General features: G+C 64.5%; 1 protein-coding gene across 1 annotated transcript; it reads right to left on the minus strand.

The window, feature by feature from the left end:
• Positions 1-22210: 22210 nt before the first annotated feature.
• On the minus strand, positions 22211-110585 carry LOC138811144 (keratin-associated protein 16-1-like). The gene is made up of 12 exons (XM_069998788.1): positions 110434-110585; positions 99285-99423; positions 99134-99192; positions 85809-85938; positions 79583-79717; positions 78876-78978; positions 74240-74363; positions 28504-28652; positions 27987-28214; positions 26108-26143; positions 23894-23980; positions 22211-22272 (listed from the first exon to the last, which is right to left on the minus strand). Exons 1-12 carry the CDS (start codon positions 110583-110585, stop codon positions 22211-22213), a joined length of 1404 nt encoding a protein of 467 aa, XP_069854889.1.
• Between the last annotated feature and the right edge of the window lie 33594 nt (positions 110586-144179).

Genomic DNA, 144179 nt, shown 5'->3' on the forward strand with positions numbered 1-144179 from the left:
ACAGCGGGGACACAATTTGGACACAGCGGGGTACACAGCGAGGACACAGCAGGACACAGCGGGACACAGCGAGACAGAGCAGGACACAACAGGGACACCACTGGGGACACAGCGGGACACAGCAGGGGACACAGCGGGGACACAGCGGGGTACACAGGGGGGGACAGCGGGAACACAGCGGGGACACAGCCGGACACAGCAGTACACAGCGGGGGACTCAGCAGGACACAACGTGGGACACAGCGGGACACAGTGGGGATCCAGCGGGACACAGCGGGGAACACAGAGGACACAGCGGAACACAGCATGGGACACAGCAGGAAACAGTGGAGGAGAAAGCGGGATCCAGCGGGGGACACAGCGGGACACAGAGGGGGACACAGCGAGACACAGAGGATGACACAGAGAGATGCAGCGGGACACAGCGGGACACAGCGGGGACACAGCGGGACACATCGGGGGACAAAGCTTGACACAGCGGGATACACGGCGGGACACAGCGGGGATAGAGCAAGGACACATCGGGACACAGCCGGACACATCGGGACACATCGGGACACAGCAGGGACACAGGGGACACAGCGCGACACAGAGGGACACAGCGGGACAGAGCGGGGGACACAGCGGGGAAACAGAGGGACACAGCAAGACACAGCGGGGGACACAAGGGGACACAGTGGGCACACAGCGGGACACAGCAGGACACAGCGGGAACAAAGAGGGGACACAGCGGGACACTGCGGGGGACACAGCAAGGACACAGCAGGACAAAGCGGGACACAGTGGGACACAGCGGTGACACAGCGGGGGACACAGCGGGGAAACAGGGGACACAGCGGGACACAGCGGGTCACAGGGGGGACACAGCGGGGACACAGCAGGAACACAGCGGGACACAGCGGGACACAGCGGGGACACAGCGGGACACAGCGGGACACAGCGGGGACACAGCTGGACACAGCGGGACACTGCGGTGGACGCAGCAAGGACACAGCGGGACAAAGCCAGCACAGTGGGACACAGCGGGGACACAGCGGGGGACACAGCGGGAAAACAGCGGGACACAGCGGGACACAGGGGGGGACACAGCGGAACACAGCGGGACACAGCGAGGAACACAGCGGTACACAGCGGGACACATCGGGACACAGCGGGACTCAGCGGGGACACAGTGGACACAGCGGGACAGAGCGGGACACAGAGGGACACAGCGGGGGACACAGCGGGGACACAGCGGGACACAGCGGGGGACACAGCGGGGGGCACAGGGGGGGACAGCGGTTACACAGCGGGGACAGAGCACAACACAGCGGGACACAGCAGGGGACTCAACGGGACACTGCGTGGGACACAGCGGGACACAGCAGGGACCCAGCAGGATCCAGCAGGGGATACAGAGTGGACATAGCGGGACACAGCATGGGACAGAGCAGATCACAGTGGAGGACACAGCGGGATCCCACAGGGGACAGAGCCTGGGACAAAGCGGCGGACACAGCGAGACTCAGCGCGGAACACAGAAGGGACACATCAGGACACAGCCGGACACATCGGGGGCCACAGATTGACACAGCGGGATACACGGCGGAACACAGCGGGGACAGAGCGAGGACACAGCGGGACACAGCGGGGACACATCGGGACACAGCGGGCTACACAGCGGGACACAGCGGGACACAGCGGGGGACACAGCGGGGACTCAGCTGGGACACAGCAGGACACAGCGGGGACACATCGGGACACACCGGGGGACACAGCGGGACACAGCGGCACACAGCTGGACACAGCGGGCGACACAGCCGGACACAGCTGGGGACACAGTGAGACACAGCGGGGGACACAGTGGGGAAACAGCGGGACACAGCGGGACACAGGGGGGGACACAGCGGGACACATCGGGACACAGCGGGACACAGCAGGACACAGCGGTGACACAGTGGACACAGCGGGACACAGAGGGACACACCTGGGGACACAGCGGGGACACAGCGGGGACACAGCGGGGACACAGCGGGGGACTCAGCGGTACACAACGTGGGACACAGCGGGACACAGCAGGGACACAGCAGCATCCAGCAGGAGACACAGTGTGGACACAGCGGGACACAGAATGGGACAGAGCAGGGCACAGTGGAGAACACATCGGGATCCAGCAGCGGACAGAGCCGGGGACAAAGCGGGGGACACAGCGAGACACAGCGGGGGACACAGAAGGGACACATCAGGACACAACCGGACACATCGGGGGCCACAGCTTGACACAGCGGGATACAAGGCGGGACACAGCGGGGACAGAGCGAGGACACAGCGGGACACAGCGGGGACATATCGGGACACAGAGGGGGACACAGCGGGTCACAGCGGGACACAGCGGGGGACACAACGGGGACACAGCTGGGACACAGCAGGACACAGGGGGACACAGCTGGACACACCGGCAGACACAGCTGGACACAGCGGGGGACTCAGCGAGACACAGCGGGGGACACAGCGGGGACACAGCGGGAAACATCGGGTGACACAGCTTGACACAGCGGGATACATGGCAGGACACAGCGGGGACACAGTGAGGACACAGCAGGACACATCGGGACACAGCGGGAGACCGCAGGGACACAGGGTACACAGTGGGACACAGCGGGACACAGCAGGGAACACAGAGGGGATACAGCTGGGACACAGCAGGACAAAGCGGGGACACATCGGGACACAGCGGGACACAGCAGGACACAGCGAGGGACCCACGGGGACACAGCGGGTCACATCGGGGGACACAGCGAGATACACGGCAGGACACAGCAGGGACACAGCGAGGACAGAGCGGGACATATCGGGACACAGTTGGACACAAGGGGGACACTGGGGACACATTGGGACCCAGGGGACAAAGCAGGACACAGCGGGGACACAGCGGGGACACAGCATGACACAGCGGGGACACAGCAGGACACAGCGGGGGACAAAGCGAGACACACCGGAACACAACGGGACACAGTGGGGACAGAGCGAGGACACAATGGGGACACAGCCGGGACACAGTGGGACACAGCGCGGACACAGCGGGACACAGCGGGGACTCAGCGGGGGACACAGTGGGGGAAACAGAGCTGGACACAGCGGGGAACACAGCGGGACACAGCGGGGACAAGGTGGACACAGCGAGATACAGAGCGGGGGAATAAGCGGGGACACAGCGGGGACACAGCGGGGGACACAACTCGGGAACGAGTGGGGAACACAGCGGGACACACCGGGGACACAGTTGGACACAGCGGGATACACAGCGGGACACATCGGCGATACAGCGAGGACACAGCGAAGACACAGCGGGACACAGCGGGACACAACGGGACACAGCGGGACGCAGCGGGGGACACAGGGAACAAAGCGGAGAACACAGCGCGACACAGCGGGGACACAGCATGACACAGTGGGGACACAGCGGGGACACAGCGGGATACAGTGGGGACACAGCGGGACACAGCGGGGACACAGCGGGGACCACAGCGGGGGAAACAGTGGGGGACACAGCAGGGAACACAGCGGGACACAGCGGGGACACAGCTGGACACAGCGAGATACACAGGGGGACACAGCGGGGACAGAGCAAGGACACAGCGGTACACTTCGGGACACAGCAGGACACATCGGAACACAGTGGGAACACAGCGGGGACACAGCAGCGGACACAGCGGGACACAGCAGGACACAGCGGGACACAGCGGGGGACAGAGGGGAGGAAACAGCGGGTGACACAGCGGGACACAGCAGGAACACAGCAGGACACAGTGGGGACACAGCGATGAGAGACCGGGATACAGCGGGGACACAGGGGTCACAGCGGAGCCACAGCGGGACACAGCGGGGGACACAGCGGGGGAATCAGTGGGGAACACAGCGGGACACAGCGGGGACACAGTTGGACACAGCGGGATACACAGCGGGACACATCGGGGACACAGCAAGGACACAGCGAGGACACAGCGGGACACAGCGGGACACAAGGGGACACAGCGGGGGACACAGGGGACACAGCGGAGAACACAGCGGGACACAGCGGGGACACAGCGGGACACTGCGGGGGACACAGCTAGGACATAGCTGGACAGCGGGACACGTGGGACACAGCGGGGACACAGCGGGTGACACAGTGGGGAAACAGCGGGACAAAGCGGGACACTGTGGGGTATACAGAGGGACACAGCTAGGACACATTGGGACACAGCAGGGGACACAGCGGGACTCAGCGGGACACAGCAGGGACACATCGGGACACAGCGGGAGACACAGCAGGACAGAGCGGGGACACAGCGGTACACAGCGGGGGACACAGCGGGACCCAGCGGCCCACAGCGGGACACAGCGTGGGACACAGCAGGACACAGCGGGGGACACAGCGAGACACAGCGGGGGACACAGCAGGGACACGTCAGGACACAGCCGGACACATCGGGGGACACAGCTTGACACAGCGGGATACACCGCAGGACACAGCGGGGACAGAGCGAGGACACAGCGGGACACAGCGGGACACAGCGGGACAAAGCGAGACACAGCGTGGATACAGGGGACATAGCGGGACACAGCGGGACACAGCGCGGGACACAGCGGGGGACAAAGCAGGACACAGCGGGACATAGCCGGACACTGCGGGGGACACAGCGAGGACACAGCGGGACACAGCGGGACACAGTGGGACACAGTGGGGACACAGCGGGGGACACAGCGGGGAAACAGCGGGACACAGTGAGGGACACAGCGGGACACAGCGGGACACAGAGTGGGACACATCGGGACATAGCTGGGGACACTGCGGGGGACATAGCGGGACACAGCGGGGGACACAGGGAGGACACAGCGGGACACAGCGGAATACAGGGCTCACAACGGGGACACAGCGGGGGACACAGAGAGAACACAGTGGGACAGAGCGGGACACAGCAGGGACACCACTGGGGACACAAGGGGACACAGAGGGGGACACAGTGGGGACCCAGCGGGACACAGCGTGGGACACAGCGAGGACACAGCGGGAACACAGTAGGACACAGCGGCGGACTCAGCAGGACACAACGTGGGACACAGCAGGACACAGCAGGGACCAAGCGGGCCACAGCGGGGGACACAGAGAGGACACAGCGGGAAACAGCATGGGACACAGCGGGACACAGCGGGGACAAAGAGGGGACACAGCGGGACACAGCGGGACACAGCGGGGGACACAGCAAGGACACAGAGGGACAAAGCGTGACACAGTGGGACACAGCGGGGACATAGCGGGGGACACAGCGGGGAAACAGCGGGACTCAGCGGGACTCAGCTGGGGACACAGCAGGACACAGCCGGACACAGCGTGGGACACAGTGGGACACAGCGGGACACAGCGGGACACAGCGGGACACAGTGGGACACAGCGGTTACACAGGGGACACAGCATGACACATCGGGACACATCGGGACAAAGCGGGACATGGCGGGACACAACGGGGGACACAGCGAGGACCCAGCGAGGACACAGCGGGACACAGCGAGACACATCGGGGACACAGTGGGGACACAGCCCAAGACACAGCAGGACACAGCGGTGGACACTGCGGGACACGGCGCGGACACTGCGGGGACTCAGAGGGGAACACAGCGGGGGACAAACCGGGACACCAGGAGAAACAGCGGGACACACCGGGACACAGCTGGGAAACAGCAGGGACAAAGCTGAGGACACAGCGGGACACAGCGGGGGACACAGCGAGGACACAGCGGGACACAGCAGGACACATTGGGGACAGAGCGGGGACACAACGGGGGACACAGCGAGGACACAGCGGGACACAGCGGGGACACAGTGGGGACTCAGCGGGGGACACAGCGGGGGACAAACCGGGACACCACGGGAAACAGCGGGACACAGCCAGACACAGCAGTGACACAGCGGGGACACAGCGGGGGACACAGCAGGACACAGCGGGGGACACAGCGAGGACACAGCGGGGCACAGCGGGACACATTAGGGACACAGCGGGGACACAGCGCTGACTCAGTGGGGGACACAGCCGGGGACAAACCGCGACACCACGGGAAACAGCCGGAAACACCGGGACACAGCGGGGACACAGCGGGGACAAAGCTGGGGACACAGCGGAACACAGCGGGGGACACAGCAGGACACCGCGGGACACATTGTGGACACATCGGGGACACAGCCCTGGACACAGAGGGACACAGCGGGGGACACAGCGAGGACACAGCGGGACACAGCGGGACACCTCGGGACACGGCGGGGACACAGCCTGGGATACAGCGAGACACAGCGGAACACAGCGAGGACACAGCCGGGACACAGCTGGACACAGCCTGATAACCAGCGGGACACAGCGGGGGACAGCAGGGACACAGCGGGTCACAGCAGGTACTCAGCTGGGACACATCAGGACACAGCGGGGACACATCGGGACACACCGGGGGACACAGCGGGACACAGCGGCACACAGCTGGACACAGCGGGTGACACAGCCGGACACAGCTGGGGACACAGTGAGACACAGCGGGGGACACAGCGGGGACACATGGGGACACAGCGGGACACAGCTGGGCACTGCGGGAGACACAGCTGGACACAAAGGGGGACACAGCGAGGACCCAGCGAGGACACAGCGGGACACAGCAAGACACATCGGGGACACAGTGGGGACACAGCCCAAGACACAGCAGGACACAGCGGTGAACACAGCGGGACACGGCGCGGACAATGCGGGGACTCAGAGGGGAACACAGCGGGGGACAAACCGGGACACCACGGGAAACAGCGGGACACACCGGGACACAGCGGGGAAACAGCAGGGACAAAGCTGGGGACACAGCGGGACACAGCAGGGGACACAGCGAGGACACAGCGGGACACAGCAGGACACATTGGGGACAGAGCGGGGACACAACGGGGGACACAGCGAGGACACAGCGGGACACAGCGGGGACACAGTGGGGACTCAGCGAGGGACACAACGGGGGACACAGCGGGACACAGCGGGGCACACAGCGGGACACAGCGGGGACTCAGCGGGGGACACAGTGGGGGAAACAGAGCTGGACACAGCGGGGAACACAGCGGGACACAGAGGGGACAAGGTGGACACAGCGAGATACAGAGCGGGGGAATAAGCGGGGACACAGCGGGGACACAGCGGGGGACACAACTCGGGAACGAGTGGGGAACACAGCGGGACACACCGGGGACACAGTTGGACACAGCGGGATACACAGCGGGACACATCGGCGATACAACGAGGACACAGCGAAGACACAGCGGGACACAGCGGGACACAACGGGACACAGCGGGACGCAGCGGGGGACACAGGGAACAAAGCGGAGAACACAGCGCGACACAGCGGGGACACAGCATGACACAGTGGGGACACAGCGGGGACACAGCGGGATACAGTGGGGACACAGCGGGACACAGCGGGGACACAGCGGGGACCACAGCGGGGGAAACAGTGGGGGACACAGCAGGGAACACAGCGGGACACAGCGGGGACACAGCTGGACACAGCGAGATACACAGGGGGACACAGCGGGGACAGAGCAAGGACACAGCGGTACACTTCGGGACACAGCAGGACACATCAGAACACAGTGGGAACACAGCGGGGACACAGCAGCGGACACAGCGGGACACAGCAGGACACAGCGGGACACAGCGGGGGACAGAGGGGAGGAAACAGCGGGTGACACAGCGGGACACAGCAGGAACACAGCAGGACACAGTGGGGACACAGCGATGAGAGACCGGGATACAGCGGGGACACAGGGGTCACAGCGGAGCCACAGCGGGACACAGCGGGGGACACAGCGGGGGAATCAGTGGGGAACACAGCGGGACACAGCGGGGACACAGTTGGACACAGCGGGATACAAAGCGGGACACATCGGGGACACAGCAAGGACACAGCGAGGACACAGCGGGACACAGCGGGACACAAGGGGACACAGCGGGGGACACAGGGGACACAGCGGAGAACACAGCGGGACACAGCGGGGACACAGCGGGACACTGCGGGGGACACAGCTAGGACATAGCTGGACAGCGGGACACGTGGGACACAGCGGGGACACAGCGGGTGACACAGTGGGGAAACAGCGGGACAAAGCGGGACACTGTGGGGTATACAGAGGGACACAGCTAGGACACATTGGGACACAGCAGGGGACACAGCGGGACTCAGCGGGACACAGCAGGGACACATCGGGACACAGCGGGAGACACAGCAGGACAGAGCGGGGACACAGCGGTACACAGCGGGGGACACAGCGGGACCCAGCGGCCCACAGCGGGACACAGCGTGGGACACAGCAGGACACAGCGGGGGACACAGCGAGACACAGCGGGGGACACAGCAGGGACACGTCAGGACACAGCCGGACACATCGGGGGACACAGCTTGACACAGCGGGATACACCGCAGGACACAGCGGGGACAGAGCGAGGACACAGCGGGACACAGCGGGACACAGCGGGACAAAGCGAGACACAGCGTGGATACAGGGGACATAGCGGGACACAGCGGGACACAGCGTGGGACACAGCGGGGGACAAAGCAGGACACAGCGGGACATAGCCGGACACTGCGGGGGACACAGCGAGGACACAGCGGGACACAGCGGGACACAGTGGGACACAGTGGGGACACAGCGGGGGACACAGCGGGGAAACAGCGGGACACAGTGGGGGACACAGCGGGACACAGCGGGACACAGAGTGGGACACATCGGGACATAGCTGGGGACACTGCGGGGGACATAGCGGGACACAGCGGGGGACACAGGGAGGACACAGCGGGACACAGCGGAATACAGGGCTCACAACGGGGACACAGCGGGGGACACAGAGAGAACACAGTGGGACAGAGCGGGACACAGCAGGGACACCACTGGGGACACAAGGGGACACAGAGGGGGACACAGTGGGGACCCAGCGGGACACAGCGTGGGACACAGCGAGGACACAGCGGGAACACAGTAGGACACAGCGGCGGACTCAGCAGGACACAACGTGGGACACAGCAGGACACAGCAGGGACCAAGCGGGCCACAGCGGGGGACACAGAGAGGACACAGCGGGAAACAGCATGGGACACAGCGGGACACAGCGGGGACAAAGAGGGGACACAGCGGGACACAGCGGGACACAGCGGGGGACACAGCAAGGACACAGAGGGACAAAGCGTGACACAGTGGGACACAGCGGGGACATAGCGGGGGACACAGCGGGGAAACAGCGGGACTCAGCGGGACTCAGCTGGGGACACAGCAGGACACAGCCGGACACAGCGTGGGACACAGTGGGACACAGCGGGACACAGCGGGACACAGCGGGACACAGTGGGACACAGCGGTTACACAGGGGACACAGCATGACACATCGGGACACATCGGGACAAAGCGGGACATGGCGGGACACAACGGGGGACACAGCGAGGACCCAGCGAGGACACAGCGGGACACAGCGAGACACATCGGGGACACAGTGGGGACACAGCCCAAGACACAGCAGGACACAGCGGTGGACACTGCGGGACACGGCGCGGACACTGCGGGGACTCAGAGGGGAACACAGCGGGGGACAAACCGGGACACCAGGAGAAACAGCGGGACACACCGGGACACAGCTGGGAAACAGCAGGGACAAAGCTGAGGACACAGCGGGACACAGCGGGGGACACAGCGAGGACACAGCGGGACACACAGCAGGACACAGCGGGGGACACAGCGAGGACACAGCGGGGCACAGCGGGACACATTAGGGACACAGCGGGGACACAGCGCTGACTCAGTGGGGGACACAGCCGGGGACAAACCGCGACACCACGGGAAACAGCCGGAAACACCGGGACACAGCGGGGACACAGCGGGGACAAAGCTGGGGACACAGCGGAACACAGCGGGGGACACAGCGGGACACCGCGGGACACATTGTGGACACATCGGGGACACAGCCCTGGACACAGAGGGACACAGCGGGGGACACAGCGAGGACACAGCGGGACACAGCGGGACACCTCGGGACACGGCGGGGACACAGCCTGGGATACAGCGAGACACAGCGGAACACAGCGAGGACACAGCCGGGACACAGCTGGACACAGCCTGATAACCAGCGGGACACAGCGGGGGACAGCAGGGACACAGCGGGTCACAGCAGGTACTCAGCTGGGACACATCAGGACACAGCGGGGACACATCGGGACACACCGGGGGACACAGCGGGACACAGCGGCACACAGCTGGACACAGCGGGTGACACAGCCGGACACAGCTGGGGACACAGTGAGACACAGCGGGGGACACAGCGGGGACACATGGGGACACAGCGGGACACAGCTGGGCACTGCGGGAGACACAGCTGGACACAAAGGGGGACACAGCGAGGACCCAGCGAGGACACAGCGGGACACAGCAAGACACATCGGGGACACAGTGGGGACACAGCCCAAGACACAGCAGGACACAGCGGTGAACACAGCGGGACACGGCGCGGACAATGCGGGGACTCAGAGGGGAACACAGCGGGGGACAAACCGGGACACCACGGGAAACAGCGGGACACACCGGGACACAGCGGGGAAACAGCAGGGACAAAGCTGGGGACACAGCGGGACACAGCAGGGGACACAGCGAGGACACAGCGGGACACAGCAGGACACATTGGGGACAGAGCGGGGACACAACGGGGGACACAGCGAGGACACAGCGGGACACAGCGGGGACACAGTGGGGACTCAGCGAGGGACACAACGGGGGACACAGCGGGACACAGCGGGGCACACAGCGGGACACAGCGGGGAACACAGCAGGACATAGCGCGGACACAGCGGAGACAGAGCCGGGACACAGCAGGATACATCGGGGACAGAGCGGGGGACAAAGCGTGACACAGCGGGTCACTGCAGGGACACAGCGGAACACAGTGGGGGACACAGCGGGGGACACAGCGGGGACACAGCGGGGATATAGCAGGACACAGCGGGGCACACAGCAGGACAAAGCGGGGATACAGAAGGGTCACAGTGGGGGACACAGCGGGACACAGCGGGGACACAGCAGGGTCAAAGCGGGAACACAGCAAGGACACAGCGGGACACAGGTGGGACACAGCGGGAACACAGCTGGGACACAGCTGGACACAGTGGGATACACTGGGGGACACAGAGGGGGACACAGCGGGGACACAGCAGGGACACAGCGGGAACACAGCGGGACACAGCGAAAGACACAGCATGGGACACAGCGGGGACACAGCGGGGGACACAGAAGGGGACACAGCGGGGACACAGCGGGGCTATATCGGGACACAGCGGGGACACAGTGGGACACAGCGGGGACACAGCGGGACACAGCGGGACACAGCGGGGACACAGCAGGGACACAGCGGGACACAGCAGAACATAGCGGGGACACAGCGGGACACAGCGGGGGACATAGCGGGGACACAGCAGGGCCACAACGGGACACAGCGGGGTCACAGCGGGACACAGCGGGGGACACAGCGGGACATAGCACGACACAGCGGGACAAAGCGTGGGACACAGCGGGACACTGATTGGACACAGCGCGACACAGCGGTGTACGCATCTGGGGACACAATGGTACACAGAGTGGGACACAGCAGGACACAGCGGGACACAGTGGGACACAGTGGGGACAAAGTGGGAGACACAGCGGGGGACAGAGCAGGACACAGTGCGGGACACAGGGAGGACCCAGCGGGACACAGCGGGGAGACAGCGGGGACTCAGTGGGGGACATAGCGGTGGACAAAGCAGGACACCACGGGACACAGCGGAACACAGCGGAACACAGTGGGGACACTGCGGGGAAAAAGCGGGACACAGCGGGGGACACAGCGGGACACAGCGGGACTCATCGGTGAACACAACGGAACACAGAGGGGGACACAGCAGGGGACACAGCGGGACACAGCGGGGACTCAGCTGGACACAGCGGGGTATACAGCGTGACAGAGCGGGGACACAGCGGGGACACAGCGGGACACTGTGTGACACATCGGGGACCCAGCAGGACATAGCGGGGACACAGCGGGACACAGCAGGACACAACGGGACACAACGGGACACAGTGGGACACAGCGGGGACACAGCAGGACACAGCGGGACACAGCGGGACACAGCGGTGACAAAGCGGGAATCACAGCGGGGGATAGAGCGGGACACAGTGGGGGACACAGCGCGACACAGCAGGGATTCAGCGGGGGACACAGCCGGGGACAACAGGACACCATGGGGCAGAGCGGAATACAGCGGGACACAGTGGGGAAACTGCGGGGACACAGCAGGACACAGCGGAGGATATAGCAGGCCACAGCGGGACTCAGCGGGGAACACAGCGGAACACAGCGGGGGACAGAGCGGGGGACACAGTGGGACACAGCGGGGACTCAGCTGGACACAGCGGGGGACACAGAGTAACACAGCGGGGACACAGCGGGGACACAGCGGGACACTGCGTGACACATCGGGGAAACAGCGGGATACAGCGGGACAAAGCGGGGGACATAGCGCTAAACAGCGGGGAACACAGAGAAGACACAGCGGGACAAAGCAGGGAACACAGCGAGAACACAGTGGGACACAGCGAGGACACAGTGGGACACCGCGGGGACACAGCGGGGGACACAGCTGGACACAACGGGGGAAACAGCGAGGACACAGCGAGAAACAGGGGGGACACAGCAGGGTCACCGCGAGGACACAGCGGGACACAGCGGAGGACACAGCGGAGAAACAGAGGGACATATTGGGACACAGCGGGGGACACGGAGGGACAGAGCGGGGGACACATCGGAGGACACAGGGAGGACACAGCGGTACACAGGGGGGACACAACGGGACACAGCAGGGACAAAGCGGGGGACACAGCGGGGGACAGACCGGGACACAGCGGGGGACACAGGGAGGACACAGCGGGACACAGCGGGGACAAAGCGGGGACTCAGCCGGGGATACAGCGGGGGACAAAACGGAACACCACGGGACACAGCGGGACACAGCGGGGACACTGCGGGGACACAGATGGGGACACAACGGGACACAGCAGGTGACACAGCGGGGACATAGCGGGACACAGCGAGGACACAGCGGGGACACAGTGGGAAACAGCGGGACACAGCGGGAGACAAAGTGGGAGACAGCGGGGGACAAAGCAGGGGACACAGCTGGGGACACAGCCAGGACACAGCGGGACACAGCGGGTGACAAAGCGAGGACACAGCGGACACAGCGGGACACACCGGGGACACAGCTGGACACAGCGGGATACAGCAGGAGACACAGCGGGGACACAACGGGACACAGCGCGGGACACAGCAGGACACAGCAGGGACACAGCGGGACACAACAGGACACATCGGGGGACACAGTGGGGACATAGAGGGGGACCCAGCGTGGACACAACGGGACACAGCGGGACACAGTGGGACACAGTGGGGTACATAGCAGGGAACAGCAGGGACACACCGGGGGACAGAGGGGACACAGCAGGACACAGCGTGGACAGAGCGGGACACAGTGGGGGACACAGCAGGGACACAGCATGACACATCGAGAGACACAGCGGGTACACAGCAGGGAAAACAGCGGGACACAACTTGACAGAGCGGGGACACAGCGGGACAGAGGTGGGCACACAGCGGGACATAGCGAGACACAGCGGGACACAGCAGGGGACACAGCTGGGGACACAGCAGGACACAGCGCGACACAGGGGTCACAGCGGGGGACACAGAAGGACACAGCGCGACACAGCGGGGACACAGCGGGGACACAGCTGGGAGCACAGCAGGACACAGTGGCAGACATAGCGCGGACACAACTTGGACACAGCGGGACACAGCAGGGGCACAGCGGGACACAGCGGGGGACTCAGCGAGGACACAGAGGGACCCAGCGGGACACAGCGGGGAACAAAGCGGGAGAGAGTGGGGGACACAACGAGGATACAGCGGGGCACAGCGGGGACACAGAGGGGACTCAGCGGGGGACACAGCGGGGGACAATGAGGGACACCACGGGACACAGTGGGACATACCGGGACACGGAGGGGACATTGCGGGGACAGAGCCGGACAAATCGGGGGACACAGCGGGACGCAGCGGGACAGAGCGGGGGACAAAGCCGGACACAGCTGGGGACAGAGCGGGGGACTCAGCGGGATACAGCGGGGACAAAGCGGGACAAAGCGGGACACAGCTGGGACAGAGCGGGACACAGAGTGACACAGCGGGGACACAGCGGGACACAGCGGAGTCACAGCAGGGACACAGCGGGGACACAGCCGGACACAGCGGGACACAACGGTGACACAGCGGGACACAGCGAGACACACAGCGGGTACACAGCGGGGAACACAGCGGGGAACACAGCGGGACACAGCGGGACACACCGGGGCACACAGCGGGACATAGCTGAACACAGCGGGACAAGCAGGGGACACAGCTGGGGACACAGCGGGACACAGTGGGGGATACAGCGACGACACACAACGGGACACCGAGGGGTACACAGCGGGACACAGCGGGACACAGCGGGACACAGCAGGGACAAAGCGGGAATCACAGAGGGGGATAGAGCGGGACACAGCGGGGGATACAGGGAGGACACAGCGGGACACTGCGGGGACACAGCGGGGACTCTGCGGGGACACAGCGGGGGACACAGCGGGGACAGAGGGGGGAAACAGGGGGAAACAGCGGGGACACAGCGGGACACAGCGGGAAACAGCAGGACGCAGCGGGGAAACAATGGGACACAGTGGGGGACACAGCGGGACACAGCGGGACACAGCGTCGATACAGTGGGGACACAGCGGGACACAGCGGGGTACACAGCTGGGGACACAACGGGACACAAGGGGGACACAGCGGGCCACAGCGCCACACAGCAGGACACAGCGGGAAACAGCAGGGACAAAGCGGGAATCACAGCGGGGGATAGAGCGGGACACAATGGGGGACACAGGGAGGACACAGCGGGACAGAGTGGGGACAAAGCGGGTACTCAGCGGGGGAAAATGCAGGGACGGAGCGGGGACACATGGGACACAGTGGGGACACAGCGGGACAAATAGGGGACACAGCGGGACACAACAGGACAGAGCGGGGACACAGTGGGACACAGCGGGGACACAGCACGACACAGCGGGGACACAGCGGGACACAATGTGGGTAACAGCGTGACACAGCGGGATAGCGGGACACAGGGGGGACAAAGCGTGAATCACAGCAGTGGATAGAGCGGGACACAGCGGGGGACACAGGGAGGACACAGCAGGGGACACAGCGGAGGACAAACCAGGACACCACGGGACATAGCGGAACACAGCGGGACACAGCGGAGGACACAGCGGGACACAGCGAGACTCAGCGGGGAACACAGCCGAACACAGCGGGGGACAGAGCGGGGGACAGAGCGGGACGCAACGGGGACTCAGCTGGACACAGCGGGACACAGCGTCGATACAGCAGGGGAACAGCGGGACACAGCGGGGTACAGAGCTGGGGACACAACGGGACACAGCGGGGGACACAGCGGGACACAGCGGAACACAGCAGGGACAAAGCGGGAGACACAGCGGGGGAGAGAGCGGGACACAGCGAGGGACACAGGGAGAACACAGCGGGACACAGCGGGGACACAGCGGGTACACAGCAGGGACTTAGCGGGGGACATAGCGGGGGACAAAGCAGGACACCTCGGGACACAGCGGAACACAGCGGAACACAGTGGGGACAATCCGGGGACACAGCGGGACACAGCGGGGGACACAGCGGGACACAGTGGGACTCATCGGTGAACACAACAGAACACAGCGGGGGACAGAGCGGGGGACACAGAGGAACACAACGGGGACTCAGCTGGACACAGCGGGGTATTCAGCATGACACAGCGGGAACACAGCAGGGACACAGCAGGACACTGCGTGACACATCCTGGACATAGCGGGACACAGCGGGACACAGGGGAGACACAGCGGGGAAACAGCGGGGGACACAGCGGTTGACAATGAGTGGACACAGTGGGAAACAGCGGGACACAGCGGGGGACAGAGCGCTACACCGATGGTAACACAGCGGGACACAGCGGGGACACAGCGGGACACAGAGGGACACAGCGGGACACAGAGGGACACAGCGGGACACAGCAGGGACAAAGAAGGAGACACAGTGGGGGACAGAGCGGGACACAGCTGGGACACAGCGGGTACATAGCAGGGACTTAGCGGGGGACATAGCAGGGGACAAAGCAGGACACCACGGGACACAGCGGAACACAGCGGAACACAGTGGGGACAATGTGGGGACACAGCGGGACACAGCGGGACACATTGGGACACAGTGGGGACAAAGCAGGTGACACAGCGGGGGACAGAGCGGGACACAGCGGGGACACAGCGGGGACTCAGCCGGGGACATAGCGGGGGACAAAGCAGGACACCACGGGACTCAGCGGAACACAGCGGAACATCTTGGGGACACTGTGGGGACACAGCAGGACACAGCGGGGGGCACAGCGGGCCACAGCGGGACTCATTGGTGAACACAACGGAACACTGCAGGGGACACAGCGGGGGACACAGCGGGACACATCGGGTCACAGCAGGGAAACAGCGGGACACATCGGGGACACAGAGGGACACAGCGGGACACAGCGGGGACACAGCGGGACACAGTGGGACACAGCGGGGACACAAAGGAACACAGCGGGGACAGAGCGGGACACAGTTGGAGAAACAGCGGGACACAGCGGGACACAGCGGGGGACACAGCAGGACACAGCGCGACATAGCTGGGACACAGCGGGGACACAGCGGGGAGCACAGTGGGACACAGTGGGGGACATAGCGCAGACACAGTTGGGACAAAGCGGGACACAGAGGGGTAACAGCGGGACACAGCGGGGGACACAGCGAGGACACATCGGGACACATCGGGACAGAGCGGGACACATCGGAACACAGTAGGGGACACAGCAGTACACAGCGCGACACAGCTGGGACACAGCGGGACACTGCGGGGTCACAGCGGGACACAGCGCGGGACACAGAGAGGACACAGCGGGACACAGCGGGACACAGCGGGGGACAAAGCGGGAAAGAGTAGGGGACACAGCGAGGATACAGCGGGACACAGCGGGGACACAGAGGGGATTCAGCGGGGGACACAGTGGGGGACAAAGCAGGACACCACGGGACAAAGTGGGACACAGCGGGACACAGAGGGGACACTGCGTGGACAGAGCGGGACAAATCAGGGGACACAACGGGACACAGTGGGACACATGGGGGACATAGCCAGACACAACGGGGTCAGATCGGGGGACACAGCAGGACACAGCGGGGACAAAGCGGGACACAGCAGGGACAGAGCGGGACACAGCGGGGACACAGCAGGGACACAGTGGGGGAGACAGCGTGACACAGCAAGACACAGCGGGAGACACAGCAGGACACAGCATGGACACAGGGGGACACAGCGTGGGACAGAGCGGGGACACAGCAGGGACACAGCAGGGGACACAGCAGGGGACACAGCGGGGACAAAGCGCGGCCACATAGGGACAAAGAGGGGATACAGTGGTATATAGCGGGGACACAGCGGGACACAGCGGAGACACAGCAGAGACACAGCGGGGAGCACATCGGGACACAGCGGGGGACAGAGCTGGGACAGAGCTGGGACACAGCGGGACACAGCGGGGTCACAGCAGGACACAGCTGGGAACACAGCGGGACACAGCAAGACACAGCAGGACAAAGAATGGGTCACAGCGGGACACAGCCGGACACAGCGGGGACACAGCGGGACACAGTGGTGTACACAGCTCGGGACACAACGGGACACAGAGTGGGAAACAGCAGGACACAACGGGACACAGCGGGACATAGTGGGGACAAAGCGGGAGACACAGCGGAGCACAGAGCCGGACACAGCGGGGACACAGCGGGGACTCAGCGGGGGACATAGCAGGGGACAAAGCAGGACACCACGGGAAACAGCGGAACACAGAGGAACACAGTGGGGACACTGTGGGGACACAGCGGTACACAGCGGGGGAAACAGCGGGACACAGCGGGACTCATCGGTGAACACAACGGAACACAGTGGGGGACACAGTGGGGGACACAGCGGGACACAGCGGGGACTCAGCTGGACACAGCGTGATATACAGCGTGACAGAGTGGGGACACAGCAGGGACACAGCGGGACACTGTGTGACACATCGGGTACACAGCAGGACACAGCGGGACACAGCAGGACACAGAGGGACACACCGGGGGACACAGCGCTACACAGCGGGAAACACAGCGAGGACACAGTGGAACACAGCGGGTTACACAGCTGGGGACACAAAGGGAAACAGCGGAGACACAGCAGGACACTGCGTGACACATCGTGGACACAGGAGGTCACAGCGGGAAACAGCGGAGACACAGCGGGGACACAGCGGGGGACACAGCGGGGGACACAGCGTTACACAGCGGGGAACACAGCAAGGACACAGCGGGACACAGCGGGGGACAAAGCGAGAACACAGTGGAAGACTGCGGAACACAGCGAGGACTAAGCGGGACAACAAGGGGACACAGCGGGGGACACAGCGAGACACAGCGGGACACAGTGGGGGACAGAGGGACACAGCGGGTCACATCGGGGACACAGCGGGACACAGCTGGGACACAGAGGGACACAGTGGGACACAGCGAGGACACAACGGGACAAAGTGGGACACAGCGGGGACACAGCAGGACACAGCGGGGACACAGCGGGACACAGTAGGGAACACAGCGGGACAGAGCGGGACACAGCGGGGGACACAGCGGGGACACAGCGGGGAGCACAGCTGGACACAGTGGAGACACAGCGGGACACAGCGGGGCCCCCAGCGGGACACAACGGGACACAGCGGGGGACACAGTGGGGACATAAAGGGGGACCCAGCGAGGACACAACGGGACACAGCGGGACACAGCGGGACACAGTGGGGTACATAGCGGGGAACAGCAGGGACACACCGGGGGACAGCGGGGACAGAGCAGGACAAAGCGGGGACAGAGCAGGACATAGCTGGAGACACAGCGGGGACATAGCGGGACACAGCGGTGACACAGAGGGACACAGCGAGAGACACAGCGGGCAAACAGCGGGGAACACAACGGGACAAAGCGGGACAGAGCGGGTACACAGCGGGACACAGCGGGGCTCACAGCGGGACATAGCGGGACACAGCGGGACACAGCAGGGGACACATCTGGGGACACAGCTGGGGACACAGTGGAGGATACAGCGAGGACACCGAGGGACACAACGGGACACCGAGGGGGACACAGCGGGACACAGCGGGACACAGCGGGACACAGCACGGAAAAAGCGGGAATCACAGCTGGGGATAGAGCGAGACACAGCGGGAGACACAGGGAGGACACAGCGGGACACAGCGGGGACACAGCGGGGACTCATTGGGGGACACAGCGGGGGACACAACGGGGACAAAGCAGGAACACAGGGGGACACAGCGGGGACACAGCGGGACACAGCGGGGACACAGTGGGAAACAGCAGAACACAGAGGGACACAACGGGACACAGTAGGACACAGCGGGGACAAAGTAGGACACAGCAAGGACACAGCGGGACACAGTGGGGGACACAGCGTGACACAGCGGGACACAGCGGTGACAAAGCGGGAATTAAAGCAGGGGATAGAGTGGGACACAGTGGGGGAAACAGCGGCGACACAGTGGGAAACAGCGGGACACAGCCCGGGACAAAGGGGGAGACAGCGGGGGACACAGCAGGGGACACAGCGGGGACACAGTGGGACACAGCTGGGGACACAGCCAGGACAAACCGGGACACAACAGGGGACAAAGCGAGGAGACAGCGGACACAGCGGGACACAGGGGCACACAGCTGGTTACAGCGGGATACAGCAGGAGACACAGCGGGGACACAACGGGACACAGCGCGGGACACAGCGAGACACAGCAGGGACACAGCGGTACACAGAAGGGAAACAACGGAGACACAGCTGGACGCAGCGGGGGCCCCAGCGGGACACAACGGGACACAGCGGGGGACACAGTGGGGACATAGAGGGGGACCCAGCGAGGACACAACGGGACACAGCAGGACACAGTGAGACACAGTGGGGTACATAGCGGGGAACAGCAGGGACACACCAGGGGACAGCGGGGACAGAGCACGACAAAGCGGGAACAGAGCAGGACACAGCTGGGGACACAGCGGGGACATAGCGGGACACAGCGGTGACACAGAGGGACACAGCGAGAGACACAGCGGGTAAACAGCGGGGAACACAGCGGGACACAGCGGGGCTCACAGCGGGACATAGCGGGAAACAGCGGGACACAGTAGGGGACACAGCTGGGGAAACAGCGGGACACAGTGGGGGATACAGCGAGGACACAGAGGGACACAACGGGACACCGAGGGGGACACAGCGGGAAACAGCAGGACACAGCGGGACACAGCATGGACAAAGTGGGAATCACAGCGGGGAATAGAGCAAGACACAGCGGGAGACACAGGGAGGACACAGGGGGACACAGCGGGGACACAGCGGGACACAGCAGGGACAAAGCGGGAATCACAGCGGGGGATAGAGAGGGACACAGCGGGGGACACAGGGAGGACACAGCGGGACACAGCAGGGACAAAGCGGGAATCACAGCGGGGGATAGAGCCGGACACTATGGGACACAGCAGGACACAGTGGGGAAACTGCAGGGACACAGCGGGACACAGCAGGGACACAGCAGGGGCCACAGCGGGACACAACGAGACACAGCGAGGGACACAGTGGGGACATAGAGGGGGATCCAGCGAGTACACAACGGGACAAAGTGGGACACAAGGGGACATAGTGGGGTACATAGCGGGGAACAGCAGGGACACACCGGGGGACAGCGGGGACACAGCAGGATACAGCAGGGACACAGCAGGGACACAGCGGGGGACACAGTGGGGGACACAGCGAGGACACAGCGGGACACAGCGGGGAAACTGTGGGGACACAGCGGGACACAGCTGGGGACACAACAGGACACAGCAGGTACCACAGCGGGGACACAGCGGGACACAGCGGGGACACAGCGGCGACACAGTGGGAAACAGCGGGACACAGCGGGAGACAAAGCGGGAAACAGCGCGGGACACAGCAGGGGGCACAGCGAGGACACAGCTGGACACAGCTGGGGACACAGCCAGGACACACCGGGACACAACGGGGGACAAAGCGAGGAGACAGCGGACACAGCGCGGGACACAGCGAGGACACAGTGGGACACAGTGGGATACAGCAGGAGACACAGCGGGGACACAACGGGACACAGCGCGGGACACAGCGGGACACAGCAGGGACACAGCGGTACACAGAAGGGACACAGCGGAGACACAGCGGGACACAGCGGGGGCCCCAGCGGGACACAACGGAACACAGCGGGGGACTCAGTGGGGACATAGAGGGGGACCCAGCGAGGACACAACGGGACACAGCGGGACACAGCGGGACACAGTGGGGTACATAGCGGGGAACAGCAGGGACACACCGGGGGACAGCGGGGACAGAGCAGGACAAAGCGGGGACAGAGCAGGACACAGCTGGGGACACAGCGGGGACACAGGGAGGACACAGCGGGACACAGCGGGGACAAAGCGGGAATCACAGCGGGGGATAGAGCGGGACACAGTGGGGGACACAGCGGGACACAGCGGGGACTCAGCGGGGACACAGCGGGGGACAAAGCAGGACACCATGGGACACAGCAGAACACAGCGGGACACAGTGGGGAAACTGCGGGGACACAGGGGGACACAGCAGGGACACAGCGGGACACAGCATGAACACAGCGGAGACACAGCAGGGACACAGCGGGGGCCACAGCGGGACACAACGGGACACAGCGGGGGACACAGTGGGGACATAGAGGGGGACCCAGCGAGGACAAAACGGGACACAGTGGGACACAGCGGGACACAGTGGGGTACATAGTGGGGAACAGCAGGGACACACCAGGGGACAGCGGGGACACAGCAGGACACAGCGGGGACAGAGCAGGTCACAGCGGGGGACACAGCGGGGACACAGCGGGACACAGCGGTGACACATTGGGACACAGCGATCTAAGCAGTGGTTACACAGCGGGACACAGCGGGACAGAGAGGGGACACAGCAGGGGACACAGCTGGGGACAAAGCGGGACACAGTGGGGGATATAGCGAGGACACAGAGGGACACAACGGGACACGGAGGGGTTCACAGCGGGACACAGCGGGACACAGCAGGGACAAAGCGGGAATCACAGCGAGGGATAGAGAGGGACACAGCGGGGGACACAGGGAGGACACAGAGGGACACAGCCGGGACAAAGCGGGAATTACAGCGGGGGATAGAGCGGGACACCATGGGACACAGCAGAACACAGCGGGACACAGTGGGGAAACTGCGGGGACACAGAGGGACACAGCAGGGACACAGCGGGGGTCACAGGGGGACACAACGAGACACAGCGAGGGACACAGTGGGGACATAGAGGGGGACCCAGCGAGTACACAACGGGACACAACGGGACAAAGCGCCACATAGTGGGGTACATAGCGGGGAACAGCAGGGACACACCGGGGGACAGCGGGGACACAGCAGGTTACAGCGGGGACACAGCGGGACACAGTGGGGGCACAGCGGCACACAGCGGGACACAGCGGGGGACACAGCAGGACACAGCGCGACATAGCTGGGACACAGCGGGGACACAGCGGGGAGCACAGCGGGACACAGTGGGGGACATAACGCAGACACAGCTGGGACACAGCGCGACACAGCGGGGTCACAGCAGGCCACAGCTGGGGCCACAGCGAGGACACAGCGGGACACAGCAGGACACAGCGGGAGACAAACCGGGAGAGAGGGGGGGGACACAGCGAGGATACAGCGGGACACAGCGGGGACACAGAGGGGACTCAGTGGGAGACACAGTGGGGGACAAAGCAGGACACCAGGGGACAAAGTGGGACACAGCGGGACACAGAGGGGACGCTGCGTTGACAGAGCGGGACAAATCGGGGGACACAGCGGGACACAGAGGGACACAGCGGGACACAGCAGGGGACACAGCCGGACACAGCGGGGGACAGAGAGGGGGACACAGCGGGACACAGCGGGGACAAAGCGGGACTAAGTGGGACACAGCGGGGACAGAGCGGGACACAGAGTGACACAGCAGGACACATCGGGACACAGCGGGAACACAGCAGGGACACAGCGGGGGACACAGCGCGACACAGCGGGACACAGCGGGGGACACAGCAGGACACAGCATGGACACAGCGGGACACAGTGTGGGACAGAGGGGGGACACAGCGGGACACAGCGGGACACAGCAAGGACACAGCGAGAGATACAGCAGGGGACACAGCGGGGACACAGCGGGGGACACAGCAGGGGACACAGCGGGGACACAGCAGGACCACATCGGGACACAGTGGGGACACAGTGGGACACAGCGGGGACACAGCGGGACACAGCGAGACACAGCGGGGACAGAGCGGGACACAGCGTGGGACACAGCGGGGGACAGCGTCGATACAGCAGGGACACAGCGGGACACAGCAGGGTACACAGCTGGGGACACAACGGGACATAGTGGGGAACACAGCGGGACACAGCGGGACACAGCAGGGACAAAGCGGGGTACACAGCAGGGGTAGACCGGGTCACAGCAGGGGACACAGGTAGGACACAGCAGGACACAGCGGGGACAAAGGGGGGACTCAGCGGTGGATACAGCGGGGAATAAAGCGGGATACCACGGGACACAGCGGGACACAGCGGGGAAACTGTGGGGACACAGCGGGACACAGCAGGGGGCACAGCGGTGACACGGCGGGTCGCAGCTGGGGACACAGCCAGGACACACCGGGACACAACGGGGGACAAAGCGAGGAGACAGCGGACACAGCGGGACACAGGGGCACACAGCTGGACACAGCGGTATACAGCAGGAGACACAGCGGGGACACAACGGGACACAGCCCGGGACATAGCGGGACACAGCAGTACACAGAAGGGACACAGCGGAGACACAGCGGGACACAGCGGGGGGCCCCAGCGGGACACAACGGGACACAGCGGGGGACACAGTGGGGACATAGAGGGGGACCCAGCGAGGACACAACGGGACACAGCGGGACACAGCGGGACACAGTGGGGTACATAGCGGGTAACAGCGGGGACACAGCGCGACACAGTGGTGACACAGCGGGACACAACGAGAGACACAGCTTGTACACAGCAGGGAACAAAGCGGGACACATCGGGACACAGCGGGGACACAGCGGGGCACAGCGGGGCACACAGCACGACATAGCGGGACACAGCGGTACACAGCAGGGGACACAGCTGGGGACACAGCGAGACACAATGGGGGATACAGCGAGGACACAGAGGGACACAAAGCGACACCGAGGGGAACACAGCGGGACACAGCGGGACACAGCAGGGACAAAGCGGGGACTCAGCGGTGGATACAGCGGGGGACAAAGCGGGACACCTCGGGACAAAGCGGGACCCAGCGGGGACACTGCGGGTACACAGTGGGATACAGCTCGGGACACAACGGGACACAGCAGGTGACACAGCGGGGACAAAGCGGGACACAGCAGGGACACAGCAGGGACACAGCGGGACACAGCGGGGCCACAGCAGGACAAAGCGGGGGACACAGTGGGGACATAGAGGGGGACCCAGCGAGGACACAGTGGGAAACAGCGGGACACCGCGGAACACAGCAGGACACAGCAGGAACAAAGCGCGAATCACAGCGGCAGATAGAGCGGGACACAGCGGGGGACACAGGGAGGACACAGCGGGACACAGCGGGGACACAGCGGGGAATCAGCAGGGGACACAGAGTGGGACACAGTGGGGACAGAGCAGGAACACAGGGAGACACAGCGGGGACACAGCGGGACACAGTGGGGAACACAGCGGGACACAGCGGGACACAGCGGTGACAAAGCGGGAATCACAGCGGGGGATAAAGGGGGACACAGTGGGGGACACAGCGGGACACCGCGGGGACTGAGCAGGTCACAGCGGGGGAAACAGCGGGGACACAGCGGGACACATCGGGGACACAGCGGGACACAGCGAGAGACACAGCGGGTACACAGCGGGGAACACAGCGGGACACAGCGGGACAGAGCGGGGACACAGCGGGACACAGTGGGGTACATAGCAGGGAACAGCAGGGACACACTTGGGGACAGCGGGGACACAGCAGCACACAGAGGGGACACAGCGGGACACAGTGAGAGACACAGCGGGTACACAGCGGGGAACACAACGGGACAGAGCGGGGACACAGCGGGACACAGCGGGGCACACAGCGCGACATAGCGGGACACAGCGGGACACAGCAGTGGACACAGCTGGGGACACAGCGAGACACAGTGGGGGATACAGCGAGGACACAGAGGGACACAACACGACACCGAGGGGAACACAGCGGGACACAGCGGGACACAGTGGGGACAAAGCGGGAGACACAGCGGGGGACAGAGCGGGACACAGCGGGGACTCAGCGGGGGACATAGCAGGGGACAAAGCAGGACACCACAGGACACAGCGGAACACAGCGGAACACAGTGGGGACACTGTGGGGACACAGCGGGACACAGCGGGGACACAGCGGGACACAGCGGGGGACACAGCGAGGACACATCGGGACACAGCCGGACACAGCGGGACACAGCTGAACACAGCGGAGGACACAGCAGGACACAGCGAGACATACCTGGGACACAGCGGGGACACAGCGGGGAGCACAGCGGGACCCAGTGGGCCACATAGCGCGGACACAGATGGGACACAGCGGGACACAGCGGGGAGCACAGCGGGACACAGTGGGGGACATAGCGGGACACAGGGTGAGAAACAGCGGGTACAAAGCGGGGAACACAGCGGGAAACAGCGGGACAGAGCGGGGACACAGCTGGACACAGCGGGGCACAAAGCGGGACATAGCAGGACATAGCGGGACACAGCAGGGGACACAGCTGGGGACACAGCGGGACATAGTGGGGGATAAAGCGAAGACACAGAGGGACACAACGGGACACTGAGGGGGACACAGCGGGACACAGCGGGACACAGCGTGACATAGCAGGCACAAAGCGGGAATCACAGCGGGGGATAGAGCGGGACACAGCGGGGGAAACAGGGAGGACACGGCGGGACACAGCGGGGACACAGCTGGGAGTCAGCAGGGGACACAGCGCGGGACACAGCGGGGACACAGTGGGACACAGCGGGATACAGCAGGAGACACAGCGGGGACACAACGGGACACAGCGCGGGACACAGCGGGACACAGCAGGGACACAGCGGGGGCCACAGCGGGATATAACGGGACACAGCGGGGGACACAGTGGGGACATAGAGGGGGACCCAGCGAGGACACAACGGGACACAACGGGACACAACGGGACACAGTGGGGTACATACCGGGGAACAGCAGGGACACACCGGGGGACAGTGGGGACACAGCAGGACACAGCAGGGACAGAGCAGGACACAGCGGGTGACACAGCGGGGACACAGCGGGGACACAGCGGGACACAGCGGGGACACAGCGGGACACAGCGAGAGACACAGCGGGTACAAAGCGGGGAACACAGCGGGACACAGCGGGACAGAGCGGGGACACAGCTGGACACAGCGGGGCACACAGCGGGACATAGCGGGACACAGCGGGACACAGTGGGGGATAAAGCGAAGACACAGAGGGACACAACGGGACACTGAGGGGGACACAGCGGGACACAGCCGGACACAGCGTGACACAGCAGGCACAAAGTGGGAATCACAGCGGGGGATAGAGCGGGACACAGCGGGGGAAACAGGGAGGACACGGCGGGACACAGTGGGGACACAGCTGGGACTCAGCAGGGGACACAGCGCGGGACACAGCGGGGACACAGCGGGACACAGCAGGGACACAGCGGGACACAGTGGGGGACACAGCGGGACACAGCGGGACCCAGCGGGACCCAGCGGTGACCAAGCAGGAATCACAGCGGGGGATAGAGCGGGACACAGTGGGGGACACAGCGGAACACAGCGAGGACTCAGCGGGGGACACAGCGGGGGACAAAGCAGGACACCACGGAACACAGCGGAACACAGCGGGACACAGTGGGGAAACTGCCGGGACACAGCGGGACACAGCGGAGGACACAGTGGGACCCCGCGGGACACAGCGGGGACTCAGCTGGACACAGCGGGCGACACAGCGTGACACAGCGGGGACACAGAGGGGACACAGCGAGACACAGCGGGGACACAGAGGGGACACAGTGGGACACAGCGGGGGACACAGCTCCATACAGTGGGGAACACAACGATGACACAATGGGACACAGCGTGGGACACAGCGAGAGCACAGTGGAACACAGCGGGGACACAGCGGGGGACACAGCGGGACACAAGGGGGAAACAGCGACGACAGAGCGGGACACAGGGGGGACACAGCAGGGACACAGCGAGGACACAGCGGGACACAGCACAGGACACAGCGGGGAAACAGCGGGACACAGCGGGGGACAAAGCGGAGGACACAGCGGGACACAGCGGGGGACACAATAGGGGACAGAGCGGGACAAATCGGGACACTGCGAGACACAGCGGGACACAGCGTGGGACACAGCGGGGACCCTGCGGGGACACAGCGGGACACAGCAGGCACCCAGCGGGACAAAGCAGGGGACACAGAGGGGACACAGCGGGACACAGCATGGAACACAGCGGGACACAGTGGAGGACACAGTGGGACACAGTGGGACACAGCGGGGGACACTGCTGGACAGAGCGGGGGACACAGTGGGGGACACAGCGTGTCACAGTGTGGACACTGCGGGGACACTGCGGGACACAGCGGAGAGCACAGCGGGACACAACGGGACACCTCGGGGAACACAGCGTGACACAGCGCGATACTGCGTGACACATCGGGGACACAGCGGGACACAGCAGGGGACACAGCGCTACAAAGCGGCAGACACACCGAGGACACATCGGGACACAGCCGGGGACACAGCAGGAATACATCGGGACACAGCGAGGACACAGCTGGACACAGCGGGATACAGAGCGGGACACAGCGGGGACACAGCGAGGACACAGCAAGACACAGCGGGGACACAGCGGGACACAACGGGACACAGCGGGCGACACAGCAGGACACATCGGGGAACACAGCGGGACACTGCGGGGACAGAGCAGGACACAGCGGGGGACACAGACGGGACACAGCGGGACAGAACGGGACACAGCGGGACAAAGCGGGGGACAGAGCGAGACACAGCATGACACAGCGGGGGACAGAGCGGGACACAGCGGGGGACACAGCGGGGGACACAAGGAGACACAGCAGGGACACACCGGGACACAGCAGGGAACTCATCGGGGCACAGGGGGCACAGCTGGGGACAGCGGGGACACAGCGAGACACGACGGGGACACACCCGGGTATACAGCAGGACAAAGCGGGGGACACAGCCGGGGACACTGCAGGAAACAGCGGGTGACACAGCGAGGACACAGTGGGACAAAGCGGGGACACATCAGGGACACAGCGGGGACACAGCAGGGACACAGCAGGGGACACAGCCGGACACAGGGGGACACAGCGGGACACAGTGGGGGATACAACGGGGACACAGCAGGACACAGCGGGACACAGCAGGGGACACAGCGGGACACAGTGTGGACACAGCGGAACACAGCGGGACACAGCAAGCACACAGCGGAGACTGCGGGACACACCGTGGGAATCAGTGGGGACAAAGCGGGGGACACAGTGTGGACACAGCGGTACACAGTGGGACACAGCGGGACACATCGAGACACAGCGGGGTACACAGTCGGGGACAGTGGTGACAAACCGGGGGACAGTGGGGAAACAGCGGGACACAGCAGGGGACAGCGGGGACACAGTGGGCCACAGTGTGGGACACAGCGGGGGACACAGCGGGGGACACAGCGTTACAAAGCGGGGAAACAGCAGCTTCACAGGGGGACACAGCGGCGACACACCTGGGGACATTGGGGAAACAGGGGGACACAGCGGGGGACACAGGTGGACATAGCGGGGGACAGCGGGGACACAGCGGGACAAGGCGGGGACACAGGCGGGGAAATCGGGGAAACAGCAGGACACAGCGGGGGACACAGCGGGACACAGCGGGGACACAGCGGGTACATAGCGTGGGACACAGCAGGGACACACCGGGACACAGCTGGGGACACAGAGGGTACACAACAGGGGACAGCGCGGGGACACATCGGGACACAGCGGGGACACAGAGGGGGACACAACGAGACACAGCGGGTACAAAGTGGGACACAGCAGGGACACAGCAGGACACAGCGGGTACACAGCGGGACACAGCTAGGGACAGCGCGATGACACATCGGGACACAGGGGGGGAAACAGCGGGGACACAGTGGGGGACACAGCGGGACACAGCAGGCACACAGCGCAGACACAGCGGAGGACACAGCGGGGGACACAGCAGGACACAGCGGGACACAGGTGGGACACAGCGGCCACACAGCGGGACACAACTTTACACAGCGGGGACACAGCGGAGGACAGCGGGGACATTGCGAGACACAGCGGGGACACAGCAGAGACACAGCGGGACACAGTGAGACACAGCGGGACACAATGGGGTACATAGCGGGCAACAGCAGGGACACACCGGGGGACATCGGGGACACAGCAGGACACAGCGGGGACAGAGCGGGACACAGCGGGGGTCACAGCGGGGACACAGCGGGGACACAGCCGGAACAGCGGGACATAGTGAGACACAGCAGGGACACAGCGGGGCACACAGTGGGGAAACAGCGGGTCACAGCGGGACAAAGCGGGGGACACTGCGGGACACAAGGTGGGACACAGTGGGACACAGCCGGGACACAGCGGGAATCCTTGGGGACATAGCGGGACACAGCGGGGACAAAGCGGGATACAGCTTGGACACAGCGGGGGACACAGCAGTGGACACAGCGGGGGACACAGCGGGAATACATCGGGACATAGCGGGGACACAGCTGGACACAGCGGGATACAGCGGGGGACACAGCAGGACACAGCGGGGAACACAGCGGGACACTGTGGGGACAGAGCAGCACACAGCGGGGGACACAGACTGGACACAGCGGGACACAACGGGACACAGCGGGACAAAGCGGGGGACAGAGCGGGACACAGCGGGGGAAACAGCAGGGACAGATCGGGACACAGCGGGGGACAAAGCGGGGGACACAAGGAGACACAGCAGGAAAACACCGGCGCACAGCGGGGAACTCAGCAGTGCACAGGGGGACACAGCTGGGGACAGCGGGGACACAGCGAGACACAGCAGGGACAGAAGGGGGAAACAGCGGGACACAGCGGGACACAGTGGTGTCACAGCGGGACACAGCGGAACCCAGCGGTGACACAGCGGAGACACAGCGGGACACAGCGGGATAATGCGGGGGACACAGCGAGGACACAGCGGGACAAACCGGGGACACAGCAGGACACAGCGTGGGACACAGCAGGACACAGCGTGGGACACAGTGGGAAACAGCCGGGTCACAGCAGGACACAGTGGGGACACAGCGGGGACACAGCGGGAACACAGCGGGACACAGTATAGACAAAGCGGGGGACACAGCGGGACACACAGCACGGGACACAGCGGGATACACATCGGGACACAGCGAGGACACCGCTGGACACAGCGGTATAAAGAGCGGGACACAGCGGGGACAAAGTGAGGACACAGCAGGACACAGCGGGACACAGTGGGACACAGCGGGACACAGCGGGGGACACAGCGGAACACAGCGGGACACAGAGGGAGACACAGCGCGGACACAGCAGGACACAGCGGGGATACCGCGGGACAAAGCGGAGACACAGCGGGGTCACAGCGAGGACACAGTGGGGACACAGCGGGGACACAGCGGGACACAACTAGGACACAGAGGGACACAGCAGGGACACAGTGGGGACACAGCAGGGAACACATCGGGACACAGCGGGACACAGCAGGGGACAAAGCGAGGACACAGCGGCACACAGCGGGGACACAGCGGGGACACAGCGGGACACAGGGGAACAAGAAGGGGACACAGCAGGACACAGCGAGGGACACAGCGGGGGACACAGCGGGACATAGCGGGACATAGCGGGGGACACTGCGGGGGATATAGCGGGACACAGCGGGGGACACAGCGGGGACACAACGGGAAACAGCGGGATACAGCGTGGACACAACGGGGACACAGCAGGGAACACAGAGAGAACACAGTGAGACACAGCGGGATACAGCGGGGACACAATGGGGACACAGCGGGGAACACAGCGAGGACACAACGGGACCCAGCGGGGGACAGACCGGGGGACACAGCGGGGACACAGCGGGATAGAGCGGGGGACAGAGAGGGGACACATCAGGACCCAGCGGGGGACACAGAAGGGACACAGCGGGGGACAGAGCGGGGACACTTCGGGACACAACGGGGACACAGCGAGGACACAGCGAGGACAAAGCAGGATACAACGGGACACTGCGGGACTGAGCAGGATACAGCGGGGACCCAGCGGGACCCTGAGGGGGACACAGAGGGGACACAGTGGGACACAGAGCGGGACACAGCGGGGCACAGCGGAGGACAGAGCGGGAACCAGCCGGGGACAGAGCGGGGACACAGCGGGGACACAGCGGGACACAGCGGGGGACACAGTGGGGACACTTCGGGACACAGCGGGGGACATAGCGGGGACTCAGCGGGACACACCGGGATACAGCGGGGGACACAGCGGGACACAGCGGGGGACACATCGGGACACATCGGGACACAGCGGAAACACAGCGAGGACACAGCGGGACACACCGGGAGACACAGCGGGACAAAGCGGGCGACACAGCGGGGGACAGAGCGGGACAAAGCGGGACACTGAGAGACACATAGGTGGACACAGAGGGACACAGCGTGGGCCACAGCGGGGACACAGCGGGGAAACAGCGGGGACACATCAGGACACAGCGGAGACACAGCGGGGACACAGCGGGACACAGCGGGACACTGCGTGGGACACAGCGAGGACACAGCGGGACACAGCGGGACACAGTAGGTCACAGCGTGGGAAACAGCGGGACAGAGCGGGGGACACTGTGGGGGACATAGCGCGACACAGTGGAGGACACAGAGAGAACACAGCGGGACACAGCGGGGGACACAGCGGGGGACACAGCGGGACACAGCGGCGGCACAGAGGGGGATACAGGGGGGACACAGAGAGGACAGAGCGGGACACAGCAGGACATAGCGGGACACAGCAGGACACAGCGGGACACAGCGGGACACAAGGGGGGGCAAAGCGGGAGACAGCGGGGACACAGCTGAGACACAGCAGGACACAGCGGGGGACTCAGCGGGATACAGCGTGGGACACAGCTGGACACAGCGGGGACCCAGCGGGACACAGCGGGGGACACAGAGGGAACACAGCGGGACACAGCATGGGACACAGCGGGGACACAATGGGGGACTCAGCGGGACACAGCGGGGGACACAGCAGGACACAGAGGGGACACAGGGGGAAACAGCGGGATACAGCGGGACACTGCGGGGGACACAGCGAGGACACAGCGGGACACAGCGGGACACAGTGGGACACATCGGGAACACAGCGGGGGACACAGTGGCGAAATAGCGGGACACAGCGGGACACAGCGTAGGAGAGAGCAGGAACCAACTGGGGACAGAGTGGGGGACACAGCGGGGACACATAGCGACACAGCGGGGGAAACAGCGGGGACACAGCTTGGACACAGCAGGACACAGCAGGGACACATCGGGACACAGCAGGGGACACAGGGGGACACAGCGGCACACAGCGGGACACAGCGGGGGACACAGTGGGACACAGCGGGGGACACAGAGGGGACACAGCTGGGACACAGCGGGAAACATCGGGACACAGCGGGGAGACAGAGGGAAACAGCGGGAGACACAGCGAGATACACAGCGGGACACAGCGGGGACAATGTAGGGACACAGCGGGACACAGCTGGGGACACAACGGGACACAGCATGTGACACAGCGGGGACACAGCGGGACACAGCGGGCACACAGCCGGGTCACTGTAGGAACACAGCGGGACACAGCATGGGACACAGCGGGACACAGCGGAGACACAGAGGTACACACCGTGGGACTTAGTGGGGACACAGCGGGGGACATAGTGAGGACACAGCGGTGCACAGCGGGACACAGCCGGACACATCGGGACTCAGCGGGGGACACAGCGGGGGACAAAGCAGGACACCACGGGACACAGCGGAACACAGCGGGACACAGTGTGGAAACTGCGGGGATACAGCGGAGGACACAGCGGGACACAGCAGGACTCAGAGGGGAACACAGCGGAACACAGCGGGGGACAGAGCGGGGAACACAGCGGGACACACCAGGGACTCAGCTGGACACAGCGGGGAACACAGCGAGGGCACATCTGGACACAGCGGGGACACAGCGGGACTGAACGGGGGAAACAGCGAGGAAACAGCGGGACACAGGGGGGACACAGCAGGGACACAGCGAGGACACAGCGGGACACAGCGGACGACACAGCGAGGAAACAGCGGGACACAGTGTGACACAGCGGGGGACACTGAGGGACAGATAGCGGGACACATCGGGGGACACAGGGAGGACACAGCGGGACACACCAGGGACACAGCGGGGACTCAGCCGGGGACATTGCGGGGGACAAATCAAGACACCACCGGACACAGCAGAACACAGCGGAACACAGTCGGGGACACAGCCATGTACACAGCGGGACACAGCGGGAAACAGCGAGGACACAGTGGAACACAGGGGGACACAGTGGTGACACAGGGGGGGACACAGCGGGGGACACAGCGGGACACAGCGGGGTCACAGCGGGACACAGCAGTGGGCACAGCAGAACATAGCAGGACACAGCGGGGCAAAGCGGGGGACACAGCGGGACACAGTGGGGGACACAGCGGGGACACATCGGGAAACAGCGGGGGACACAGTGGGGACACAGCTTGGACACAGCAGGACACAGCGGGGACACATCGGGACACAGCGGGGGACACAGCGGGCCACAGCAGCACACAGGGGGACACAGCTGGCGACACAGCGGAACATAGCGGGGGACACAGAGAGATACAGCGGGGTACACAGAGGGGACACATCAGGACACAGCGACGGACACAGCGGGGATACAGCTGGGACACAGCAGGACACAGCAGGGACATATCAGGACACAGCGGGACACAGCGGGACACAGGGGGACACAGCGGGACACATTGGGGGACACAGTTTGACACAGCGGGATACACGGTGGGACACAGCGGGGACACAGCGAGGACACATGGGGACACAGCGGGACACATTGGGACACAGTGGGACACAGCGGGGACACAGGGGACACAGCGGGACACAGCGTGGGAAACAGCGGGACACAGCAGAGGACACAGTGGGACCCAGCGGGGAACAGAGTGGGGGACACAGCGGGGACACAGCGAGGGAAACAGCGGGGACACATCGAGACACAGCCAGGGACACAGCGGGGACACAGCTGTGACACAGCAGGACCCAGCGGGGACACTTCGGGACACAGAGGGGGACACAGCGGGACACAGCGGGACACAGAGGGGGACACAGCGGGACACAGCGAGACACAGCGGGGGACACAGCGGCGGACAGAGTGGGACACAGCGGGGGACACAGCGAGGACACAGTGAGACACAGCGGGACAAAGCAGGACACACCGGGGAAACAGCGGGGACACAGCGGGACACAACGGGGGACACAGCGGGACACAGCGGGACACATCGGGGGACACAGATTGACACAGCGAGATACATGGAGGGACACAGCAGGGACACAGCGAGGAAACAGCGGGACACAGCGGGACACAGCGGGACCCAGCGAGACACAGCGGGGGACACAGCGAGACACAGCAGGACACATGGGGGGACACAGCGTGACACAGCGTGATACAAGGCGGGACACAGCGGGGACACAGAGAGGACACAGCGGGACACAGCAGGACACAGCGGGACACAGCGGGACACAGCAGAGACACATGGGGGGACACAGCGTGACACAGCGTGATACAAGGCGGGACACAGCAGGGACACAGAGAGGACACAGCGGGGCACAGCAGGACACAGCGGGACACAGCGGGACACAGCAGAGACACAGGGGACACGGCGGGACACAGCGGGACACAGTGGGGGACACAGCGGGGACACAGCGGGACATAGCGGGTGACAGAGCGAGGAAACAGCGGCACACTGCGAAACACAGCGGGGGACAAAGCGGGATACAGCAGGGGACACAGCGGGGGACAGAGCGGGCAAAGCGGGACACTGCGAGACACATAGGGGGACACAGCGGGTCACAGCATGGGACACAGAAGGGACACAGCAGGGACACAGCGGGGACACAGCGGGACACAGCAGGACACAGCGGGGACACAGCGGGAGACACCGGGACACTACGGAGGTCAGAGCGAGACACAGTGGGACACATCGGGGAAACAGCGGGGAATACATCGGGACACAGCTGGGACAGAGCTGGACACAGCGGGATAGAGAGCAGGACACAGCCGGGACACAGCAGTGGACAGAGCGGGGACACAGCAGAGGACACAGCGGGACACAATGGGACACAGCGTGGGACACAGCGGGACACAGCGGGGGACACTGCGGAGACATAGCGGGACACAGCAGGGGACACAGAGAGAACACAGCGGGACACAGAGGGATACAGCGGGGACAGAACATTGACATAGCGGGGGACAGAGAGAACACAGCGGGACACAGCGGGATACAGCAGGGACAGAACGTGACAAAGTGGGACACAGCAGTGACACAGCGGAGACACAGCGGGGACACAGCAGAGGTAACAGCGAGACACAACGGGACACAGCGTGGGACACAGCGGGACACAGCGGTGGACACTGCGGGTGACATAGCTGGACACAGCAGGGGACACAGAGAGAACACAGCGGGAGACAGTGGGATACAGTGGGGACAAAAATGGGACACAGCGTAACACAGCAGTGACACAGCGGTGACACAGCGGGACACAGCGGGACACAGCGGGGACAGAGCAGGACACAGCAGGGGACACAGTGGGACACAGCCGGGACACAGAAGGACACAGCGGGACACAGTGGGACACAGCGGGGACACCGCTGGTGATACAGCGGGACACAGCGGGGGACAAAGCGGGGGACAGAGTGGGACACAGCGGGGAACACAGCGGGGGAAACAGGGGGGGACACAGAGAGGACACAGCTGGACACATCGGGACATAGCGGGACACAGCGGGACAAAGCGGGGAACAAAGCGGGGGACACAGCGGGACACAGCGGGACACACCGGGGGACACAGCAGGGACACAGCGGGACACAGCGGGGCACAGAGTGGGACACATCGTGAGACAGATCGGGACACAGCAGGGACCCAGCGGGACACAGCGGGGGACACAGAGGGGACACAGCGGGACACAGCATGGGACACAGCGGGACACAGCTGAGGACACCGCAGGATCCAGCGTGGGACAGAGCGGGGACACAGCGGGACACAGCGGGGACACAGGAGACACAGCGGGTCACAGTGGGACACAGCGTGGGACACAGCGGGGACACAGGGGTGACACAGCGGGGACACAGCAGGACACAGCGGGGACACAGCGGGGACAAAGCGGGACACAACGGCACACTGCGGGGGACACCGGGGGTCACAGTGGGACACAGCTGGACAGAGTGGGACACAGTGGAGGCACAGCGGGGACACAGCGGGACACAGCGGGGACACAGCGTGACACATCGTGGACACAGCGGGGGACACAGCGGCGGACACAGTGGGGGACACAGTGGGGAACACATCGGGACACAGCGGGGACACAGCTCGACACAGCGGGATACAGAGCAGGACAAAGCCGGGACACAGTGAGTACACAGCGGGGACACAGCAGAGGACACAGCGGGACACAGCGGGACAAAGCGTGGTCTCAGCGGGACACAGCGGGGGACACTGCAGGGGACATAGCGGGACACAGCGGCGGACACAGAGAGAACACAGCGGGATACAGCGGGGAAACAACGGGGACACAGCAGGACACAGCTGGGACACAGCGGGACACAGCGGGGAAACAGCTGGACACAGCGGCATACAGAGCGGGACACAGCGGGGACACAGCGAGGACAAAGCGGGACACAGCAGGACACATCGGGACACAGCGGGACACAGAGGGGACACAGGGGACACAGAGGGACACAGCGGGGGACTCAGCGGGGACCCAGCGGGACACAGCAAGGGACAGAGTGAGGACACAGCGGCACACTGCGAGACACAGCGGGGGACACAGCGGGTTACAGCGGGGGACACAGCGGGGGACACAGCGGGACAAAGCGTGACACTGCGAGACACATAGGGGGACACAGCGGGACACAGCGTGGGACACAGCGGGGACACAGCGGGAACAAAGCGAGGAAACAGCGGGACACAACGGGGACACAGCGTGACACAGTTGGACACTGCTGGGGACATAGCGAGGACACAATAGGACAAAGCGTGATACAGCAGGACACAGCGGGACACAGCAGGGACACAGCTGGACACATCTTCGACACAGTGGGGGGCACAACAGGGGACACAGCGGGGGACACATCGGGGAACACATCGGGACACAGCGGGGACACAGCTGGACACAGCGGGATACAGAGCAGGACACAAAGGGGACACAGCGGGACTCAGCATGGGAGACAGAGGACCAAGCTGAGGACACCGAGGGATCCAGTGTGGGACAGAGCGGGGACACAGCGGGACACAGCTGGGACACAGGGGACACAGTGGGTCACCGCGGGACACAGCGGGGGACACAGCGGTGTACACAGCGAGCACACAGCGGCAAACTGCGGGACACCGCGGGGGACACAGCGGGACACAGCGTGTGACACAGCGGGGGACAGAGCGGGACAACGCGGGACACTGCGAGACACATCGGGGGACACAGCGGGACACAGCGTGGGACACAGCGGGGACACAGGGGGGACACAGCGGGGACACAGCAGTACACAGCGGGGACACAGCGGGGACACAGCGGGACACAACGGCACACTGCGGGGGACACAGGGGGTCACAGTGGGACACAGCTGGACAGAGTGGGACACAGTGGAGGCACAGCGGGGACACAGCGGGACACAGCGGGGACACAGCGTGACACATCTTGGACACAGCGGGGGACACAGCGGGGGACACAGCGGGGAACACATCGGGACACAGCGGGGACACAGCTCGACACACCGGGATACAGAGCGGGACAGAGCGGGGACACAGCGAGGACACAGCGGGGACACAGCAGAGGACACAGCGGGACACAGCGGGACAAAGCGTGGTCTCAGCGGGACACAGCGGGGGACACTGCAGGGGACATAGCGGGACACAGCGGCGGACACAGAGAGAACACAGCGGGACACAGCGGGATACAGCGGGGACACAGCTGGACACAGCGGCATACAGAGCGGATCACAGCGGGGACACAGCGAGGACAAAGCGGGACACAGCGGGACACATCGGGACAAAGCGGGACACAGCGGGGACACAGGGGACACAGCGGGACAAAGCGGGACACAGCGGGACACAGAGGGGGACACAGCGGGACAGAGCAGGGGACAGAGCGAGGAAACAGCAGCACACTGCTAGACACAATGGGGGATCCAGCGGGTTACAGCGGGGGACACAGCGTGGGACAGAGCGGGACAAAGCAGGACACTGCGAGACACATAGGGGTACACAGCGGGACACAGCGTGGGACACAGCGGGGACCCAGGGGGAACACCGAGGGAAACAGCGGGACAAAGAAGGGACACAGCGGGACACACAGGGACACTGCGGGGACACATCGAGGAAACAGTAGGACACAGCGTGATACAGCAGGACACAGCGGGACACAGTGGGGACACAGCAGGACACATCTTCGACACAGAGGGGGGCACAGCGGGGGACACAGCGGGGGACACAGCGGGGAACACATCAGGACACAGCGGTGTCACAGCTGGACACAGCGGGATACAGAGCGGGTCACAGCGGGGACACAGTGAGGACACAGCGGGGACACAGCAGAGGACACAGCGGGACACAACGGGACACAGCGTGGGACACAGCGGGACACTGAGGGAGACATAGCGGGACACAGTGGGGGACACAGAGAGAACACAGCGGGACACAACAGGATACAGCGAGGACACAACGGTACACAGCGGAACACAGCAGTGACACAGCGGGACACAGCGGGGACAGAGCAGGACACAGTGGGGGACACAGTGGGACACAGCCGGGACACAGAAGGACACAGCGGGACACAGTGGGACACAGTGGGGACACCGCTGGTGACACAGCAGGACACAGCGGGGGACACAGTGGGAGCCAGCGGGGGACACAGCGGGGGAAACAGGGGGGGACACAGAGAGGACACAGCGGGACACAACGGGACATAGCGGGACACAGCGGGCCAAAGCGGGGAGCAAAGCGGGGGACACAGCAGGACACAGCGGGACACACCGTGAGTCACAGCGGGAGACTACGGTGACACAGCAAGGACACAGCGGAACACAGTGGGGGACAGAGCGGGAAACAGCGTATGACAGAGCGGGTCACAGCAGGGACCCAGCGGGACACAGCGGAGGAAACAGAGGGGACACAACGGGACACAGCATGGGACACGGCTGAAGACACCGCGGGATCCAGCGTGGGACAGAGCGGGGACACAGTGGGACACAGCGGGGTCACAGCGGGGGACACAGCGCGCACACAGTGGCAAATTGCGAGACACAGCGGGGGACACAGCGGGACAACGTGGGACACTGCAAGACACATAGGGGGACACAGCAGGACACAGCGTGGGACACAGCGGGGACACAGCAGTACACAGCGGGGACACAGCTGGGACACAGCGGGACAGAAGGCCACACTGCGGGGGACACAGGGGGTCAAAGTGGGACACAGCGGGACAGAGTGGGACACAGTGGGGACACAGCGGGACACAGCGGGGACACAGCGGGGAACACATCGGGACACAGCGGGGACACAGCGGGGACCCCGCGGGGAAATAGCGGGACACAGCGTGGACACAGCGGGACACACCAGGACACTGCGGGGGACACAGCGAGGACAGGGTAGGACACAGCGTGATACAGCAGGACACAGCAGGACACTGCAGGGACACAGCAGGACACATCTTTGACACAGAGAGGGGCACCGCGGGGGACACAGCGGGGGACACAGCGGGGAACACAGCGGGACACAGAGGGGACACAGCTGGACACAGCGGGATACAGAGCGGGACACAGCGGGGACACAGCAAGGACACAGCGTGGACACAGCAGAGGACACTGCGGGACACAACGGGACACAGCGTGGGACACAGTGGGTCACAGCAGGGGACACTGCGGGAGACATAGCGGGACACAGCAGGGGACACAGAGAGAACACAGCGGGACACAGCGGGATACAGCGGGGATAAAACGGGACACATCAGAACACAGCAGAGACACAGCGGTGACACAGCGGGACACAGCGGGACACAGCGGGGACAGAGCAGGACACAGCGGGGGACACAGTGGGACACAGCCGGGACACAGAAGGACACAGCGGGACACAGTGGGACACAGCGGGGACACCGCTGGTGACACAGAGGGACACAGCGGGGGACACAGCGGGGAACACAGTTGGACACAGGGGGGGACACCGCGGGGGAAACTGGGGGGGACACAGAGAGGACACAGCGGGACACAACGGGACATAGCGGGACACAGCGGGACAAAGCGGGGAACAAAGCGGGGGACACAGCGGGGACACAGCGGGACACAGCGGAACACAGTGGGGGACACAGCGGGACACAGCGTGGGACAGAGCGGGTCACAGCAGGGACCCAGCGGGACACAGCGGGGGACACAGAGGGGACACAGCGGGACACAGCATGGGACACAGCGGGACACAGCTGAGGACACCGCGAGATCCAGCGTGGGTCAGAGCGGGGACACAGCGGGACACAGAGGGGACACAGGGGACACAGCGGGACACAGCGGGGGACACAGCGAGAGACAGCGGGGGACTCAGCGGGGGACAGAGCGGGATTCAGTGGAGGAAACAGTGAGGACACAGCGGGACACAGCGAGGACACAGCGGGGACACAGCGGGGACACAGCGGGACACAGCAGGGGACGCAGCGGGACACAGAAGGACACATCGGGGGACACAGCTGACAAAGCGGGATACACGGAGGGACACAGCGGGGACACAGCGAGGACTCAGCGGGACACTGCGAGACACAGCAGGGGACACAGCGGGAAAAAGCGGGGGACACAGCGGGGGACAGAGCGGACAAAGTGGGACACTGCGAGACACATCGGTGGATACAGCGGGACACAGCGTCGGTCACAGCGGGGACACAGCGGGGACACAGCGGTGATACAGCGGGACACAGCGTGGGAAGCAGGGGGACACAGCGGGGGACATTGCGGGGGATATAGCGGGACACAGCGGGGTACACAGAGAGAACACAGCGGGAAACAGCGGGATACAGCGTCGGACACAACGGGGACACAGCGGGGGACACAGAGAAAACACAGCAGGACACAGAGGGATACAGCGGAGAAACAACGGGGACACATAGGGTGACACAGCGAGGACACAGCAGGACACAGCGGGACAGAGCGGGACAGAGCGGGACACAACGGCACACTGCGGGAGACACAGGGGGTCACAGTTGGACACAGCTGGACAGAGTGGGGCACAGTGGAGGCACAGCGGGGACACAGCGGGACACAGCAGGGACACAGCGGGACACATCTTGGACACAGCGGGGGACACAGCGGGGAACACATCGGGACACAGCGGGGTCACAGCTGGACACAGCGGGATACAGAGCGGGACAGAGTGGGGACACAGCGAGGATACAGCGGGGACACAGCAGAGGACACAGCGGGACACAGCGGGACAAACCGTGGTCTCAACGGGACACAGCGGGGGACACTGCAGGGGACATAGCGGGACACAGTGGCGGACACAGAGAGAACACAGCGGGACACAGCGGGATACAGCGGGGACACAACGGGGACACAGCTGGACACAGCGGGGACACATCGGGACACAGCGGGGACAAAGCTGGACACAGCGGGATACAGAGTGGGGACACAGCGAGGATACATCGGGGACACAGCAGAGGACACAGAGGGACACAACGGGACAAAGCGTGGTCTTAGCGGGACACAGCGGGGGACACTGCAGGGGACATCGCGGGACACAGCGGCGGACACAGAGAGAACACAGCGGGACACAACGGGACATAGCGGGACACAGCGGGGCAAAGCGGGGAGCAAAGCGGGGGACACAGCGGGACACAGCGGGACACACCGTGAGTCACAGCGGGAGACTACGGGGACACAGCAAGGACACAGCGGGACACAGCGGAACACAGTGGGGGACAGAGCGGGACACAGCGTATGACAGAGCGGGTCACAGCAGGGACCCAGCGGGACACAGCTGGGGAAACAGAGGGTACACAGCAGGACACAGCATGGGACACAGCTGAAGACACCGCGGGATCCAGCGTGGGACAGAGCGGGGACAGAGCGGGACACAGCGGGGTCACAGCGGGGGACACAGAGCGCACACAGCGGCCAACTGCGAGACACAGCGGGGGACACAGCGGGACACAGTGGGGTACACAGCGGAGGACACAGCGGGACAACGCGGGACACTGCAAGACACATCGGGGGACACAGCGGGACACAGCGTTGGACAAAGCGGGGACATAGCAGGGGACACAGAGAGAACACAGCGGGACACAAGGCCACACTGCGGGGAACACAGGGGGTCAAAGTGGGACACAGCAGGACAGAGTGGGACACAGTGGGGACACAGCGGGACACAGCGGGGACACAGCGGGACACATCTTGGACACAGCGGGGGACACAGCGGGGGACACAGCGGGGAACACATGGGGACACAGCGGGGACACAGCGGGGACCCCGCGGGGAAACAGCGGAACACAGCGTGGACACAGCGGGACACACCAGAACACTGCGGAGGACACAGCGAGGACACGGTAGGACACAGCGTGATACAGCAGGACACAGCGGGACACAGCGGGGACACAGCAGGACACATCTTCGACACAGAGGGGGGCAACTCGGGGGACACAGCGGGGGACACAGCGGGGAACACAGCTGGACACAGAGGGGACACAGCTGGACACAGCGGGATACAGAGCGGGACACAGCGGGGACACAGCAAGGACACAGAGTGGACACAGCAGAGGACACTGCGGGACACAATGGGACACAGCGTGGGACACAGCGGGACACAGCGGGGAACACTGCGGGAGACATAGCGGGACACAGCAGGGGACACAGAGAGAACACAGCGGGACACAGCGGGATACAGCGGGGATTAAATGGGACACATTGGAACACAGCAGAGACACAGCGGTGACACAGCGGGACACAGCGGGGGACACAGCGGGGAACACAGTGGGACACAGGGGGGGACACCGCGGGGGAAACTGGGGGGGACACAGAGAGGACACAGCGGGACACAACGGGACATAGCGGGACACAGCGGGACAAAGCGGGGAACAAAGCGGGGGACACAGCGGGGACACAGCGGGACACAGCGGAACACAGTGGGGGACACAGCGGGACACAGCGTGGGACAGAGCGGGTCACAGCAGGGACCCAGCGGGACACAGCGGGACACAGCATGGGACACAGCGGGACACAGCTGAGGACACCGCGAGATCCAGCGTGGGTCAGAGCGGGGACACAGCGGGACACAGCGGGGACACAGGGGACACAGCGGGACACAGCGGGGGACACAGCGAGAGACAGCGGGGGACTCAGCGGGGGACAGAGCGGGATTCAGTGGAGGAAACAGTGAGGACACAGCGGGACACAGCGAGGACACAGCGGGGACACAGCGGGGACACAGCAGGACACAGCAGGGGACGCAGCGGGACACAGAAGGACACATCGGGGGACACAGCTGACAAAGCGGGATACACGGAGGGACACAGCGGGGACACAGCGAGGACTCAGCGGGACACTGCGAGACACAGCAGGGGACACAGCGGGAAAAAGCGGGGGATACAGAGGGGGACAGAGCGGACAAAGTGGGACACTGCGAGACACAGCGGTGATACAGCGGGACACAGCTTGGGAAGCAGGGGGACACAGCGGGGGACATTGCGGGGGATATAGCGGGACACAGCGGGGTACACAGAGAGAACACAGCGGGAAACAGCGGGATACAGCGTCGGACACAACGGGGACACAGCGGGGGACACAGAGAAAACACAGCAGGACACAGAGGGATACAGAGGAGAAACAACGGGGACACATAGGGTGACACAGCGAGGACACAGCAGGACACAGCGGGACAGAGCGGGACAGAGCGGGACACAACGGCACACTGCGGGAGACACAGGGGGTCACAGTTGGACACAGCTGGACGGAGTGGGACACAGTGGAGGCACAGCGGGGACACAGCGGGGACACAGCGGGGACACAGCGTGACAAATCTTGGACACAGCGGGAGACACAGCGGGGGACACAGCGGGGGACACAGTGGGGAACACATCGAGACACAGCGGGGACACAGCTCGACACAGCGGGATACAGAGCGGGACAGAGCGGGGACACAGCGAGGACAAGGCGGGGACACAGCAGAGGACACAGCAGAACACAACGGGACAAAGTGTGGTCTCAGCGGGACACAGCGGGGGACACTGCAGGGGACATAGCGGGACACAGCGGCCGACACAGAGAGAACACAGCGGGACACAGCGGGATACAGCGGGAACACAACGGGGACACAGCTGGACACAGCGGGGACACAGTTGGACACAGCGGGGCCACAGCGGGACACAGCATGGGACACAGCTGAAGACACCGCGGAATCCAGCGTGGGACACAGCGGGGACACAGCGGGAAACATCGGGGTCACAGCTGGGGACACAGCGTGTACACAGTGGCAAACTGCGAGACACAGCGGGGGACACAGCAGGACACAGCGGGGGGCAGAGCGGGACAAAGCGGGACACTGCGAGACACCTAGGGGTACACAGCGGGACACAGTGTGGGACACAGCGGGGACCCAGGGGGGACACCGCGGGAAACAGTGGGACACAGCGGGGACACAGCGGGGACACATCGGGACACACAGGGACAATGCGGGGGCCACATCGAGGAAACAGTAGGACACAGCTTGATACAGCAGGACACAGCGGGACACAGTGGGGACACAGCAGGACACATCTTCCACACAGAGGGGGCACAGCGGGGGACACAGCGGAGGACACAGCGGGGAACACATCAGGACACAGCCGGGACACAGCTGGACACAGCGGGATACAGAGCGGGACACAGCGGGGACACAGCGAGGACACCGCGGGGACACAGCAGAGGACACAGAGGGACACAACGGGACACAGCGTGGGACACAGCGGGACACTGCGGGAGACATAGCGGGACACAGAAGAGGACACAGAGAGAACACAGCGGGACACAGCGGGATACAGCGGGGACACAATGGGACACAGCGGAACACAGCAGTGACACAGCGGTGACACAGCGGGACACAGCGGGAACAGAGCAGGACACAGCGGGGGACACAGTGGAACACAGAAGGGACACAGAAGGACACAGCGGGACACAGTGGGACACAGCGGGGACACCGCTGGTGAAACAGCGGGACACAGCGGGGGACACAGCGGGGGACACAGTGGGTCAAAGCGGGGGACACAGCGGGGTACAGAGCGGGACAAAGCGGGACACTGTGAGACACATCGGTGGACACAGCGGGACACAGCGTCGGTCACAGAGGGGACACAGCGGGAACACAGCGGTGATACAGCGGGACACAGCGTGGGAGACAGCGGGACACAGCTGGGGACACAGCGGGGGATATAGCGGGACACAGCGGGGGACACAGAGAGAACACAGCGGGAAACAGTGGGATACAGCGTTGGACAGAACGGGGACACAGTGCGGGACACAGGGAAAACACAGCAGGACACAGCAGGATACAGCGGAGAAACAACAGGGACACATAGAGTGACAAAGCTAGGACACAGCAAGACACAGTGGGACATAGCGTGACAGAGCGGGACACAGCAGGGACACAGCACGGGACACAGCGGGGGACACAGCGGGCTACAGCGGGGGACACAACGGGGGACACAGGGGGGACACAGAGAGGACACAGCGGGACACAGCGGGACATAGCGGGACACAGCGGGACACATCGGAGAACACAGCGGGGGACACAGCTGGACACAGAGGGACACAACCGGGATCACAGCGGGAGACAGCGGGTACTCAGCAGGGACACAGCAGGACACAGTTGGACACAGAGGGGGACTCAGCGGGACACAGCGTGGGACACAGCTGGACACAGCAGGGACCCAGCCGGATACGGTGGGGGACACAGAGGGGACACAGCGGGACACACCATGGGACACAGCGGGGACACAGTGTGGAACTCAGCGGGACAAAGTGCGGGACACAGCGGGACACAGCGGGGACGCAGCGGGACACAGCGGGACACTGTGGGGGACACAGCGAGGACACAGCGGGACACAGTGGGACACAGCGGAACACAGTGGGGTACACAGCGGGGAAACAGCGGGACACAGCGTGGGATAGAGCGGGAAACAGCGGAGGAAACAGCAGGACCCAGCGGGGGACAGAGCGGGGGACACAGCGGGGACACATTGGGACACAGCGGGGGACACAGCGGGGACACATTGGGACACAGCGGGAGACACAGAGGGGACACAGATTGGACACAGCAGGACACAGTGGGGACACATCGGGACACAGCGGGGGACACTGCAGGGGACATACCGGGACACAGCGGGGGACACTGCAGGGGACATAGCGGGACACAGCGGCGGACACAGAGAGAACACAGCGGGACACAGCGGGATACAGCGGGGACACAACGGGGACACAGCTGGACACAGCGGGGACACAGTGGGACACAGCGGGGACACAGCTGGACACAGCGGCATACAGAGCGGGACACAGCGGGGACACAGCGAGGAAAAAGCGGGACACAGTGGGACACATCGGGACAAAGCGGGACACAGCGGGGACACAGGGGACACAGCGGGACAAAGCGGGACACAGCGGGACACAGCGGGGGACACAGCGGGGACACAGCGGGACACAGCAGGGGACAGAGCGAGGAAACAGCGGCACACTGCTAGACACAGCGGGGGACACAGAGGGTTACAGCGGGGGACACAGGGGAGGACAGAGCGGGACAAAGCGGGACATTGCGAGACACATAGGGGGACACAGCGGGACACAGCGTGGGACATAGCGGGGACCCAGGGTGGACACCGCGGGGAAACAGTGGGACACAGCGGGGACACAGCGGGGACACAGCGGGACACACAGGGACACTGCGGGGGACACAGCGAGGACACAGTAGGACACAGCGTGATACAGCTGGCCACAGCGGGACACAGAGGGCACACAGCAGGGCACATCTTCGACACAGAGGGTGGCACAGCTGGGGACACTGCGGGAAACATAGTGGGACATAGCAGGGGACACAGAGAGAACACAGCGAGACACAGCGTGATACAGCGGGGACACAAGGGGACACAGCGGAACACAGCAGTGACACAGCGGTGACACAGTGGGAGACAGCGGGACACAGCGAGGACAGAGCAGGACACCGCGGGGAAACAGCGGGATACAGCGGATACACAGCGGGGACACAGCGGGACACACAGGGACTCTGCCTGGGACACAGCGAGGACACAGTAGGACACAGCGTGATACAGCAGGACACAGCGGGACACAGTGGGGACACAGCAGGACACATCTTCGACACAGAGGCGGGCACAGCGGAGGACACAGCGGGGGACACAGCGGGGAACACATCGGGACACAGCGGGGACACAGCTGGACACAGCGGGATACAGAGCGGGACACAGCGGGGACACAGTGAGGACACAGCGGGGACACAGCAGAGGACACAGCGGGACCCAACGGGACACAGCGTGGGACACAGCGGGACACAGCGAGGGACACTGCGGGAGACATAGCAGGACACAGCAGTGGACACAGAGAGAACACAGCGGGACACAGCGGGATACAACGGGGACACAACGGGACACAGCGGAACACAACAGTGACACAGCGGTGACACAGCGGGACACAGCAGGGACAGAGCAGGACACAGCTGGGGACACAGTGGGACACAGCCAGGACACAGAAGGACACAGCGGGACATAGTGGGACACAGCGGGGACACCGCTGGTGACACAGCGGGACACAGCGGGGGACACAGCGGGGGACACAGTGGGACAAAGCTTGGGACACAGCGGGGTACAGAGCGGGACAAAGCTGGACACTGCGATAAACATCGGTGGATACAGCGGGACACAGCGTCGGTCACAGCGGGGACACAGCGGGGACACAGCGGTGATACAGCGGGACACAGCGTGGGAAACAGCGGGACACAGCTGGGGACACAGCGGGGGATATAGCGGGACACAGCGGGGGACACAGAGAGAACACAGCGGGAAACAGTGGGATACAGCGTCGGACACAACGGGGACACAGCGGTGGACACAGGGAAAACACAGCAGGACACAGCGGGATACAGCGGAGAAACAACAGGGTCACATAGAGTGACACAGCTAGGACACAGCAGGACACAGCGGGACATAGCGGGACAGAGAGGGACACCTCAGGGACGCAGCGCGGGACACAGCGGGGGACACAGCGGGATACAGCGGGGGACACAACGGGGGACACAGGGGGGACACAGAGAGGACACAGCGGGACACAGCGGGACATAGCGGGACACAGCGGGACACATCGGAGAACACAGCGGGGGACACAGCTGGACACAGAGGGACACAACCAGGATCACAGCGGGAGACAGCGGGTACTCAGCGGGGACACAGCAGGACACAGTTGGACACAGAGGGGGACTCAGCGGGACACAGCGTGGGACACAGCTGGACACAGCAGGGACCCAGCCGGATACAGTGGGGGACACAGAGGGGACACAGCGGGACACACCATGGGACACAGCGGGGACACAGCAGGGAACTCAGGGCGACAAAGTGCGGGACACAGCGGGACACAGCGGGGACGCAGCGGGACACAGCGGGACACTGTGGGGGACACAGCGAGGACACAGCGGGACACAGTGGGACACAGGGGAACACAGCGGGGGACACAGCGGGGAAACAGCGGGACACAGCGGGACACAGCGTGGACAGAGCGGGAAACAGCGGAGGAAACAGCGGGACCCAGCGGGGGACAGAGCAGGGGACACAGCGGGGACACAGCGGGACACAGCGGGGGACACAGCGGTGACACATTGGGACACAGCGGGGGACACAGTGGGGACACAGCTTGGACACAGCAGGACACAGCGGGGACACATCGGGACACAGCGGGGGAAACAGGGGGACACAGCAGCACACAGGGTGACACAGCGGGCGACACAGCGGAACACAGCGGGGGACACAGTGAGCCACAGCGGGGTACACAGCGGGCACACATCAGGACACAGCGGGTGACACAGCGGGGATACAGCTGGGACACAGCAGGACACAGCAGGGACATATCGGGACACAGCGGAACACAGCGGGACACAGCAGGGGACACAGGGAGACACAGCGGGACACATTGGGGGACACAGTTTGACACAGCGGGATACACGGTGGGACACAGCGGGGACACAGCGAGGACACATGGGGACACAGCGGAACACATTGGAACACAGCGGGACACAGCGGGGACACAGGGGACACAGCGGGACACAGCGGGACACAGCGTGGGAAACAGCGGGACACAGCAGAGGACACAGTGGCACCCAGCGGGGGACAGAGTGGGGGACACAGCGGGTCACAGCGGAGGAAACTGGGGACACATCGAGACACAGCCAGGGACACAGCGGGGACACAGCTGTGACACAGCAGGACCCAGCGGGGACACTTCGGGACACAGCGGGGGACACAGTGGCACACAGCGGGACACAGTGTGGGACACAGCGGGACACAGCGTGGGACACAGTGAGACACAGCGGGGGACACAGCGGCGGACAGAGTGGGACACAGCGGGGGACACAGCGAGGATACATCGAGACACAGCGGGACAAAGCGGGACACAGCGGGGAAACAGCAGGGACACAGCGGGACACAGCGGGGGACACAGCGGGACACAGCGGGAAAAAGCGGGGGACACAGATTGACACAGCGGGATACATGGCGGGACACAGCGGAGACACAGCGAGCAAACAGTGGGACACAGCGAAACACAGCGGGACACAGCGAGACACAGCGGGGACACAGGAGACACAGCGGGACACAGCGGGACACAGCGGGACACAGCGGGGGACACAGCAGAGACACAGCGGGACACAGCGGGGGACAGAGCGAGGAAACAGCGGCACACTGCGAGACACAGGGTGGGACACAGCGGGACATAGCGGGGGACACAGCGGGAGACAGAGCGGGACAAAGCGGGACACTGCGAGACACATAGGGGGACACAGTAGGACACAGCATGATACAGCAAGACACAGCGGTACACAACGGGGGACACAGCGGGGAACAAATCGGGACACAGCGGGCGGGGACACAGCTGGACACAGCCGGATACAGAGCGGGGCACAGCGGGTACACAGCGAGGACACAGCGGGGACATAGCAGAGGACACAGTGGGACCCAGCGTCGGTAACAGCGGTGACACAGCGGTGATACAGCGGGACACAGCGTGGGAAACAGCGGGACACAGCTGGGGACACAGCGGGGGATATAGCGGGACACAGCGGGGGACACAGAGAGAACACAGCGGGAAACAGTGGGATACAGCGTCGGACACAACAGGGAAACAGCGGGGGACACAGGGAAAACACAGCAGGACACAGCGGGATAGAGCGGAGAAACAACAGGGACACATAGAGTGACACAGCTAGGACACAGCGGGACACAGCGGGACATAGCGGGACAGAGCGGGACACAGCAGGGACACAGCACGGGACACAGCGGGGGACACAGCACGGGACACAGCGGGGGACACAACGGGGGACACAGGGGGGACACAGAGAGGACACAGCGGGACACAGCGGGACATAGCGGGACACAGCGGGACACATCGGAGAACACAGCGGGGGACACAGCTGGACACAGAGGGACACAACCGGGATCACAGCGGGAGACAGCGGGTACTCAGCGGGGACACAGCAGGACACAGTTGGACACAGCGGGGGACTCAGCGGGACACAGCGTGGGACACAGCTGGACACAGCAGGGACCCAGCCGGATACAGTGGGGGACACAGAGGGGACACAGCGGGACACAGCATGGGACACAGCGGGGACACAACGGGGAACTCAGCGGGACAAAGTGCGGGACACAGCGGGACACAGCGGGGACACAGCGGGACACAGTGGGACACTGTGGGGGACACAGCGAGGACACAGCGGGACACAGTGGGACACAGTGGAACACAGCGGGGGACACAGCAGGGAAACAGCGGGACACAGCGGGACACAGCGTGGGACAGAGCGGGAAACAGCAGAGGAAACAGCGGGACCCAGTGGGGGACAGAGCGGGGGACACAGCGGGGACACAGCGGGACACAGCGGAGGACACAGCGGGGACACATCGGGACACAGCGGGGGAAACAGCGGGACACAGCAGCACACAGGGTGACACAGCGGACGACACAGCGGAACACAGCGGGACACAGAAGGACACAGCGGGACACAGTGGGACACAGCGGGCACACCACTGGTGATACAGCGGGACACAGCGGGGGACACAGCGGGGGACACAGTGGGACACAGCGGGGAACACAACGGGGGAAACAGGGGGAGACACAGAGAGGACACACCTGGACACAACGGGACATAGCGGGACACAGTGGGACAAAGCGGGGAACAAAGCGGGGGACACAGCGGGACACAGCGGGACACACCGGGGGTCACAGCGGGAGACTACGGGGACACAGCGGGGACACAGCGGGACACAGCGGGGCACAGAGCGGGACACATCGTGGGACAGAGCGGGACACAGCAGGGACCCAGCGGGACACAGCGAGGGACACAGAGGGGACACAGCGGGACACAACATGGGACACAGCGGGAAAAGCTGAGGACACCGCGGGATCCAGCGAGGTTCAGAGCAGGGACATAGCTGGACACAGCGGGGACACAGGGGACATAGCGGGTCACAGCGGGACACAGCGGGGGACACAGCGGTGGACACAGCGAGCACACAGCGGCAAACTGCGAGACACAGCGGGGGACACAGCGGGACACAGCGGGGGACACAGCGGGGGACAGAGCGGGACAACGCGGGACACTGCGAGACACATCGGGCGACACAGCGGGACACAGCGGGGGACACAGCGGGGGACAGAGCGGGACAACGCGGGACACTGCGAGACACATCGGGGGACACAGCGGGACACAGCGTGGGACACAGCGGGGACACAGGGATGACACAGCGGGGACACAGCAGGACACAGCGAGGACACAGGGGGGACAAAGCGGGACACAACGGCACACTGCAGGGGACACAGGGGGTCACAGTGGGACACAGCTGGATAGAGTGGGACACAGTGGAGGCACAGCGGGGACACAGCGGGACACAACGGGGACACAGCGTGACACATCTTGGACACAGCGGGGGACACAGCGGGGGACACAGTGGGGGACACAGTGGGGAACACATCAGGACACAGTGGGGACACAGCTCAACACAGCGGGATACAGAGCGGGACAAAGCGGAGACACAGCGAGGACACAGCGGGGACACAGCAGAGGACACAGGGGGACACAGCGGGACAAAGCGTGGTCTCAGCGGGACACAGCGGGGGACACTGCAGGGGACATACCGGCACACAGCGGCAGACACAGAGAGAACACAGCGAATCACAGCGGGATACATCTGGGACACAACGGGGACACAGCTGGACACAGCGGGGACACAGCGGGACACAGCGGCATACAGAGCGGAACACAGCGGGGACACAGCGAGGACAAAGCGGGACACAGCAGGACACATCGGGACACAGCGGGACACAGAGGGGACACAGGGGACACAGCGGGACACAGCGGGGGACTCAGCGGGGAACCCAGCGGGACACAGCAGGGGACAGAAAGAAGGAAACAGCGGCACACTGCGAGACACAGCGGGGGACACAGCAGGTTACAGCGGGGGACACAGCTGAGGACAGAGCGGGACAAAGCCTGACACTGCGAGACACATAGGGGGACATAGCGGGACACAGCGTGGGACACAGAGGGGACACAGCGGGAACACAGCGGGGAAACAGCGGGACACAGTGGGGACACAGTGGGACACACCTGGACACTGAGGGGGACACAGCGAGGACACAATAGGACACAGCGTGATACAGCAGGACACAGCGGGACACAGCAGGGACACAGCAGGACACATCTTCGACACAGTGGGGGGCACAGCGGGGGACACAGCGGGGGACACAGCAGAGAACACATCGGGACACAGAGGGGACACAGCTGGACACAGCGGGGGACACAGCAGGGAAACAGCGGGACACAGCGGGACACAGCGTGGGACAGAGCGGGAAACAGCAGAGGAAACAGCGGGACCCAGTGGGGGACAGAGCGGGGGACACAGCGGGGACACAGCGGGACACAGCGGAGGACACAGCGGGGACACATCGGGACACAGCGGGGGAAACAGCGGGACACAGCAGCACACAGGGTGACACAGCGGACGACACAGCGGAACACAGCGGGACACAGAAGGACACAGCGGGACACAGTGGGACACAGCGGGCACACCACTGGTGATACAGCGGGACACAGCGGGGGACACAGCGGGGGACACAGTGGGACACAGCGGGGAACACAACGGGGGAAACAGGGGGAGACACAGAGAGGACACACCTGGACACAACGGGACATAGCGGGACACAGTGGGACAAAGCGGGGAACAAAGCGGGGGACACAGCGGGACACAGCGGGACACACCGGGGGTCACAGCGGGAGACTACGGGGACACAGCGGGGACACAGCGGGACACAGCGGGGCACAGAGCGGGACACATCGTGGGACAGAGCGGGACACAGCAGGGACCCAGCGGGACACAGCGAGGGACACAGAGGGGACACAGCGGGACACAACATGGGACACAGCGGGAAAAGCTGAGGACACCGCGGGATCCAGCGAGGTTCAGAGCAGGGACATAGCTGGACACAGCGGGGACACAGGGGACATAGCGGGTCACAGCGGGACACAGCGGGGGACACAGCGGTGGACACAGCGAGCACACAGCGGCAAACTGCGAGACACAGCGGGGGACACAGCGGGACACAGCGGGGGACACAGCGGGGGACAGAGCGGGACAACGCGGGACACTGCGAGACACATCGGGCGACACAGCGGGACACAGCGGGGGACACAGCGGGGGACAGAGCGGGACAACGCGGGACACTGCGAGACACATCGGGGGACACAGCGGGACACAGCGTGGGACACAGCGGGGACACAGGGATGACACAGCGGGGACACAGCAGGACACAGCGAGGACACAGGGGGGACAAAGCGGGACACAACGGCACACTGCAGGGGACACAGGGGGTCACAGTGGGACACAGCTGGATAGAGTGGGACACAGTGGAGGCACAGCGGGGACACAGCGGGACACAACGGGGACACAGCGTGACACATCTTGGACACAGCGGGGGACACAGCGGGGGACACAGTGGGGGACACAGTGGGGAACACATCAGGACACAGTGGGGACACAGCTCAACACAGCGGGATACAGAGCGGGACAAAGCGGAGACACAGCGAGGACACAGCGGGGACACAGCAGAGGACACAGGGGGACACAGCGGGACAAAGCGTGGTCTCAGCGGGACACAGCGGGGGACACTGCAGGGGACATACCGGCACACAGCGGCAGACACAGAGAGAACACAGCGAATCACAGCGGGATACATCTGGGACACAACGGGGACACAGCTGGACACAGCGGGGACACAGCGGGACACAGCGGCATACAGAGCGGAACACAGCGGGGACACAGCGAGGACAAAGCGGGACACAGCAGGACACATCGGGACACAGCGGGACACAGAGGGGACACAGGGGACACAGCGGGACACAGCGGGGGACTCAGCGGGGAACCCAGCGGGACACAGCAGGGGACAGAAAGAAGGAAACAGCGGCACACTGCGAGACACAGCGGGGGACACAGCAGGTTACAGCGGGGGACACAGCTGAGGACAGAGCGGGACAAAGCCTGACACTGCGAGACACATAGGGGGACATAGCGGGACACAGCGTGGGACACAGAGGGGACACAGCGGGAACACAGCGGGGAAACAGCGGGACACAGTGGGGACACAGTGGGACACACCTGGACACTGAGGGGGACACAGCGAGGACACAATAGGACACAGCGTGATACAGCAGGACACAGCGGGACACAGCAGGGACACAGCAGGACACATCTTCGACACAGTGGGGGGCACAGCGGGGGACACAGCGGGGGACACAGCAGAGAACACATCGGGACACAGAGGGGACACAGCTGGACACAGCGGGATACATAGCAGGACACAGAGGGGACACAGCGGGACACAGCGTGGGACACAGCGGGACAAAGCTGAGAACACCGCGGGATCCAGCGTGGGACAGAGCGGGGACACAGCGGAGGACACAGCGGGGACACAGGGGACATAGCGGGTCACAGCGGGACACAGCGGGGGACACAGCGGTGGACACAGCGAGCACACAGCGGCAAACTGCGAGACACAGCGGGGGACACAGCGGGACACAGCGCGGGACACATCGGGGGACAGAGCGGGACAACGCGGGACACTGCGAGACACATCATGGAACACAGCGGGACACAGCGTGGGACACAGCGGGGACACAGGGGGGACACAGCAGGGACACAGCCGGACACAGCGGGGACACAGCGGGGACAAAGCGGGACACAACGGCACACTGCAGGGGACACAGGGGGTCACAGTGGGACACAGCTGGACAGAGTGGGACACAGCGGGGACACAAGGGGTACACAGCTGGACACAGCGGGGACACAGCAGGTCACAGCGGGGACACAGCTGGACACAGAGGGGACACAGCCGGACACAGCATGGGACACAGCGGGACAAAGCTGAGAATACCGCAGGATCCAGCGTGGGACAGAGCGGGGACACAGCAGGACACAGCGGGGACACAGCGGCAAACTGTGAGACACAGCGGGGGACACAGCGGGACACAGCGTGGGACACATCGGGGGACAGAGCGGGACAACACGGGACACTGCGAGACACATCATGTGACACAGCGGGACACAGCGTGGGACACAGCGGGGACACAGGGGGGACACAGCGGGGACACAGCCGGACACAGCGGGGACACAGCGGGGACAAAGCGGGACACAACGGCACACTGCGGGGGACGCAGGGGTCACAGTGGGACACAGCTGGACAGAGTGGGACACAGCGGGGACACAAGGGGTACACAGCTGGACACAGCGGGGACACAGCAGGACACAGCGGGGACACAGCTGGACACAGCGGCATACAGAGCGGATCACAGCGCGGACACAGCGAGGACAAAGCGGGACACAGCGGGGACACAGGGGACACAGCGGGACACAGCGGGACACAGCGGGGGACTCAGCGGGGACACAGCGGGACACAGCCCAGGACAGAGCGAGGAAACAGCGGCACACTGTGAGACACAGCAGGCGACACAGCGGATTACAGCGGGGGACACAGCGGAGGACAGAGCGGGACAAAGCGGGACACTGCAAGACACATAGTGGTACACAGCGGGACACTGCGTGGGACACAGCGGGGACCCAGGGGGGACACCGCAGGAAACAGCGGGACACAGCGGGGACACAGTGGGGACAAAGCGGGACACAGAGGGACACTGCGGGGGACACAGCGAGGACACAGTAGGACACAGCGTGATACTGCAGGACACAGCGGGACACAGTGGGGACACAGCAGGACACATCTTCGACACAGAGGGGGGCACAGCGGGGGACACAGCGGGGGACACAGTGGGGAACACATCGTGACACATCGGTGTCACAGATGGACACAGCGGGATACAGAGCGGGACACAGAGGGGACACAGTGAGGACACAGCGGGGACACAGCAGAGGACACAGCGGGAAACAACGGGACACAGTGTGGGACACAGCGGGACACAGTGGAACCGAGCAGTGACACAGCAGTGACAGAGCGGGACACAGCGGGACACAGTGGGGGCAGAGCAGGACACAGCGGGGGACAAGTTGGGACACAGCCGGGACACAGAAGGACACAGCGGGACACAGTGGGACACAGCGGGGACACCGCTGGTGACAAAGCGGGACACAGCGGAGGACACAGTGGGACACAGCGGGGGACACAGCGGGGGAAACAGGGGGGGACTCAGAGAGGACAGAGCGGGACAAAACGGGACATAGCGGGACACAGCGGGGCAAAGCGGGGAACAAAGGGTGGGTCACAGTGAGACACAGCGGGACACACCGGGGGTCACAGCGGGAGACTACGGGGACACAGCGGGGACACAGCGGGACACAGCGGAACACAGTGGGGGACAGAGCGGGACACATCTTGGGACAGAGCAAGTCACAGCAGGGACGCAGCGGGACACAGTGGGGGACACAGTGGGGGACACAGAGGGGACACAGCGGGACACAGCATGGGACACAGCGGGACACAGCTGAGAAAACCGCGGGATCCAGCGTGAGACAGAGCGGGGACACAGCGGGACAGAGCGGGGACACAGCGGGACACAGCGGGGACACAGGGAACACAGCGGGACCCAGCGGGGAACACAGCGAGACACAGCGGAGGACTCAGCGGGGCACAGAGCGGGATACAGCGGGGGACACGGCGAGGACACAGCGGGACACAGCGGGGGACACAGCGGGACAAAGCGGGGGTCACAGCGGGGTACAGAGCGGGACAAAGCGGGACACTGCGAGACACATCGGTGGACACAGCGGGACACAACGTCGGTCACAGCGGGGACACAGCGGTGACACAGCGGTGATACAGCGGGACACAGCGTGGGAAACAGCGGGACACAGCTGGGGACACAGCTGGGGATATAGCGGGAAACAGCGGGGGACACAGAGAGAACACAGCGGGAAACAGTGGGATACAGCGTCGGACACAACGGGGACACAGCGGGGGACACAGGGAAAACAGAGCAGGACACAGCGGGATAGAGCGGAGAAACAACAGGGACACATAGAGTGACACAGCTAGGACACAGCAGGACACAGCGCGACATAGCAGGACAGAGCGGGACACAGCAGGGAAACAGCGCGGGACACAGCGGGATACAGCGGGGGACACAACGGGGGACATAGGGGGGACACAGAGAGGACACAGCGGGACACAGCGGGACATAGCGGGACACAGCGAGACACATCGGAGAACACAGCGGGGGACACAGCTGGACACAGAGGGAAACAACCGGGATCACAGCGGTAGACAGCGGGTACTCAGCGAGGACACAGTTGGACACAGCGGGGGACTCAGTGGGACACAGCGTGGGACACAGCTGGACACAGCAGGGACCCAGTCGGATACAGTGGGGGACACAGAGGGGACACAGCGGGACACAGAATGGGACACAGCGGGGACACAGCGGGGAACTCAGCGGGACAAAGTGCGGGACACAGCGGGACACAGCGGGGACACAGCGGGACACAGCGGGACACTGTGGGGGACACAGCGAGGACACAGCGGGACACAGTGGGACACAGCGGAACACAGCGGGGGACACAGCGGGGAAACAGCGGGACACAGCGGGAGACACAGTGGGGACACAGCTTGGACACAGCAGGACACAGCGGGGACACATCGGGACACAGCGGGGGAAACAGCGGGGCACAGCAGCACACAGGGTGACACAGCGGACGACACAGCGGAACACAGCGGGGGACACAGTGAGACCCAGGAGGGTACACAGCGGTTACACATCAGGACACAGCGGGGTCACAGCGTGGATACAGCTGGGACACAGCAGGACACAGCAGGGACATATCGGGACACAGCGGGACACAGCGGGACACAGCAGGGGACACAGGGGGACACAGCCGGACACATTGGGGGACACAGTTTGACACAGCGGGATACACGGCGGGACACAGCGGGGACACAGCGAGGACACATGGGGACACAGCGGGACACATTGGGACACAGCGGGACACAGTGGGGACACAGCAGGACACATCTTCGACACAGAGGCGGGCACAGCGGGGGACACAGCGGGGGACACAGCGGGGAACACAGCGTGACACAGCGGGGACACAGCTGTACACAGCGGGATACAGAGCGGGACACAGCGGGGACACAGTGAGGACACAGCGGGGACACAACAGAGGACACAGCGGGACACAACGGGACACAGCGTGGGACACAGCGGGACACAGCGGGGGACACTGCGGGAGACATAGCGGGACACAGCAGGGGACACAGAGAGAACACAGTGGAACACAGCGGGATACAGCAGGGACACAACAGGACATAGCGGAACACAGCATTGACACAGTGGTGACACAGCGGGACACAGCGGGACACAGCGGGGACAGAGCAGGACACAGTGGGGGACACAGTGGGACACAGCCGGGACACAGAAGGACACAGCGGGACACAGTGGGACACAGCGGGGACACCGCTGGTGACACAGCGGGACACAGCGGGGGACACAGCAGGGGACACAGTGGGACACAGCGGGGGACACAGCGGGACACAGCGGGACACACCGGGGGTCAAAGAGGGAGACTATGGGGACACAGCCGGGACACAGCGGAACACAGTGAGGGACACAGCGGGACACAGCGTGGGACAGAGCGGATCACAGCAGGGACCCAATGGGACACAGCGGGGGACACAGAGGGGACACAGCGGGACACAGCATGGGACACAGCGGGACACAGCTGAGGACACCGCGGGATCCAGCGTGGGACAGAGCGTGGACACAGCGGGACACAGCGGGGACACAGGGGACACAGCGGGGGACACAGCGCACACACAGCGGCAAACTGGGAGACACAGCGGGACACAGCGGGGGACACAGCGGGGGACAGAGCGGGACAACGCGGGACACTGCGAGACACATCGGGGGACACAGAGGGGACACAGCGGGGAACACATCGGGACACAGCGGGGACTCAGGGGGACACAGCGGGGGACACAGCGGTACAAAGCGGGGACACAGCGGGACATAGCGGGGACACACCAGGGGAAAGCGGGGACACAGCGGGACACATCGGGGGACAGCAGGGACACAGCGGGTCACAACGGGACACAGCGGGACACAGCGGGTGGAGAGCGGGGACACAGCGGGACACAGTGGGGACACAATGGGGGACAGCGGGGACACAACGGGACACAGCGGGACACATCGGGGACACAGCAGGGTCACAGCGGGACACAGACGACACAGCGGCGACACAGCGGGAACACAGCTGGAAACAGCAGGATACACAGTGGGACACAGAGGGGACACAGCGAGGACACAGCAGGACACAGCGGGACACAGAGGGACAGAGCGGGGACACAGCGGGACACAGCGGGACACAGCTGGGGACACAGCGGGACACAGCTGGGGACACAGCGAGGACACAGCGGGACACATCGTGCACACAGTGGGGACACAGCGGGGGACACAGCGGATCAAAGCGGTGACACAGCGGCGACACAGGGGGGACACAGCAGGGGAATCAGTGGGGAACACAGCGGGACACAGCGGGGACACAGTTGGACACAGCGGGATACACACCGGGACAGATCGGGGACACAGCGAGGACACAGCGTGATACAGCAGGGGACACAGCGGGGGACAGAGCGGGACACAGCGGGGGACAGAGCGAGGACACAGCGGGGACACAGCGGGGACACAGCGGGACACAGCGGGACACAGCGTGGAACACAGCAGGACACAGCGGGGGACACAGAGGGACACAGCGGGGGACACAGTTAGGGCACAGAGGGACACAGTGGGACACATTGGGGCACAGCAGGTACACAGCGGGGGACACAGCGGGAAACAGCGTGGAAACAGCCGGCACACAGCTGGACACAGCGGGATACACAGCAGGACATAGCGGGGACACAGAGAGGACAAAGCGTGACACAGCGGGACACAGCGGGACACAGCGGGACACAGCGGGACATAGACGACACAGCGGCGACACAGCGGGAACACAGCTGGACACAGCGGGAATCACAGCGGGACACAGCAGGGACACAGCGAGGACACAGGGGGACACAGCGGGACAGAGCGAGCGACACAGCGGGACACAGCGGGACACAGCGGGGGACACAGCGTGACACAGCGGGGTACATAGCGGGACACAGCTGGGGACACAGCGAGGACACAGCGGGACACATCGCGGACACAGCGGGGATACAGCTGGACACAACGGGTTACAAAGCGGGACATAGCGAGGACAAAGCTTGACACGGCGGGACACAGCGGGGGACACAACGGGACACAGCGGGACACAGCGGGACATAGACGACACAGCGGCAACACAGCGGGAACACAGCTGGACATAGCGGGTTTCACAGGGGGACACAGCGAGGACACAGAGGGACACAGCGGGACAGAGCGGGTGACACAGCGGGACACAGCGGGACACAGTGGGGGACACAGCATGACACAGCGGGGGACACAGCGGGACACAGCTGGGGACACAGCGAGGACACATCGGGAGACATCGGGGCACAGCGGGGACACAGCGGGGGACAAAGAGGATCAAAGCGGGGACACAGCGGGGACACAGTGGGGACACAGCAGGACACTTGTTGACACTGCTGGACACAAAGGGGACACAGCGGGGGACACAGGGAGGACACAGCGGGACACAGCAGGACACAGCGAGACACAGCGGGGACACAGCGGGGACACTCCATGGGACAGCGCGGACACAGTGGGACACAGCGGGGGACAGCAGGGACACAGCAGGTCACAGCGGGACACAGCGAGACACAGCGGGGAAACAGCGGGGGACAGCGGGGAAACAGCGGGACACAGAGGGGACACAGCGGGGATACAGCGGGGACACAGCAGGGACACATCGGGGGACACAGTGGGGGAAGCAGTGGGGAACACAGCGGGACACAGCGGGGACACAGTTGGACACAGTGGGACAGACAGCGGGACACATCGGGGACACAGCGAGGACACAGAGGGATACAGCGGGACAAAGTGGGACACAGCGCGACACAGCAGGGGACACAGCGAGACACAGTGGAGGACACAGCAGGACACAGCGGGGACACAGAAGGACACAGTGGGGACACAGCAGGGACACAGCGGTACACAGAGGGGGAAACAGCCGGGGACACATCGGGACACACCGGGACACAGCGGGACAGATCGGGACACAGTGAGGGAAACAGCGGCACACAACGGGGGCACAGCGAGGACACAGCGTGACACAGCGGGGACACAGTGGCTACTCAGCGGGGGACACAGCGGGGGACAAAACGGGACACCACGAGAAACAACAGGACACAGCAGGACACTGCAGGGACACAGCGGGGATACAGTGGGGCACACAGAGGGACACAGCGGGGAGAAAGCCCGGGACAAAGCGGGACACAGCGGGGGACACAGCGGGGACTCAGCGGGGGACACAGCTGGGGACAAACCGGAACACCACGGGAAACAGCGGGACACACAGGGACACAGCGGGGAAACAGCGGGGACAAAGCTGGGGACACAGCGGGACACAGCAGGCGACACAGCGGGACACATCGGGGACACAGCGGGGACACAGCCCAGGACACAGCGAGACACAGCGGGGACACACCTGGGACACAGCCCGGACACAACGGGGGACACAACAAGGACACAGCGGGACACAGCAGGGACACAGTTGGGACTCAGCAGGGGACAGAGCGGGGGACAAACCGGGACACCACGGGAAACATCGGGACACAGCGGGACACAGCGGGACACAGCGGGACACATTGGGGACACAGTGTGGACACAGCCCGGGACACAGCGGGACACAATGGGGGACACAGCGAGACACGGCGGGGACACAGCGGTGAATCAGCGGGGGACACAGCGGTGGACAAACCGCGACACCACGGGAAACAGCGGGACACAGCGGGGACACAGCAGGGTCAAAGCTGGGGACACAGCGGGACACAGCGGGACACAGCAGGACACAGCGGGGGACACAGAGGGACACAGCGGGACACAGCGGGGGAAACAGCGAGGACACAGCGGGACACAGCAGGACACATCGGGGGACACAGAGGGACACAGCGGGACACAGCTTGGACACAGCGGGACACAGTGCTGGACACAGCGGGACACAGCGGGGACACAGCAGGACACAGCGGGACACAGCGGGCCACAGCGGAACACAGCGGGGACACAGCGGAACACAGCGAGAGACACAGCGGGGACACAGCGGGGAGCACAGCGGGACACAGCAGGGGACATAGCGGGGACACAGCTGGGACAAAGCTGGGGACACAGCGGGACACAGCCGGGGAAACAGCGAGGACACAGCGGGACACAGCGGGACACAGCGGGGACACAGCTGGACACAGCGTGATACACAGCGGGACAAGCGGGTATCAGTGAGGACACAGAGGGACACAGCGGGACACAGCAAGGACACAGCGGGATACAAAGCAGGACACAGCGGGGACAGAGCGAGGACACAGTGGAACACAGCGGGACACACAGGGACTGAGCGTGGGACACAGCCGGACACAGCGGGGGACACAGTGGGACACAGCAAGACACAGCGGGACACAGAAGGGTACTCAGCGGGACACAGCGGGGGACACAGCGGGACACAGAGGGACAAAGCGGCGTCACAGAGGGAACACAGCTGGACATAGCGGGATACACAGCGGGACACAGTGGGGACAGAGGGAGGACACAGCGGGACAGAGCTCGGGACACAGCGGGACACAGCGGGGAACACAGCGTGACACAGCCGGGGACACAGCGGGACACAATCGGGACAAAGCGGGGACACAGCAGGACACAGGGTGACACAGCGGGAAACAGCGGGGACACAGCGAGGGACAGCGGGGACACCACGGGACACAGCAGAGACACAAAGGGGTACAGAGGGGACACAGCAGGACATAAGAGGACACAGCGGTGACACAGCGGGACACAGCAAGGACACAGCGGGATACAAAGCGGGACACAGCGGGGACAGAGCGAGGACACAGCGGAACACAGCGGGACACACAGGGACAGAGCGTGGGACACAGGGTTACACAGCGGGACACAGCGGGGATAAACCGGGGGACACAGCTGGACACAGCAGGACACAGCGAGACACAGCGGGGACACTGCGGGTACACTCCAGGGGACAGCGGGGACACAGCGGGTCACAGTGGGGGACAGCAGGGACACAGCGGGTCACAGCGGGACACATCGGAACACAGCGGGGGACAGTGGGGACACAGCGGGACACAGCGGGGACACAGTGGGGGACAGCGGGGACACAACGGGACACAGCGGGACACATCGGGGACACAGCAGGGTCACAGCGGGGTACACAGCGCGACACAGCGGGGACACAGCGGGGACTCAGCGGGACACAGCTGGGACAAAGCGGGGGACACAGCGGGGGATTCAGTGGGGAACACAGCGGGGACACAGTTGGACACAGCGGGATACACAACGGGACACATGGGGAAACAGCGAGGACAATCCAGGGGACAGCGGGAAGAGAGCAGGACACAGCGGGAGACAGCAGGGACACACCGGGTCACAACAGTACACAGCGGGACACAGCGGAGGACAGCGGGGACACAGCAGGACACAGCGGGGGACACAGCGGGAACACAGCGGAACACAGCGGGGGACACAGCAGGACACAGCAGGGACAAAGCGGGACACAGCGGGGACACAGCGTGGACACAGCAGGTGACACAGCGGGGCACAGCGTGGGACACAGCGGGACACAGCAGGGACACAGCTGGACACATCTTGATACACAGCGGGAAACAGCGGGGGACACAGCGGAGGTCACTGTGGGAAACAATGGGGGACACAGCGGGACACAGCGGGGACACAGCGGGACACAACGGGACACAGTGGGGACACAGCGGGACACAGCGGGGATACAGTGGTGACAAAGCGGGACACAGCAGGTACAGAGCGGGGGGGAAAGAGCGGGGAACACAGCGGGAGACACAGCGCGACACAGCTGGGGACACAGTGGGTGTCACATTGGGACACAACAGGGGACACAGCGGGACACAGAGGGGACACAGCAGGGACACAGCGGGACACAGCGGAGAACACAGCGGGACACAGCGGGGACACATAAAGACACATTGGGGACACAGCGGGGACATAGCAGGATACAGCGGGACACTGCAGGCACACAGGGGGACACAACGGGGGATACAGCGGGACCCAGCGGGACATAGCAGGGACACAGCGGGGACACAGCGGGGACACAGCTGGACACAGAGTGATACACAGCGGGACAAGAAGGGACACAGCGAGGACACAGCGTGACACAGCGGGACACAGCAAGACACAGCGGGACACAGAAGGGTACTCAGCGGGACACAGCGGGGGACACAGCGGGACACAGAGGGACAAAGCGGCGTCACAGAGGGAACACAGCTGGACACAGCGGGATACACAGCGGGAACACCGGGGACAGAGAGAGGATACAGCGGGACACAGCGGGACAGAGCTCGGGACACAGCGGGACACAGCGGGGGACACAGCGTGATACAGCCGGGGACACAGCGGGACACAACCGGGACAAAGCGGGGACACAGCAGGACACAGGGTGACACAGCGGGACACAGCGGGGACACAGCGAGGGACAGCGGGGACACCACGGGACACAGCAGAGACACAAAGGGGTACAGAGGGGACAGAGCGGGACATAAGAGGACACAGCGGTGACACAGCGGGACACAGCGGGGACACAGCGAGGACACAGCGAGACACAGCAGGACACAGCGAGACACAGCGGGGACAGAGCGGGGACACTCCATGGGACAGCGGGGACACAGTGGGACACAGCGGGGGACAGCAGGGACACAGTGGGTCACAGCGAGACACAGCGGGACACATCGGGGACACAGCGGGGAACATCGGGGAAACAGCGGGACATAGAGGGGACACAGCGGGGACACAGCGGGACACAGCGGGGACACAGTGGGTGACAGCCCGGACACAACAGAACACAGCGGGACACAGAGGAGACACAGCAGTAACACAGCGGGGACACAGCGGAGGAATTAGTGAGGAACACAGCGGGACATAGCGGGGACACAGTTGGACACAGCGGGATACACAGCGGGACAGATCGGGGACACAGCGAGGACACAGCGGGACACAGCAGTGGACACAGCGGGGGACACAGCGGGACACAGCGGGGGACAGAGTGAGGACACAGTGGGAACACAGCGGGGACACAGCGGGACACATCAGGACACAGCGTGAAACACAGCAGGACACAGCGGGGGACACAGAGGGACACAGTGGGGGACACAGCGAGACACGCTGCGGACACAGCGGGGACTCAGCGGGGTCACAGCGGGGGACAAACCGGGACACCACGGGAAACAGCGGGACACACCGGGACACAGTGGGGAAACAGCGGGGACTAAGCTGGGGACACAGCGGGACACAGCTGGGGAAACAGCGAGGACACAGCGGGACACAGCTTGACACAGCGGGACACAGCAGTGACACAGCGGGGACACAGCCCGGGACACAGCGAGACACAGCGGGGACACAGCGGGGACACAGCTGCACACAGCGTGATAAACAGCGGGACACAGCGGGGACACTCCAGGGAACAGCGGGGACACAGCTTGACACAGCGGGGGAAAGCAGGGACACAGCGGGTCACAGCGGGAAACAGAGGGGACACAGCGGGGGACAGCGGGGAAACACCGGGACACAGAAGTGACACAGCGGGGACACAGTGGGACACAGTGGGGACACAGTGGGTGACAGCGGGGACACAACAGGACACAGCGGGACACATCGGGGACACAGCACGGTCACAGCGGGGGACACAGCTCGACACAGCGGGGAAACAGCGGGGACACAGCGGGGACACAGCGGGGGAATCAGTGGGGAACACAGCGGGACACAGCGGGGACACAGTTGGACACAGCTGGACACACAACGGGACACATCGTGGACACAGCGAGGACACAGGGACACAGTGGAACAAAGCGGGACACAGCGGGGACACAGTAGTGATACAGCGGGACACAACGGGGGACACAGCAGGGGACACAGCGGGGGACACAACGGGGAACACAGCGGGACACAGCGGTACACAGCGGGGACACAGCGGGGGACAAAGCGGGGGACACAGCGGGACACAACGCGGGACACAGCGAAGACACAGCAGGATATGGTGGGAAACACAGGGGGGACACAGCGGGACACAACGCAGGACACAGTGAGGACACAGCGGGATTTGGCGGGGACACAGCGGGACACAGCAGGGACACAGGGTGGGACACAGCTGGACACAGCGGGTTACACAGCGGGTCACAGTGGGGACACAGCAGGGACACAGCGGGACACAGCGAGAAACAGCGAGGACACAGCGGGGACACTCGAGGGGACAGCGGGTACACAGGACACAGCGGGGGACAGCAGGGACAAAGCAGGACACAGCGGGGGACAGAGCAGGACACAGCGGGGGACACAGCGGGACACAGCGGGGGACACAGCAAGACACAGTGGGGACACAGCGGGGACACAGCGGGATACAGCGGGTACACAGCGGGACACAGGGGGGACACAGCGGGGGACACAGCTGGACACAGCGGGATACACAGCGGGTCACAGTGGGGACACAGCAGGGACACAGGGGGACACAGCGTGGAACACAGCAGGACACAGCGGGGACACAGCGGGGACAGAGCAGGGACAGAGCAGGACACAGCGGGGACAGAGCGGTAGACAAAGCGGGACACAACGGGAAACAGCGGGCACACATCGGAGACACAGCAGGGACAAAGCGAGGACACAGCAGGACACAGTGGGGACAGAGCGGGGGACACAACGGGACACAGTGGGGCCACAGCTGGGAGCCCAGTGGGACACAGCGGGGGATATAGCGGGGACACAGCTGGGACAGAGCGTGTCACAGCGGGGTCACAGCGGGACACAGTGGGGCACACAGCGGGACATAGCAGGACACAGTGGGACAAAGTGTGGGACACAGGGGGACACAGTCGGACACAGTGGGGACAAAGCGGGAGACACAGTTGGGGACAGAGCAGGACACAGCGGGGGACGCAGGGAGGACCAGGCGGGACACAGCGGGGACAGAGCGGGGCCTCAGTGGGGCACATAGCGGGGGACAAAGCAGGACACCACGGGACACAGCGGAACACAACGGAACACAGAGGGGGACACAGGGCGGACACAGCGGGACACAGCGGAGACACAGCGGGAACACAGCGGAGGACACAGCGGGGGACACAGCGTGGGACACAGTGAGGACAGAGCGGGACACAGCAGGACACAGCGGGGGACACAGCGCTACACAGCGGGGAACACAGTGAGGACAGAGCGGGACACAGCGGGGAACACAGCGAGAACACAGCGGGACACAGCAGAAAACAGCGAGGACACAGCGGGACACAGCATGGGACACAGCGGGACACAGCCGAAGACACAGCGGGATCCATCGGGGGACACAGCGGTACACAGCGGGGGACACAGCGAGACACACCAGGACACAGCGGGACACAGCGGGGACACATCGGGACACAGCGGGGGACACAGCGGGACACATCGGGGGACAGAGCTTGACACAGCGGGATACACGGCGGGAGACAGCGGGAACACAGCGAGGACACATCGGGACACAGCGGGACACAGCGGGGACACAGGGGACACAGCGGGCCACAGCGGGGGACACAGGGGGAACACAGCGGGGACACAGCGAGACACTGCGGGGGATACAGCGTGGACACAGCTAGATATGGCGGGATAGAAGGCGGGACACAGCGGGGACAGAGCGAGGACACAGCGGGACACAGCGGGACACATCGGGACTCAGCAGGACACAGCGGAGACACAGGGGACATAGCGGGACACATCGGGAACCAGTGGGACACAGGGGGGGACACAGCAGGGGACACAGCGGGACACAGCGGGGACACAGCAGGGACACAGCTTGGACACAGATGGACACAGAGCGGACACAGCGGGGACACAGCGGGGAAACAGCGGGACACAGCATGACACAGTGGGGGACACAGCGGGACACAGCGGGACACAGCTGGGACACATCGGGACACAGCGGGGGACATAGCGGGACACAGCCTAACACAGTGGGGACACATCGGGACACAAAGCAGGACACAGTGTGGACACATCGGTACACAGCGGGGGACACAGCGGGTCACAGCGGCACACAGCAGGACACAGCGTGGGACACAGCGGGACTCAGCCGGGGACACAGCGAGACACAGCGGGGGACACAGTGGGGACATATCAGGACACAGCGGGACACATCGCGGGACATAGCTTGACACAGTGGGATACACGGAGAGACACAGCAGGGACACAGCGAGGACACAGCGAGACACCGCGGGACACATTGGGACACATCGGGACACATCGGGGACACAGGGGACACAGCAGGACACAGCGGGACACAGCGGGGACACAGCGGGACATAGCGGGACACTGCGGGGACACATCGGGACACAGCGGAGGACACAGCAGGACACAAAGGGGACACATCGGTACACGGCAGGGGACACAGCGGGACAAAGCGGCACACAGCGGGACACAGCGTGGTACACAGCAGGACACAGCGGGGGACATAGCGAGACACAGCTGGGGACACAGCAGGGACAAATTGGGACACAGCGGGACACATCGGGGGACACAGCTTGACACAGCGGGATACATGGCGGGACACAGCGGTGACAGAGCGAGGACACAGCGGGACACAGCGGGACACATCGGGACACAGTGGGACACAGCGGGGAGACAGCGGGGGATACAGCGTGGAAACAGCGGGACACAGTGGGGGACACAGCGGGACACAGAGGGACACAGCGTGGGAAACAGCGGGACACAGCTGGGGACACTGTGGGGGACATAGCGGGACACAGCGCGGGACACAGGGAGGACACAGCGGGACACAGCGGGATACAGCGAGGTCACAACGGGGACACAGCGGGAGACACAGAGAGAACACAGAGGTACACAGCGGGATACAGCGGGGACACAATGGGGACACAGCGGGGGACACAGCGAGGACACAGCAGGATACAGCAGGACACAGCGGGACACAGCGGGGGATACAGCGGAGGACACAGGGGGGGAAGGGCGGGGACAGAGCAGGGACACAGAAGGACACAGCAGGACACAGCAGGGTACTCAGCGGGACACATCGTGGGACACAGCGGGACACAGCAGGGGACACAGCAGGACCCAGCGGGGGAAACAGCGAGGACACAGCGGGACACAGCGGTACACAGTGTCGACAAAGCGGGGACACAGTGGGACACAGCTAGTGACACAGCAGTGGACACAGTTGGACACAAAGGGGGACACAGCGGGACACAGCAAGACACAGCAGGGACATAGCGGGGGACACGGAGAGGACACAGCGGGACACAGGATGAACCAGCGGGACACAGCGGGACACAGCAGGGGACACAGCGGGGGACAGCGGGGGAGACAGTGGGGGACAGTGTGGACACACCGGAGGACAATGGGGACAGAGCGGGACACAGCGGAACACAGCATGGGACACAGCGAGGACACAGTGGGTAACACAACGGGGGACACAGCGGGACACAGCGAGGACACTGCGGGACCCAGCAGGGACACAGCGGGGCACAGCAGGCGACACAGTGGGGGAAACAGTGCGACACAGCGGAGACACAGAGGGAAATAGCAGGGGACACAGCGGGGGATACAGCGGTGGACAAACCGGGACACTGCTGGGGACAAAGCGGGACAAAGCGGGGACACAGCGGACACAGCGGGGGACAGAGCGGGCGACACACCGGGACACTGCTGGGGACAAAGAGGGACAGAGCAGGACACAGCATCGACACAGCGGGGACACAGCGGGACACAGCAGGGGACACAGCAGGGGACACAGCAGGGGACACAGCGGGACATAGCGGGGGAAACAGTGGAACACAGCGGAGACACAGCGGGACACAGCGGGACACAGCTGCGGACACAGCGGGACACAGCGGTGACAAGGCGGGGGAAACAGTGCGACACAGCAGGTACAATGCAGGACACAGCAAGGGACACAGCGGGGGACACAGCGGGACACAGCGGGACACAGCGGGGAAACAGCGGGAGACACAGAGGGACACAGAGGGGACACAGCGGGGACACACCAAGGAACATAGCATGCACACTGCGGGACATTGCGGGGGACACAGCGGGGACACAGCGGGGGAAAGCGCGGGGACACAGCGGGACACAGAGGGGGACACAGCGGGACACAGCGGGAAAAAAGCGGGACACAGCGGGGACAAAGCGGGGACACAGCGGGACACAGCCGGGGACACACCGGGATACTGTGGGACACAGCCGTCGACACAGCGGGACTCAGCTGGGGACACAGCTAGACACAGCGATGACACAGCGGGGGACACAGCGGAACAGATCGGGGACCCAGCTGGACACAGCGGGGGACACAGCGGGGGACACAGCGGGGACACAGCGGGGACAAAGCGGGACACTGCGGGACACAGCGGCGACACTGGGACACATCGAATGACACAGCGGGGACACAGCTGGGACACAGCGGGACACAGCATGGTCACAGCGGGACACAGCTCGGGACACAGCGGGACATAGCAGTACACAGTGGGACAAAGCGTGGGACAGAGTGGGACACAGTGGGACACAGCGGGACACAACGGGACACAGCGGGACACAGGGGGACACAGCGGGATACATCGGGGACACAGCGGAGACACAGCGGGACACAGCGTGGGACACAGCGGGGCACAGCTGAACACAGCATTAGACACAGCGGTACACAGCGGGAGACACAGCGGGAAATAGTGGGGGACAGAGGGGGGGACACAGCCGGACACATCGGGGACACAGCTGGACACAGCGCGGTACAGAGCGGATCACAGCGGGGACACAGCGTGACACAGCGGGGGACACAGCGGGGACACAGCGAGGGACAGAACCTGGGACACAGCGGGACACAGCGGGGGACACAGCGGGACAGCGCGGACACAGAGGGACACAGCGGGGGACACAGCGGGACACAGCGCGGACACAAAGGGACACAGCGGGGGACACAGCGGGACAAAGCAGGACACAGCGAGGACACAGCGGGGACACAGTAGGTGACACAGCGGGACACAGCAGGACAAAGCAGGACACAGCGGGGGCCACAGCTGGACACAGTGGGGGCAAAGCGGGAGACACAGCGGGAAACATAGCGGGACACAGCGGGTCAAAGCTGGGGAAACAGCGGGACACAGTGGGACACAGCAGGACACAGCGGGGACGTAGCGGGGACACTCCGGGGGACAGCAGGGGACAGCGGGGACACAGCGGGACACAGGGGGACACAGCGGGGGACACAGCGGGACACAGCGGGACACCATGGGGGACACAGTGGGACACAGCGGGGCACACAGCGGGACATAGCGCGGACAAAGCGGAGACAGAGCCGGGACACAGCAGGATACAGCAGGGACAGAGCGGGGGACAAAGCGTGACACAGCGGGACACAGCAGGGATACAGCGGGACCCAGTGGGGGACTCAGCGGGGGACACAGCGAGGACACAGCGGGGATATAGCGGGAAACAGCGGGGCATACAGCAGGACAAAGCGGGGATACAGCGGGGTCACAGTGGGGGACACAGCGGGACACAGCGGGGACACAGTGGGAACACAGCTGGGACACAGCTGGACACAGTGGGGTACAATGGGGGACTCATAGGGGGACACAGCGGGACACAGCGGGAACACATCTTGGACACAGCAGGACACAGCGGGACACAGCGGGACACAGAGGGGGACACAGTGGGGGACAGCGTGGACACACAGGAGGACAATGGGGACAGAGCGGGACACAGCGGGGGACAACGGGGACAAAGAGGGACACAGCGTGACATTGCAGGACACAGCGGGACACAGCGGGACACCGCGAGGAACACAGCGGGAGACCCAGCAGGACACAGCATGACACAGCCGTGGACACAGTGGGACACAGGGAGGACACAGCTGGGACACAATGGGGACACAGCGGGGAAAAAGCAGGACACAGCGGGAAACAGTGGGGACACAGTGGGGACACAGTGGGACACAGAGGGGACACAGCGGGGGACACAGCGGGACACAGCGGGGACACAGCGGCGGACACAGCGTGGGACACAGTGGGGGACAAAGCGGGATACCACGGGACACAGCGGGATACAACGGGGGACAGAGCGGAACAGCAGGACACAGCGGGGACACAGCAGGTGACACAGCGGGACACAGCAGGACAAAGCGGGATACAGCAGGGGCCACAGCTGGAAACAGTGGGGGACAAAGCGGGAGACACAGCGTTAAACATAGCGGGAAACAGCGGGACAAAGCTGGGGACACAGCGGGACACAGCAGGACACAGCAGGTCACAGCGGGGACATAGCGGGGACACTCCGGGGGACAGTGGAGGACAGCGGGGACACAGCGGTACACAGGGGGACACAGCGGGACACAGGGGGACACAGCGGGGGACACAGCGGGACACAGCGGGACACCACGGGGGACACAGCGGGACACAGCGGGGCACACAGCGGGACACAGCAGGGAACACAGCGGGACATAGCGCGGACACAGCGGAGACAGAGCCGGGACACAAAAGGATACAGCGGGGACAGAGCGGGGGACAAAGCGTGACACAGCGGGACACAGCAGGGATATAGCGGGACACAGCGGGGCACACAGCAGGACAAAGCGGGGATACAGCGGGGTCACAGTGGGGGACACAGCGGGACACAGCGGGGACACAGCAGGGTCAAAGCGGGAACACACAGTGAGGACACAGCGGGACACAGGTGGGACACAGCGGAAACACAGCTGGGACACAGCTGGACACAGTGGGATACAATGGGGGAAACAGAGGGGGACACAGCGGGGACACAGCAGGGACACAGCGGGAACACAGCGGGACACAGCGGGACACAGCGGGACACAGCGGGAACACAGCTTGGACACAGCAGGACACAGCGGGACACAGCGGGACACAGCGGGGGGCACAGTGGGGGACAGCGTGGACAAACCGGAGGACAATGGGGACAGAGCGGGACAGAGCAGGGGACAACGGGGACAAAGAGGGAAACAGCGTGACATAGCAGGACTCAGCGGGCACACAGCGAGGACACAGCGGGACACAGCAGGACACAGCGGGACACGGCGAGGAACACAGCGGGAGACCCAGCAGGACACAGCATGACACAGCGGTGGACACAGTGGGACACAGGGAGGACACAGCGGGGACACAATGGGGACACAGCGGGGACAAAGCAGGACACAGCGGGAAACAGTGGGGTCACTGTGGGGACACAGCGGGACATAGGGGAGCACAGCTGCACACAGCGGGAGACACAGCGGGACACAGCAGGGGACACAGCAGGACCCAGAGGGGGAAACAGCGAGGACAAAGCGGGACACAGCGGTACACAGTGGCGACAAAGCGGGGACACAGTGGGACACAGCTGGTGACACAGCGGTGGACACAGCGGGACACAATGGGGGACACAGCGGGACACAGTGGGACACAGCAAGACACAGCAGGGACATAGCGGGGGACACGGAGAGGACACAGCGGGACCCAGCAGGGACACAGCGGGGGACACAGCGGGGGACAGCGGGGGAGACAGTTGGGGACAGAGTGGACACACCAGGGGACATTGGGGACACAGCGGGACACAGCGGGACACAACGGGAGACACAGCGAGGACACAGTGGGTAACACAGCGGGGGACACAGCGGGACACAGCGAGGACACTGCGGGACCCAGCAGGGACACAGTGGGGCACAGCAGGCGACACAGTGGGGGACACAGTGCGACACAGCAGAGACACAGCGGGACATAGCAGGGGACACAGCGGGGGATACAGCGGTGGACAAACCGGGACACTGCTGGGGACAAAGTGGGACAGAGCGGGGAAACAGCGGACACAGCGGGGGACAGAGCGGGGGACACACCGGGACACTGCTGGGGACAAAGCGGGAAACAGCGGGACACAGCATCGACACTGTGGGGACACAGCGGGACACAGCGGGGGACACAGCAGGGGACACAGCGGGACACAGCGGGGGACACAGTGGGACACAGCAGGACACAGAGGGACACAGCAGGGGACACAGCAGGACACAGCTGCGGACAAAGCGGGACACAGCAGTGACAAGGCGGGGGACACAGTGCGACACAGCAGGTAAAATGCAGGACACAGCAAGGGACACAGCGGGGGACACAGCGGGACACAGCGGGACATAGCGGGGAAACAGCGGGAGACACAGCGGGACACAGAGGGGACACAGCGGGGGACACAGTGGAACACAGCGGGGACACAGCAGGGGACACAGCGTGGGACAAAGTGGGGGACAAAGCGGGATACCACGGGACACAGCGGGATACAACAGGGGACAGAGCAGAACAGCGGGACACAGCGGGACACAGCGGGGACACAGTGAGGGACACAGCGAGGACACAGCGGGAAACAGCGGGATACAGTGGGGGACACACCGGGGGACAGCGGAGACACTCCGTGGGACTGCGACGACACAGCGGGACACAGCAGAGGACAGCGGGGACACAACAGTGGAAACAGCGAGGACACAGCGGGACACAGCAGGAAACAGCGGGACACAGCGGGGGATACAGCGGGCCACAGGGGAGACACACCGGGGGAAAGCGGGAACACAGCGGGAAACAGCGGTGACACAGCAGGGACAGAGCGGGACACAGCGGGGACACAGCGGGACACAACAGGGGACACAGCGAGGGACACAGCAGGACACAGCGGGGACACAGTGGGGGACACAGCGGGACACAGGGTGAAACAGCGGGAAACAGCGGGACACAGCGGGGGACACAGCGGGGGACAGCGGTGACACATCGGGGGACAGTGGGGACACAGCGGGACACAATGGGAGACACAGCAAGGACACAGTGGGTAACACAACGGGGGACACGGCGGGACACAGCAAGGACACTGCGTGACCCGGCAGGGACACAACGTGGCACAGCAGTCGACACCGCGGGGGACACATTGCGACACAGCGGAGACACAGCGGGACACAGCAGGGGACACAGCGGGGGACACAGCGGTGGACACACCGGGACACTGCTGGGGACAAAGCGGGACAGAGCGGGGACACAGCGGACACAGTGGGGGACACAGCTGGGGACACAGCGGGACAAAGCGGGACACAGCGGGGGACACAGCAGGGGACACAGCGGGACACAGCGGGGGACACAGTGGGACACAGTGGGGACACAGCGGGACACAGCGTGACACATTGGGGGACACAGCGGGACACAGCTGCGGACACAGCGGTGACAAGGCGGGGGACACAGTGCGACAAAGCGGGTACAATACAGGCCACAGCAAGGGACACAGCGGGGGACACAGCGGGACACAGCGGGACACAGCAGGGACACAGCGGGAGACACAGCGAGAGACAGAGGGGACACAGCGGGGGACACAGCGGGACACAGCGGGGACACAGCAGGGGACACAGCGTGGGACACAGTCGGGGACAAAGCGGGATACCACGGGACACAGCGGGATACAACGGGGGACAGAGCAGAACAGCGGGACACAGCGGGACACAGCGGGGACACAGTGGGGGACACAGCGAGAACACAGCGGGAAACAGCGGGACACACCGGGGAAAGCGGAGACACACCGTGGGACTGCGGGGACACAGCGGGACACAGCAGAGGACAGCGGGGACACATCAGTGGAAACAGCGAGGACACAGCGGGACACAGCAGGAAACAGCGGGACACAGCGGGGGATACAGCAGGGGACAGCGCGGAAACACCGGGGGAAAGCGGGTACACAGCGGGACACAGCGGTGACACAGCAGGGACAGAGCAGGACACAGCGAAACACAGCAGGGGACATAGAGGGGAACACAGCAGGACACAGCGGGGACACAGCGGGGGACACAGTGGGACACATTGGGGACACAGCGGGGGACATAGCGAGGGACACAGCTGAGGACAAATCGGGACACCACGGGCGACAGCGGGACACAACGGGGGACACAGCGGGACACAGGGAGGGACACAGCTGGGGACAAAGTGGGGCAACACAGGACACAGTTGGACAAAACGGGGAAATCAGCGGGACACAGAAGGGGACACAGAGGGGACACAACGGGACACAGCCGGACATAGCGGGGGACACAGCGGGACACAGCATCGACACAGCAGGGACACAGCGGGTCACAGCGGGGCAGAGCGGGGGACACAGCGGGAGACAGAGGGGAAACTCCGTGGGAGAGAGGGGAACACAGCAGGACACAGCGGAGCACAGCGGGGACACAGCGGGGGACACAGCGAGGACACAGCGGGACACAGTGGGAACCAGCGGGACACAGCGCGACACAACGGTGGACACAGCGGGACACAGCGGGACACAGCAGGAACCAGAGGGACACAGAGGAACACAAAGGGGGAAACAGCGGGACACAGCGGGACACACCGGGGGACACAGCGAGGACACAGCGGGATACAGCAGGACACAGCGGGGGACACAGTTGGCGACACAGAGGGGACACAGCGGGTACACAGCGGGACACAGCGGAGACACAGCGGGACACAGCGGGGACACAGTGGGTAACAGCGAGACACAGAGGGGACACAGCGGGGACACAGCGGGGACACAGTGGGACACAGCGGGGACACAGTGGGACAAAGCGAGAGACACAGCGTGGGACACAGCGGGGACACAGAAGGGGACACAGCGGGTACACAGCGGGGCTACATCGGGACACAGCGGGACACAGCGGGGACAGAGCGAGACACTGTGTGACACATCGCAGACACAGCGGGACACAGCGGGACACAGCGGGACACAGTGGAGACACAGCGCGGACACAGCGGGGGACACAGCGGGGGACACAGCGAGGTCACAGCTGGAAACAGCGGAACAAAGAGGGACACAGCTTAGACACAGCGGGGACACAGCGGGGGACACAGCAGGACACAGCGGGACACAGGTGCAACACAGCGGCGATACAGCGGGACACAGCATTACACAGTGGGGACACAGCGGGGCACAGCAGGGACACAGCGGGACACAGCGGGGAACACAGCTGGACACAGCGGGACACAGCCGGGGACACAGCGGGACATAGCGGGGGACAGAGTGGGTGACACAGCGGGACACAGAGGGACACAGCGGGGGAGAGAGCGGGACACAACGGGGGACAGAGCGGGGAACACAGCAGGACACAGTGGGGACACAGCGGGACACAGCGGGGTACACAGTGGGACACAACAGGCACAGACGGGGACACAGTGGGATACAGCGGTGGACACAGTGGGGGAGAGAGCAAGGACACATCGGGACACAGCGGAACACAGCTGGGGACAAAGCGGGGGACAGCCGCGGACACAGCGAAGACACAGCGGGACACAGCGAGGACATAGAGGGGACTCAGCTCCGGACACAGCGGGGGACAAACCTGGACACCACAGGACACAGCAGGACACAGGGGGACACAGCAGTGACAATGCGGGGACACAGCGGGACAAAGCAGGGGACACAGCGGGACCCAGCGGGACACAGTGGGGGACACAGCGGGACACAGCGGGACACAGCGGGGAAACAGTGGGACACAGCGAGAGACACAGCGGGGACACAGCGGGGAGCACAGCGGTACAAAGTGGGGGACATAGCGGGGACACAGCTGGGAAACAGCGGGACACAGCGGGGTCACAGCGGGACACAGCGGGGGACACAGCGGGGCATAGCAGGACACAGCAGGACAAAGCGTGGGACACAGTGGGACACAGTGGGACACAGCGGGACACAGCGGGACACAGCGGGGGACACAGGGGTGGACACACCGGGACACTGCGGGGGACAAAGCGGGACAGAGCGGGGACACAGCGGACACAGCAGGGGACACAGCGGGGGACACAGCGGAACAAAGCGAGACACAGCGGGACACAGCATCGACACAGTGGGGACACAGCGGGACACAGCGGTACATAGCGGGGTACACAGTGGGACACAGCGGGGACACAGCGGGACACAGCGGGACACAGCGGGGGACACAGCGGGACACAGCTGCGGACACAGCGGGACACAGCGGTGAGAAGGCGGGGGACACAGTGCATCACAGTGGGTACAATGCAGGACACAGCAGGGGACACAGCGGGGGATAGCGGCGACACAGCGGGACACAGCGGGGAACACAGCTGGACACAGTGGGACACAGCGGGGGACACAGCGGGACATAGCGGGGGACAGAGTGGCTGACACAGCGGACACAGAGGGACATAGCGGGCGAGAGAGTGGGACACAGCGGGAGACAGAGGGGGGACACAGCTCGACACAGCGGGGACACAGCGGGACACAGCAGGGTACACAGCGGGACACAACGAGCACAGACGTGGACACAGCGGGACACAGCGGAACAGAGCTGGGGACAAAGCGGGGGACAGCCGCGGACACAACGAAGACACAGCGTGACACAGCGAGGACACAGAGGGGACTCAGCGGGGGACACAGCGGGGGACAAAGCTGGACACCACGGGACACAGCGGGACAAAGCGTGGGACACAGTGGGACACAGCGGGACACAGAGGGACACAGCGGCGATACAGCGGGACATAGCGGTGTACACAGCTGGGGACACAACGGGACACAGAGTGCGACACAGCGGGACATAGCGGGACAGAACGGGACACAGAGTGGGACACAGCAGGACACAGCGGGACACAGCGGGACACAGCAGGGACACAGCGAAGACACAGCGGGACACAGCGTGGACACAGAGGGGACTCAGCGGGGGACACAGCGGGGGACAAACCTGGACACCACGGGACACAGCGGGACACAGCGGAACACAGTGAGGACACTGCGGGGACACAGCGGGACACAACGAGGGACACAGCGGGGCACAGCGGGACTCATCGGTGAACACAAGGCAACACAGAGGGGGGAAACAGCGGGAGACACAGCGGGGACACAGCGGGGGACACAGAAGGGGACACAGCGGGGACACAGCGGGGCTACATCGGGACACAGCGGGGACACAGTGGGACACAGCGGGGACACAGCGGGACACTGTGTGACACATCGGGGACACAGTGGGACACAGCGGGACACAGCGGAGACACAGCGGGCACACAGCTGGGGACACAGCGGGGGACACAGCGAGGTCACAGCTGGAAACAGCGGAACACAGCGGAGACACATAGGAGACACAGCGGGAGACAAAGCAGGACACAGAGGGACACAGGTGCAACACAGCGGCGATACAGCGGGACACAGCATTACACAGCGAGGACACAGCGGGGGACAGCAGGGACACAGCGGGACACAGCGGGGAACACAGCTGGACACAGCGGGACACAGCGGGGGACACAGCGGGACATAGCGGGGGACAGAGTGGGTGACACAGCGGGACACAGAGCAACACGTTGGGGGAGAGAGCGGGACACAGCGGGGGACAGAGCGGGGGACACAGAGGGACACAGCGGGGACACAGCGGGACACAGCGGGGTACACAGCGGGACACAATGAGCACAGACGGGGACAGAGCGGGACCCAGCGGGGGACACAGCGGGGGACAGAGCGAGGACACAGCGGGACACAGTTGGACACAGCTGGGGACAAAGCGGGGGACAGCCGCGGACACAGCGAAAACACAGCGGGACACAGCGAGGACACAGAGGGGACTCAGCGGGGGACACAACGGGGGACAAATCTGGACACCAGGCGACACAGCGGGACACAGGGGGACACAGCAGTGACAATGTGGGGACACAGCGGGACAAAGCAGGGGACACAGCGGGACCCAGCGGGACAGAGCGGGGGACACAGCGGGGTCACAGCGGGACACAGCGGTACACATCGGGGAAACAGTGGGACACAGCGAGAGACACAGCGGGGACACAGCGGGGAGCACAGCGAGACACAGCGGGGGACTTAGTGGGGACACAGCTGGGACACAGCGGTACACAGCGGGGTCACCGCGGGACACAGCGCGGGACACAGCGGGACATAGCAGGACACAGCGGGACAAAGCGTGGGACACAGTGGGACACAGGGACACAGCGGGACACAGCGGCGATACAGCGGGACATAGCGGTGTACACAGCTGGGAACACAACCGGACACAGAGTGGGACACAGCGGGACACAGCGGGACAAAACGGGACACAGAGTGGGACACAGCGGGACACAGCGGGACACAGTGGGTACACAGCGAGGGACACAGCGAGGATACAGCTGGAAACAGCGGAACACAGCGGGACACAGCGGAGACACAGCGGGGACACAACGGGGGACACAGTGGGGACACAGTGAGGACACAGCGGGACATAGCGGGACACAGCGGGGTACACAGCGCTACACAGCGTCGAACAAAGCGAGGACACAGCGATACACAGCGGAAAACAGCAAGGACACAGTGGGACACCGAGAGGACACAGCGGGGTACACAGCGTGACACAGCAGGGGAAACAGCGAGGACACAGTGGGACACAGATGGGATACAGCGGCGACACAGCGAGACACAGCATTACACAGCGGGGACACAGCGGGAGACAGCGGGGACACAGCGGGACACAGCGGGGAACACAGCGGGACACAGTGGGACACAGCGGGGGACACAGTGGGACATAGCGGGGGACAGAGTGGGTGACACAGCGGAACACAGAGGGACACAGCGGGGGAGAGAGGGGGACAGAGCGGGGGACAGAGCGGGGGACACAGCGGGACACAGCGGGGACACAGCGGGACACAGCGGGGTACACAAGGGGAAACAACGAGCACAGACGGGGACACAGCGGGACATAGCGGGGGACACAGCGGGGGACAGCGAGGACACAGCGGGACACAGCGGGACACAGCTGGGGACAAAGCGGGGGACAGCCGCGGACACAGCGAAGACATAGCGGGACACAGCGGGGACACAGTGGGGGACAGCGGGAACACAACGGGACACAGCGGGACACATCGGGGACACAGCAGGGGATTCAGTGGGGAACACAGCGGGACACAGAGGGGACACAGTTGGACAGAGCGGGATACACAGCTGTACACATCGGGGAAACAGCGGGTACAATCCAGGGGACAGCGGGAACACAGCAGGACACAGCGAGAGACAGCAGGGATACAGCGGGTCACAGCAGTACACAGCGGGACACAGCGGGGGACAGCGGGGACACAGCGGGACACAGCGGGGGACACAGCGGGGACACAGCGGGACAGAGCGGGGGACAGAGCGGGACACAGCATAGGACACAGTGGGACACAGCAGGACACAGCGGGGACACAGGGGGACACAGTGGGGACGCTCAGGGGGACAGCGGGGACACAGCGGGACACAGCTAGGGACAGCGAGTACACAGCAGGACACAGCTTGACACAGGCGGATACAGCAGGGATACAGTGAGGGACAGCGAGGACACCGCGGGACCCAGCGGAGACACAAAGTTGAACACAGGGGACACAGCGGGGCGAAACTGGACACAGCGGTGACAGAGCGGGGACACAGCGGGTGACACAGCGGGACACAGCGGGGGACACATCTGGACACAGAGGCGGACACAGCGAGGAACACAGCGGGCGACACAGCGTGGGACACAGCGGGACAAAGCGGTACACAGCGGGACACAGCAGGACAAAGCGGGGACACAGCGGGGGACACAGCAGGACACAGCGGGGAAAGAGCGGGACACAGCGGGACACAGCGAGACACACCGGGTCACAGCAGCGGAAACAGCGAGGACAGAGCGGGACACAGCATGAAACAGTGGGACAGAGCGGGGGACACATTGGGACACAGCGAGACACAGCAGGACACAGCTGGAGACACTGCAGGACACTGCGGGGGACAAAGCAAGACACAGCGGGGGACACAGCGAGGACACAGCGGGTCCCAGCGGGACACATGGGGGACACAGCGGGGACACAGCGGGGGACACAGCGGGACACAGCGGGGACACAGCAGGTACACAGCGGGGACACAGCTGGACACAGGCGGATTCACAACGGGCCACAGCGTGGACACAGCGAGGACACAGCGGGACACAGCGGGGGACAGCGGGGGACAGAGTGAGGACACAGCGGGACACAGCGGGTACAGAGCGACGACACAACAGGACACAGCAGGGACAGAGAGGGGGACAGAACAAGAGATAGCGGGACACAGCAGGGACACAGCAGGACACAGCGGGGGACACAGCCTGGGACACAGCGGGACACAACGGGGGATACAGCGGGACAAAGCGGGACACAGCGGGGACACAGCAGGGGACACAGTGGGAACACAGCGAGACACAACGGGGGACACAGCGAGGACACAGCGGGACACAGCGGGGACACAACGGGGACTCAGCGGGGGACACAGTGGGGGACAAACCGGGACACCAAGGGAAACAGCGGGACACACCGGGACACAGCAGGGACACAGGGGGGACAAAGTGGGGGACACAGCGGGACACAGCAGGGGACACAGCGAGGACACAGCGGGAAACAGCGGGACACATCTGGGACACAGAGGGGACACAGACCGGTGCACAGCGGGACACAGCGGGGGACACAGCAGAACACGTCGGGGACACAGCGCGGACTCAGCGGGGGACACAATGGGGGACAAACCGGGACACCACGGGAAACAGCGGGACACACCGGGACACAGCGGGGACACAGCGGGGACACAGCGAGTCACAGCAGGGAAAAAGGGGGGGCACAGCGGGGGAATCAGTGGGGAACACAGCGTGACACAGCGAGGACACAGTTGGACACAGCAAGATACACAGCAGGACAGATCGGGGACACAGCGGGGACACAGCGGGACAAAGCAAGACACAGAGGGACACAGGGGGACACAGCGGGGACACAGCATTGGACACATCGTTACACAGCGAGACACAGCGGGACACAGCTGGGGACACAGCGGGACACAGCGGAGTACACAGCGGGACACAGCGGGACACAGAAGGACACAGTGGGGACACAGCGGGGACACAGCAGGATACAGCTGGGACACAACAGGCACAGCGGGGACACAGCGGGGCACAAAGCGGCGGACACAGCGGGGGACACAGCGGGACACAGCGGGAGACACAGCGGGACACAACGGGGGACACAGCGGGCCACAGCGGGCCACAGCGTGACACAGCGGGGACACAGCGGGGGACAAAGCGGAGACACAGTGGGACACAGCCGGGACACAGCCGGCACACAGCGGGACACAGCAGGACACAGCGGGAAGAGCAGGACACAGTGGGCACACAGCGTGGACACAGCAGGTGACACAGTGGGACACAGCTGGACACAGCGGGGCACAGCTTGGGACACAGCGGGACACAGCGGGACACAGCGGGGACACAGCGGGGACACAGCGGGCAACACAGCGGGACACATAAGGGACACAGCGGGACACAACGGGGACACAGCGAGACACAGGGGGACACAGCGGGGACTCAGCGGGGGACACAGTGGGGGACAAACCGGGACACCAAGGGAAACAGCGGGACACACAGGGACACAGCGGGGACACAGCGGGGACAAAGTAGGGGACACAGCGGGACACAGCGGGGGACACAGTGAGGACACAGCGGGACACAGCGGGACACATCTGGGACACAGCGGGGACACAGACCGGTACACAGCGGGACACAGCGGGGGACACAGCGGTACACGTCGGGGACACAGCAGGGACTCAGCGGGGGACACAATGGGGGACAAACCGGGACACCACGGGAAACAGCGGGACACAGCAGGGACACAGCAGGGACACAGCGAGACACAGCGGGGACACAGCGGGGGACACAGCGGGGGAATCAGTGGGGAACACAGCGGGACACAGCGGGGGACATAGAAGGGGACACAGCGGGTACACAGTGGGGCTACATCAAGACACAGCGGGGACACAGTGGGACACAGCGGGGACACAGCGGGACACGGTGTGACACATCGGGGACACAGCGGGACACAGGGGAGACACAGCGGGGACACAACGGGGGACACAGCGGGGGACACAGCGGGGGACACAGCGAGGACACAGCGGGACACAGATGGAGACAGCGGGGGACAGAGCGCTACACAGTGGCGAACACAGCAGAACACAGCGAGGACACAGTGCGACACCGAGGGGACTCAGCAGGGGACACAGTGGGACACAGGGAGGGACACAGCGGGGACACAGCGGGGGACACAGCGGGACACAGCAGGGACACAACAGAGACACAGCCGGGGACACAGCGGGGGACACAGCAGGACACAGCGGGACACAGGTGAGACACAGTGGCGACACATCGGGACACAGCATTACACAGGGGGGACACAGCGAGGGATAGCGGCGACACAGCGGGACACAGCGGGGAACACATCTGGACACAGTGGGACACAGCGCGGGACACAGGGGGACATAGCGGGGGAAAGAGTGGGTGACACAACGGACACTGAGGGACACAGCGGGGGAGAGAGCGGGACACAGCGGGAGGCAGAGGGGGGGACACAGCGCGACACAGCGGAAACACAGCGGGACACAGCGGGGTACACAGCGGGACACAATGAGCACAGACGGGGACACAGCAGGACACAGCAGAACACAGCTGGGGACAAAGCGGGGGACAGCCGCGGACACAGCAAACACACAGCGGGACACAGCGAGGACACAGAAGGGACTCAGCGGGGGACACAGCGGGGGACAAAGCTGGACACCACGGGACACAGCGGGACACAGGGGGACACAGCAGTGACAATGCGGGGACACAGCCGGACAAAGCAGGGGACACAGCGGGACCCAGCGGGACCCAGCGGGGGACACAGCGGGGTCACAGCGGGACACAGCGGGACACAGCGGGGAAACAGTGGGACACAGCGAGAGACACAGCGGGGACATAGCGGGGAGCACAGCGAGACACAGCGGGGGACATAGCGGGACATAGCAGGACACAGCGGGACAAAGCATGGGACACAGTGGGACACAGCGGGACACAGCGGGACACAGTGGCGATACAGCGGGACATAGCGGTGTACACAGCTGGGGACACAACGGGACACAGAGTAGGACACAGCGGGACACAGCGGGACACAACGGGACACACATTGGGACACAGCGGGACACAGCGGGACACCGCGGGACACAGCGGGGACACAGCCGGGACACAGCGGGACACAGCGGGACACAGCAGGGACACAGTGGGACACAGCGGGAGACACAGCGGGGGACAGAGTGGGACACATCGGGGGACACAGTGAGGACCCAGCGGGACACAGCGGGGACACAGCGGGGACTCAGCGGGGGACATAGCGGGGGACAAAGCCGGACACCACCGGACACAGCGGAACACAGCGGAACACAGTGGGGACACTGCGGGGACACAGCGGGACACAGTGGGACACAGCGGGGACACAGTGGGACAAAGCGAGAGACACAGCGTGGGACACAGCGGGGACACAGCGGGGGACACAGAAGGGGACACAGCGGGGACACAGCGGGGCTACATCGGGACACAGCGGGGACACAGTGGGACTCAGCGGGGACACAGCGGGACACTGTGTGACACATCGGGGACACAGTGGGACACAGCGGGACACAGTGGAGACACAGCGGGCACACAGCTGGGGACACAGCGGGGGACACAGCGAGGTCACAGCTGGAAACAGCAGAACACAGCGGGACACAGCAGAGACACATCGGGGACACAGCGGGGGACACAGCAGGACACAGCGGGACACAGGTGCAACACAGCGGCGATACAGCGGGACACAGCATTACACAGCGGGGACACAGCGGGGGACAGCAGGGACACAGCGGGACACAGCGGGACACAGCGGGGGACACAGCGGGACACAGCAGGGACACAGCGGAGACACAGCCGGGAACACAGCCGGGGAAACAGCAGGACACAGCGGGACACAGGTGGGACACAGCGGGACACAGCATTACACAGCGGGGACACAGCGGGGGATATCGGCGACACAGAGGGACACAGCGGGGAACACAGCTGGACACAGTGGGACACAGCGGGGGACACAGCGGGACATAGCGGGGGACACAGTGGGTGACACAGCGGACACAGAGGGACACAGCAGGGGAGAGAGCGGGACACAGCGGGGGACAGAGCGGGGGACACAGCGCGACACAGCGGGGACACAGCGGGACACAGCGTGTTATACAGCGGGACACAACGAGCACAGACGGGGACACAGCGGGACACAGCTTGGGACACAGAGGTGGAAAGAGCGAGGGCACAGCGGGACACAGCGGGACTCATCGGTGAATACAACGGAACACAGAGGGGGGACACAGCAGGGACACAGCGATCACACAGCGGGATACAGCGGGACACAGCGGGGGACACAGTTGAGGACACAGCGGGACACAGCGGGACCCAGAGGGGACAAAGTGGGAGATACCGGGGCGGACAGAGCGGGACACAGCGCGGGACACAGGGAGGACCCAGCGGGACACAGCGGGGACACAGTGGGGACTCAGCGGGGGACATAGCGGGGGACAAAGCATGACACCACCGGACACAGCGGAACACAGCGGAACACAGAGGGACTCATCGGTGAACACAACGGAACACAGAGGGGGACACAGCAGGGGACACAGCGGGACACAGCCGGGACTAAGCTGCACACAGAGGGGTATACAGCGTGACAGAGCGGGGACACAGCGGGGACACAGCAGGACACTGTGTGACAGATCGGGGACACAGCAGGACAGAGCGGGACACAGCGGAGACACAGCGGGGACACAGCGGGGGACACAGCGAGGACACAGCTGGAAACAGCGGAACACAGCGGGACACAGCGGAGACACAGCGGGGACACAACGGGGGAAACAGCGGGGGACAGAGCGAGGACACAGCGGGACACAGCGGGAGACAGTGGAGCACTGCGGGACACAGCGGGGACACAACGAGGGGCACAGCGGGGGACACAGCGAGGACACAGTGGGACACAGCGGGAGACAGCGGGGGACACAGCCCTACACAGCGGCGAACACAGCGAGGACAAAGTGGGACACAGCAGAACACAGCGAGGACACAGTGGGACACCGAGGGGACACAGCGGGGGACACAACGAGGACAAAGCGGGACACAGAAGGAGACAGCAGCGGACACAGCGGGACACAGCGGGACATAGCGGGGACACACCGGGACACAGCGGGACACAGCGGGTACACAGTTGGACACAGTAGGACACAGCGGGGACACAGCGGAGACACAGTCGAGGACACAGCGGGGGACACAGCAGGACACAGTGGGTCACAGGTGGGACACAGCGGCGAAACAGCGGAACACAGCATTACACAGCGGAGACACAGCGGGGGATAGCGGCAACACAGCGGGACACAGCGGGGAACACAGCTGGACACAGTGGGACACAGCGGGGGACAAAGAAGGACATAGGGGGGGACAGAGTGGGTGACACAGCGGACACAGAGGGACATAGCGGGGGAGAGAGCGGGACAGAGCGGGGGACAGAGCGGGGGACACAGCGCGACACAGTGGGGACACAGCGGGACACAGCGGGGTACACAGCGGGACACAAGGAGCACAGACGTGGACACAGCGGGACACAGCGTGGGACACAGCGGTGGACAGAACGAGGACACAGCGGGACACAGCGGGGGACACAGCGGGACATAGCAGGACACAGCCGGACAAAGCGTGGGACACAGTGGGACACAGCGGGACACAGAGGGACACATCGGCGATACAGCGGGACACAGCATTACACAGTGGGGACACAGCAGGGGACAGCAGGGACACAGCGGGACACAGTGGGGAACACAGCTGGACAAAGCAGGACACAGCGGGGGACACACTGGGACACAGCGGGGGACACAGCGAGGAAAAAGCTGGAAACAGCGGAACACAGCGGGACTCAGCGAAGACATAGCGGGGACACACCGGGGGACACAGCAGGACACAGCGGGACACAGGTGCAACACAGCGGCGATACAGCGGGACACAGCATTACACAGTGGGGACACAGCGGGGCACAGCAGGGACACAGCGGGACACAGCGGGGAACACAGCTGGACACAGCGGGACACAGCAGGGGACACAGCGGGAAATAGCGGGGGACAGAGTGGGTGACACAGCGGGACACAGAGGGACACAGAGGGGGACACAGCGGGACACAGTGGGGAAACAGTGGGACACAGCGAGAGACACAGCAGGGACACAGCGGGGAGCACAGCGGGACACAGCGGGGCACATAGCGGGGACACAGCTGGGACACAGCGGTACACAGCGGGGTCACAGCGGGACACAGCGGGGGACACAGCAGGACATAGCAGGACACAGCGGGACAAAGCGTGGGACCCAGGGAGACACAGCGGGACACAGCGGGGATACAGCGGGACATAGCGGTGTACACAGCTGGGGACACAACGGGACACAGAGTGGGACACAGCAGGACACAGCGGGACACAGCGGGACACAGCAGAACACAGCTAGGACACAGTGGGACACCGAGGGGACACAGCGGGGTACACAGCGGGATACAGCGGGGGAAACAGCGAGGACACAGCGGGACACAGCGGGACACAGGGGGTACACAGCGGGACACAGCGGGACACAGCGGGGTCACAGCGGGACACAGCGGGGACACAGCGGGACACAGCGGGGACACAGCAGGGACACAGCGGGACACAGCGGGACACAGCGGGGACACAGTGGGACACAGCTAGAGACACAGCGGGGACAAAGGGTGGGACACAGCGGGACACTGCGGGGACACAGCGGGACACAGCGGTGTACACAGCTGCTGACACAACGGGACACAGAGTGGGACACAGCGGGACACAGCGGGACCCAGTGGGGACAAAGTGGGAGACACAGCGGGGGACAGAGCGGGACACAGCGCGGGACACATTGAGGACCCAGTGGGACACAGCGGGGACTCAGCGGGGGACATAGCGGGGGACAAAGCATGACAACACCGGACACAGCGGAACACAGCGGAACACAGTGGGTACACTGCGGGTACACAGCGGGACACAGCGGGTGACACAGCGTGACTCATCGGTGAACACAACGCAACACAGAGGGGGACACAGCGGGGGACACAGCGGGACACAGCGGGGACTCAGCTGCACACAGCGGGTTATACAGCGTGATAGAGCGGGGAAACAGCGGGGACACAGCGGGACACTGTGTGACAGATCGGGGACACAGGAGGACAGAGCGGGACACAGCGGAGAGACAGCATGGACACAGCGGGGGACACAGCGGGGGACACAGCGAAGACACAGCTGGAAACAGCGGAACACAGCGGGACACAGCGGAGACACAGCGGGGACACAACCGGGACACAGCGGGGGACACAGCGAGGACACAGCGGGACAAAGCGCGAGACAGCGGAACACAGCGGGACTCAGCGGGGACACAGCGGGGACACAGCGGGGACACAGCGGGACACAGTGGTACACAGCCGTGACACAGCGGGGCACAGCGAGAGACACAGCGTGGGACACAGCGGGGTCACAGCGGGGGACACAGAAGGGGACACAGCGGGTACACAGCGGGGCTACATCGGGACACAGCGGGGACACAGTGGGACACAGCAGGGACACAGCGGGACACAGCGGGACACAGCGGGACACAGCGGGACACAGCGGGGACACAGTTGGACACAGCGAGAGACACAGTGGGGACAAAGCGGGACACAGAGGGGGACATAGCAGGGACACAGCTGGGACACAGCGGGACACAGCGGGGTCACAGCGGGACACAGCGGGGGACACAGCGGGATATAGCACGACACAGGGGGACAAAGCGTGAGACACAGTAGGACACTGCGGGGACACAGCACGACACAGCGGTGTACACAGCTGGGGACACAACGGGACACAGAGTGGGACACAGCGTGACACAGCGGGACACAGTGGGCACAAAGTGGGAGATACAGCGGGGGACAGAGCGGGACACAGCGCGGGACACAGGGAGGACCCAGCGGGACACGGCGGGGACACAGCGGGGACTCAGCGGGGAACATAGCGGGGGACAAAGCATGACACCACCGGACACAGCGGAACACAGCGGAACACAGTGGGTACACTGCGGGGACACAGCGGGACACAGTGGGGGACACAGCGAGACACAGCGGGACTCATCAGTGAACACAACGGAACACAGAGGGGGACACAGCGGAGGACACAGCGGGACACAGCGGGGACTCAGCTGGACACAGCGGGGTATACAGCGTGACAGAGCGGGGACACAGCGGGGGACACAGCGGGACACTGTGTGACACATCGGGGACACAGCAGGACAGAGCGGGACACAGCGGAGACACAGCGGGGACACAGCGGGACACAGCGGAGACACAGCGGGGACAGAGTGGGTAACTGCGAGACACAGCGGGTACACAGCGGGGACACAGAGGGACACAGTGGGACACAGACGTGACACAGCCGGACACAGCGAGAGACACAGCGAGGGACACAGCGGGGTCACAGCGGGGGACACAGAAGGAGACACAGCGTGTACACAGCGGGGCTACATCGGGACACAGCGGGGACACAGTGGGACACAGCGGGGACACAGCGGGACACAGTGGGGACACAGCGGGGGACACAGCGAGGACACAGCGGGACAAAGCAGAGGACAGCGGGGACACATCGGTGTAAACAGCGAGGACACAGCGGGACACAGCAGGAAACAGTGGGACACAGGGGGATACACAGCGGGGGACAGCGGGGACACACCGGGGGAAAGCGGGAACACAGCGGTGATAAAGCGGGGACAGAGAGGGACACAGCAGGGACACAGCGGAACACAGCGGGGGACACAGCGGGGGACACAGCCAGGGACAGAGTGGGACACAGCGGGGGACACAGCGAGGGACATAGCTGGGGACAAAGCGGGACACAACGGGACACAATGGGGGACACAGCGGGACACAGTGAGTGATACAGCTGGGGACAAAGCGGGACACCACGGGACACAGAGGGACACAACGGCGAAATCAGCGGGACACAGCAGGGGACACAGAGGGGACACAGCGGGACACAGGCGGACACAGCGGGGGACACAGGGGGACACAGCGTCGACACAGCGGGGACACAGCGGGTCACAGCGGGGACAGAGCAGGGGACACAGCAGGACACAGCAGGGAAACTCTGTGGGACAGCGGGAACAAAGCGGGACACAGCGGAGGACAGCGGGGACACAGCGGGGGACACAGCGAGGACACAGCGGGACACAGCCGGAACCAGCGGGACACAGGGCGACACAATGGTGGACACAGCGGGACACAGCGGGACAAAGCGGGAAACAGCGGGACACAGAGGGACACAAATGGGGACACAGCGGGACACAGCGGGACACACCGGGGTACAGCGTGGGAAACAGCAGGGGAAACAGCGGGACACAGTGGGGACAAAGCGGGACAAAGTGGGGGACACAGCGGGATGCAGTGGGGGACAAAGCGGGCGACAGAGCGGGGACCCAGAGGGACACAGTGGGGGACAAAGCGGGACACCATGGGACACAGTGGGGGACACAGCATGGGTCAAAGCGGGACACATCGGGGGACACAGCAGGACACAGGAGGGTACACAGCGGGGACAGAGCGGGACACAGTGTGACACAGCGGGATACAGCGGGACACAGCGGGAACCAGTGGGACACAGCGTGACACAGGGCGGGACACAGCGGGACACAGTGGGACACAGTGGGGACACAGCGGGGGACACAGCGAGGACACAGCGGGACACATCGGGGACACAGCGGGACAAGCGTGGACACAGCAGGGAAACAGCAGGACACAGCGGGGGACACAGCGGGTCACAGCGGGATACAGCAGGACACAGCAGGGACACAGAGGGAGACACAGCGGGACACAGAGGGGACACAGCAGGGGACACAGTGGGGGACAAAGCGGGATACCACGGGACACAGCGGGATACAACGGGGGACACAGCGGGACACAGTGGGGACACAGCGGGGGACACAGCGAGGACACAGCGGGAAACAGCGGGACACAGGGGGACACATCGGGGGACAGCGGAGACACTCCGTGGGACAGCGGGGACACAGCGGGACAAAGCAGAGGACAGCGGGGACACATCGGTGTAAACAGCGAGGACACAGTGGGACACAGCAGGAAACAGTGGGACACAGGGGGATACACAGCGGGGGACAGCGGGGACACACCGGGGGAACGCGGGAACACAGCGGGACACAGCGGTGACAAAGCGGGGACAGAACGGGATACAGCGGGGACAGAGCGGAACACAGCAGGGGACACAGCGGGGGACACAGCAGGACACCGCGGGGACACAGCCGGGGACAGAGTGGGACACAGCGGGGACACAGCGGGGGACACAGCGAGGGACACAGCTGGGGACAAAGCGGGACACCACGGGACACAATGGGGGACACAGCGGGACACAGTGAGGGATACAGCTGGGGACAAAGCGGGAGACAACGGCGAAATCAGCGGGACACAGCGGGGGACACAGAGGGGACACAGCCGGACACAGGAGGACACAGCGGGGGACAGAGGGGGACACAGCGTCGACACAGCGGGGACACAGCGGGTCACAGTGGGGACAGAGCAGGGGACAGAGCGGGACACAGCGGGGAAACTCTGTGGGACAGCGGGAACAAAGCGGGACACAGCGGCGGACAGCGGGGACACAGCGGGGGACACAGCGAGGACACAGCGGGACACAGCAGGAACCAGCGGGACACAGAGAGACACAAACGGGGCCACAGTGGGACACAGCAGGACACACCGGGTACAGCGGGGGACACAGCGGGGGACAAAGTGGGGACAAAGAGGGAAAAAGTGGGGGACACAGCGGGACGCAGTGGGGGACAGAGCTTGCGACAGAGCGGAGGACAGAGTGGGACACAGAGGTGGACACAGCGGGGGACACAGTGGGACACAGCGGGGACAGAGCAGGACCCAGCGGGGGACACAGCGGGAACCAGAGGGGGACACAGCGGGGGACACAGCGGCGACACAGCTGGACACAGCGGGGGACACAGCAGGGAACACAGCCGGGACATAGCGCGGACACAATGGGATACAGCAGGATACAGCGGGACACAGCGGGGGACAGCGGTACACAACGGGACACAGCGGGATACAGCGGGGAACACAGCTGGGGCCAGCTGGGAAACACCGGAGGAAAGCGGGGACACAGCGGGACACAGTGTGTACACAGCAGGGACACAGCAGAACACAGCGGGACACACGGGAAACACCGGGACACAGCGTGGGACACAGTGGGGGACAGCGGGGACACAGCGAGGGACAGACGGGACACACCGGGACACAGCTAGGGACAGCGGGAACACAGCGGGGACACAGCAGGGACACATCGGGACACAGCGGGGACACAGCGGGGACACTGCGGGACACAGTGGGGACACAGGGGGACACAGCGGGGACACAGCGGGGTCACAGCGGGACACAGCGGGGGACACAGCGGGACACAGTGGTACACAGCCGTGACACAGCGGGGTACAGCGAGAGACACAGCGTGGGACACAGCGGGGTCACAGCGGGGGACACAGAAGGGGACACAGCGGGTACACAGCGGGGCTACATCGGGACACAGCGGGGACACAGTGGGACACAGCAGGGACACTGCGGGACACAGCGGGACACAGCGGGGACACAGCGGGGACTCAGCGGCGGATAGAGGGGACACTGCGGGACACATAGTGGGGACACTGCGGGGACACAGCGGGGGAAACAGCAAGGACACAAAGGGACACAGCGGGACACATTGGGGCCACAGCTGGGACACAGCGGGACACAGCGGGACATAGCAGGGACACAGTGGGGATACAGCGGGACACAGCGGGTGACACAGCGGGGACAAAGCAGAACACAGCGAGTACAAAGCGGGACACAGCGGGACCCCAGCGGGGGACAAAGTGGGGGACACAGCAGGACACAGCGGGGGACACAGCGAGTACAGAGCAGGACACAGCGGGACAGAGCGGTACACAATGGTGACAAAGTGGGGACACAGTACAACACAGCGGGACACAGCGGGACACAGCGGGGACACAGAGGGGAACAGTGAGGACACAGCTGGCTACAGAGCAGGACACAGCGGGGGACACAGCGGGACACACTGGGGACACAGCGGGACACAGCAGGGGACAGAGTGGGACACAGCGGGGGACATAGCGAGGACACAGCGAGACACAGCGGGATACAGCGAGGACACAGCGGGGGACACAGCGGGAGACAGATCGGGACACAGCGGGGGACACACTAGGACACAGCAGGACACAGCGGGGACACAGCGAGACACAGGGCAGACACAGCGTGGGACAGAAGGGACACAGAGGGACATAGTGGGAACACAGCAGGAACACAGCGGGGGAAACAGCGGGGGACACAGCTGGACGCAGCGGGGTCCCAGATGGACACAGCAGTGGACAGAGCGGGGACACAGCAGGACACAACAGGGGACAGAGCAAGGACTTTGCGGGACAAAGTGGGGACACAGTGGGGACTCAGCGGGGGACAGCGGGGACACAGCTGCACACAAAGCAGGGACAATGCGGGGACACAGCCGGGGAAACAGCAAGGACACAGTGGGACACAACGGGGACACAACGGGGGACACAGCGGGACACAGCGGGGACACAGTGGGGGACAGACAGGACACACCGGGACACAGCGAGGGACAGCGGGAACACAGCAGGGACACAGCGGGGACACTTCGGGACACGGCGGGACAAAACGAGGGACACAGCGGGAGACAGCAGGGACACAGCGAGACACAACGTGACACAGCGGGGTCACAACAGGACACAGCGTGGGACACAGCGGGACCCAGCGGGGACACAGCGTGGACACAACGGGGGACACAGCGGGACACAGCGTGGGACACAGGGGTACACAGCGGGGACACAGTGTGGACACAACGGGGGACACAGCGGGACACAGCGTGGGACACAGCGGGACAGAGTGGGACACAGCGTGACAAAGCGGGACACAACCGGGACAAAGCAGGAGACACAGCGGGACACAGCGGGGCCACAGCCGGACACAGCGGGACACAGCGGGACACAGCAGGACACAGTGGGAGACACAGCGGGGAGTTAGCGGGGGACACAGCGGGAGACAATGCGGGACTCCACGAGTCACAATGGGACACAGCGGGAAACAGCACGGACACAGCAACACACAGCGGGACACAGCGGGGGACACAGCGGGACACAGCGGGACACAATGGGACACAGCGGGACACAGCGGGGGACACAGCGGGACACAGTGGGGACACAGGGGGACACAGTGGGACACAGCGGGACACAGCGGGACACAATGTTGACAAAGTGGGGACACAGTAAAACACAGCGGAACACAGCGGGACACAGCGGGGATACAGCGGGACACAGCGGGGGACACAGCGAGACACAGCTGGGGACACAGCGGAGGACACAGCGGGACACAGCGGGACACAATGGTGACAAAGTGGGGACACAGTAAAACACAGCGGGACACAGCGGGACACAGCGGGGACACAGAGGGGAACAGTGAGGACACAGCGGTCTACAGAGCAGGACACAGCGGGGGACACAGCGGGACAAAGCGGGGACACAGCAGGACACAGCAGGGGACAGAGCGGGACACATCGGGGGACATAGCGAGGACACAGCGTGACACAGCGGGATACAGCGAGGACACAGCGGGGGACACAGCGGGAGACAGTTCAGGACACAGCGGGGGACACAGCAGGACACAGCAGGACACAGCGGGACACAGCGGGGGACACAGCGGGACACAGCGGGGACACAGCGGGGGACACAGCGAGGACACAGAGGGACACAGCGGGGGACACAGCGGTACACAGGGGGACACAATGGATACAGCAGAATACAGCGGGACACAGCGGGGGACAGCGGGACACAACGGGACACAGTGGGATACAGCGGGGCACACAGCTGGGACACACCGGAGGAAAGCGGGGACACAGCGGGACACAGTGGGTACACAGCAGGGACACAGCAGAACACAGCGGGACACACGGGAAACACCGGGACACAGCGTGGGACACAGTGGGGGACAGCGGGGACACAGCTGGGGACAGATGGGACACACCGGAACACAGCGAGGGACAGCGGGAACACAGCGGGGACACAGCGGGGACACTGTGGGACACAGTGGGGACACAGCGGGGACACAGCGGAACACAGCGGGGGACACAGCGGGACACAGCGGGGACACAGGGGGACACAGCGGGGGACACAGTGGGGACACAGCGGGAGACACAGCGGGAGACACAGCGGTGGACAGAGAGGCGGACACAGCCCCACACAGCAGCACACAGCAGGATACAGCGGGACACAGCGGGGACACAGCGGGTGACATAGCAGGGAGCAGCGGGGACACAGCTGGGCACAGCGGTGGACAGAACGGGGACACAGCGGGAAAAGCGGGCGACACAGCAAGGACACAGCGGGACACATCGGGGAAACAGCGGGGACTCAGCGGGGGACAGCGGGGACACTGCGAGACACACAGCGGGGACACTGCGGGGACACAGAGGGGAAACAGCAAGGACACAAAGGGACACAGCGGGGACACATTGGGGCCACAGCTGGGACACAGCAGGACACAGCGGGACACAGCGGGGACACAGCGGGGACACAGTGGGGACACAGCGGGACACAGCATGTGACACAGCGGGGACAAAGCAGAACACAGCGAGTACAAAGCAGGACACAGCGTGACACAGCGGGGACACAGCCGGGGACAAATTGGGAGACACAGCAGGACACCGCGGGGGACACAGCGAGTACAGAGCAGGACACAGCAGGACACAGCGGGGACAGAGCAGGACTCAGCGGGGTACACAGCATGGGACACAACGGGACACAGCAGGGACACAGCGGGGGAAAGAGGGGACACAACGGGGGACAACGGGGACACAGCGGGAGACAGCCGGGACACAGCGGGACACAGCAGGACACAGCGGTTGACCCAGCGGGGGACACAGTGGGACACAGGGTAGGACACAGCGAGGAAACAGCGAGGACACAACGGGGACACAGCGGGACACAGCGGGGACATAGCAGGGACAAAGCGAGACACATCGGTGACACAGCGGGACACAGCGGGACACAGTGGTGACACAGCAGGACACAGAGGGACACAGCGTGATCAAAGCGAGGACACAGCGGGACACAGAGGGACACAGCGGGAGACACAGCGGGGGACACAGCAGGACACTGCGGGACAAAGCGGGACACAGCGGGGACACAGAGGGGGACACAGCGAGGACACAGCCTGACACTGCGGGACACAGCAGGACACAGCGGGGACACAGCGGGACACAGAGGCGGACACAGAGGGACACAGCGGTACACAGCTGGGACACAGGGGGACACAGCGGGGAACACAGCGGGACACAGGGGGGGCACAGCGGAGGACACAGCGGGACACAGCGGTATACAGCGGGACACATCAGGGACACGGCGTGGACACAGCGCGACCCAGCGGGGACACAATTGGGACACATAGGGACACAGAGTGGACACAGCGGGGACAAAGCGGGACACAGCGGGGGACACAGCGGGGGACAGAACAGGACACAGCGAGGACACAGCTGGACACAGCGGGTGACACAGCGGGGGACAGCGGGGACACACTGACCGCAGCGGGGACAGAGCAGGGGACAAAGGGGACACAGCGGGACACAGCGGGTAACACAACTGGGAACACAGCAGAACACAGCGGGGACACAGCGGGACACAGCGGGGATACAGCGGGGACAGGAGACACAGCGGGGGACACAGCGGGACACAGCGGGACACAGCGAGGACACAGCTGGACACAGCGGGGTCAAAGCGGTGGACAGCGAGAACTCAGCGGGACACAGTGGGGGACAGAGCGGGACACAGTTGGGGACACAGCGGGGGACACAGCGGAACACAGCGGAGACACTGCATGAACAAGTAGGGGACACAGTGGGACCCATAGGGGGACACAGGGGGGGACACAATTGCGACAGAGCTGGACACAGCGGGGGATACAGCTGGGACACATCGGGACACAGCAGGGGACACAGCGGGACACAGCGGGGGACACAGCAGAAAACAGCGGGGACACAGCGGGACACAGTGGGGACACAGTGGGGCACACAGCAGAGGACAGAGCAGGACTCAGCGGGGATACAGCGCGGACACAGAGGGGAACACAGCCGGACAAAGCGACACACAGCGGGGGACACAGCATGGGACACAACGGGAGACAGCGGGACAGAGTGGGGGACACAGCGGGGGACACAGCGGGTGACACAGCAGGGGACACAGCGGGACACAGCGGGGACACAGCAGGGGACACAGCAGGGGACACAGCGGGACACAGCGCGACACAGCGGGACAGAGCAGGGCACAGCAGGACACACCGTGACACAGGGGGGACACAGGAGGGGACACAGCGAGGACACAGCAGGACACAGCGGGGGACACAGCGGGACACAGCGGGGACACAGTGGGCACAGCGGGGGACACAGAGGGGACACAGCGGGACACAGCGGGACACAAAGGGCCACAGCGTGCCACAGCGCGGGACACAGAGGGTCAATGAGGGGACACAGCGAGGACACAGCGGGACACAACGGGACCCAGCGGGGACACAACATGGACACAACGGGGACACAGCGAGGACACAGTGGGACACAGCGGGACACAGCGGGGTACACAGCCGGGGACACAGCGGGACACAGCGGGACACAACAGGGGACACAGCGGGACACAGCGGGGGAAACAGCGGGGGCATAGCGGGTACACAGAGGGAACACAGTGGGGACACAGCGGGACACAGCAGGACACAGCGGGGACAGAGCGTGGGATACAGCGGGACACAATGGGACACAGCGGGGACATAGCGTGACATTGGGGGGACACAGCGAGGACACAGCGGGACACAGCGGGGACACAACGGGGACACAGCGGATACACAGCGAGGACACAGCGGGACACAGCGGGACACAGCTGGGGACACACTGAGGAGACAGCAGGACACAACGGGATACAGCGTGGGACAGGGCAGGGATACAGCGGGACACAGCGGGGGACACAGCAAGGACACAGCGGGACTCAGCGGGGACTCAGCGGGGGACAGCGGGGACACGGCTGGACACACAGAGGGGAAACTGCGGGAACACCGCAAGGGGAACAGCAAGGACACAGCGGGACACAGCCGGACACAGCGGGGACACAGCGGGACACAGCAGGGGCCACAGCGGAGGACACAGCGGGGGACACAGAGGCAGACACAGCGGGGGACACAGAGGCAGACACAGCGGGACACAGTGTCACATAGCAGGACACAGCTGGACACAGCTTGGACACAGCGGGTGACACAGCAGGGCGCAGCGGGGACACAGCTGGACACAGCAGTGGACAGAGCGGGCACACAGCGGGACAAAGAAGGTGACACAGCAAGGACACAGCAGGAAACAGCGGGGACACAGAGGGGACTAAGCGGGGGACAGCGGGGACACACCAGGACACACAGCGGGGACACTGCGGGGACACAGCGAGGAAACAGCAAGGACAGAGCGGGACACAGCGGGGACAAAGCGGGGCCAAAGCGGAGACACAGCAGGACACAGCGGGGAAACAACGGGGGACACAGCGGGACACAGCGAGACACAGTGGGGACACAGCGGGGGACAAAGCTAGACACAGCGAGGAGAAAGCGGGACACAGCAGGGGACACAGCGGTGACACAGCGGAGATACAGCGGGGGACACAGCGGGGGACACAGCGGGACACAACGGGGGACAAAGCGAGGACACAGCGGGACACAGCGGGACACAGCGGGGACACAGCGGGGACAGAGCAGGACAGAGCGGGGGACACAGCAGGGGACACAACGGGACACAGCGGGGACCCAACAGGGAACACAGGGGACACATCTGGGGACAACGGCGACACAGCGGGACAAAGTGGGGGACAGCGGGGACACAGCTTGTCACAGCGGGACACAGCCGAGGACACAGCGGGGGACAAAGCGGGACACAGCAGGGGACACAGCAGGGACACAGCAGGGACACAGCGGGACACAGGGGGGCCACAGCGGGGACACACCGGGACACAGCGGGACACAGTGCGGACAAAGCGAGGACACAGCGAGACACAGCAGGACACAGCAGTGACACAGCGGAGACACAGCGGAGACACAGAGGGGACAGAGCGGGTTTCACAGCGGGACACAGCGGGGGACACAGCGAAGACACAGCGGGGTAACAGCGGGACACAGGGGCGATATAGCGGGGACACAGCGGGACACAGCAGAGACACAGCAGGGACACAGCAGGGGACACAGCGGGACACAGCGGGACACAGTGGTGACAAAGCAAGGACACAGCTGGACACAGCAAGTCACAGCGGGACACAGTGGGGAAACAGCGGGGGACAGTGGGGACACACCGGGGGACAATGGGAACACAGCGGGACACAGCGGGGGACAGCGGGGACACAGCGAGGACACAGCTGGACACAGCAGAACACAGCGGGACACAGCGGGTAACAGAGCAGAGGATACAGCGGAACACAGCGGGACACAGCGGGGTACACATCGGGACACAGCAGGGACACAGCAGGGACAGAGCAGGACACAGTGGGAAACAGCGGGGGACACGGCAGGACACAGCGGGGAACACAGCGGGACACAGCGGGGACACAGCCTGTACACAGCGGCGGACATAGTGGGGGACACTGAGCGAAACACCGGGACACAGCGGGGACACAGCGAGAACACAGCGGTATAAAGCGGGACACAGCTTCGACCCAGCGGGGACACAGCGGGACACAGCGGGAAACAGCGGGGGACACAGCAGTGGACAAAGCAGGACACAGCGGGACACAGTGGGGGACAAGCGGCGACAGAGCGGGACACAGGGGGACACAGACGGGGACACAGCGGTACACAGCAGGGGACACAGCGGGACACAGCGGGGACACAGCGGGGGACACACCCAGACACAGCGGGACACATCGTGACACAGCGGTGGACACAAAGGGACACAGCTGGGACACAGCGGGGACACAGCGGGACATAGCAGGACACACTGGGGACACAGCGAGGACACAGTGGAGGACACAGCGAGACACAGTGTGAAACACCGAGACACATCGTGGACACAGCGGGGACACAGCGGGTGACACAACGGGTCACAGCGGGGGACACAGCGAGGACATAGCGAGGACACAGCGGGGACACAGCGGGACAAAGCGAGGACACAGCGGGGACACAGCGGGACAGAGCGGAGACACTGCGGGGACACAGCGGGGGACACAGCGTGACGCAGCAGTGACAAAGCGGGGACACAGCGAGGCACAACGGGACACAGCGGGACACATCGGGGACACAGCGGGGGAGAGTGGGGACACACCGGGGGACAACGGGGACACAGCGGGACACAGCGGGGGACAGCGGGGACACAGGGGGACACAGCGTGACACAGCGGGACACAGCGGGACACAGCAGGGGACACAGCAGGACACAGCGGGGGACACAGCGAGGACACAGCGGGACTCAGCGGGACAAAGCGGGGACACATCGGGGACACAGCGGGGGACACAGTGGGGGATACAGCGGGACACAGCGGGGGGAAAAGCGAAGAGACAGCGGGACACATCGGGAAACAGTGGTGGACAGAGCGGGGACACAGTGGGACACCGCATGGGACACAGCAAGGACACAGCAGGACACAGCGGGGACACAGCGGGGACTCAGCGGGGACACAACGGTACACAGCAGGGAGACAACGAGGACACAGCCGGAAAAAGCGGGGACACAGCGGGGACACAGCGGGGACACAGCAGAGACACAGCGGGACACAGGGGGGACACAGCGGGACACAGCGGGGACACACCAGAGAGACAGCGGTACACAGCGTGACACAGCTGGGGACACAGCTGGGGCCAAATTGGAGGACACAGCGGGACACAGCGGCGACACAGAGGGACACACCGGGGACACAGTGGGGACACAGCGGGACATAGCGGGACACAGTGGGGTCACAGCAAGGACACAGCGGGACACATCGGGGACACAGCGGGGAAACAGCGGGGGACACAGCGGGGAAACAGCGGGGGACACAGCGGGGACACAGCGGGACAGAGCAGGACACAGCAGGACACAGCGTGACACAGGGGGGACACAGCAGGGGACACAGCGAGGACACAGCATGATACAGCGGGGGAAACAGCAGGACACAGCGGGGACACAGCGGGACACAGCGGGGGACACAGAGGGTACACAGTGGGAAACAGCGGGACACAACGGGCTACAGCGGTCCACAGCGGGACACAACGGGCCACAGCGTGCCACAGCGCGGGACACAGAGGTTCACTGCGTGGACACAGCGAGGACACAGCGGAACACAGCGAGGACACAGCGGGGACACAACATGGACACAGCGTGGACACAGCGAGGACACAGCGGGACACAGCAGGAAACAGCAGGACACAGCGGGGAATACAGCCGGGGACACAGTGGGACACAGCGGGACAAAATGGGGGACACAGCGGGACACAGCGGGGATACAGCGGGACACAGCGGGACACAGCGTTGGACAGGGCGGGGACACAGCGGGACACAGAGTGGGACTCAGCAAGGACACAGCGGGACACAGCGGAGACACAGCGGGGACTCTGCAGGGACTCAGCGGGGGACAGCGGGGACACAGCGGGACACAGAGTGGGACTCAGCTAGGACACAGCGGGACACAGCGGAGACACAGCGGGGACTCTGCAGGGACTCAGCAGGGGACAGCGGGGACACAGCGGGACACACCGTGGGGAAACTCCGCGGACACTGCAAGGGGAACAGCAAAGATACAGCAGGACACAGCCGGACACAGCGGGGACACAGCGGGACACAGCAGGGGACACAGCGGAGGACACAGCGGGACACATCAGGGACAAAGCAGGGACACAGCGGAGGACACAGCGGGACACAGCAGAACAAAGCGGGGGACACATCGAGGACAAAGTGGGACACAGCCGGACACAGCAGGGGACACAGTGGGACACAGCGGGGGACACAGCGGAGGACACAGCGAGACACAGCGGGAAACAGCGGGACACATCGGTTTCACAGCGGGGACACAGAGGTGGACACAGAGGGACACAGCGGGGGAAACAGCGAGGACATAGTGGGGACACAGCGGGGACACAGCGGGAAAGAGCGGGGACACAGCAGGGACACAGCGTGACACAGCGGGACACAGCAGTGACAAAGCGGGGACACAGCGGGGCACAGCAGGACACAGAGGGACACATCGGGGTCACAGCGGGGACACAGCGGGGGAGAGTGGGGACACACCGGGGGACAACGGGGACACAGCGAGAAACACCGGGACACAGCGGGGGACACAACTGGACATGGCGTGGGACACAGCGGGACACATCGGGGACACAGTGGGGACACAACGGGGGCCACAGCAGGACACAGCGTGGGACACAGCGGGACACAGCGTGACACAGCGGGACACAACGGGGACAAAGGAGGAGACACAGCGGGACACAGCGGGGCCACAGCCGGACACAGCGGGACACAGTGGGACAAAGCCGGGGACACAGCGGGACACAGCGGGGGACACAGCGGTGACAAATCGGGGACACAGCGGGACACAGCGGGGGACACAGCGGGACACAGCGGGACACGATGGGACCCAGCCGGACACAGCAGGGGACACAGCGGGACACAGCGGGGACACAGTGGGACACAGCGGGGGACACAGCGGAACCCAGCGGGACACAACAGGGGACAGAGGGAGACACAGAGGGGGACACAGCGGGGGACACAGCGGGACACATCGGGGACACAGCGGGACCAAGAGGGGGACACAGTGAGGGACACAGCGGCGACACAGCTGGACACAGCGGGGACACAGCGGGGACACATCGGGACACAGCGGGGGACACAGCGGGACACAGCGGGGGACACAGCGGGGGACACAGCCAGGACACAGCGGGACACAGCTCGGACACAGTAGGGCACACAGCAGGTGACAGAGCAGGACACAGTGGGCACACAGCAGGTGACAGAGCAGGACACAGCGGGGACACAGCGGGAAACAACGGGACACAGCCGGGAACACAGCGGGACACAGCGGGGACACAGCGGGGACACAACGGGGGACACAGCGGGACACAGCGTGGGACAAACGGGACACAGCGGGATAGAGCGGGACACAGAGGGACACAACGGTGACAAAGCAGGAGACACAGTGGGACACAACGGGACACAGGAGGACACAGTGGGGACAAAGCATGGAGTTAGCGGCGGACACAGCGGGGGACACAGTGGGACACATCGGGAGACACAGCGGGGGACATAATGGGACACAGCGGGGACACAGCCTGACACATCACGAGACCCAGCGGGACCCAGCGGGGACAGATCGGGGGACACAGCGGGGACACAACGGGACACAGCTAGGTACACAGCGGGGACACATCGGGACACAGCAGGGGACACAACGGGTCCCAGCGGGACACAGTTGGGAGAAAAGCGGGGGACCCAGCGCGGGACACGACGGGACACAGAGGAGAGACAGCTGGACACATCGGGTTACACAGCGGGACATAGTGGGGACACAGCAAGGACACGGCGGGACACAGCGGGACACAGCCGGGACACAGCGGGACCCGGTGGGCACACAGCGGGGACACAGCAGGGTTCACAGCGGGACACAGCGGGACAAAGCGGAACACAGCGGGACACAGCGGAACACAGCGTGGGACACAGCGGTGACACATCGGGGACACAGCAGGACACAGCGGGACACAGCGGGACACAGCGAGGCACACAGCGGGACACAGCGGGGACACAGTTAGACACAGCGGGGGACACAGCGGGGACAGAGCAGGACCAAGGGGAGAAACAGCGGGACACAGAGGGGGACACAGCGGGGGACACAGCGGCGACACAGCTGGACACAGCAGGGCACACTGCGGGGACACAGCGGGGGACACAGCGGGACACAGCAGGGGACACAATGGGGGATACATCGGGACACAGTGGGGACACAGCCTGACAGCCCGGGACCCAGCAGGGGACAGAGCGGGGGACACAGCAGGGACACAACGCGACAGAGCGAGGTACACAGCGGGAACACATCGGGACACAGCAGGGGACACAACGGGTCACAGCGGGACACAGCGGGGGACCAAGCGCGGGACACGACGGGACACAGCGGAGACACAGCTGGACACATCGGGTTACACAGCGGGACACAGCGGGACACAGCGGGGACACAGCGGGACACGGTTGGGACAGCGGGGACACAGCCGGGACACAGCGGGACACTGCGCTGACAAAGTAGGGCACACAGCAGGGGACAGAGCAGGACACAGCGGGTACACGGCGCGGGACACAGCCGGACAGAGCAGGATACAGCGAGGGACACAGGGGGACACAGCCGGGGACACAGAGGGACACAGCGGGGGACACAGCGAGGGACACAGCGGGACACGGCGGGACAAAACGAGGGACACAGCGGGAGACAGCAGGGAAACAGCGAGACACACCGTGACACAGCGGGGTCAGAACGGGACACAGCGTGGGACACAGCGGGACACAGCGGGAACACAGCGGGGACACAACGGGAGACACAGCGGGACACAACGTGGGACACAGCGGGACACAGCGGGACACAACGGGGACAAAGCAGGAGACACATTGGGACACAGCGGGACACAGTGGGAAACAGCGGGACACAGCGGGACACAGTGGGGGACACAGCGGGGAGTTAGCGGGGGACACAGCGGGGCACAATGTGGGACACCACGAGTCACAGCGGGACACAGCGGGACACAATGGGACACAGCGGGACCCAACGGGGGACACAGTGTGTCACAGCGGGGACACAGCGGGACACAGTGGGACACAGCGGGGGACACAGCGGGACACAGTGGGACACAGCGGGGGGCAGAGCGGGACACAGAGGGAGACACAGCGGGGGACACAGCGGTACACAGCGGGGACAGAGCAGGACCCAGTGGGGGACACAGCGGGACACAGCGGGGGACACAGCGGGACACAGCGGGACACAGTAGGGGACACTACGGGGGACAGCGGGGACACACCGGGGGACAGCGGGGACATAGCGGGACACAGCGGGGACACAGCAGGGAGACAGAGTGACACAGCGTGACACAGCTGGGGCCACAGCTGGGTCCACAGCGGGGGACACAGCGGGACACAGCGGGGGACACAACGGGACACAGAGTTGGACACAGCGAGGACACAGGGGTACACAGCGGAACACATCAGGGACACAGCGGGGACACAGCGCGGGACACAGCGGGACACTGAGGCGACACCGCGGGGACACAGCGGGACACAGCGTGACACAGCGGGGCCACAGCGGGGACACAGCGGGTGACACAGCGCTGGACACAGTGGGACACATCGGGCGAAACACCGAGGACACAGCGGGGAATACTACGGGACAAAGCAGGGGACACAGAGAGAGACACAGCGGGGACAGAGCTGGACAGAGCAGGGGTTACAACAGGGGACACAACGGGGCACAGCGGGACACAGCGGGGACCACAGCGGGCCACAGCGGGAGACACAGCGGGGACATAACGGGACACAGCGGGGAAACAGCGGGGGACCCAGCGGGCCACAGTTGGAAACAATGGGGACACAGCGGGACACAGCGGGGGACACAGCGGGACATAGCGGGGGACACAGCAAGGACACAGAGGGACACAGCTGGACACAGCGGGACATAGCGGGGGACACAGCGAGGACTCAGCGGATCACAGCGGGACACATCGGGGACACAACGGGGGACAAAGCGAGGACATATCGGGACAAAGCAGGACACAGCGGGACACACGGGACACAGCGCGGAAACAGCGGGGGACACAGCGGGACTCACTGGGGGACACAGCGAGGGACACAGCGGGGGAGACAGCGGGACACAGCGGGGACACAGCTGGGGACACTGCTAGGGACATCGGGGACACTCCGGGTGAGAGCGAGGACACAGCGGGACACAGCGGAAAACAGCGGGGACACAGCGGGAACACAGCGGGGGACAGCAGGGACACAGCGGGACACAGTGGGGACACAGCGGGTGACAGCGGGGTCACAGCGAGACACAGCGGGACACAGCCGAGACACAGCCGGTACACAGCGGGAGACACAGCTCGGGACACAGCGGGACACAGCGGGGGAAACAGCGAGGACACAGCGGGGGACAGCGGGGACACAGCGGGACACAGCGGGACACAGCGGGGGACACAGCGAGACACGGCGGGCGCCACTGCCGGTAAAAAGCGGGGAAATAGCAGGGACACAGTGGGACACAGTGGGAACACAGCGGGGACACAGCGGGACACAGGGGACACAGCGGGGAGACAGCGGGGTACACAGCGGGAAACAGCGGGCAAAGCGGGACACATCGGGCGACACAGCGGGGACACATCGGGAACATAGCGAGACACAGAGGGACACAGAGGGACACAGCGGGGGACAGAGCGGGACACAGAGGGAGACACAGCGGGGGACACAGCGGGACACAGCGGGGACAGAGCAGGACCCAGCGGGGGACACAGCGGGACTCAGAGGGGGACACAGCGGGGGACACACTGGCGACACAGCTGGACACAGCGGGGAACATAGCGGGGACACATCGGGACAGAGTGGGGGACACAGCGGGGAGTTAGCAGTGGACACAGCGTGGGACAAAGCAGGACACCATGAGTCATAGCGGGACACAACGGGACACAGGGGGGACACAGCGGGACACAGCGGGACACAATGGGACACAGCGGGACACAGCGGGGCACACAGCGGGACATAGCGGGACACAGCGGAACACAGCCGGGGACACAGTGGGGGACACAGTGGGACACAGTGGGACACAGCGGGGGCCAGAGCGGGACACAGAGGGAGACACAGTGGTGGACACATCGGGACCCAGCGGGGAATACAGCGGGGGACACAATGGAACACAGCCGGGACACAGCGGGACACAGCGTGGACACAGTAGGGCACACAGCAGGGGACAGAGCAGGACACAGCGGGCACACAGCGGGGGACACAGCCGGACCCAGCGGGACATAGCGGGGGACACAGCGGGACACAGTGGGACACAGCGGGGGACACAGTGGGCGACAGAGCGGGAAAGGGTGGGACAAAACGAGGGACACAGCGGGAGACAACATGGACACAGCGAGACACACCGTGACAAAGTGGGGGACACAACGGGACATAGCGTGGGACACAGCGGGACACAGAGGGACAAAGCGGGGACACAACGGGGGCCACAGCGGGAGAAAGCGTGGGACAAATCGGGACACAGCGGGACACAGCGGGACACAACGGGTACAAAGCAGCAGACACAGCGGGACACAGCAGGGCCACAGGCGGACACAGCGGGACACAGCGGGACACAGTGGGGGACACTGCGGGGGACAGCGGGGACACACCGGGGGACAGCGGGGACACAGCAGGACACAGCGTGGGACAGCGGAGACACAGGGGGACACAGTGGGACACAGCGTGGGACACAGCGGAACACAGCGGGACACAGCGGGGGACAGAGCGGGACAAAGCGGGACACAACTGGACACAGCAGGGACACAACATGGACACAACGGGAACACAGCGAGGACACAGTGGGACCCAGCTGGACACAGCGGGTCACAGCGAGGTACACAGCCGGGGACACAGCGGGACACAGCGGGACACAACAGGGGACACAGTGGGACACAGCGGGGGAAACAGCGGGGGCATAGCGGGTACACAGAGGAAACAAAGTGGAGACACAGCGGGACACAGCGGGACACAGCGGGGACAGAGCGTGGGATACAGCGGGACACAATTGGACACAGCGGGGACACAGCGTGACATTGGGGGGACACAGTGAGGACACAGCGGGACACAGCGGGGACACAACAGGGACAAGCGGATACACAACGGTGACAGAGCAGATACACAGCGAGGACACGGGGACACAGCTGGGGACACACTGAGGAGACAGTGGGACACAGCGGGATACAGCGTTGGACAGGGCGGGGATACAGCGGGACACAGCGGGGGACACAGCAAGGACACAGCGGGACATAGCGGGACACAGTGGGGAACAGCGGGGACACAGCTGGACACACAGAGGGGAAACTGCGGGGACACCGCAAGGGGAACAGCAAGGACACAGCGGGACACAGCAGGGGACACAGCGGGACACAGCAGGGGAAACAGCGGGGGCATAGCGGGGGACACAGCGGGAACACAGCGGGGACACATCGGGACACAGCGGGACACAGCAGGGACAGAGCGGGGACTCAGCGGGGACTCACCGGGGGACAGCGGGGACGCAGCGGGACACACAGTGTGGAAACTGCCGGACACCGCAAGGGGAACAGCAAGGATACAGCAGGACACAGACGGACACAGCGGGGACACATCGGGACACAGCAGGGGACACAGCGGGACACAGAAGGGGACACAGCAGAGGACACAGCGGGACACTGCAGGGACAAAGCGGGGACACAGCGGGGGACACAGTGCGACACAGCAAAACATAGCGGGGGACACATCGAGGACAAAGGGAGACACAGCGGGACACAGCAGGGGACACAGTGGGACACAGCAGGGGACACAGCGGAGGACACAGTGAGACACAGCGGGAAACAGCGAGACACATCGTGGACACACCTGGGACACAGCGGGGGACACAGCGGGTCACAGAGGGGGACACAGCGAGGACATAGCGGAGACACAGCAGGGACACAGCGGGACAAAGCGAGGACACAGCAGGGACACAGCGGGACACAGCGGAGACACTGCGGGAATACAGCGGGGGACACAGCGTGACACAGCAGTGACAAAGCGGGGACAAAGCGAGGCACAACGGGACACAGCGGGACACATCGGGGACACAGCGGGGGAGAGTGGGGACACACCGGGGGACAATGGGGACACAGTTGGACACAGCGGGGGACAGCGGGGACACAGGGGGACACAGCGTGACACAGCGGGACACAGCGGGGACACAGCAGGGAAACAGCGGGACACAGCGGGACACAGCAGGGGACACAGCAGGACACAGCGGGGAAAACAGCGGGACACAGCGGGGACACAGCCGGACACAGCGGGGGACACAGCGAGGACACAGCGGGACTCAACGGGACAGAGCGGGGACACAGCGGGGACACAGCGGGGGACACAGTGGGGGATACAGCGGGACACAGCGGGGGAAAAAGCGAGGAGACAGTGGGACACATCGGGAAACAGCGGTGGACAGAGCAGGGACACAGCGGGACACAGCGTGGGACACAGCAGGGACACAGCGGGACATAGCGGGACACAGTGGGGTCACAGCGAGGACACAGCGGGACACAGCGGGACACATCGGGGACACAGCGGGGGACATAATGGGACACAGCGGGGACACAGATAGGGAGAGCGGGGACACAGCGGGACAGAGTGGGGACACAGCGGGGGACAGCGGGGACACAGCGGGACACAGCGGGGTACAAAGTGGGAAACAGCGGGGGACACAGTGGAACACAGCAAGGGACACAGTGGGAGACACAGGGGGACACAGCAGGGACACAGAGGGACAGGACACAGCGTGGGACAGAGCGGGGGACATAGTGAGACAAAACGGGGGACACAGCGGGACACACCGTGGACACAGTGGGGGACACAGTGGGGGACAGAGCGGGACACAGCGGGGGACAGAGCGGAAGACACAGCGGGACACAGCGAGGGACACAGTGAGGACACAGCGCGACACAGCGTGACACAGCGGGGACACAGCGGGGACACAGCGGGGGACACAGCAAGGACACAGCGGGACACAGCGGGACACAGCGCAACACAGCGGGGACACAGCGGGGGAGAAAGCGGGGCACACAGCGGGGGACACAGCGGGGGACACAGCGGGACACAATGGGAGACACAGCGGGGGATATAGTGGGGGACCCAGCGAGGGACACAGCGGGACATAGCAGGCGACACAGCAGGGTGTACAGCCGGGACACAGCGGGGACACAGCGGGCACAGAACCGGGACACAATGGGACACAGCGGGAATACAGCGGAGACACAGCGGGACACAGCGGTAAACAGCGGGGACACAGCGGGGGAGACAGCGAGGACACAGCGGGACAAAGCGGGACACAGTGGGGGACACAGCAGGGATACATCGGGGACACTGCGGGACACAGAGGGACACAGAGGGACACAGCGGGGGACACAGCCGTACACAGCGGGGACACAGCAGGACATTGTGGGGACACAGTGAGGACACAGCGGGACACAGCGGGACACAGAGGGACACAGCGGGGACTAAGCGGGTACAAATTGGGACACAGCGGGACACAGCAGGACAAAGCGGGGACACAGCGGGGGGGACAGCGGGGGACACAGAGGGGGACACAGCGGGGACACAGCCAGACACAGGGGGACACAGCGGGACACAGCGAGACACAGCAGGACAAAGGGGGAACACAGCGGGGTACACAGTTAGGACACAGCGGGACACAGCAGGGGACACAGTGGGGGACACAGCCGGACACAGCGGGTTACACAGCGGGGTACAGCGGGGCCAAACCGGGGGACAGCGGGGACACAGCGGGAGACAGCGGGTACACAGCGGGACACAGCGGGGGACAAAGAGGGACACAGCGGCGGACACAGCGGGGGACACAGCTGGGACACAGCAGGACACAGCGGGGACACAGCGGTGGACACATTGAGCACACAGCGGGACACAGCGAGAAACAGCGGGACACAGCGGGGGACACAGTGGGGGACACTGGGGACACTACGGAGAACCGAGGGGACACAGTTGGACACAGCGGGGGACAGCGGGGACACAGCAGCGACACAGTGGGACACAGCGGGGGACACAGCAGAAGACACAGCGGGACACAGCGGGGGACACAGCGGGACATAGCGGGACACAGCGGGACACAGGGGGACACAGCGGGGGACAAAGCGATTACACAGCGGGACACAGCGGTAAACAGCGGGACACAGCCGGGGACACAGCGGGGGACAACGGGGACACTACGGGGGACAGAGGGGACAGAGAGGGAAACAGCGGGGGACAGCGGGCACACAGCGGGACACAGCAGGACACAGAGGGGACACAGCGAGGACACAGCCGGACACAGCGGGACACAGCGGGGACCCATCGGGCACCTTCCGGGGGACAGCGGGGAGACAGCCGGACACAGCGGGGGACAGCGGGGACACAGCGGGACACAGTGGGATACAGAGGGACACAGCGGGGACACAGCGGGACACAGCGGGGTACACAGCGAGAAACAGCGGGGGACACAGAGGAACACAGCAAGGGACACAGCGGGAGACACAGCGGGACACAGCAGGGACACAGAGGTTCATAGCGTGGGACACAGCGGGGGATATAGTGCGATAAAACGGGGGACACAGCGGGACACACCTTGGACACAAACGGGGACACAGCGGGGAACACAGCGGAAGACACAGCGGGACACAGTGAGGGACACAGCGAGGACACAGCGCAACACTGCGTGACACAGCGGGGACACAGCGGGTCACAGCGGGGGACACAGCGAGGACACAGAGGGACACAGCGGGACACAGCGAGACACAGCAGGGACACAGGGGGGGAGACAGCGGGGCACACAGGGGCGGACACAGCGGGGGACAAAGCGGGACACAGCAGGAGACACAGCGGGAGACATAGTGGAGGACCCAACGAGGGACACAGCGGGACATAGCGGGCGACACAGCGGGGTGTACAGCCGGGACACAGCGTCTACACAGTGGGTACACAGCGGGGACACAGTGGGACACAGCGGGAATACAGCGGAGACACACGGGGACACAGCGGGACACATTGGGGAACACGGCGGGACACAGTGGAACACAGCGGGGGACAGAGCGGGACAAAACTGGGGACAAAGCGCGGACACAGCGAGACACAGAGGGGACACGGCAGGGGACACAACGGGACATAGCAGGGACACAGCGGGGGACACAGAGAGGATACAGCATAACACAGCGGGACACAGCGGGGACACAGCGGGGGAGACAGCGAGGCACACAGCGGCGGACACAGCGGGGGACACAGCAGGACACAGCGGGAGACACAGCGGGGGACATAGTGGGGGACCCAGCGAGGGACCCAGCGGGACATAGAGGGCGTCATAGCGGGGTGTACAGCCGGGACACAGCGGGAACACAGAGGGCACACAACGGGGACACAGTGGGACACAGCGGGAACAAAGCGGAGACACAGCGGGACACAGAGGGACACACAGGGACACAGCGGGGGACACAGCAGTACACAGCGGGGACACAGCGGGACACAACGGGGGACACAGAGGGGATACAGCCGGGGACAGAGCGGGGGACATAGCGGGGGACACAACGGGGACACAGCGGGACACAGCGGGACACAGCGGGGACTCAGCGGGGTACAAAGCGAGACACAGCGGGACACAGCAGAACAAAGCAGGGACACAGCGGGGGAGAGAGCGGGGGACACAGCGGGGGACACAGAGGGGCCAGAGCGGGACACAGGGTGACACAGCGAGGACACAGTGGGGACACAGTGGAACACAGCAGGGACACAGCGGGGACACAGCGAGACACAGCGGGACACAGCGGGGACACAGCGGGGTACACAGTTAGGACACAGCGGGAAACAACAGCACACAGCAGTACATAGCGGGGGACAAAGTGGGGACACATCGGGGACACAGTGGGAGATAGCGGGACACAGCTGGACAGAGCAAGGGACACAGCGGGGGACACAGCGGGGCACAACGGGGGACACAGAGGGGGTGAGGGGGTCAAACCGGCGGACAGCGGGGACACAGCGGGGGACAGCGGGTACACAGCGGGACACAGTGGGGGACACAGAGGGACACATCGGGGGACACAGCGGAACACAGCGGGCGACACAGCAGTGGACACGGCGGGGACACGGCGGGGAAATGGTGTGGACACAGCGGGGACACAGCTGGGGACACAACGAGAACACAGGGGGAAACAACGGGACACAGCAGGGAAAAAGCGGGGACACAGCGGGGGACACTGCGAGAACACAGCGGGACAAAACGGGACACAGCGGGACACAGCGGGGAAACAATGGGGGAGTGAGCGGGGAACACAGCCGGGACATAGAGGGACACAGCGGGAACACAGCGGGGACAAAGTGGGACAAAGTGGTCCACAGCGGGAACACAGCGGAGCTCACAGCGAGGACACAGCAGGACAAAGCAAGACAAAGCAGGGGACACAGCGTGGACACATCCGGGACACAGCGGGACACAGAGTGACACAGAGGGACACAGCAGGGGACACAGCAGGACACAGCGGGGAACACAGCGGGACACAGCGGGGACACAGCGGGACACAGCGGGGGACAGTGAGGGGACACAGCAGGACACAGAGGGACACAACGGAACACAGCGGGACACAGCGCGGGACACAGAGGGTAACTGGCGGGACACACCGAGGACACAGCGGGACACAGTGGGAACACAGCCGGGACACAGCGAGGACACAGCGGGACACAGCGTGACACAACTGGGTAACAGCGGGACACAGCATGACACAGGGGGACACAGCGGAGACACAGAAGGACATTGGGGGACACAGGGAGGACACAGCGGGACACAACGGGGGACACAGCGGGTGACAGCGGGGACACTCCGGGGGACAGAGGGTACATAGCGGGACACAGCGGGGGACAGCGGGGACACAGTGGGGGACACAGTTGGGGACACAGCGGGACACAGCGGGACACAGTAGGACACAGCGGGGACACAGCGGTGGACACAGCGAGTACACAGCGGGACACAGCGGGACACAGCGGGACACAGTGGGACACAGCGGGGGACACAGTGGGGGACACATGGGATACTCCAGAGAACCGAGGGGACACAGTTGGACACAGCGGGGGACAGCGGGGACACAGTGGGGGAGACAGTTGGGGACACAGCGGGACACAGCGGGACACAGCAGGACACAGCGGGGACACAGCGGTGGACACAGCGAGTACACAGCGGGACACAGCGGGACACAGCGGGACACAGCGGGGGACACAGTGGGGGACACATGGGATACTCCAGAGAACCGAGGGGACACAGTTGGACACAGCGGGGGACAGCGGGGACACAGCGGGACACAGCGAGGACACAGCGGGACACAGCGGGGACACAGCAGAACACAGTGGGGGACACAGCAGGGGACACAGTGGGACACAGCGGGGGACACAGCGGGACATAGCGGGACACAGCGGGACACAGCGGGGAGACAGCGGGGGACAAAGTGATTATACAGTGGGACACAGCGGTACACAGCGGGACACAGCAGGGGACACAGCCGGGGACAATGGGGATACTACGGGTGACAGAGTTGACACTGAGGGACACAGAGGGGGACAGCGGGCACACAGCGGGACACAGCGGGACACAGAGGGGACACAGCGGGAACACAGTGGGGACCCTCTGGGGACAGAGGGAACACAGCGGGACACAGCGGGGGACAGCGGGGACATAGGGAGACAAAAGGACATAGCGGGACACAGCGGGGACACAGATGGGAAGAGCGGTTACACAACGGGTCAGACTGGGGACACAGTGGGGGACAGCGGGGACACAGCGAGACACAGCGGGGTACACAGCAGGAAACAGCGGGGGACACAGTGGAACACAGCAAGGGACACAGCAGGAGACACAGCGGGACACAGCAGGGACACAGAGGGACACAGCGTGGGACAGAGCGGGGGACATGGTGAGACAAAACGGGGGACACAGCGGGACACACCGTGGACACAGTGGGGGACAGAGCGGGACACAGCGGGGGACAAAGCGGGGACACAGCGGGACACAGCGGGGGACACAGCGAAACACAGCGGGACACAGCAGGGACACGACGTGGTACACAGCGGGGACACAGCGGGGACACAGAAGGACACAGCGGGACACAGCGGGGAATCAGCGGGGGACACAGCGGGACACAGCGGGGACACAGCTGGACACAGCGGGGACATATCGGGACCCAGCGGTGGACACAGCGGGACACAGCGGGGGACACAGCGGGACACAGCGGGGACACAGCAGGGGAGAAAGCGGGGCACAGAGCGGGGGACACAGCGGTGGACACAGCGGGACACAACGGGAGACACAGCGGGGGACATAGTGGGGGACCCATCGAGGGACACAGCGGGACACAGCAGGGACCCAGCAGGGGACACAGTGGGATACAGCAGGGGACACAGCGGGAGACACAGTGGGGATATAGTGGGACACAACGGGGGACAAAGCGGGCACACATTGGGACACAGTGGGGGACCCAGCAGGACACAGCGGGACACAGCGGGGGACACAGCGGGACACAGCGGGGACACAGCGGGGGACACAACTGGGACACATCGGGTCACAGCGGGGGACACATCGGGACACAGCGGGACACAGTGGGTCACAGAGGGGGACACAGCTGTACACAGCGGGGACACAGCGGGGATACATTGGGGAACAGAGTGGGACACAGCGGGAGACACAGCGGGACATTGCTGAACACAGCGGGACACAGCGGGGACACAGCGGGACACAGCGTGGCCACAGCTGGACACAGCAGGGACACATTGGGACACAGCGGTGGACACAGTGGTACATAGCGGGGGACACATCGGGACACAGCAGGGACACGACGTGGTACACAGCGGGGACACAGTGGGGACAAAGAAGGACACAGCGGGACACAGCAGAGACACAGCGGGGGACACAGCGGGACAGAGCGGGGACACAGCTGGACAGAGCGGGGACACATCGGGATCCAGCAGTGGACACAGCGGGACACAGCGGGGGACACAGCGGGACACAGCGGGACACAGCAATGACACGACGGGGGACACAGCGGGGACAAAGCGAGACACAGTGTGGGACACAGATCGAAACAGCTGGGACACAGCGGGGGACACAGCGAGACAGAGCGGGACACAGCGGGGACACAGCCGGGAACACAGCGAGGGACACAGCAGGACACAGCGGGGGACAAAGAGAGGACACAGCGTGACACAGCGGGGACACAGCGGGACACAGCGGGGGAACACAGCGGTAAACAGCGTGGACACACCGCGGGACACAACGGCGGACACAGAGCGACACAGCGGGGGACACAGCGGGACACAGCGGGACAGAGCAGGGACACAGCGGGGGACACAGCGGGGAACATAGCTGGACACAGCCGGACACAGCAGGGACACAGCGGGGACACAGCGAGACACAGCGGGAAACAGCTTGGGACACAGCGGGGCACAGAGGGACACAGCAGGACACAGCGTGGACACAGCGTTGGACACAGCAGAACACAACGGGGAAACAGCTAGACACAGCAGGGACACATCGGGACACAGAGGGGGACACAACTGGACACAGCGGGGGACACAGGGGGACACAGCAGGACACAGCAGGTACACAGCAGGGGACACAGCGGGGACACAGCTGGACACAGCGGGGACACAGCGAGGACACAGCGGGCCACAACTGGACATACCGGGGACACAGCTGAACACAGCGGGGTACACAGCGGGACAAAGCGGGGAACCAGCGGGGGACACAGCGGGACACAGCAGGGGACACAGAGAGGGACACAGTGGGGATATAGTGGGACACAGCGGGGGACACAGCGGGCACACATCGGGACACAGTGGGGGACACAGCGGGGACACAGCGGGGGACACAACCGGAACACATCGGGACACAGCGGGGGACAAAGCGGGACACAGTGGGACACAGCGGGGGACACAGCTGTACACAGCGGGGACACAGTGGGGACACATCGGGGGACACAGTGGGACACAGCGGGAGACACAGCGGGACACAGCGGGGACACAACGGGGACACAGCCGGACACAGCGGGGACACAGCTTGACATAGCGGGGACACATCGGGACACAGCAGTGGACACAGCAGGACACAGCGGGGGACACAGCGGGACACAGCGGGACACAGCAGGGACACGATGGGGTACACAGCAGGGACACCGCGAGTACACAGCGGGACACAGCGGGACACAGTGGGGACACAGCGTGGGACACAGCGGGACACAGCGGGACACAGCGGGAACACAGCGGGGGACACAGCCGGGACAAAGCGGGACAAAGCGTGGGACACAGAGGGACACAGCGGGACACAGCGGGACTCAGTGGGACACAGCGGGACACAGTGGGTGACACAATGGGACACAGCGGGGACACAGCGGGGGACACAGCGGGGATAAAACGGGGACAGAGCGGGGGACATAGCTGGGCACAGCCAGACAGAGCAGGGACAGAGCGGGACACAGCCGGAACACAGGGGGAAAACAGCAGGGCCACAGGGGTGACACAGCGGGACACAACGGGAAACACAGCGGGACACAGCGGGAAACAGCAAGGACACAGCGGGACACAGCAGGACACAGCGGGACACATCGGGGACACAGAGGGGACACAACGGGGACACAGCGAGAAAGAGCAGGGACACAGCGGGGCACAGCGGGACACAATGGGACACAGGGGGGACACAGCGGGACACAGAAGGGACACAGAGGGGGACACAGCGGGGGACACAGCGGGGACACAGCGGAGACACAGCGGGGACACAGGGGGACACAGCGGGGACACAGCGGGACACAATGGGGGACACAGCGGGACACAACAGTACACAGAGGGACACCGTGGGGACACAGGGTGGGACACAGCCGGATACAGCATGGGACACAATCGGGGACACTGCGGGACACAGCGGGGACACAGCGGGGACACAGCGGGGGACACAGCGGGGGACAGAGCGAGGGATACAGCAGGAAACAGCGGGGACACAGCGGGACCCCGCGGGGGACACAGTGGGATACAGCGGGGAACAAGGCGAGGACACAGCGGGACCCAGCGGGACACAACGAGGACACAGCGGTGGACACAGTTTGGGACAAAGCGAGGACACACCTGGACAGAGCGGGTGACACAGCTAGGACACACCGGGACACAGCGGGACACAACGGATGACACAGCGGGATACAGCGGGGGACACAGTGGGACACAATGGGGCACAGTGGGGACACAGCGGGGAACATAGCGGGACACAGCGTGACACAGCGTGACACAGTGGGGGACACAGCGGAACACAGCTGGGACACAGCGGGGGACACAGCGGGACACAGCGGCGACACAGCGGGGGACACAGTGGGGTACACAGCGAGACACAGCGGGGGACACAGCGAGGACACAGCGGGACACAGCGTGGACACAGTGGGACACAGCGGAGGGACACAGCGGGAAACAGCGTGGACACAGCGGGGGACACAACGGGGGACATAGGGCGACACAGAGGGGACACAGAGGGACACAGAGGTGACACAGCGGGGACACATAGGGACACAGCGGTGGACACAGCGGGACACAGCGGGGGACACAGTGGGACACAACAGGGACAGCAGGGACACGACGGGGTACACAGCGGGGACACAGCGGGGACACAGCAGGGGGCACAGCGGGGACACAGCTGGACAAAGTGGGGACACAGCGGGACAAAGCGGGGACACAGCGGGGGACACAGCTGGGACACAGCGAGACACAGTGGGGGACACAGCTGGACACAGCTGGGACACAGCGGGGGACACAGCGATACACAGCGCGACACAGTGGGGACACAGCGGGGGACACAGCGAGGGACACAGCGGGACACAGCGGGGGAAACAGCGAGGACACAGCAGGACACAGCGGGGACACAGCGGGACAAAGCGGGGGGACACAGCGGGGAACACAGCGAGGGACACAGCGGGACACAGCGGGGGAAACAGCGAGGACACAGCAGGACACAGCGGGGACACAGCGGGACAAAGCGGGGGGACACAGCGGGAAACAGCGTGGACACACTGCGGGACACACCTGCGGACACAGGGCGACTAGCGGGGGACACAGCGGGACACAGCGGGACACAGCAGGGACACAGAGAGGGACACAGTGGGGGACATAGCTGGACACAGCCGGACACAGCAGGGACAAAGCGGGGACACAGCGGGACACAGCTTGGGACACAGCGGGGCACAGCGGGACACAGCGGGACACAGCGAGGACACAGCGTTGGACACAGCGGGACACAATGGGGAAACAGCTGGACACAGCAGGTACACATCGGGACAAAGCGGGGGACACAGCGGGACACAGCGGGGGACACAGCGGGACACAGCAGGTACACAGCAGGGGACACAGCGGGGACACAGAGGGACACAGCGGGGACACAGCGAGGACACAGCAGGCCACAACTGGACATATCGGGGACACAGCTGAACACAGCGGGGTACACAGCGGGACAAAGCGGATACAAAGCGAGGACACAGCGGGACACAGCTGGACATATCGGGGACACAGCTGAACACAGCGGGGTACACAGTGGGACAAAGCGGGGAACCAGCGGGGGACACAGCGGGACACAGCAGGGCACACAGAGGGACACAGCGGGGACACAGAAGGACACAGTGGGGACACAGCAGGGACACAGCGGTACACAGCGGGGGAAACAGCCGGGGACACAGCAGGACAGAGGGGGACACAGCAGGGACACAGCGGGGGACACACCGGGGGACACAGCGGGACACAACGCGGACACAGCGAGGACACAGCGTGACAAAGCGGGGACACAGTGGCTACTCAGCGGGGGACACAGCGGGGGACAAACCGGGACACCACGGGAAACAACGGGACACAGCGGGACACAGCAGGGACACAGCGGGGACACAGTGGGGGACACAGCGGGACACAGCGGGGGACAGAGCGAGGACACAGCGGGACACATCCGGGACACAGCGGGGAGACAGCCCGGGACACAGAGGGACACAGGAAGGGACACAGCGAGGACACAGCGGGACACAGCGGGACACAGGGGACACAGCAGGGTCACAGCCCGGGACACAGCGAGACACAGCAGGGACACAGCGGGGACACAGCGGGGACACAACGGGGGACAAAGCGAGGACACAGCGGGACACAACGGGGACACAGTGTGGACTCAGCGGGGGACACAGCGCGGGACAAACCGGGACACCACAGGAAACAGCGGGACACAGCGGGACACAGCAGTGGCACATCGGGGACACAGCGGGGGACACAGCGGAACACAGCGGGGGACACAGCGAGGACACAGCGGGACACAGCGGGACACATTGGGGACACAGCAGGGACACAGCCCGGGACACAGCGAGACACAGCAGGGACACAGCGGGGACACAGCGGGGACACAACGGGGGACAAAGCGAGGACACAGCGGGACACAACGGGGACACAGTGTGGACTCAGCGGGGGACACAGCGCGGGACAAACCGGGACACCACAGGAAACAGCGGGACACAGCGGGACACAGCAGTGGCACATCGGGGACACAGCGGGGGACACAGCGGAACACAGCGGGGGACACAGCGAGGACACAGCGGGACACAGCGGGACACATTGGGGACACAGCAGGGACACAGCCTGGGACACAGCGGGAGACACAGCGGATCAAAGTGGGTACACAGCGGGGACACAGTGGGGACAAAGCAGGACACAGGGTGACACTGCGGGACACAGCGGGGACACAGCGGGGGACATAGCGAGGACACAGCGGGACACAGCGAGACAGAGCGGGGACACAGCGGGGACACAGCGGGGACACTCCTTGGGACAGAGGGGACACAGTGGGACACAGCAGGGGACAGTAGGGACACAGCAGGTCACAGCGGGACACAGCGGGACACAGCGGGGAAACAGCGGGGGACAGCGGAGAAACAGCGGGACACAGAGGGGATACAGCGGGGACACAGCGGGGACACAGTGGGTGACAGCGGGGACACAACGGAACACAGCGGGACACAGAGGGGACACAGAGGGGACACAGCGGGGACACAGCGGGGATACAGCAGGGACACATCGGCGGACACAGCGGGGGAATCAGTGGGGAACTCAGCGGGACAAAGCGGGGACACAGTTGGACACAGTGGGACAGACAGCGGGACACATCGGGGACACAGCGAGGACACAGAGGGACACAGCGGGACAAAGTGGGACACAGCGGGACACAGCAGGGGAAACAGCGAGACACAGCGGGAGACACAGCAGGACACAGCGGGGGACAAAGCAAAACACAGCAGGGGCATAGCGAGGACACAGCGGGACACAGCGGGGACAGCGGGGGACACAGCGAGGTCACAGCGGGACACAGCGGGGACACAACGAGGACACAGAGGGCGACAGCGGGACACAGCGGGGGACAGCGGGGGACACAGCGGGGGACAGCGGGGGACACAGCGGGTACAGAGCGAGGACACAGCAGGACACAGCAGGGACAGAGAGGGGGACACAGCAAGACATAGCGGGACACAGCAGGGACACAGCAGGACACAGCGGAGGACACAGACGGGGACACAGCGGGACACATCGGAGACACAGAGGGGACCCAGCGGGGGACATAGCTGGACACAGCGGGGACACAGCGGGGACACAGCTGGACACAGCGGGATACACACCTGGACACAGCGGGGACACAGAGAGGACACAGGGTGGACACAGCAGGGGACACAACGGGACACAGCGGGACACAACTGGACACAGTGGGGACACAGCGAGGGACACAGCAGTGACACAGCGGGACACAGCGTGCCACAGCGGAGGACACAGCGGGGCACAACGAGGGATACATTGGGGACAAAGCAGGACACAGTGCGGACACAGTTGGACACAGAGGGGACACAGCGGGGGAATCAGTGGGGAACACAGCGGGAGAATGCGGGGACACAGCGAGGACACAGTGGGACACAGCGAGATACACAACGGGACACAGCGGGGACAGAGCGAGGACACAGCGGGACACAGCGGGGGACAGAGCGGGGGACACAGCGGGTGACACAGCGGGACACAGCGGGGACACAGCAGGACAAAGTGGGGACACAGCGATGACACAGTGGGGACACAGCGGAGACACAGCAGGATACAGCGTGGACACGGCGGGGACACAGCGAGGACACAGCCGGACACATCGGGACACAGCAGGACACAGCGGAACACAGCGGGGGACACAGCGAGGACACAACGGGACACAGCAAGACACAGCGGGGAAAAAGCGGGGACACTCCAGGGGACAGTGGGGACAGAGTGGGCCACAGTGGGGGATAGCAGGGACACAGCGGATCACAGCGGGGACACAGCCGCACAAAGAGGGACACAGCAGGGATACAGCGGGACAGAGCGGGGGACATATCGGGACACAGCGGGACACATCGGGGGACACAGTAGAACACAGCAAGGGACACAGCGGGACACAGTGGGGGAAAAAGCGAGGACAAAGCGAGACACAGTGGGACACATCGGGGACACAGCAGTGACACAGCGGGGCACACAGGGGTACACAGTGGGGACACAGTGGGGACACAGCGGGGACACAGCAGGACACAGCGGGACACAGCGGGGACACAGCGGGGGACACAGCGAGGACACAACGGGACACAGCGAGACACAGCGGGGAAAAAGCGGGGACACTCCAGGGGACAGTGGGGACAGAGTGGGCCACAGTGGGGGATAGCAGGGACACAGCGGATCACAGCGGGACACAGCAGGACAGAGCGGGGGACAGCGTGGACACAACGGGACACAGCGGGACACATTGGGGACACGGCGGGGTCACAGCGGGGGACACAGTGGGACACAGTGGGGACACAGCGGGGACAGAGCTGGACAAAGCGGGGACACAGCGTGGGACACAGCTGGGGAAACAGCTGGACACTGCGGGGACACAGTTGGACACAGCGGGGTACAGAGCGGGACACATCGGGGACACAGGGAGGACACAGCGGGACACAGAGGGACACAACGGGACACAGTGGATCAGAGCAGGGACACAGCGGGGACACAGCAGCGGACACAGCGGGACACAGCGGGGGACAAAGCGGGACACAGTGGAGAACAAAGTGGGACACAGCCGGGACCAATCAGGACACAGTGGGGACACAGCGGTGACACAGCGGGATACAGCAGGGACAAAGCGGGACACAGTGGGGACACAGCGGGGGACACAGCGGGGGGCACAGTGGGGGACACAGCGGGGAACACAGCGGGACAGAGCGAGGACACAGCGGGACACAGCGGGGGACACAGCGGGGGACACATCGGGACACAGGGCAGGACACAGCGAGGACAAAGAGGGGACACAGCGGGGACACAGTGGGACACAGCGGGACACAGCGGGGATACAGCGGGACACAGCTGGACACAGTGGGATACACAGCGGGACACAGCGGGGACACAGCGGGACACAGCGGGACAGAGTGGGGACAAAGGGGGAGACACAGCGGGGGACAGAGCGGACACAGCGGGGACACAGCGGGGACACAGCAGCGGACACAGCGGGACACAGTGGGAAAGCGGGGACACAGCGGGACACAGCGGGGACACAGTGGGTGACAGCGGGGACACAACGGGACACAGCGGGACACATCAGGGACACAGCAGGGTCACAGCGGGACACAGACGACACAGCGACGACACAGCGGGAACACAGCTGGACACAGCGGGATACACAGTGGGACACAGTGTGGACACAGCGAGGACACAGCGGGACACAGCGGGACACAGAGGGACACAGCGGGGACACAGCAGGACACAGCCGGGGACACAGCAGGGACACAGCGTGACACAGCGGGGACACAGTGGGTGACAGCCCGGACACAACGGAACACAGCGGGACACAGCGGGACACAGTGGGGACACAGCAGAGGACACAGCGAAGACACAGTGGGACACAGCAGGACACAGCGGGTCACAGCGAGACACAGCGGGACACAGCGGGGACAGAGTGAGGGACAGCGGGGAAACAGCGGGTGACACAGCGAAGACACAGCAGGACACAGCAGGGGACACAGCGGGAGACACAGCGGGACATAGCGGGGGACAAAGCGAGGACACAGCGGGGACACAGCGGGGACACAGCGGGACACAGCTGGACACAGCAGGGAACACAGCAGGACACAGCGGGGGACTCAGAGGGACACAGCGGGGGACACAGTGACGACACGGACACAGTGGAAAACATTGGGGACACAGCAGGGACACCGCGGGGGACACAGCGGGAAACACCATGGACACAGCGGGGACACAGCGGGGACACAGTTGGACACAGAGGGTTACACAGCGGGGGACAACCGGACACAGCGGGACACAGCGGGACACAGCGGGGGACACAGTGGAACACAGCAGGAGACACAGCGGGACACAGACGACACAGACACAGCGGCGACACAGCGGGAACACAGCTGGACACAGCGGGATTCACAGCGGGACACAGCGGGACAGAGCGGGGGACAGAGGGAGACAGAGGGGGACACAGCGGGACACAGCGGGACACAGCGGTGGACACAGCGTGACACAGCGGGGGACACAGCGGGACACAGCTGAGGACACAGCGAGAATACAGCGCGACACATCGGGGACAGAGCGGGGACACAGTGGTGGACACAGAGGATCAAAGCGTGGACACAGCGGGGAAACAGTGGGGACACAGTAGGACACAGTGTTACACTGCGGGACACAGCGGGGACACAGCGGGTGACACAGCGAGGACACAGCGGGACACAGCAGAACACAGTGAGACAAAGCGGGGACACAGCGGGGACACTCCATGGGACAGCAGAGACACAGTGGGACACAGCGGGGGACAGCAGGGACACAGCAGGTCACAGCGGGACACAGCGGGACACAGCTGGGAAACAGCAGGGGACAGCGTGGAAACAGTGGGACACAGAGGGGACACAGGGGGACACAGCAGGACACAGCGGGGACACAGTGGGTGACAGCGGGGACACAATGGAACACAGCGGGACTAAGAGGGGACAAAGCGGGGACACAGCGGAACACAGCGGAGGACACAGCGTGACACAAACGACACAGACGTCACAGACCCAGCGGCGTCACAGCAGGAACACAGCTGGACACAGCGGGATTCACAGCGGGACACAGCGGGGACACAGCGAGGACACAGGGGGACAGAGCGGGGGACAGACGGGGACACAGCGGGACACAGCGGTGGACACAGCGTGACACAGCGGGGGACACAGCGGGACACAGCTGGGGACACAGCGAGAACACAGCGCGACACATCGGGGACACAGCGGGGACACAGTGGTGGACACAGAGGATCAAAGCGGGGACACAGCGGGTCCACAGTGGGGACACAGTAGGACACAGGGTGACACTGCGGGACACAGCGGGGACACAACGGGGGACACAGCGAGGACACAGCGGGACACAGCAGAACACAGCGAGACACAGCGGGGTCACAGCGGGGACAAACCATGGGACAGCAGAGACACAGTATGACACAGCTGAGGACAGCAGGGACACAGCAGGTCACAGCTGGACACAGCGGGACACAGCTGGGAAACAGCGGGGGACAGTGGGGAAACAGCGGGACACAGAGCGGACACAGCGGGGACACAGCGGGACACAGCGGGGACACATTGGGTGACAGCGGGGACACAATGGAACACAGCAGGACACAGAGGGGACACAGCCGGGACACAGCGGGCACACAGCAGGGACACATTGGGGGACACAGCGGGGGAATCAGTGGGGAACACAGTGGGACACAGCGGGGACACAGTTGGACACAGTGTGACAGACAGCTGGACACATCGGGGACACAGCGAGGACACAGAGGGACACAGCGGGACAAAGCGGGACACAGCGGGACACAGCAGGGGAAACAGCGGGACACAGCGGAGTACACAGCGGGACAGAGCGGGGACAAAGAAGGACACAGTGGGGACACAGCAGGGACACAGCGGTACACAGCGGGGGAAACAGCCGGGGACACAGCGGGACACACCGGGACACAGCGGGATTGAGAGGGACACAGCGGGGACACAGCGGGGGACACAGCGGGGGACACAGCGGGACACAACGGGGGACACAGCGAGGACACAGCGTGACACAGCGGGGACACAGTGGCTATTCAGCGGGGGACACAGCGGGGGACAAACCGGGACACCACGGGAAACTTCGGGACACAGCGGGGGACACAGCGAGGACACAGCGAAACACAGTGGGACACATCGGGGACACAGCAGAGACACAGCCCGGGACACAGCGGGACACGCCGCGGACACAGCGGGGACTAACCGGGGGACACAGCGGGGGATAAACCGGGACACGACGAGAAACAGCGGGACACACCGGGATACAGCGGGGAAACAGAGGGGACAAAGCTGGGGACAAAGCGGTACACAGCGTGGGAAACAGCAAGGACACAGCGGGACACAGCGGGACACATCGGGGACACAGCGGGGAGACAGTCCGGCACACAGAGGGACACAGCAGGGGACAAAGCAAGGACACAGCGGGACACATCGGGGACACAGCGATGACACAGCCCTGGAAACAGCGAAACACAGCGGGGACACAGTGGGGACACAGCAGGGACACAACAGGGGACAAAGCGAGGACACAGTGGGGACTCAGCGGTGGACAAAGCTGGACACAGCGGAGGACACAGCGGGACACAGCGGGGACAAAGAAGGACACAGTGGGGACACAGCAGGGACACAGCGAATCAAAGGGGGGACACAGCGGGGACAAAGTGGGGACACAGCAGGACACAGAGTGACACAGTGGTACACAGCGGGGACACAGCGGAGGACACAGCGGGACACAGCAGGACACAGCGGGGGACACAGCAGGGACACAGCGTGACACAGCGGGGACACAGTGGATGACAACCCGGACACAACGGAACACAGAGGGACACAGCGGGACACAGCGGAGGACAAAGCGAGGACACAGCGGGACACAGCAGGACACAGCGGGGACAGAGCGGGGACACTCCATGGGACAGCGGGGACACAGCGGGACACAGCGGGGGACAGCAGGGACACAGCGGGTCACAGCGAGACACAGCGGGTCACAGCGAGACACAGCAGGACACAGCGGGGACACAGTGGGGGACAGCGGGGACACAGCGGGGTCACAGCGGGGGAATCAGTGTTGAACACAGTGGGACACAGCGGGGACACAGTTGGACACAGCGGGATACAGAGCGGGACAGATCGGGGACACAGCGAGGACACAGCAGGACATAGCAGGGGACACAGCGGGGGACACAGCGGGACATAGCGGGGGACAAAGCGAGGACACAGCGGGGAACACAGAAGGACACAGCGGGGGACTCAGAGGGACACAGCGGGGGACACAGTGACGACACGGACACAGTGGAAAACATTGGGGACACAGCAGGGACACAGCGGGGGACACAGCGGGAAACACCATGGACACAGCGGGGACACAGCTGGACACAGCGGGTTACACAGCGGGGGACACAACGGGACATAGCGGGACACAGCGGGACACAGCGGGGGACAACCGGACACAGCGGGACACAGCGGGACACAGCGGGGGACACAGTGGAACACAGCGGGAGACACAGCGGGACACAGACGACACAGACACAGCAGCGACACAGCGGGAACACAGCTGGACACAGCGGGATTCACAGCGGGACACAGCGGGACAGAGCGGGGGACAGAGGGAGACAGAGGGGGACACAGCGGGACACAGCGGGACACAGCGGTGGACACAGCGTGACACAGCGGGGGACACAGCAGGACACAGCTGAGGACACAGCGAGAATACAGCGCGACACATCGGGGACACAGTGGTGGACACAGAGGATCAAAGCGGGGACACAGCGGGGACACAGTGGGGACACAGTAGGACACAGTGTTACACTGCGGGACACAGCGGGGACACAGCGGGTGACACAGAGAGGACACAGCGGGACACAGCAGAACACAGCGAGACACAGCGGGGACACAGCGGGGACACTCCATGGGACAGCGGAGACACAGTGGGACACAGCGGAGGACAGCAGGGACACAGCAGGTCACAGCGGGACACAGCGGGACACAGCTGGGAAACAGCGGGGGACAGCGGGGAAACAGCGGGACACAGAGGGGACACAGGGGGACACAGCGGGGACACAGTGGGTGACAGCGGGGACACAACGGAACACAGCGGGACACAGAGGGGACAAAGCGGGGACACAGCGGAACACAGCGGGGGACACAGCGTGACACAGACGACACAGACGACACAGACCCAGCGGCGTCACAGCAGGAACACAGCTGGACATAGCGGGATTCACAGTGGGACACAGCGGGGACACAGCGGGATTCACAGCGGGACACAGCGGGGACACAGCGAGGACACAGCGGGACACAGCGGGACACAGGGGGACAGAGCGGGGACACAGACGACACAGACCCAGCGGCAACACAGCAGGAACACAGCTGGACACAGCGGGATTCACAGCGGGACACAGCGGGGACACAGTGAGGACACAGCGGGACAAAGCGGGACACAGCGGGACAGAGCGGGGGACAGAGGGGGACAGAGGGGGACACAGCGGTACACAGCGGTGGACACAGTGTGACACAGCGGGGGACACAGCGGGACACAGCTGGGGACACAGCGAGAACACAAGGCGACACATCGGGGGACACAGCTGGGACACAGTGGTGGACACAGAGGATCAAAGCGGGGACACAGTGGGGGCACAGTGGGGACACAGTAAGACACAGTGTGACACTGCGGGACACAGCGGGGACACAGCAATGGACACAGCGAGGACACAGCTGGACACAGCACAACACAGCGAGACACAGCGGGGACACAGCGGGGACACAGCGGGGACACTCCATGGGACAGCGGAGACACAGTGGGACACAGCGGGGGACAGCAGGGACACAGCAGGTCACAGCTGGACACAGCGGGAAATAGCTGGGAAACAGCGGGGGACAGTGGGGAAACTGCGGGTCACAGAGGGGACACAGCGGGGACACAGCGGGACACAGCGGCGACACAGTGGGTGACAGCGGGGACACAACGGAACAAAGCGGGACACAGAGGGGACACAGCGGGGACACAGCGGGGACACAGCAGGGACACATCGGGGGACACAGCGGGGGAATCAGTGGGGAACACAGCGGGACACAGCGGGGACACAGTTGGACACAGTGTGACAGACAGCTGGACACATCGGAGACACAGCGAGGACACAGAGGGACACAGCAGAACAAAGCGGAACACAGCGTGACACAGCAGGGGACACAGCGGGACACAGCGGGGACAAAGAAGGACACAGTGGGGACACACCGGGACACAGCGGGACAGAGCGGGGGAAACAGCCGGGGACACATCGGGACACACCGGGACACAGTGGGACAGAGCGGGACACAGCGGGGACACAGCGGGGGACACAGCGGGGGACACAGCGGGACACAACATGGGACACAGCGAGGACACAGCGTGACACAGCGGGGACACAGTGGCTATTCAGCGGGGGACACAGCGGGGGACAAACCAGGACACCACTGGAAACATCGGGACACAGCGGGACACAGCAGGGACACAGCGGGTCACAGCGGGGGACACAGCGGGACACAGCGGGGGACACAGCGAGGACACAGTGGGACACAGCGGGACACAGCGGGGACACAGCGAGGACATAGCGGGACAGAGTGGGACACAGCGCGAACACTCCAGGGGAGAGCGGGGACACAGCGGGACACAGCGGGGGACAGCAGGGACACAGCGGGTCACAGCGGGACACAGCGGGGACACAGTGGGGGACAGCGGGGAAACAGCGGGGTACAGAGAGGACACAGCGGGGACACAGCAGGACACAGCGGGGACACAGTGGGTGACAGCGGGGACACAACGGGACACAGCGGGACATATTGTGGACACAGCAGGGTCACAGCGAGGGACACAGCTCGACACATCGGGGACTCAGCGGGAACACAGCGTGGAACACAGCAGGGGAATCAGTGGGGAAGACAGCGGGACACAGCGGGGACAAAGTTGGACACAGCTGGATACACAATGGTACACATCGGGGACACAGCGAGGACACAGAGGGACACAGTGGAACAAAGCGGGACACAGCGGGACACAGTGGGGACACAGCGGGGACACAGCGGGGGACACAGCAGGACACAGCGGGGACACAGAAGGACACAGTGGGGACACAGCAGGGACACAGTGGTAAACAGCGGGGTAAACAGCCGGGGACACAGCGGGACACAACGGGGGACACAGCGGGACACAGCTGGGGACACAGCGAGGATACAGCGGGACACATTGGAACACAGCGGGGACACAGCGGGGGACACAGCGTATCAAAGGGGGGACACAGCGGGGCCAAAGTGGGCACACAGCAGGACACAGAGTGACACAGCGGTACATAGCGGGGACACAGCGGAGGACACAGCGAGGACACAGCGGGACACAGCAGGACACAGCGGGGGACACAGCAGGGACACAGCGTGGCACAGCGGGGACACAGTGGGTGACAGCCCGGACACAACGGAACACAGCGGGACACAGCGGGACACAGCGGGGACACAGCAGAGGACACAGCGAGGACACAGCGGGACACAGCAGGACACAGCGGGGACAGAGCGGGGACACTCCATGGGACAGCGGGGACACAGCGGGACACAGCGGGGCACAGCATGGACACAGCGGGTCACAGCGAGACACAGCGGGACACAGCGGGGACACAGTGGGGGACAGCGGGTACACAGCGGGACACAGAGGGGACACAGCGGGGACACAGCAGGACACAGCGGGGACACAGTGGGGACACAGCTGGGGATACAGCGAGGACACAGCGGGACACAGCGGGAACACCGCGGTGGACACAGCGGGAAACAGAATGTCACAGCGGGGACACAGCGGGGACACAGAAGAGGACATAGGGGGACACAGCGGGACACAGCGGGACACAGCGGGAGACACAAAGGGACACAGTGGGGGACAGAGCGGTACACAGGGGGATACAGCAGGGACACTTCGGGGAAACAGCAGGACACAGCAGGGACACATCGGGACACAGCGGGGCCACAGCTAAACACAGCAGGACACAGCGGGGGACACAGCGGGGGAATCAGTGGGGAACACAGCGGGACACAGCAGGGACACAGTTGGACACAGCGGGATACACTGTGGGACAAAGCGGGACACAGCGAGACACAACGGGGACACAGCGGGGACATAGCAGCGGACACATCGGGACACAGAGAGACACAGCGGGACAAAGCGGGGTACACAGCGGGACACAGAGGAGGACACAGCGGGACACAGCGGGGACACAGCAGGACACAGTGGGGACACCGCGGGGACACAGCGGGGGACACAGCGGGGGACACAGCGGTACACAGCCGGGGATTCAGCGGGGACACAGCGGGAACACAGCGGGGGACACAGCGCGTGAAACAGTGGGGAACACAGAGGGACACAACGGGGACACAGTTGGACACAGCGGGATACACAGCGGGACACAGCGGGGACACAGTCAGGACACAGCGAAGACATAGCGGGACACAGCGGGACACAACGGGACACAGCGGGACACAGCGGGGACACAGCAGCGGACACAGCAGCGGACACAACGGGACACAGCGGGACACAGCAGGACACAGCGGTGGACATAGCAGGACACATTGGGTGACACAGCGGGACACAGCGGACGACACAGCGGGACACAGCAGGGGACATAGCGGGACACCTCGGGGACACAGCGGGGACACAGCGGGACACAGCGCGGACACAGCGGGACTGACTGGGGGACACAGCGAGACACAGCGGGACACAGGGAGACACAGCGGGACACAACGGAGACACAGGGGGACACAGCGGGGACACAGCGGGGGAGAGCAGGGACACAACGGGACACATCGGGACACATCGGGGACAGAGCGGGGACACAGCGGGGGACACAGCGGGACACAGCAGGACACAGCGTGGAGAAAGCGGGGATACAGTGGGGACAGAGTAGGGAAACTGCAGGACACAGCGGGGACAGAGCGGGGGACACAACGGGACACAGCGGGACAAAGAAGGGACACAGCGGGACACAGCGGTTTACACAGCGGGACACTGCGGGGGAAACAGTGAGGACACAGCGGGACACAGCTGGACACAGGGGGACCCAGAGGGGGACACAGCGGGGGACAAAGCGGGACACCATGGGAAACAGCTGGACACAGCGGGACACAGGGTGGACACAGCGGCGACACAGCGGGATACACAGCGGGACACAGCGGGGACACAGCGGGGCACACAGCGGGGGACACAGCGGGGAACACAGTGGAACACATCGGGGACACAGCGGGAACACAGCGGGACACAGAGTGGACACAGTGGTGACACAGCGGGGACACAGCAGGGACACAGCTGGACATAGTGGGATACATAACGGGACACAGCCGGGACACATCAGGGACACAGCGAGACACAGCAGGACACAGCGGGACACAGCGGGGACAAAGCGGGGCAGAGCGGGGGACACAGCGGGACACAGCGGGACACAGCGGGGACACAGTTGGGACAGAGCGGGGACACAGCAGGACACAGCGGGGACAGAGCAGGGGACACAACGGGACACAGCGGGACAAAGAAGGGACACAGCGGGACACAGCGGGGTGCACAGCGCGACACTGCGGGGGACACAGCGAGGACCCAGCGGGACACAGCGGGACACAGGGGGACTCAGAGGGGTACACTGCGGGGGACAAAGCAGGACACCACGGGAAACAGTGAGACACAGCGGGACAAAGCGGGACACAGCGGGACAGAGCGGGGGACACAGCAGGGCACAGCTGGGGACACAGCGAGTACACAGTGGGACACAGCGGGACACATCGGGGACACAGCGGGACACAGCATGGGACACAGCGGGGATACAGCTGGGACACAGCAGGACACAGCAGGGACACATTGGGACACAGCGGGACACAGTGGGGGACCAGGGGGACACAGCGGGTCACATCAGGGGACACAGCTTGACACAGCGGGATACACGGCAGGACACAGCGGGGACACATCGAGGACACAGCGGGACACATCGGGACACAGTGGGACACAGCGGAGACACTGGGGACACATAGGAACACAGGGGACAAAGCAGGACACAGCGGGGACACAGCGGGGACACAGCATGACACAGCGGGGACACAGCCGGGACACAGCAGGACACAGCGGGACACGGCGGGGGACACAGCGAGGACATAGCGGGACACATCGGGACACGAGGGACAAAGCGGGGACACAGCGGGGGACACAGTGGGGAAACAGTGGGACACAGCGGGACACTGTGGGGGATACAGAGGGACACAGCTAGGACACATCGGAACACAGCGGGGGACACAGCGGGACACAGCAGGGACACATCGGGACACAGCGGGGGCCACAGCAGGACACAGCGGCACACAGCGGGACACAGCGTGGGACACAGCAGGACACAGCAGGGGACACAGTGAGACACAGCGGGGGACACAGCAGGGACACATCAGGACACAGACGGACACATCGGGTGACACAGCTTGACACAGCAGGATACATGGCAGGACACAGCGGGGACACATCGAGGACACAGCGGGACACATCAGGACACAGCGGGACACAGCGGGGACACAGGGGACATAGTGGGACACAGCGGGACACAGTGGGACACAGCGGGGAACACAGCGGGTGACACAGCAGGACACAGCGGGGACACAGCAGGGACACAGCGGGACACAGCGGGGACACAGACGGGACACAGCGGGACACCGCGGGATACATTGGGACACAGCGGGACACAGCAGGGACACATCGGGACACAGCGGGGCCACAGCTAAACACAGCAGGACACAGCGGGGGACACAGCGGGGGAATCAGTGGGGAACACAGCGGGACACAGCAGGGACACAGTTGGACACAGCGGGATACACTGTGGGACAAAGCGGGACACAGCGAGACACAACGGGGACACAGCGGGGACATAGCAGCGGACACATCGGGACACAGAGAGACACAGCGGGACAAAGCGGGGTACACAGCGGGACACAGAGGAGGACACAGCGGGACACAGCGGGGACACAGCAGGACACAGTGGGGACACCGCGGGGACACAGCGGGGGACACAGCGGGGGACACAGCGGTACACAGCCGGGGATTCAGCGGGGACACAGCGGGAACACAGCGGGGGACACAGCGCGTGAAACAGTGGGGAACACAGAGGGACACAACGGGGACACAGTTGGACACAGCGGGATACACAGCGGGACACAGCGGGGACACAGTCAGGACACAGCGAAGACATAGCGGGACACAGCGGGACACAACGGGACACAGCGGGACACAGCGGGGACACAGCAGCGGACACAGCAGCGGACACAACGGGACACAGCGGGACACAGCAGGACACAGCGGTGGACATAGCAGGACACATTGGGTGACACAGCGGGACACAGCGGACGACACAGCGGGACACAGCAGGGGACATAGCGGGACACCTCGGGGACACAGCGGGGACACAGCGGGACACAGCGCGGACACAGCGGGACTGACTGGGGGACACAGCGAGACACAGCGGGACACAGGGAGACACAGCGGGACACAACGGAGACACAGGGGGACACAGCGGGGACACAGCGGGGGAGAGCAGGGACACAACGGGACACATCGGGACACATCGGGGACAGAGCGGGGACACAGCGGGGGACACAGCAGGACACAGCAGGACACAGCGTGGAGAAAGCGGGGATACAGTGGGGACAGAGTAGGGAAACTGCAGGACACAGCGGGGACAGAGCGGGGGACACAACGGGACACAGCGGGACAAAGAAGGGACACAGCGGGACACAGCGGTTTACACAGCGGGACACTGCGGGGGAAACAGTGAGGACACAGCGGGACACAGCTGGACACAGGGGGACCCAGAGGGGGACACAGCGGGGGACAAAGCGGGACACCATGGGAAACAGCTGGACACAGCGGGACACAGGGTGGACACAGCGGCGACACAGCGGGATACACAGCGGGACACAGCGGGGACACAGCGGGGCACACAGCGGGGGACACAGCGGGGAACACAGTGGAACACATCGGGGACACAGCGGGAACACAGCGGGACACAGAGTGGACACAGTGGTGACACAGCGGGGACACAGCAGGGACACAGCTGGACATAGTGGGATACATAACGGGACACAGCCGGGACACATCAGGGACACAGCGAGACACAGCAGGACACAGCGGGACACAGCGGGGACAAAGCGGGGCAGAGCGGGGGACACAGCGGGACACAGCGGGACACAGCGGGGACACAGTTGGGACAGAGCGGGGACACAGCAGGACACAGCGGGGACAGAGCAGGGGACACAACGGGACACAGCGGGACAAAGAAGGGACACAGCGGGACACAGCGGGGTGCACAGCGCGACACTGCGGGGGACACAGCGAGGACCCAGCGGGACACAGCGGGACACAGGGGGACTCAGAGGGGTACACTGCGGGGGACAAAGCAGGACACCACGGGAAACAGTGAGACACAGCGGGACAAAGCGGGACACAGCGGGACAGAGCGGGGGACACAGCAGGGCACAGCTGGGGACACAGCGAGTACACAGTGGGACACAGCGGGACACATCGGGGACACAGCGGGACACAGCATGGGACACAGCGGGGATACAGCTGGGACACAGCAGGACACAGCAGGGACACATTGGGACACAGCGGGACACAGTGGGGGACCAGGGGGACACAGCGGGTCACATCAGGGGACACAGCTTGACACAGCGGGATACACGGCAGGACACAGCGGGGACACATCGAGGACACAGCGGGACACATCGGGACACAGTGGGACACAGCGGAGACACTGGGGACACATAGGAACACAGGGGACAAAGCAGGACACAGCGGGGACACAGCGGGGACACAGCATGACACAGCGGGGACACAGCCGGGACACAGCAGGACACAGCGGGACACGGCGGGGGACACAGCGAGGACATAGCGGGACACATCGGGACACGAGGGACAAAGCGGGGACACAGCGGGGGACACAGTGGGGAAACAGTGGGACACAGCGGGACACTGTGGGGGATACAGAGGGACACAGCTAGGACACATCGGAACACAGCGGGGGACACAGCGGGACACAGCAGGGACACATCGGGACACAGCGGGGGCCACAGCAGGACACAGCGGCACACAGCGGGACACAGCGTGGGACACAGCAGGACACAGCAGGGGACACAGTGAGACACAGCGGGGGACACAGCAGGGACACATCAGGACACAGACGGACACATCGGGTGACACAGCTTGACACAGCAGGATACATGGCAGGACACAGCGGGGACACATCGAGGACACAGCGGGACACATCAGGACACAGCGGGACACAGCGGGGACACAGGGGACATAGTGGGACACAGCGGGACACAGTGGGACACAGCGGGGAACACAGCGGGTGACACAGCAGGACACAGCGGGGACACAGCAGGGACACAGCGGGACACAGCGGGGACACAGACGGGACACAGCGGGACACCGCGGGATACATTGGGACACAGCGGGACACAGCAGGGACACAGGGGACACAGCGGGACACAGCGGGACACAGCGGGGACACAGCGGGACACAGTGGGACACTGCGGGGACAGATCGGGACACAGCGGGGTACACAGCAGGCCACAGCGGGGACACATCGGTACACAGCAGGGGACACAGCGGGACACAGCGGCACACAGCGGGACACAGCATGGGACACAGCAGGACACAGCGGGGGACACTGCGAGACACAGCGGGGGACACAGCAGGGACAAATCGGGACACAGCGGGACACATTGGGGGACACAGATTGACACAGCGAGATAAACGGCGGGACACAGCGGGACACATCGGGACACAGCGGGACACAGCGGGGACACAGGAGGCAAAGCGGGACACAGCGGGACCCAGCGGAGGACACATAAGAGAACACAGCGGGACACAGTGGGGACACAGCGGGGACACAGCGGGGACACAGCGGGACACAGAGGGGACACAGCGGGGACACAGCGGGACACAGCAGGACACTGAGGGGGACACAGCGAGGACACAGCGGGACACAGCGGGGACACAGCGGGGGACACAGCGGGGAAACAGCGGGACACAGTGGGGGACACAGCGGGACACAATGGGACACAGCGTGGATCACAGCCGGGATACAGCTGGGACACAGCAGGACACAGCGGGGACACATCGTGACACAGCGGGACACAATGAGACACAGCGGGGGACCAGGGGGACACAGCGGGTCACATCAGGGGACACAGCTTGACACAGCGGGATACACGGCAGGACACAGAGGGGACACAGCAAGGACACAGCGGGACACATCAGGACACAGTGGGACACAGCGGAGACACTGGGGACACATTGGGACACAGGGGATAAAGCAGGACACAGCGGGGACACAGCAGGGGACACAGTGGGGAAAGAGTGGGACACAGCGGGACACTGTGGGGGATACAGAGGGACACAGCTAGGACATATTGGGACTCAGCGGGATACAGCAGGGACACATCAGGACACAGCCGGACACATCGGGGGACACAGCTTGACACAGCGGTATACAACGCAGGACACAGCGGGGACAGAGCAAGGACACAGCGGGACACAGCGGGACACAGTGGGACACAGCTGGACACAGCGGGGACAAATGGGACATAGCGGGACACAGCGGGACACAGCGGGACACAGCGGGAGACACAGCGGGGACACAGCGGGGGACAGAGCAGGACACAGCGGGACATAGCCGGACACTGCGGGGGACACAGCAAGGACACAGTGGGACACAGCGGGACACAGTGGGACACAGCGGGGACCCAGCGGGGGACACAGCAGGGAAACAGCGGGACACAGTGGGGGACACAGAGGGACACAGCGGGACATAGCTGGGGACACTGCGGGGGACATAGCGGGACACAGCGGGGGACACAGGGAGGACACAGCGGGACACAGAGGAATACAGGGGGACACAGCGGGGGACACAGAGACAACACAGCAGGACACAGCGGGATACAGCGGGGACACAATGGGGACACAGCGGGGTACACAGCGAGGACACAGCAGGACACAGCGGGACACAGCATGACAGAGCGGGACACAGCATGGACACCGCGGCGGACACAGCGGGACACAGCGGGGGACACAGCGGGGGACACAGTGGGACACAGCGGGGGACACAGCGGGGGACACTGGGGGACAACGGTGACACAGCGGGGACACAGCGGGACACAGCAGGACACAGCGGGGGACTCAGCAGGGCACAACGTGGGACACAGCGGGACACAGCGGGGACCAAGCGAGACACAGCGGGGGACACAGAGGGGACACAGCGGGACACAGCATGGGACACAGCGGGACACAGTGGAGGACACAGCGTTATCCACCGGGCGACACAGCGGGACACAGAGGGGGACACAGCGAGACACAGCGGGACACAGCGGGACACAGCGGGGACACAGCGGGACAGGGCGGGACACAGCGGGGGACACAACGGGACACATCGGGGGACACAGCTTGACACAGCGGGACACAGCGGGAAACTGCCGGGACACATAGGGTCACTGCGGGGGACATAGCAGGCCACAGCGGGGACACATTGGTACACAGCAGGGGACACAGCGGGACACAGCGGCACACAGCGGGACACAGCGTGGGACACAGCGGGACACAGCGGGGGACCCAGGGAAACACAGCAGGAAACATCGGGGGACACAGCTTGACACAGCGGGATACACGGCAGGACACAGCGGGGACACAGCGAGGACACAGCGGGACACATTGGGACACAGTGGGACACAGCGGGGACACTGGGGACACATTGTGACACAGCGTTACACAGCGGGGGACACAGCGGGACACAGGGTGGACACAGCGGCGACACAGCGGCATACACAGTGGGACACAGCGGGATACAGCTGGACACAGCAGGGACACAGCGGGGACAGAGCGGGGGACACAGCAGGACACAGTGGGACACAGCGTGGACACAGCGGGGATACAGTGGGGACAGAGCGGGGCCACAGCATGACACAGCGGGAACAGAGCGGGGGACACAACGGGACACAGCGGTTTACACTGCGGGACACTGCAGGGGACACAGCGAGGACACAGCCGGACACAGGGGGACTCAGAGGGGGACACAGCGGGGGACAAAGCAGGACACCATGGGAAACAGCGGGACACTGCGGGAACACAGCTGGACACAGCGGAGACACAGCAGGGGACAAAGCCGGGGACACAGTGGGGGACACAGCGGGGATCACAGCAGGACACAGAGGGGATACAGCTGGACACAGCGAGATACACAGCGGGACACAGCGGGGACAGAGCGAGGACACAGCGGGACACATTGGGACACAGCAGGACACAGTGGAACACAGCGGGAACACAGCGGGGACACAGCAGCGGAAACAGCGGGACACAGCAGGACACAGCTGTACACAGCCGGGGACTCAGCGGGGACACACCGGGAACACAGCGGGGGACACAGCGCGGGAAACAGTGGGGAACACAGAGGGACACAACGGGGACACAGTTGGACACAGCGGGATACACAGCGGGACACAGCGAGGACACAGCGAAGACACAGCGGGACACAGCGGGATACAGCAGGGACACAGCAGCAGACACAGGAGCGGACACAACGGGACACAGCGGGACACAGTGGGACACAGCGGGACACAGCAGGACACAGCGGCGGACACAGCAGGACACATTGGGTGACACAGCGGGACACAGCGAACGACACAGCGGGACACAGCGGGGGACATAGCGGGACACCTCGGGGACACAGCGAGGACACAGCGAGACACAGGGGGACACAGGGGGACACAGCGGGACACAGCGGTTTACACAGCGGGACACTGCGGGGGACACAGTGAGGACACAGCGGGACACAGCCGGACACAGCGGGGACACAGTAGGACACAGCGGGATACACTGCGGGACAAAGCGGGACACAGCGAGACACAAAGGGGACACAGCGGGGACATAGCAGCGGACACATCGGGACACAGCGAGACACAGAGGGACACAGCGAGGTACACAGCGGGACACAGAGGAGGACACAGCGGGACACAGCAGGGACACAGCAGGACACAGTGGGGACACCGCGGGGACACAGCGGGGGACACAGCGGGGGACACAGCGGTACACAGCCGGGGACTCAGCGGGGACACAGCGGGAACACAGCGGGGGACACAGCGCGGGAAACAGTGGGGAACACAGAGGGACACAACTGGGACACAGTTGGACACAGCGGGATACACAGCGGGACACATCGGGGACACAGCGAGGACACAGCGAAGACATAGCGGGACACAGCGGGACACAACGGGACACAGCGGGACACAGCGGGGACACAGCGGGGACACAGCAGCGGACACAATGGGACACAGCAGGACACAGCGGGATACAGCGGGACACAGCAGGACACAGCAGGACACATCGGGTGACACAGCGGGACACAGCGGACGACACAGCGGGACACAGCGGGGGACATAGCGGGACACCTCGGGGACACAGCGGGGACACAGCGGGACACATCGGGTGACACAGCGGGACACAGCGGACGACACAGCAGGACACAGCGGGGGACATAGAGGGACACCTCGCGGACACAGCGGGGACACAGCGGTACACAGCGCGGACACAGCGGGACAGACCGGGGGACACAGCGAGACACAGCCTGACACAGCGGGACACAGCGGGACACAAGGGAGTCACAGCGGGACACAGCGGGGACACAGCCGTGGAGAGCGGGGACACAACGGGACACATCGGGACACATCGGGGACAGAGCGGGGACACAGCGGGGGACACAGCGGGACACAGGGTGGACACAGCGGCGACACAGCGGCATACACAGCGGGACACAGCGGGATACAGCTGGACACAGCAGGGACACAGCGGGGACAGAGCGGGGGACACAGCAGGACACAGTGGGACACAGCGTGGACACAGCGGGGATACAGTGGGGACAGAGCGGGGCCACTGCAGGACACAGCGGGAACAGAGCGGGGGACACAACGTGACACAGCGGGACAAAAAAGGGACACAGCGGGACACAGCGGTTTACACAGCGGGACACTGCGGGGGACACAGCGAGGACACAGTGGGACACAGCCGGACACAGGGGGACTCAGAGGGAGACACAGCGGGGGACAAAGCGGGACACCATGGGAAACAGCGGGACACAGCCGGACACAGTGGGACACAGCGGAGACACAGCAGGGGACAAAGCGGGGGACACAGTGGGGGACACAGCGGGGATCACAGCGGGACACAGAGGGGATACAGCTGGACACAGCGAGATACACAGCGGGACACAGCGGGGACAGAGCGAGGACACAGCGGGACACATCGGGACACAGCAGGACACAGCGGAACACAGCGGGAACACAGCGGGGACACAGCAGCGGAAACAGCGGGACACAGCAGGACACAGTGGGACACAGCGGGGGACACAGCGGGGAACACAGCGGGTGACACTGCGGGACATACCGGGGACACAGAAGGACACAGTGGGGACTCAGCGATGACACAGTGGGATACAGCGGGGACACAGCAGGGACACAGCCGGACACAGCGTGGAACAAAGCAGGACACAGTTGGGACTCAGCGGGGACAGAGCGGGGACACAACGTGACACAGTGGGGACAGAGCGGGTGACACAGCAGGACAGAGCGGGTCAAAGCGGGGACACAGCTGGGACACAGCAGGGACACAGCGGGACACATTGGGGGACACATCCGGACACAGCGGGACACAG

This window comes from Dipodomys merriami, unplaced genomic scaffold (assembly GCF_024711535.1).
Source record: "Dipodomys merriami isolate MVZ:Mamm:240054 unplaced genomic scaffold, mDipMer1.0.p SCAF_1040, whole genome shotgun sequence".
Taxonomy (NCBI): domain Eukaryota; kingdom Metazoa; phylum Chordata; class Mammalia; order Rodentia; family Heteromyidae; genus Dipodomys; species Dipodomys merriami.

Coding starts and splice junctions, on each gene's coding strand:
- LOC138811144 (XM_069998788.1), bottom strand. CDS start 110,585: ATGTCCCGCTGTGTCCTTGCTGTGTCCCCCGCTGTGTCCCGCTGTATC. Junction 85,939..99,133: donor CCTGCTCTGTCCCCGCTGCG/GTCAGTGTGTCC, acceptor TGTGTCCCTCAG/TGTCCGTTGTGTCACCCACT. Junction 28,215..28,503: donor TGTCCCTGCTGTGTCTCCTT/GTGTCCCCCGCT, acceptor CGCTGTGTCCAG/CTGTGTCCTCGCTGTGTCCC.